The sequence below is a fragment of the Seriola lalandi genome, unplaced genomic scaffold (genome assembly GCF_002814215.2).
Source record: "Seriola lalandi dorsalis isolate HSWRI2012SDOR001 ecotype SW California unplaced genomic scaffold, Sedor1 jcf7180002054410, whole genome shotgun sequence".
NCBI classification, from domain to species: Eukaryota; Metazoa; Chordata; class Actinopteri; order Carangiformes; family Carangidae; genus Seriola; species Seriola lalandi.
This window is the reverse complement of record NW_019524963.1, coordinates 226290-351921: the sequence shown is the minus strand read 5'-3', so window position 1 is coordinate 351921 and position 125632 is coordinate 226290. Positions and strand designations below refer to the sequence as shown.

Here is a 125632-nt window from a genome sequence, read left to right as displayed (position 1 = left end):
CTCCCCCCCCCCCCCCCCACCCGCGCAGTCTGAGACTCTGCACATCAACCCCCTCCACACTTTGATCCCGTCCACCATGTGCGTGTCATTCGGGGTCATGCTTCCAGTCGGGAACCCCCCCAACGCCATCGTCTTCAGTTACGGCCACGTGAAGATCAGCGACATGGTACGACACACACAAACACACACACACACACACACACGCACAAAGTCACATGCTCGTTCTGCACCTGCAGCATCGAAAGGCTGGAGGGTACAGTGTGTCAAAGTCGTTTTACGTAATCAGAACGTTGAAGATTTATTTTATTTCTTAACTCTTGGCAAACTGAAAAAGCTGAAGCTGATTCTTTGTTTTTTACGTAGACACTTCTTGGCACAATTCCATTTGGCTTTTATTTTCCCTGCATATTTGTCCTCATGTCCTTTATTTCCCCTTCCCCCTCCAGGTGAAGGCAGGCTTCGGGGTGAACCTGATCGGCGTGGCGGTGGTAATGTTGGCCATAACCACGTGGGGCGTTCCCCTCTTCAACCTGACTGAGTTCCCAGCCTGGGCGGTGGCCAGGAATGTCACCGGGAGCTTATAACCACCGGTCCAATGGGGCCAGTGGGAAGAAGACGGGATGAAACAGTGAGAGACAGGAAGAGAGAGAGAGAGAGAGAGGGAGGGAGAGAGAGATGGGGCAAATGTTTTTGTGTGGAAAGACAACATATGGTGTGCCAAGAGGATGGTCTCGCTCACAGTTTAGACTGGTTAGACTGGCCCTGAAGGAAGAAGATGGATGGAGGGAAGGAGGAGAAGAAGAGAAGAGAGAAAAAACAATATCTGATGCTTAGATTTGTTAGAATTATATTTTTATCCGCCACAAGGGGGCGTTATAAGGAATGTCTTTGTGAAACTGGCCACTGGATGGAGCTGTGACCTCCAGCTTTTCTTTTTTTTTTACCTCCATTAACGAAGTTTGATGGAGACTCTGTTTTCACTGAATCACTGAAGAGATCACTAAAAGCTATAAATGTATTTGAGGTGATCAAGAACTGATGTTTTTTTCTTGTTTTTGGATTTATGGAAAAATGATAAAATGATAAGTTAGGTTTTTAGAAGCTGCCTGGAAAGTGTTTTTAGGACCACATCATGCCTTCTCCTGTGGATTAGTTGTGATAGAAATAAGCTACATGGCCATTGTGGACAAGCCTCTTTTTACTGCATGCTTGTTGAATTTCTGCTGCACTTAGATGTATTGCTCTTTAACCAGATCGCATACATTGCAACATGGTGGGCTGGTTTATTTCCACTTTGATTACACTTTACAGTGTAAAAGAAAAAAAGAAAAAAGAGCTGACTGCTGTATGAAAACAAGATAAATGCATGAAAAGAGGCTTTTACTGTGGCTGCTAATGTACTGTATCCATAGAGCTACTTATTATCAAGTCTTTCAGATGTACCCAGTATCTATATGATCTGTTTCTACGGAGATAAAAGCTTAGTTACAATGTGAAAGCTCACACACTGTCCATGGATGCTCCTAGCTGCTATCTGCATTGGTTTGGAAATCTAGGCCTCTTAATATCTGACTGATGTCTTTACCAAAGCTGATTTTTGTGCCCTATTATGCTGTGAACATGTTGATATTTGATGGCCACATTTACTCCAAGTACCTTGCAGTACAGCTAGGGCCTTTTACCAGATGCCTATACTACGTGGGAATCCAACCTCCAACCCTGACAGTTTTAGCACCTTGCTGTATCCTCTGAGCAGCGCAGGACCTGGGTTCACTACCGTTCACTTATACCTGTTTTTACTGAGCTGTATGCCTGCACTCAACTCCAGTACAATATCAAGAATGTGTACTGTGCTGTATGGAAGTTAGAGAAAAGTCCGGGTTCGGTTGCCTAATCACACTATAATGTATTTTATACTGACTTGATTCTTTAGGAAGGCTTGAGAGGTTGGACACACTCCTGCCATTATTCTGTGTATTCAGTAGGGGGCTTCTGACTCTACAAACAAGGCCCTCACTGTTCTCTCTGTAATTACTTCTTTGTATTCAGCCTGTTTGTCAGATGCTGCTTTCCTGTCATACTGAATACATCTGAAAACGTCAGAACGAGATGATGAAGTCATGAAATCTGAGAAAATTCCTCTAGCTGAAGTCTTGGGTTGTGCCAGTGTAATGATTTTTAACCATGAAAATTAAGTTCTGTGTTAGTCAGCAGGCAGAAAGCACTTTAAAGGTCCATATTTTACACTTTTCCTGTGTTTGTATTTGAAGTTTTGATCCATAAGAAGATATATTTGTGGTATAAAGAATTAAAAACCATCTCAGTGTAGTTTTACATCTCCTCTCTCAGGCTTCTCTCTGGAGCTCTAGTAACAACAGGTCGGTCAGCCAATGAGAAGAGATTCTGATTGGCTGACTGTTTTGGAGAGCAGATTTGAGGTAAACATCAGAGAAACCAAATCCTGTGACATCACAAAGTTACAGAAGTCCTGACGGCTCATTTTAAGGCTCAATTTCCGAACACAGGCTGTGTGAATTTCTCTGTGGACTGAGCGCTTTGATACTTTCACAGTATTAATATAGAACCTAGACCTGCTTTATAATCAAAAAACATATGGAAATCTACCTTTATACTATATGGGACCTTTAAAAACCTTTATCAAGTATCAGTAGCTACAGTTATTATTACAAAATATATATATATACTGTATACCTTTATGAAATGTATTACTTTAGTGTGTTAAGCAACAGGATGACCATGTTTGGTCTTAATTTGTCGTCACCTTGGAGGTGTGATTTTTCACTTGGCATATGAACAGATGTGGGAAGCCACAGAGTCTCTGTCGGTTGTGAGTTATTTTGAATGCAGCATCCAAAGCATTTAAGAAAGAGAAGACGAGTGAGTGAGCACAGGGTCGTACGGTGCAGTAGTTTGTCCAATCAACTGTCAAATCACAGTAACTGTTGTCTGTCGGTGAAGAGGTTTGCACATAACTTTCACTGTACTGTGCAAAAAAATTTAAAAGATATGCTTTATATTTTTACACAAATTTTAAATGTAATTTGTGCCTTTTTTTTATATCTCTACATTATGAATATAGGCCTTAGGCAGAATCAGAAGCCTATGTTTTACTTTTGTAATTTATTCAGTTCTACTGAAGGTCGATGGTGTTGCAGCAGTGACCTTTGACCCAGGGGCCACACTTCTTTGTAAATACATACAGGTTTGTAATATAAAGATAATGTGCCTTTGCCTGTTTCCAAATGAGCTGTAATATTCCTTAATTATGTGTTATACCTTGATGTTTCATTCATAAACAACTCAGATACAGACTAGAGTTAGGATGGTAAAACATTGTACATGTACAACAATAAAACCACTAAAACTACTGAGTTGATTTTATTTATTCACAAACAACACGCCAGTCACACTTTTGAGATTTTGCTTAATGAGGCCTGGAAATTAAAAAATATGTATCAGCAATTAGTAAAGATCAGCATGGATTTGTTGTCACTCAAGTATAATTGAATTCATCGAGACTCATGACTGGTTCGAATGCACAAAAACATCATTCGAGCCAAACAACAGAACAACCCTCTGTGCTCTGGACACATAAAACAATGGCTGCTAACAAATGAAGTGGTTTGTCGTCAATAAACAATCACAGAAAAATAATCTTGGGCAGTATGAGGATTAGTGTGTGTGTGTGTGGGAGAGCATGTACGGTATGTAAGAATATGTGTAAGGCCTGCATTAATCATAAGTATTACAACTTAATTTTCTTAAAATTTGAACTTTGACAAGTGACAACATTACATGTAATTTTCAGGTGAACTAAGAAAACTGGATTCATTACATTTGGATCTTTTCCCTCTTTTGTCCTTCTGGTTTCCATGGTTACAAAGCGTCTCAGACAAGCTGGGTTGGTAAACATGATCTGACGCCACATATTTCTGAGGATGGACGCTCGTTCACGCTGCCATTTGAAGTTCTTTAAATGTATTGTGTCCTGGTGCAGCTTATGTCTCTGTACAAATAAATAATGATAAAGATGAAGTACAGGTGCTCTGTCCACAATCAAGATAGAAAACTGTTGCCAACTCCTTCACCTCTGGCCATGGTCTGAATGAGTCCAATAGTCAGTCAGTCTGCAGATGTTCAGTCTACTGCTCTGTGATTAGGAGGGCTGCTTGGGGCCTTCAGCAGGTGTGAAGCCATCTGTCTGCATCTTCTCCTTGTATTTCAAGAAGTCCCTCCTCTTCATGAAATATTTCACCTGCCAGGGAAAATGGAAAACATGAGCAACAATCCAGCAATATGTAATTTAAACGGCAAACAGCTCACACCTCAAAGAAATACACTTGCATGGTGAAAGCTTAGGCCCACTACTACATGTAGGTAGTGTGTGCGCTTGAAGCGAAAAGATTTCAAGTTGTTTGATGCACTGTTCACAGTAAAAACTTCTTAATTCTGACCTCATGTTCTGTACTAAATGTAAACATCAGACTTTACCGTTTATAGGGGGTTAAAAAGAGGGGATAGTTTACCCACTGAGCCGGGCATTTTGCCTCAAATTCGCTCTGAAAGTTCTGGCAGCATGCTGCTTTGTCATTATTGTCATCCAGACATCTCCACAGCTGGTCCCTGGCCTCCCAGCATGCCTTCCTCTCTGCTGAACTTGGAGCCGTCATCACGTCTTGACTCTTGGAGGGATTTCACAAAAGACAAGGCAGGATGAGTTAAAACGGGAGCTGCTGCCGTAAGAAGAGTGAACAAGCATCAGGTACTGTACACAGGAATACACTAACCTATTTTTCACATCTCAGTGTAGTCACTTCATTATCATAATACTGATGCTACTTTATATTATGTATTTACACTGTCCTTATATAATTTCCATCAGGTTTACACTAGTTTCTCCATGTTTATACTGTGAATTCACAACCTCACAACAGCCTTAATACACCACACAACATCTTTGTTCAACTTGCTTGGCATCACTGCATAAGGTTCAGCTTGACATTAGACAGCAAATAATGAACTTACAATAGCTTTCAGTTATCTAAAAAGAAAGTAACCTGATATTAAACTCACTGAATGAAAGGTTCAAACCTACCGGGGGATCTCTGTCTTTTGCAATTCGCTCCTGTCACTCCATAAAACCCCAAAAAATCAACAAAAACAAGAGTTTTGTAACGAGTTTGGTTACAGCAGCACTAGGCAGTGAAGGACGCGCACAGCAGCACTTCCTTGTCGCAGCGTGATGACGTGAAGGCGCGATTAGCAACGGGTACCGGGCGATGGCGCCGTACGTCAACAATTGACGGAGCTCAAGCGACACGGTTGAAACTTTTTAGGTTAGTAAAAACAAGTAAACATACACAAGTAAGGCTAAACTTAACTAAAACTCATCCACACGACGGCTTTAAACACAATGTGACGTCTTATGTGAGATGTGTAACTGTTTTCCTCAGGCCGCTTTAATAAATCCGACTGAAAGGACGCAACAGGTGAGAGGAAGTGATTGATTACGAGCTAATGTGGCATCCTTTTTCAAAGTAGTGTTCACATTGTAATACATATCAGCACTTTCCCACCCTTGAACAATGTAACACGGCATCTATGTTACCGTGTTCAACATTTGCTTAGTGGTTAAAACGTCATGTTCAATTGTCCTCAGGGAAAATATCTTCAGAAGTGTCGAAAATGTTTTATATGGGTCACACTTTAATTTTATCGAATTATAGTAGTGTGTTTCAAACACATGATATTAACCATAATAACCGAATGCCAGGTTTTTGCAGCTTTTATCCTCTCCAATGAGGGGATTTGATTCTTCCTTCTTTTGTGCATTATATTATTCTAAATTAAATATATATTGGTCTTATGTAGTAATGTAGTATATAACCTATACATATATTGAATTTCCATATATGAAATTTATGTGCATATAAACTAATAACATGTATGTAAAAATTATATATGAAACCTATTACAAATTGGAACAATATCATACATTAACATGTATGTCTACCCCAAATGTTTATGTATTGTAGACATATGTTAGATAAATATATATTCATCCCAAAGCCTGTCAATATATGTTGGTATTATATACAGAAGGATCCAAAAGAGACCATTTTTCCTCAATGGGAAGACAGACATGTTTAAAATTAATGAGAAAAACATATATAAGCACATAGAGTTTTAGAAAGTATGTTGTTTTAATAAACTTGCATATATAAATCAATATATATCACTAACATGTGTGGTCGCAGCCTGTTATACCATATAAAATTCATCATATAGATATTTTTAATATATGTATTAATATACAAATTTTACTATTGGTATTTCATATATGCTTGTATAATTTATGTATTGTCCATACTTTTGACTCATACTGTATATCTTCACATATCCAGAGGTTGTATATACAGTATGTGATAATCACCTGTATGGGGTTGTTATTCTTTTGGACGACGAGTCATTAGAATGTGAAGAGTGTGATTCTTTTAATGATTTCACACGCTAAATGATTAAAAGAAAAAAAAAACATAGTTTAAAAGATAGCAACAATTAAAGTCAGTTGCAACCCCAGTTTGGAGTAATTCTATAAGTGTATGAAAAACCAACAGATCCTTGTCCTCAGAGCTCAGTTACAATCTATGTTTTCTTTCATATTCTAAACCTTAGTGACCAATAATGTGCTCAATTTTCATGCCAGCTTGGTAGGGTGTCGTGTTGTTAAAATGAGAGCAATAATGTAACATTACATATTTATTTGTTCTTATATATCAAATATTTTCCATTCTGTCTTCCCTAAAGCAGAGGCTAAAAGTTAGATGTGTGTGTGGTGTGTTTATTTGTGCCTAAATGTTTCATTCATATCAAGCTTGTTTTTTTACCTTCTGTGGAACCCTCTTTTCATCGTCTGCACAACAACTGTTTGTCACTGAGCTGCTTTACTGTGCAATTAAGTTTGTTTGTAAGTGTATAGGTTTCCAGTGAGTAAAGGCAGAATGAAAATGTGTGTTGTTGATCAACTCTCTCTCTCTCTCTCTCTCTCTCTCTCTCTCTCTCTCTCTCTCTCTTTTTCTTCCTCCCTCAGCCACAGTGACGGAGAATAGCCCCACTGGTTGCCATGGCGCCCAGCACAAATCCATCTCAGCTTGTGTGCTTGTGCAGACTGAAGGGAATTAAAAAAACAAGCACTCTGATGCAGGGGTGAGGCGCATGCCCTCTTCTTAGCAAAGTAAGTGTTTGTCATCTGTGTGTGTGTGTGTGTGTGTGTGTGTGTGTGTGTGTGTGTGTGTGTCTTGAGTGTCTCTTTCTGGCTGCTTCAGAGACAGAACTCCATTCACTATTTATGTCACACACCACTTACTGACTGACCCCTTCAAGTTTGTTTCCTCCACTGTCAATGAGTTTTTCATTTATTGTGCTCCAGTATGGAAATGTATGACAAAAGTTCTGAGAGCATTTTCAAAAAATCTGTCCTCACACATGACAGCACAAATGCACACAATCTCTGCAAGGACAGTTTCAGCTGTTGCTCTCTAGACACAGTATATATGATAGATTAAAGACCCCCCTCCAATGAAACAAGTTTTTAATCTTGTTAACATATCATGAGTGAAATAAACAGTTAACACCATGACTGTTTCCAGCTGCAGTGAACCAATGACAGTCTCTAAAAACAGATTCAGACAGCCAGGGTTTCACACATCACAAACCTGAGGAACTAATTCTGTGGGGATTGACCTCAATGGAAAACGTCATGAGGTCAAGGAAAGATGTGAAGGAGAATTCATAAGGACCTAGGAAAAGACACCTGTGGTGCGGAGAGAATCCGATGGCACTTACACTAGGCAGCGGTGGTGGGCGAGGCAAAAGGAATTTCTCAATGAGGAAGTAAATGTAGATGAGCTTCAGAACCATTTTTTCACTTTTTATGAGGGAAAACCATGTTAAACAAAACATTAAATGTAGCAGAGGATTTTTACAGTTTAAAACATGTCCGGAGAGGAACTTTAAATGCATTTTCGCCAGCACAGCTTTTCTTGTGTAAATCCCATCTGTACTATTTTTACACTTGCAGCTTTTGGTGCACATATTCACCATGTGTTTTTGGCCCCACCATGACCTCTTGTGTGTGTTTTCGTTGAATATTGGGATAATTTATCCTGTCTTCAATTTCTCCAAGTGGAATGATCCTCTAATTAATAAACGTCGTCACAGATCAGTTGTATAGTTTGCACATCGTCATGTGGCTGGAGAGAGGGGATCAACGTCAACCATGGTGAATGTCTTTAACCAGCCACTCTCGTTTACACAGTACATTAGCATTAACCGAAATCAGTGGCTGTGCATGTCATGTTCAGGATGTTATTTTAATAATTGAACATCTTTCACAGTGACCTTCAACCCTGGAAACTGGCTGTTCTCTGCAGACTGAGGAACTCCAGCTGAGGTACACCTCTCTCCTCTCCTCTCCTCTCCTCTCCTCTCCTCTCCTCTCCTCTCCTTTCCTCTCCTCTCTCCTCCCCTCCTCAATATTCAGCATATTTTCCCTCTTCAACCTCCATGCATGTCTGCTTATTCTGTTGAGTTTCACCGGGTTGTTTGACAGTCATTTTAATGTACGTTTTACATATTCCACATAGGTAGCATCAGTAGGATTTGCAGCTTTAATCCTGGCAGTGTTGGAGGCTCAACCTGTTGGGTGGTGCTGTGTCTCTCTCCAGCTCTCATACACTACTTTACTTTACATGCCATGTAGGAGAGGCTTTCATTAGACACTTCTATCTGAAGCTCTTATTTTCTTGTCTTTTCCTTTAAAGAAAACTAGTGATGTAGCCAATTCACGGTGACATTTTGCCATTTTGAAGCTATTATGAGCACTAAAGCATTTACTTGTCCTCCCTCTGCAATATTGTCAGCAGCAGCCACCTAAGCTGGCATGAGATCATTTCTGGAGATGACGAAAAAAAGGAAGAAGGGTAGATTGCAGCAGAATGATGTATTGTCCATTCAAAAAAAGAGCTGTCATGTGTCAGTCTGTCAGTTCAGGCAGGGTGTCAGCAAGAGGATGACAGTGCTGCCTTGACAGAAGACAGGTACAGTAGAAAGCCAGGTAGCTGTAAAGGGTTGACAGGCAGATTCCGAATCCCTAGAGGAAGCTTAGACGGCAAGATCCATTTACTGTCAATGGAGTTTCTCCAAGTTCTTATGACACAAAGGATATATTTGCAAAAGATATGGGCTCTTCCATGTACACATGGCTTCTAGGCTAGACTAGTTAAATGTCTGTCAGCAGTTGCCTTTTCTTTATGTATTTTCTTCAATATGAATGAAACACCTTGCAGTTTATGGACTTCACTTTGATCAAAGTCATTTTTTGCTGCTACAGGTTTTGGTTTCCATTGGTTACAGCTGCCTTCTGACTTTCATGCATCTAATAGTTTTTTAAGTACACTAACAGAATCAAAATGTAGGGACCTATAACATACGTCAGATGAGAGAGTCCCATGTACTGTTAGAGTGAACATTTTGTCAGCATTTTTTCTTTTATCATTAATGAGATTTAGCTCGACCAGCGGTTGCCTCGAACAGAGATTATCTGTACGATCTGAGGTTGTGTTTGGCTGCAGCGTAGCAATGAGCTAAATGAGCTGTTCATGAAGTGTCCTTGTGAAAACACTGGTTGGTCCACTTGTCTCTCTTTCTCTCTCTGGGGACTCATACAAACTGTCAGGTAAACACACTGATCTGCTTCATTGGAATAATGCTAATGTCAATGTACAATCTACAATCTACACAACTGGATTTCTGCTCTGTCCTCCCAGTAATTAACATATGCTAAAGACACCATATGCTTTATTTTTATATTTTACAGTATTTATGGGGCCATAAAGTCCCATATAGTATAAAGGTGGATGTCCATGTGTTGTTTGATTATAAAGCAGGTCTAGGTTCTATATTAATACTGTGAAAGTATCAAAGCGCTCAGTCCACAGAGAAATGCACACAGCCTGTATTCAGAAACTGAGCCTTAAAACCAGTCGTCAGGACTTCTGTAACTTTGTGATGTCACAACAAAGCAGTCACAACTCTCAGCCATGCACCAAGCCCCGCCCACCTGGACCCACCATCCAACCTTGCAGGATTTGGTTTTTCTGAGTGTTTACACCAAATCTACTATAATCAGAAAACAGTCAGCCAATCAGAAGAGAGGCTCAGAGCCTCCTCTCTTCTGATTGGCTCACTGACCTGTTGTTACTAGAGTTCCAGAGAGAATCCTGAGAGAGGAGATGTAAAACTACATGCAGATGGTTTTTGGTTCTTAAAACCACAAATATATCTTCTTATGGATCAACACTTCAAATAAAACACAAGGAGAAGAGAATAATATGGGACCTTAAAAAAATAATAATTTTAGGTCGATAATTAGAGAAATTGTGGTTCAAAAGCGAATAGCGTGAAATGTTGTAATACGTGGTAATCCTCATTCTTCACATGATGAGTAGAGAGTGTCTCATGGGTGAGATGAGTCATATGACTTTAAGATCTGTAGTGAAACCTTTAATAAGCCAGGGAGGTAAATGTCAGATCACAGTCAGACACACACACACACAAAAAAAAAGGCCAAAACACACACACACTCTTGATCACTTTCAGTTTCACTCTCAGAAACACACACACATAGATACAGGCAGGCAGCTCTCACAGTTTTCTGAAGCTGGTTGATGCAGATGACAAATGACAACCTTGGCATTACTCTACTCTCCACAAGATGTCAGATCCTGGGCTCTTTGATTTCCTGTACTCTTCTTTCCTGAAAGAGGGATGATCCTGAAAGGAAAAATGGATCTTGAAGAATAAGAATTTATTGATCGCTACAGGGAGTAGATTCCCTCTAAAGGAACATTTTCTTTCTGCAGTGGGTCTCGGCCAGAATTAACGGGAACACAACAACACTAGCATCTATTGGGTGTGTTAACAGAGCGTCCTTGACCACAGTGTTTACATGCTAATATTTAAACATACACCAGACAATAGCTTCACACACACACACACACACACACACACACACACACACACACACACACACACACACACACACACACACATTAATAAGCCATACACATGCAGGGCTAAGTTGCGCCATGGCAGGCATCAACCATTGATGGCATCTCGTGCACACACACACACAACACACACACACACACACACACACACACACCCACACACCAACACGCACACACATCGACCGTATTTGTCAGCCCAGAGGTGCCCAGGATATTGACCTCCAGTTGCCACCGCTGGAAGTCAATATCACTGTCAACCGGCAAACAGCATCCACTGTCATGGCAACAGGGGTTCTGACACACACACATGCACGTAAACAAAACGTGAGGTGGATATAGTGATTAAAAAAAAACAAACTATTGCAGCATTTTTTCCATTTAGTTGTAATACTACTGATGACTTCTTCAGTTGAGCTTTTAGAGAAAGAAAATGTTCAGCAGGATGTCTCCAAGCTACTTAATTACTCATATCTTATGGTAACAAGGTTCATATTAAGTGGTCTATATAGATTTTTTTCATGTTTGGATATTCTTGTGTGCCCCCCTTGTTTTTTGCTCTGTGAGTAGTGTTGTCTGAAGATGGTCAGGTTGGTTGATTTCCCTTATTTTAGGTGTTCATGGTCCCCAGATGAGTAACCCCACCTATAACATAATATTGGTAATTATAGTGGTAGTTTTTAGGTCATTAAGACTTTTTTGTTTCGTCAAACTCAGTTCACAAACACCTTGTTGAATCAATATGTCGTAGAGTCGATTAAATTAATTGTCACGTCCCCTTCGAACAACCAGCGTAACAGTAAAAATTATGGAGTTAAGCTATGTTGTGCATCTTTTCCCAGAGCTTCATTCAAGTGTGATCAGTGAGATATTCTGAGTGATAGACAGAGCAGGGCCTGATACGTTACAATGGTCGACCTAAATGAACTCCAGCTGAGTTGTTGACTTTGTTCCACTCTCGGTATGAATGCACAGTCAGAGAGGAAAGAGAGAGCAAACACATAATCCATAATCCATAGCTGCCAGTGTGCAGTGAAAACAGAATCAGCTTTCCACAGTTACAGGATGTGTAAAAGCTGGGGATATTTTGCAGGAGGCGAATCACATGGCTCGTGTCTGTACACCTGTCACAGCGCACAGCTGCTCTGTGTGTTTTGTTGAGATGATGATGCTTTACTTTTTCTTCTTTTTACACTCACGTTGTGTCATTTGGCTTCAGGTCAAAGAACGCTGTGTGTGCATGAAAGTGTGTTTGTGTCCTAGTGTGTGTGTGTGTGTGTGTGTGTGTGTGTGTGTTATATAATACTCCATAAGAGAGCACTTTTTTCCTAGTAATTTTTATGTTCTATTCTTTCTATTTTTGTCTGTAATTACACAGACTGATGTTAAAATCAACATGTTGCTATTCCACAAGCCACACACACACACACACACACACACACACACACACACACACACACACAAGCTTATGTCCTGGAAGCACGGAGGCAGAGAGGATATTGTAACAAGCATCTGAAAAAATGTTGGTCCAACAAGTGAGACAAGGCTCCCGTCTGAATTAAAGAGGATTATCTCTCTTAATTTATGCTAATTAATGCACACAGAGTAACGAGAGCAGCATGTTATTGTGTGAATGAAGCCTGCCTCACACACTCCCGCTCTCACAAACATTTACGAGCTTCCACGGCTGTGTGTTATTCCACCATTGAAGCCTGTTGCTTGTGGAACTACACTCATTCTTTTTCACCACACACACACACACACACACACACACACACACACACACACACACACACACACACACACACACACACTGAGTATTATGCCATTGTGTACTTCATGGGAATCTTGTAGTCCAACCATCACACACACACACACACACACACACACACACACACACACACACACACACACACACACACACACTGATTCTGCTGTGGGACCGTCCTGGCTTGGTTGGATCTACATTCTTGCTCCATTATGTGATTCTTCCTCTGCTCAGCAGACCAAAGAGGTTTCTTCCTGATTCTCTTTCAAGTAACTCAAATGAAACCTCTCATGGAAAAGCACCAACATAACAAGATATAGACCTGTTGACTGTCTGGTACCCAGCAGTAAGATTAGAGATGTTATTGTACCTGTTGTTTACTTCCTATGATGTCACCGCTGCTGTTTACCTGTAAGGACCTTATTTGTTATCCTTATTTCCTATCAAGCACTTGTCTTGTTGTAATAATCAGGTCGGATTGTGGAAATACGATAAAACACAGCCCATCATTCCCTCTATAAATACTGTCACATGATCATCACCATAGGAATAACATTTAAGGTAACTCAGCGTAGAGCACCCAATGGTGAATATTCAGTGACAAATCTACCAGACGCTGCTGCATGGTATGGAATTATCATTACAGGGACACTGTTGGAGATTAGGTGGTAAAACGCACATAGATACGCTATTGTTTGTAATATCAGGACAAGTTCATAGTAAATAGTGTTTTTTTACGGCAGATATTATAAAGATACCACAGGAATATCATATGAATCCCACACTGCTGCCCTGCTAGATAACAGCCACTCCATCACAGCCGCCCGCTGCAGACGCACACTGTGTCCCTGGAGTAATATCATAAGAATATTACAGGAGTGATTTCCATTAAGGGCACTGGGAGGCGCGCGCGCCCAATCCGCCTCTTATTGCTATACGCGCGAGTGCGCGTCCCTAATCATCCAACCAGCCCGCGAGACTGCACTCCTCAAACCAAACCCAGCCGAACCAAGCTGAGCCGAGCTGAGCCGAGCCAAACCAGTCCGAGCATTCAGCCCCTGCCGCCCCGCACAGAGGCAGCGGAGGAGGAACGATGACCTGGTAGCGCATCTTTACGCACCCGACCCGCCGTCCGTCCCTCAGAAACCCTCATTCTGTCTCTTTACGTTTAATTCTCACGCCGACACTATGGAGACGGCAGTTCCCAGGACCGAGCTGATCATTCCCCAGCTGCTGCTATTCAGCCAAATAGGTAAGAAACTGAGAAAGAAAAAATAAATCTCGATTGAATTGCCTGTGGTGGCTGACATGTGATGCTGTGGACGTTTTGAACGCTGTCAAAGATTGAGCGGTGCGTCTGTGTTATCCCCTCGGAGATTCTGCACACTCCAGAATCTGCAGTCGGCGCCAATGAAAGGTGAATTTTACACGTAAGATGACATTTGTTCAAACACGCGTTGCCGACGTGGAAATTTGCTCCTACAATATGTTCCACGGCTGAATGTTCCCGTCCGCTCAGATATTGTTTGAAGTGAATCCTCTGCAGTGCACGCGGGGATTTCTCTAACCATGATCTGAACATGCTGAACCATTTTTCCAAACACAAGTTGGAGTCTGAATGAGATGCAGTGTTGTGTGTGCAGTGTGACGATGCTCTGTTGTGTTCTGTGCTCCCACAGCCTCTGTTGAACTTACTTGATGAAGGCGTTTATTCATGTGTTGCTGGCGTTTCCTTCAAAATCTCAGCTGGAGTTCCTGCAACAAAACGCTCTAATTGTCCCTTTAATACATATTTTCTATACTATATATACTATTGGATGCTGAATATCCATTTTAAATTTACCATAGCTCTTCTTAAAGAAAAAGCTTTGGGAAATTTAAGTCCACAAAGTTTTAGGCATGTAGCTCTAAAACTTCTCAGGAATCACCTGGTTGATTTTTTTAATACACTATATAGGCTGCTGAAGTGTCAGCACAGCAGATGTCAAATCTCAGATCCTCCCACAGACATCCAAGAGTAGAGCTTGGTTCTAATTTGAGTAACTGGGTCGCAGATGGGGAACTAAAATAAAAAAAACAAACAAACAAACATAATTCCTTTACATACTGTTTGTGTACTAATTCCCAAAAAGAAAAAAAAAAACAGCAACACACACATTGTCCTCCAGTCAGTAACAAGATGAGTCATCACTTCAGGTTTCATCAAAACCAGACTAGTGGAGCAGTCTGAGATTTCCACCTGTTACTATCACCTCATCATCAGATCAGTCAGTGCAGGCTTTTAACATAATGTCATGCCTTTACATAGTGAGTCCTCCAGAGAGCGCTGATGAGTCCCACTCGGTATACTATAAAAATGTCTGTTATATTTTTATGTTAAGAATATTAGCTGATGTATTGGTACCAGATTTTAAATCCTCGAATATTGATATTGGCCTCAAAAGTAAAAAAAAAAAAAAAAAAAAGATCTTAATTCAAACTATAAAGAGAGCCATATTTACAGTATCATCAGCTAATCTATGTGAAGTTTTGTCCAGACTCAAGGACAAAGCCTTTTTCACCAAAGTTGAAAATTAAAATCAGAAATCTGTTGAGGACTTTGAACTCTCTGAAGGAGAGCCGTCTGCTTCTCGCCATCTTCAGTCCGGCTTTGGTCGACGTTTTGATTTGACCTTTGAGAAATCAAATCGCACGCTAAAATGTCCAGCATTGACTCTTAACGAGGTTATCTTATTGTTCAATCAGAGAGCAGGAGATGAGTCTCAGGACATGACGTTCAGGAAGCGTCAGCGATCAGAGGTTTCTAAATGTTTTCGTGTCCTGAACACAAACCTGCATGTCCCTATTTGATGAGATTTTGTGTGGTCAGATTAACTCAGATGACTCTGTGAGGCTTTTTTTTTTTTTTTTATATTCTTTGACTTGGTGCAGAAATAGACAAATGGTGAAAGATTTGTTGAGTGAGCTCTGTTAATGTCTTAAACTTTCTGTAGCTCCTAATCGCAGATCTTGTTTCACAAAGTAAGTAACATTTCCCATAAACACAGCTGGCTTTGGCTTCATCCACCGTCACCAGAGGCAAAAAAACTGTCCCCTGTTATGCTGGATCCTAAATTCGGCTCAACTAGCCTGAGATCATTTTTTGGTGGAATCTTTTAAGCGCTCAGTGTCTGTTTTCCTGGGGCCTGTTGCACAAAACACCTTGAGATTTCTACTTAAGTATAACAATTTCTCCTTAGCTGAAGGAGTTACTTAAGGATGTTGCACAGAATCTCTTAAAAGGTTTCCGTAATCAAGGAAAAAAAAGTTAAGGCTTTTGCAGCAGTGAAATAGATTTTAAATTCCACTGTTTCCATGGAGACTGTTGTTTTGCTTCCATTAGCACCAGTAGAGTGATCTAACGCCAGACGTTCAGACCAATTATAAGCTGACTGCCGGTCAAATCTGTGATTCCTGCGTTCCTCATCGTTCATGGTGTCCATTTGTGTTCTCCCACTCTTCCTGGGTTGTGTTCATTTTCTTAATCTATCACCATAAACTCAGCCCATGTTGCAGTCAAGATAGAGTCAGAGGTACCTTTAGTTTTTTTTTCTTTACCTTATATGAACAACGGTTGGCTCTGCTGTGAAGCTGCAGCCGTCGAGTTAGTTTCAGAGGACGTCGATTAACTTTGGCTGCATTGTTACAGCTCATGCAAGTTGGTTATTTTCCTTTGAGATGTTTGTGTCAAAGATTCTGGGTTTTTGTTGTTGTTGTTGTTGTTGTTTACATACACAGAGAGAAAAAGATTGTTTCCTTCAGGGAAGAGAACAAGAGCATCCTCCAACCATCTGTCCTGCAATATGCCTGGACGCCACTCAATATCACACACCAGCACATCCTCTTACTTGGCCCTTTTCAGTCATGTCTCCTCCATGCGAACCCGACTTACAAATCTCTGTGGTGATTGGAGTGCACTCGTTGTGACTTTGTTCTGCCAGTGAATGCAATCTTCGAGCTGGAGTCCTTCTCTCTACCATATGCTTTTTCAACAGCATGGCTCCCTCTGTACATTATACATCATGCATCTGACTTCTCAGGGGCTGCTCACCTGCTGCCTGCCATTCCATATGTGCCGTTCTGCAGGAAGCCGGGGGGGGGGTGGAATGCATCCAGTATTTTGACAGTGGATACATGTAGACTCACAGCCGTCAGAAGTGTTAGAAAATCCCCGTAAGAGATCTAAAATGAATGAGATTCAGCTCAGCATGACGGTTGTATCTGTGTGCATCTCTTCTTCTCTGGTGTTCGTAACACTTGACTCCAGACCCCCAGACTTCAATTTGTTCTATTCAGCTCTCCAAACAGGAAATTGCTTCTGATGCTTTCGGACAATAATTGCTTGTGTTTGTTGGTTGTTTCCTGTTGTTAGCGGTGATACATGTACTGTCCTATCAGTCCGCATCTGATGACTCCCTGTTATGTTTTCAGGGGGTTTTGTTGCAAGGATGTTTTACAACCAGTGCTCACGAGGCTTTTGTCTCAGTGTCTTAAATGGCAAGTAGTCTCGCTACAGTCAGTGGCACTATTTAGATGTTTTATTAGTGAGTTGTTTAGCCACAGTGATTGAATTGGAAATGGTAGCAAATGCTGTGGAATTAATAGATTGGAGGTGCATGGTGATTGGTTAGCTGGAGCGACACAGCCTGCATGCCATTGATCATTCAGCAGCTCAGTGGGATCTATACACGAGTATACAGGCACCATTCACTGTGTTTGTATGTGTGTTTACTATACAGGGATGTGCTAGTTCCAACACTCTCACCACTGTTAATCTTATTTAAATTCCTCTAATGATAAACAAAAATCTCAGCATCAAATAAGTAGCACACACTAATACATCTCCTCAAGAAAAATCTGGCCAACATACGACCGTACCCAATGTGTAATAGCTAATGTGTTATGTTTAATGTGAGTTCAGTGATCGCATGTTCTCCTTGTGAGATACCATCTGGCCACCCAGTGCACTCGCAGCATTTGAACCAGAGGGGTTTCATCCGGTGGCATAATAGGATGCCTGATGGTGTAATAGTAATTGCCTACAAAATACTGGCACACACACATTCTGGCACACTCGGCATACTGAGTGTGTAAATCCATAAATAATATAAATAGAGCAGCGATGACAAACAGTGAAATACATAGTAAATACAGTAGGGATGAAAGTGTCTTGAGTTACAGAAAAGTATGCTTTTAAATGTATCAGCAAATTTACATACGACTAAACCTGCTACAGAAACAAAAAGCTGCCGACAATATATTATTTGTTAATTGGTGGCTTCACTTTCATTAGTGAATATAACAAGCCCCTACCATTGACTGTAAATAAAGATGGACGTGGCCTCCATGACGTCACCCACAGGTTTCTAAAGAGCGGTTTTGAAGCTCAGAGTGAGCTGCTCATCTTGGCAGTGCCCGACTCCCAGCTAATCCGAAAATGGGAAAAGAGGCGGAAGCGTGTGGGGAGCCAAGACTTGCGCATGTCGGTTTAATAACCGTGGCAAGCATCAATAGCACAGCTGGGCGTCTTGCTCGAAGGCTAACCCAAAGTTAATTCATTTGCTGGCTAATTAGCTAGTTAACGAGCTTAGCTAACAAGCCAAGTATGACGAGTACAGATACTGATACCTGCTATTTAGCGTTAACATATAAATAAAATGATACTAAAATTTCGATCACCTCACAAAACAGGAGCACATGTTCTGTTCATCAATTAACCTACAACAAGTCAAATTATCTGTCTGATATTTACATCAAAAATCCTCCAAAGGACACCGACACCACAAACACGGCCGAGAGCTCACGTTCACTGACTGAATTAGCTGAGGTGATGCCGAGCAGACAGCTAGCGGTTAGCCACCTATGATAGCCCCCACCTGCTACTCAAAGTGACCACGCCCTCAATTATGCATAACCTTAAGCCGTGATAAAATGTAGACAGGTGAGTTATAAAAGAATTCACCCTCGTACATTTGTCACGAAGGAGGAAATTAGCTGTAGAGACCAAAACTGTTTTTTATACCAGGGTGTAAACATGTTTATGTCTGCTGTAAATTTTGACATTTTAACATGAGAGTCTGTGGGGACTGACTCGCTTTTAGAGCCAGACTCTAGTGTTCATTCGAGGAACTGCAGTTTTTTGTCATTTCCGTATTGGCTTCAGTTTTCAGCCCTGGAAGTTGCTGCTTGGTCTCTACACTGCAGTCACGTTAGCATTCAATCTGAATTTGGAACACATCTCACAAGACACTTAAACTAGGGACACAAACATCCGGGCTTCTTATCTACCAAAAAATGTTCCAATAATAAACTCAGGGTATCTGCTGCTTTTTTTTTTTTTTTTTTACCAAATTTAAAATCTGTAACAGCTTGAAGCTCAGTGTGTGCAACTCATTGGGATGAGTAAGACAGTTATTATACTCCAGGATCTTGTAGTAAGGGACCACAGTGACTGAAAAAATTTAACTTGATATAGGGAACAGTGAATTTTATAATGACATTGACAAAGAAACTATATCAAATGGCGATTGGCCTCATTGAGTAACAGGACCTATATGATCTGATGCATCCCTTACTTTAACAATGTTTTAATGGATTAAATACCACAGTTAATTTGGATCTTGCTGACTATCACTGTAAAGCTGCATAACAGGCAACTTTTTAGCAGAATTGGCAAATCATCTTGAAATCCTCTGGTGTGACACACTAAGAGACTGGTCTGTTAACTCAGGGACTCTGGCACCAACATCATATATCAGTGTCGAAGCCAAAGTGTTCACTCATATTCTGTGAAGCACCACTGTTCATCTCAGTCTCTCTATTCTCTACTCCTCTGTTTTGTGACTGTATATAGTACATGAGATATAATTGTGTGTCTCCTTCCTTCTAGCTTTAACTCCATGCTTAAGATGAGATTATGTGTGCACTAACACACACACACGCACACACACACACACACACACACACACACACACACACACACACACACACACACACTCGCGTGATGGAGTCAAGCTCTGTAAACCAGCCAAATAAAAATCTTCACTGAGGGAAATAAATCTTGTTAGCAAGATTTTCCAAAGCCTTCTTAACTGTCTGGTTTTAGCGGAAAAAATATAATCAGATTTCTTTTTTTGGCACTCAAATTTGAGAGGTGATGATATTGTAGTAAAAAGTCTCAGTCTAAAATGTCCTAATGCAACTTGTTAAATCATCAGAATGAGGCTATTCTTTTTAATTTTGTAGAAATTGCGACTTTTATCTACACCAAACTTGAATGTATTCTGAGTACACTGATAGAAGTGGGTTGCACTGTTATCATCGCCACAGTGTTGGCAATGCTAAAAACCACAGATGTTACATTGAATAATTGATTTGCTGCTTTCTACTGTGGTATTTTGTCTTCCTTCCCTCTGTCTCGCCCTCTCTCTCTCTCTGCTGCGTTTTCATCTGGCCTCTCCATCTAAAGCATTTTATTCATAAGTGCTCTTATTCTTTAATCCACTTAGCTGTAGTCTGCTCTCAGTGTGGCAGCGTACGGTCACAGTTATTTTAGAGCCGGTCTGTGCCACAAAGAAAGCTGGATCCCTTTGATGCTGAGCCGCCCGGACAGGAAACTCCGCTCAGCGAAACACTTATGTCACTCAAAAGTTTGTTCAGTAGTTACCGTGGCTGCTCTCCTTAGCAGGGATTGGTAGACGTACAAAGTCTCAAAGGTAAAAGTGGAATACTATAATGGGAAGGCGGAAATCCACAGAGCAGATTTAAATATAAGCCTAATACCGGTAACAAACAATAAGAGTTGTTTGCACAGATAAATTGTGTCTAAAGGTTCCAGGTTTTGGTTTTTCCTTCTCCCTTCTTCCTTCCTTTAACTTCTTCACTTTATCCCATCTGACTGTGAAAAGTTTACAGCCTGCTTTGGTGTAGAACAGCAACATTAGTCAGCTTTCCAATAGGGCTGAACAATTAATTGAAAGAAGATGGCACTCCTCTGCCACACAGTTGAAAAAACGAAATATCTCGGTGTTTGGCTTGACATGTAAATCCCATATTAATCATGTCCTACATAAAGTCAACTATGGCATCAACATTTTACATCGTTCAAGAAACTGTTTTACACTCGCTGTCCATAAAAAAAACTTGCCTCGCGGCTCATTCTTCCATTCTTTGATTACTATGATGTTATTTATCAGAATGCTTCACTTAACACAGCATACATTACACTCTGCAGATTTTTACTACCCATCACTGCTCAATCTATGCTACATTAAACTGGCCATCTCCGAATATAAGAAGACATATACACTGGCTTCAACTCACATTTCAACTACCCATCGTACTTATAACAATATCTTGTTCCCCTCACAGCAATACCAAACTGGACACTCTGATCAGCTCTATTTCTCTGTCCCTCATTACAATAAAACTTTTGGTAAAAGAGCTTTTAAGTTTAAATCCCCAACTGATGAGACTTCCTACTTTATGATACACCTGTCACTTTGTATTCCATCTGTTTTTACTTGTGAATTACTTGTAAATCATCATATCGTTCAGCTCTAGTTTCCAATGGTGACCTAGGGTCATGTGGCAGAAATAGAAACTTCTCAAACATCTCTTGCAGCATCATCCAGTTCTTCACTGTTGAATCACTAAATCAACACATTTTGTTAGAGCTTCTGAGTTACGAGGAGGAGAGTAAGTGGTGTAATTAGCTATGATGTGGATGAGTGTTCGGAGCAACATGAACATGAGGCTCAGTAATAGAGAAGTGTATCATGCAGCTAATGATGGTTTGATAATTTCCTATTATGACTTCTACATTGGAATCCATTGTAACACAGCACACTGCTCTGAATCCAGGCAAACTACAGATAGAGTCCTCCGCAAAGGAGCAAGCTGAAAACCTTCCAGAGCCACTTTTCAAGGTTAAACAGGAAGTTAGCATTTGAGGCTAATAAGATACAGTAGACTTTAAGTGAAGTATTTCTTTTTGTTTTGCCCTCCTTTTTCCCCTTTATTTTAAAACAACATAGCAGAACATATCAGAAGAGCAAGATTCACAAAGGGTCATTTTAAATACAAACCTTTCTTTAAGAGCTGTCCTGAAGAAATGTATTGAGGGAGGACCACTCTTTTACAAATTCATCTACGGTTCCATCAAATACACTGGAGGTGCGATCCCATCGCCTAGTGGTTCCCTGTGAAGTGGACTGCACACGGTATTCAGTAAGATTCCAAACTGTAGGGAGCAAAAGGTGCTCAGTTCGAAGGGAAGCAGAGAACAAGAACTGAGCAACCGTTCATCAGTTCGCCAGAAGTTGACAAGAAGATTACCCATCAGTCATTGCGCCTCGCAGGTGCAGCAAAAACGACGATGGACAACAGCTTGTAAATCAATCAAATCACATTTATTCACAAGTTACATACATTTAAATAGAATGAGTTTTTGTAATGGTGTCAGTTTTTGTTTCAATATATATTCAGTATTTCATTTCAGTAGTGTTAAATGTCCACAGTAGCAGCAACATGTCTCTGAGGTGTTTACGTCACCAGGATGACGCATGAAGGAAGGAGGATGTCCAATGAATGAGAATGAAGGAATTTTGTCGAAGGAAGTTCCCTTAACTGATATTCCCTGAGCAGGGAACAGGAAGTACTGTTAATGTACACTGTGGATCGGAACGCAACCAACCATCTTTCAGAAAATGTGTTTAAATACACAAGCTGTTCTGAATGGCCGCAGGGAGAGGGACGAGATGTAATAATCACAATCAGTTTTAGAACAGACATTTTTGGATGCAGCCTCCTCAGTTTTGGTGCCGCAGAGATGGAGGTTCAGATGCCGTTCGACCATCTGATAAGCACCTCAGTTGGAGCGTGGTTGATGTTTAGCTTTCCCTGGAATAACGACCACTATGCCAATGAGAGGTAATTGTGACCTTTCAGTACTTCCTGCCTGAGGAGTCAGGTATTAATAGTAGAAAATAATGGTTTGTCTCTGATATCTTTCCTCTGTCAGTCTCTAAAAATGTAGTGGATATAATTAGAAAGGGAAGGAAGGAGGATGGTTGGTTCCACGGAGGAACGACTAGAGAAAGAATTTAGGAAGTAAAAGAGGATAACGAGTGAGGTAGAAAAGGAGCATGGCACGATCGCAGTGAACAAAAGGTGAAAAGGAGAGGAAGAGTGAAACCAAGTCACTGAAACCACAAAATGCCAATGCTCTCTCGGCGGTCTCTCCAGTTGAGGAGGTCTGTCTGAAGTTACAGCGGCTGACAATGGCCGTCTGTCTCTGTCCGTGCCCACATACAAAAGCCACTGTTGTGTTTTTAAAAGGCTGGCACCAAGGACTGAGGCTACCGGAGAGGGAGAGAGTCCTACTACCACTCGGCCGGCCAGCTGATCGGCATGTGAGACTTTTACATGTACCAACATGAACACACACATACAAACACACACTTCGGCCTTCACGGCAGTTCCTCACAAGATATACATTTAAAGTTGGAGAAGTGTTAAAGTGATAATCCGACTACTGACCTTAATCTAAGTAAGAACTGGACACATCTGGTTAAATGAGCAGCGTATTTCATTCATATTCATATTTCCATCCTATGGAGCAGAGCTTGATTAATGAGTGAAGATGTTCCCTCCGCAGTGCTTCACGACCGTGGGGTTTCTCTGTTGTATAGTATTGTTCTTTCTGTCACGGTGCTCCTGTTGTTCACCCCTGTGGCTGTTGTCTTGCAAATTTTGCAGACACTGATTCAAAGCCTTTGTTTAACATCTATAGACCTACATCAGAGGCTCAGCCCGGTGCACTGCTCCTGTGAGCTTGCCTTGTTCTGTTGCGTGATGTTGCAAATGCCGTGCGTTTGATTATTACTTGTCTGTTGTAGAATATCAGTGATGAAACACTGCATAATATTTAATCCACTAAGACCTAAGTCTCCCTCTCAAACCTCAGCACTGTTTGAAAACAACCTCCTAAAACCGGAGGGTTTTCTGAGAAACTTGACATTCACTAAAACCTTTATCTCTCAGACTCTGAAGCAGATAGAAACGTGGTAAAAACCATCTGAATCCTCAAACCTTTGACCTTTATTTTTAAGCATTGGCTTTGCCTTGTTAAGAAAAACAAGCACATTTATCAACATTCACAGTTCAGTTCAACATTTTTAACGTGTATTGAATTTTTTTTTTTTATTGTTGATGAACATTCGGGTAAAAGCCAAATGTTTAAGACCTCAAATGGTTTTTATTTCATGTTTCTGTCTCCTTCAGAGGCTGAGAAATAAAGGTTTGAGTGACAGCGTTGCATCAGGTGAATCTTTACCTCTGCTGGTTTGCCGAAATCCAGGTAACAGCCGTACCCTGCTTCAGTATTGCTCTCCTCGTGCAGATCGTCAGCCATTGAACGAACCGCGACTTTTTTGCAAAACTTTTTTACACCGAAAAAACAAACGAAATACATTCCCCATGATTCACCTTACTGTAACGAATTTCATCGATCACAAGTCTTAAAACGACGAAATCGAATACTAAGTGTGTATGTCTGATCACTTTAATGATTTTCTGGTGTTGTATAGGATACAATGATGCTTAGAGCTGCACCAATTAGTTGATTAGTGAACTAATGACTGATGTTTTTTAAAGGAAAACCGCCAAACATGGTTCCAGCTCCTCAAGAGTCAGTTTATTCTGAATCAAGCCATCACGTCTTGCTCGTTTCCAATTAGCGTCCACACTGACACCAGTGATGATATATTTGCAGTATCCTCTGAGTTGGGATGCCCTTTCTGTTGTAACTCCAATTTATGACTTAATTTGAATTGACAACGAGACATTAAACCAAGTCAGGGAGCCAGTCAGACAGAAAACAGGAGCATTTGTTGAAGTTCGTCAAGTTTAGATGTTTTTTTGGTATGTGAAAAGCCACTGTGAAAAAGAGTATGAATGAAAGTAAGAGAGGGACACGCAGAGTGAATACAAGAAGTGCTGTCAAATATGGCTTCGATTGCACAGATGATCAAAGAGAGAAACATAGACAGAAAACTGAGTATCTCCTTTTTTTTTCTGACATTTTGCTGCAGTGTTTTCATCTCATGAGCTGCAGGTAGGTTTGTTCACTCAGGCGATGAAGTTAAGTGGGAACCAAAACCAGTAGGTGTGATGGAAGTTAATGGGGGCTTTGTGGAATTCAGAGAGGAGCGGAGTGGAAGTGAAGTCGATCCAGCGCGGGACGATCTTTCTTTTCCCATTGGGAAAGTTCTTCAGGGGGCTGCAACTGTGACTAATTGGTGGGTTGCAAGTTGATTAACCCCCCCCCCCCAGTCACACACATTTCAATAGAAATCCTTGGGTTGGCACTTGGAGTTGTCTCCCCTCCAAGATGACCACATACATAAAGCACACACACTAAAACAACACTCTGATGCGTATACAAATACACGTGTGGAAGGGTTATGCTTGCAGACGTATGAGTGCAAATGTGTATGAATACCTGTCTCTTTGTGTCGTTATCCCTTTTTGTGGGTGTGTGTGTGTGTGTGTGTGTGTGTGTGTGTGTGTGTGTGTGTGTGTGTGTGTGTGTGTGTGTGAGAGTCTGCCGCCTGCCAGACAAGTGAGGAATTGGGGGCGTGACCCTGCAATGAAAGATAGAGAAGCGAGGGGATGGTTTTGTATCCATGGCGATAGAGAGAGTCGGAGCAGGAAGCCGACAGGAAGTCAGGGTGTTCCACACGCCATCAGGGGCTCTTCCGTTGTCATGACGCTGTGAACTGTTGTCATGGAAACTCCGCTGATTGAGTCTGAATGCTGATGTAAAACATGTTCACTGGAGAGTTTATCATCCTCCGCCTCAACACAACTTTTTAAGGTTGTTCCTGTAAACCGTCTCTAGATCTACTCAACTCTCTCTGCTCTTTGTTGTCAGGACAGAAAACCCTGAAGTGAAATCATTTCTTTCAGGCTTTAATGAAGCCAGATGTGTTTTCTTTTTTTTTTCCTTCTTTGTGTACTTTTACATCTTCTCCCACAGATTAAAACAGCAGCCTCTGCTCTCCTCATAAACAAGTGATCAACGCTTTCAGATAGCAGAAAATATTACAGAAGTTGCTGTATTAGTTTGCAGCTGTGCTTCACTGAACTGCTACAGGATTACTAATCACATACAGTACACGTGCGCACACACACACACACACACACACACACACACACACACACACACACACACACACACACTGTAGAGTATTTTCTCAATTTGTACCGAGCAGATGGAAATGGTGCATCTCACTGCTCTAACTGTGCAGGCAGATTAGTGACACACACACACACACACACACACACACACACACACACACACACTCACACTCAGCTCCCTTGCAGCTGAGGTGGACATGTGCAATCATACATGCTCGGTGGATAAACTAGAAGTTGCTGCTTGCTTGCACAGAACTCACACGACAACCAATGGGGAGTGAGAAATTGGGTTGTAACATTGAATACACTCGCATATAAACACACACATACACAATTGTGTGTCAACTGGCAGTCCCCTGAGTTAATTTGTCACCCCTCATTTGTCAGACACATTGGTCTGTGTATGTCCATGTCCGAATCACTGTGTGTGTGTGTGTGTGTGTGTGTGTGTGTGTGTGTGTGTGTGTTTAAGCATGTCTCTGTGTCGCCGTGCGTCTTTTATTCATAGCTTTTAGATAAGATACGTCCTGCCTGGTTCTTAGCTCGGAGCAAAGATTTGAGGTCAGTCCCCTGCAGGGCCTCTAGCACTCACAGCTGATCAGAAAAATATCTCAGCTCCAGGGTAAACGGTGGAGGAAACGTGCTCCACCCTGCGCTTAACACCCAGCTTCAAACCAGAGCTCGGGGGGATCCGGGTGTAATTGGGCCGCTCAGAAAAAGGAAGAAACTCGAGGTTTAACAGCAAAATGCACCGAGGGAGAAACAGCATTTGAACCAAATGAAAAGGACAAGAGACAGGAGCTCTCCTGCATCTCTCTTGAACAAGTACAGTGCAAGTATGAACAACTGAAATATCAGCTGACCTTTCAATTATACTCAGTTTCATAGTGATCAAGGTTATGTCATGTCTGACATTACTGAGTGTTCAGTAGGACATTATAGATAATGGTTTTTATCATTGAATCATGCTTTTCCTAGTTATACATGATATAAATGGATTAAAATGACAAATCAAATTAAAGTTAAATTTAGTTTGTTAAATTAGCAGATTTATCGTAATGAAAGTAAATAGTTGCAGCTTTATGCATTTTAAAACTTAGTATAGCTGCATTATTGCCAATGTAGCCTAGAATAGGCAGATGTAGATGTTTTACAGCTGAATAGCTGTAGGCCAGGAACACACTGCTTGTGTTGCGTGTGTGTGGCGGCTGCGTTTCTGAACTGCTGTTTTTTCAACATAGAGTTTTTAGGCTACTTGAATGTTGGATTTCTTTTCATTATAAATGAATGTCTGATTTTTTTTGATAGAAACATACAGCTGCTAAAATGGTTAAAAAATACAATTTCTATTGTTTCATGTCAATGTCATCTTCAGATTCAGCCTAGACATTGATACTATAGTGAGAGTTTTTTCACTGGGAGTCGTACGAGCACCACACCTGAAAAATAGGTGAGACGTCGAATCTGTAGCTCACACGGCCACGGGGCGGTCAGCGCATTCGCTCGAACCCATTAACATGGGCGCCAAAATGAAAACCAAGATGTTCCACAGCCGCCACGCAGCCAGTGTGTTCCTGACCTTAGAAAAGGAAAGTCTCAATCCCAGCTTTCATTTTGTGTTTAAACAAAAGCTTCACCTCCAAACTGTAGTTGAAATGGAGGCGAGGCGACCGTGTTCTTGAACCCTGAGCAGCTCTGCCTGCATCACTCGCTGACTCATGCCGTCAGTGAGGGTGTTACTCATCCAAATTGCTGTTACTAAACACACAGATCTGTCTGAAGTTCAGAGTGTGTTAGGAAACAGTGACTTTATGAGCACTGTGGCTCATTTTATGCATTTGGCGTACTGGAGCGTACTAGGTTTCAATAACACGAAGGTTCAGAAAGTCTGGCTTCGTGCTGTACATGTGGTTGCTAACTGTGGCTGTCCCCAGCTCTGCCTTTGAGTAATGACCGAGTATCAAAACTCTGATCTATTGCCTTGAAACGTATTAAACCTGTTGCTCTTTTGCGACCCGACAGAAACGTAACCATGCGATCACTTCTCAGTTGTTTTTGGTCAAAGCTGAGCAGAGGTTTGAATATCAGAACAGTTCGGTTTTATTAGACTTTAGTGGAGCCAAAGTTCTGCAGAGGAAAATTGTGATACCCCATCTGGCTGCACATAGCGGGGTGATACCTGACACTGTGTGTGTGTGCGCGTTTGTATGTGTGTGTGTATGTGCTCGTGTGTGTTTTTTTAACCCCGCCAGCTGTTCAGCTGCATTACCACCTCCAACACAGGGCCCCAGATTCTCACGGTCACCTCCAAACACACACACACACACACACACACACACACACACACACACACACACACACACACAAAACTTACTCACTTGTCCCCACCAGAACAACTGGAGTGCACGACACTCCACACACTCTATTACACACACACACACACACACACACACACACACACACACACACAGATTCTAGTGATAGGCTTGTCTGATAAGGTTTTATATTGCGGCTTTAATACAGTGGAGTCCCTGTGGAACAATGCTCGGTTTGTTTAGCACTCAGAAACAATATCCTCCATTTAATAAGGAGCCTAATCTCGTTAACTCATAACCTGTGCTGCCGGACTTCACTGTGAGGCTTCGTTCATCCAACCGGACTGAAGAGATGAATCAGAGACGTCGGTCTCAAATGGATCATGACGGATCCCAAGCTGCCTGGGCTCATATGAGCTAATTAATGATTTTAAAGTCGCGTTAGAAAATGTTCACTAACCAGACGACATGTTACGAATCCTCTCTCGCTCTTCTCTGCTCAGACTGTGTGTGTGTCACCATCCTGTTAATGGTTCTTTAAAATATAGCGATAAAACAATGAGACAGGGAATGAGGGAGAAGTCAAGCGTACTGATTTAACCAGCTGACACTCGACGCAGCTGAACGCTATATAAGTTATAGCTTGGCCCCTGGAGGTATGTGCCTGTGTGTGTGTGTGTGTGTGTGTGTGTGTGTGTGTGTGTGTGTGTGTGTGTGTGTGTGTGTGTGTGTGTGTGAGAGAGAGACACTGAGGTCAACAGGTGACACGTTTCCTGTGTTCGTCTGTGATCACTCATGTCAGCTGTTGTCTGAATCCTTTCACTTAGCGAAAGATTTTTACCAGTCATCAGTTGAATTTGTCTGAGTTTTACTGTCTCTGATCACAGAGGGCTCCATAGATGTACTGTGCTGTGCTTGAAGGACAGCATGGAGTTGCTGTGAACACCTTCTATTTCTATACAGTCGAAAGCAGATTCACCATCATGCTTTGCTTTGCTTTTGTAGTAAATGAGAACATTGCGAGTTAATTGAATACATTTTTCTACCATTGGTGCTGGTTTGGTTGTGAATTACCTTGTGGCTCAATTACTACTCTTGTTTACTGTGTTATGAACTTTACACTTCCTGCTCCAGTACTGAATGTAAACATGTTGTTTGAAGACAGATGAAGGAATGACAGATGCTCTCATTTTTCTACAGAAAGCAGTTTTGCCTGTGAGTATAAATCCGCAAAACCTCAGACGCGCTTTTCCTCGTGTGAGTTGAACACAGAGGAGTTCTGCCCCTGAAGGAACACAGGGCTTCTTTTAATGAAACAGTAACCACATCTACTGTTAAAAATCAGTTTGTGGCGGTGAAAACGCAGCCGTTGAACGATTCCCTGACGTGAGGGATTCTGGCTAAATCAGTCCCAGGAGTCGTGTAATCCAACACGGTGCTATTCATCAGTGTTCAGCTGGGACCGGTTCACTTATCCCAGCACTAATAACACAAAGCCAGCTTCAGTGAATCTTCCCTGCAGCGTCTCCATCCCAAAAAGCCATATAGGGCTGTTGCTGCACGTAGTTTAAAAATCCACCCAAATACTAGCTACTACTGGGCTTGAATTTAATGCAGTTTTAGATACCACTGATCCAGTACAAGCCCAAGGGTTCACGAACTCCAGTCGACCCGCTACTGTAGCCATGTTTCTTTGCCCATACGTCTCCATTTGATGGAATGCAACAAGTCCACGCGCCGTCTCTGGGGGTCGTCGAAAGGCCCTTCTAGGAAACATAAGAAACCAGTAACTGAAGAAGTGCAAGGGCCAAAACACCAAAACGGTAAATTTCAACACTTCATCACAAAATCACTGCCGGACATGATGGATAGATGTAAGTGGATCAGAGGGGACACACTAGCCTGTCTGGAGGGTGAGAAAGGCTGTGATCGTCATGTGAGGATCGAACTCGTCGTTATTTCTTCAATACTGTTCACCTGATTGACATATAGATGATCGGAAAGACAGTATGAAAAGATAGACGATAAAGAATTAGATAGTAGGTAAAACTTCCCAAATACTGCACAATTCTATATGGAACTAGAATCACCGTCTCGTTGTTGTATCCCTCCACCAAACAGCCAAGTTGCAGTAAGTATGGTCACCACCTCTCCTTCCTGAGTTACAGCTTGAGTGTTTTTGCAGAACATTGTGATGTCACAGTGAAGTTGATGTTTGACCATATGGATATTAAATGCCATCCCTTGATTTTATCCTTGAAGATATTTGGGTTAAATTGTGTCATAATTAGTGTATGAATTTGTGAGTTATGGCCACAACGTGTTTTGTGAGGTCACAGTGTCCTTGACCTTTGACCTCCAAATTCTAATCAGTTCATCGCTGAGTCTTAGTGAATATTTGTTGTAGATTTGAAAAAATTCCCTCAAGGCGTTACTGTGATATACACGAGAATGTGAAGGACCTACAACCTGACAACATAATGCCTGCGGCTCTGGCTGCTGCCGGCGCGGAGGCATAAAAGAGGAAAAAACATGACTTGAAGCAAACTCATTACCAGCTCAAAAAGATCAACGTTAAGTGTTTTTTCCATTGTGCATTTTCAATTTGTGCCTCACAAAACCTGTGTGGAAATACGAGACATTCAAAAAACCTTCGAAATTTAGTGTATCAATAAAAACAAAATGGCACAAACAGCCATGTTAACAGACAAACAGGCAAATAAATCATGACATAGAAATTGCAGGAAAATAGTGACCGACAAATTCTTTCTTTCGCTGCACGAATGTGTGCCTCTTTTTAACATTAAAAGCACAAAAATGGCCTTAAAAACCAAGACCAAAGTAGGGAGTTAATCACCCCAAAAACCATCTTTCTTAAAGAGACAGTGTCACTCTATCCACAGACCTAGACAACTTACATTACAGTTAGAGCCACTGAAGAGACAAAGAATAGTGGGAGACGATCTGAAACATGAACCAAGCTTAAATCTCACATTCCTGTAACATTTCCCACATGGTTTTAGTTTTACTTTTGATTGGCGTTCTTTTAATTAAATTGTCTCACTGTGTCCTTGTGTGATGGTCTAATGGCACTAGAGCATCCAAACAATGTGCACAATTCTTAATATTGGCATAATAGTAGTGGATGGAAACACACATTTACTTTTGCAGATTTTCTGAAAATTAATTTTTTGGGTACTTTTCTTTTCATATTCTAAATATCCCAGAAAATCTCACCTGTGTTTGCATGATGTCAGTCAAGGACTTAAATTACCTACTACATGATTTAAGTAGCATACTCAGCTCAGCTCAGATGTCCCTTTTATTGGGAAATGCCTCAAATAGTGAAAGGTCCTTTGCCATGATAGGGATTTTAAAATCCAGCTGACTGACAAGTGAGAAGTAATGGTCTTTATTCTGGTCAACATGTTTATGAGTAGTGCTCTTGCAGTAAATTATGCTCAGTGACACTTCAGTATGAGAGTATCAGGTGTCTGGCTGACACACATCCTCATTTGGCATTTCATTTCGCCTCATTATTCTGTCTCACTCTGACAGACGCGGACTCATCCTCCCTCTTGCTAAAACACGGGGGCATAGTTCAAATAGGGCTGAAGCATAATTTTGTTCCAGATTCATAACTGTAAGCCAGACTTTTACTGTCACATTGTGTGAATGTATGAATGTGTGAGGGTGAAGCAGAGCATTGTTGGAAAACTGCGAGTCTGTTAACCTTTCCTATATGAATAAAGCACCATCCGTAGAAAATGTCTTGTTGCTGCAGCAGTCACCTAAACCTTTAATGTCAGGGCTCTGAATCCCCCTGGGAAATCCGATAAAGCAGATCGAGTGCAGATGGGTGGAATAATACAGTGATTCAGCTGCAAGCTTCATGCGTGGCCAACCTGCAGCGATGAAGTCCCATCACTATCCGCTGTGCTCTTAAAGCCGAGCACCAGTGTCTCTCTGCTCCTGGCCCGTGCAGTACCGCCTCATCGCCTCACTCCTCTCCTATGACTGACAACCACTCTGAGTGTCTCTTGAGCTCTTACTACAAGCACACCACTGCTTTAGAGTCCATTAAAAGCATTTTGTCTTTTTTTTTATCTTGAATGGTTTTAAAATGGAAATTAATCTTAGTTTCTGCAGATTCCACTGATTGTAAAATTATGGCACAATAACCTTTCCCCTTGAAATAAACATAGAAAGATATCTGGTGAGAAAGATGTTAATATTTATGTGACTGAAAGAAATCATTCAGGCTTCTGTTATAAAATCAAAGACTTACTGTAAGTACTAATGATATATGTATAATAATGTATAGGAATCGGGTGCATTTGAGTGCGTTTAGTGCGAGTATTTTCTGGGACATTGTTAATCTGGTTCATGGTCAGTGAATTAACCCACTCTGGCAGCTGTGCATTGATTCATCTGAAATGAAGTCTCTGTTACGTACTTGCATAGTTGTTACATAGTTCATTTTGGATCTTTGTGATCCTTAACTCATGAACTGTTTACCAGTCTTATAAGAAAGTAAAAGTCATTGATTAAGGTTTTGTTTATCATGGTTTTCCCACAAAATAAGTGAAAAAAGAAGGGTCTGAAGCACATCTATTCTTACTTCCTCAATGACAAGTTCTGTATCAGGCCTTGTGCCCCGCCCACCACCTGCTTGCTCCAGGTGGACAGGTGAAAGAGCAGAGAGTATCAGACTCAGATGAGGAGTCTGTTGAGACCAGAACCAGAGACTAGCAGACGGATCAGAACGGTTTGTGTAGTTAGCATCTTTTATTTGTTTATGTTGTTTGTTAGCAGTGGCTGACACAGTGTTAGTGGTCGTGCTAATGCTAACTTTATGTCGCTATACTGACAAGGTTTCAGGTTTATTTAGCCCCGCCCCTCGTCCCAGACATCCCAGGTTATGCAGACAGTTTGAACAGCAGGTTGGAGCAACAAAAACATTTCTCTCCAACAGTAATCTGTAAAGAGCTGCTCAGACACAGCGGTCGGCTGAGGTGTCATCCATCACTGTAAAAGAATTGACTTGGCCGCATCACTCCTGTGCAGCTTCACTGAGGTGTCTAAAAGAAACTTTTAATTGATAGTCCCGTCAGGATACATCAGCTGATCGACCTGACTCAAAGACAACAGGTGTCAGTCGGTTCACCTGGTTTTACTTTAGTAAATGTGGCCAGATGCAGTTTGAGGAAAGATATTGTGAAGAGCAGGAGAATGTTATGCAACACAGACATGGACAAAATCAGCCAGATGGGATGTATAGCTGCCATCCTAAAGAACATACAGTAGATTGATCATGTCGTCCAAAATTTCAATTCAATATTTCAGACGAACTTTTAATGCATTTCCACTACCTCATCGTTCATTTCCCATGCATAAAAGTAAATTAAAAACCATTTCAATTGTACAACTTCTCTTCCCTATGCCAAAAAATATAAAATTAGATTGATTTCCTTTTCAAATGGAAACTCTGTTCTCTAATAAGATCTCAAAAATTACAGTGTGTGTGTGGGTCTGTGTGTGTTGTACTGAGTTGCCAGGGGCAAGTTAGATTAAAATCCCTCATAGTGTGATGTTAATGAAGCCATTATTGATGCTACAGCCCCACAGTCAACTCCATTTTTCGCCCTTTCCCCTGCTTTCATTCATTTCTCTTTCTCTTTCTCTTTCTCTCTCTTTCTCTTTCTCTTTCTCTCTCTCTTTGTGCCGACATGAATGTGATCATCAGATACACAGAACTCACAGAGAGCAGTCTGAATGATGCTGGACTCTCACAGTACAGACTGGTACACATCTTTCAAGTTTCTTTACATGATCTGCTTTTGTGACACAGACATTTAGGTCCATCTATCTTCACAATATAATATATTGGTCTTGTACTGTGTAGCACTGATCATGTTTACTAAACTTAAATGCACACTCTATAACTTCTGCCACTAGGAGTCTCTCAATCAAAACAAAAAGAAAAGATGCCGTTTGGTGATGTTGTGAAGCAGCATGGGATCATGGGAGTTGTTGTCTTCACCATCATTGCCATCTCAGTTTGGATTCCTTCAGTGTCGTTCAGGAGGTTTTTACCTGGAGCTGAATTATCCACAGAGGTCTCCTCCTCTCCTGAACAAACAGACCAGGGGATTAAAACCAGTAGAAACTCTGAATAAAGCAGTTTCACATTTAAAGTCAGGGATTCACTGACGCAGTTCAGTGGACACAGGACGTCTTGGAGGAGCTGGGAGCTGAGCTGTCTAACATTTACTTGGCTTTTTTCTCTGATAACTTAAAGGGATAGTTCAGGGTTTTTTGGTTTTTTTTTTACGTGGTGTTGTGTGAGTTGGTCAAATGTAGGTGGTACAGTAGTTTATGATGAGCACAGTCACAGTTAGGAAAGCTGACCGGGGCACCGGCAGAGTGGCAGAATGCACCTGCAGAGTGCACTGTATTACTCCGCAGCCGCAGATCACCTGAGTGAATCAGAAAGCGGCGTAATACAGTGCACTCCGTAGGTGCACTTGTACATAGGAATCCGGTAGTGCCAAAAAAAGTGCTGTTTTCACAGAAAGATAACCCGCTGAAAGTATTCTACATGAAGTTAAACTGATATTTGATTGTTTCTTTGGACGTCTAAAACATGCTTTTTCTAATGGCCTCGTGCACAGCAAAACATTGCTCTGCTGCTCTGCCGGTGCACCCGGTCAGCTTTCCTAACTGGGACCGTGCACAACATAATCTACTGTAGGTAATGTACCAACTACATATGACTACCTCACACAACCCCACGTCAAAAACCCCCAACTATCCCCTTAAGATCCAGACGTCCGATGACTAAAATCCTTCCTCTGGTTAAAATACAGAGTTAAAAACGACCAAATTGTAAAATATTTATCTTAAAAATGTGGCTTAAAACTGGATAAAAAGGAAAAACATGACACTGACGCATACACATAGGGGTTATGACGTCACTGACAGGCAACCAAATGAAACGTACCGTTACCATGATTAAAATCACAGATCTCCACAGGTTTGGAAACATTGGGGATAATGTAAGTACACAACTCAACAACATTTATAACATAGGTCTCATCATCTTTAGACATTTTAATGTGGTAAAGTTACATATTTTAACTTTAGAATATAATTTCCCACAGGAATTCATCCATCACATACACATTCCCATTCATTAGCTATTTCTAAAATGCATTTCTCTATGCTTTTTTCTCAACTTATTCCCAGGACTCAAGAATGAACTTTCAAAGGTGAAGAAGCATCATGAAAAATGCTGTGATTACATGTTATTAAATTTTTTTTAATGCCTAATAACTGAGTTACTTCTCAGACTCTTAAAGACCCATAAATACCCTGTTCTTAGCTCCGCATCCAACTAGTCAGCAGAGAGCTCCATGCAACCTCCAAAAGCAGAAAAAAAGGAGAATATTTTTTACTTTTAGCATCAGTCTCTCATGGGAAAATGGGAAAGAGGCAAAAGTAAGTGAAACAAGTCTTGAAGCACAACATTAAAATCCCCCTGTGGCTGCATCTGTATCAAGGCTTGTTGAATATTCATTGATGTGGAAGATTTTACAGATGACACAGGAGGCTTTTTTGTTTTCAGAGTGGATGCGCTTCATGTTACAGTTTGATAAGAACTGTATGAACAAGTGCAAGTTCTCGCATATGTGCAGTAATTTACCCAGTGTTTTATCCTGCTGCTCTGCACGGTAAACAATAGGATTATGCTGAGTTCATCTGTGCCACATGGACAGACTTGTGGATGTGATGATAGTTGTCCATGACCTAAATCTGACTCAACACAGGGCTTTCATCTTGTTGGAGGACAGGTTTATGATTAACTGTGTTTGTAAGCAGCAACAAAAAAGAGAAGGATTGGTTTATTCCCTTTACTTTCTGTTTATTTGTGTTGTTTAATGCTAATTCCCCTTTATTTCTATTGTAATCTGTATTAGCATGTGACCAATGCTCCCCCCTCCTCACTATATAGGGGTAGTGCAGCAGTTGTCTAAGTGCCTGCTAGTTTTAACTCCACGTAAAAAACAAGATATGCCATCTGTCTATGTTTTAAGTGCTTTACGGTATCACTGTAAATACATATGCGTACATTAGACTGCAAAAACTCAAAATTAAAATGCTGAGGATGAACTGTGTCACTCTTCTAACACAATTAAAACTTTTAAAACATGAAGCATGTTTTCAGTTTGTGTCATTATAATGAGAATGAAATCTTGGCAGGGTTATTGTGTTAATAATGGGATAGTTGGATAAATGACGTTCTCATCAGGGCGTTATACTTGATAATGTTGCTGCCATTAGCTACAAATCAGATACAAATTAAAGGTCCTTTACACTTTTCCCTTGTTTTGTTTGAAGTGTTGATCCATAAGAAGATATATTTGTAGTTTTAAGAATCAGAAACGTCAAAAACCATCTCAATGTAGTTTTACATCTCCTCTCTCAGGCTTCTCTCTGGAGCTCTAGTAACAACAGGCCAATCAGAAGAGAGGAGGCTCTGAGCCTCTCTTCTGATTGGCTGACTGTTTTTGGTGTGGTCGAATAAAAATTTAGCAGATTTCAGGTAAACACTCAGAGAAACAAAATCCTGCAAGGGTGGATGGTGGGTCCAGGTGGGCGGGGCTTGGGGCATGGCTGGGAGTGGTGACTGTTTTGTTGTGACATCACAAAGTTCCAGAAGTCCTGTCAGCTGGTTTTAAGGCTCAGGTTCTGAATACAGGCTGTGTGCATTTCTCTGTGGACTGAGACTTTGATACTTTCACAGTATTAATATAGAACCAAGGCCTGCTTTATAATCAAACAACACATGGACATCTACCTTTATACTATATGAGACCTTTAAAGGATTAAAAATACTGGTTAGCACAGTGTTCATGCCAGCTATGGAAAAAAGCACCATCTGTGAGGTCTTTTTATAAAGATACAGTGAATTCTTTGTAATCACATTTTTGACCATTACACACAGCACTGACTCACTCCAGTTAAGGTTAGCAGGAAGAGAAAGAGTGGGAGAGAGAGAGAAAGTGAGAACAGAGAGAGAGAGAGACTGACTTTAGTAGAGGAAGAGAGAGCTATGCTTATGTGTGTTTGTGTGTTTATTCAGTGTCATATGTCAAGGAGTAAGAGTGGAGAGCTAGAGAGGGACACAAAGCTGTTAGTGAACAGATAGATTTAGATTCAGTTAGATGATTATCTCTCTCTCTCTCTCTCTCTCTCTCTCTCTCTCTCTCTAACACACAAACACATACACACACACTGATTCCTTCACCTGTGACTTCATACATCAGTGTATCCTCTACTGTCCCTGAGTGAAAATTACTACCATGAAATAGATAGTGTGTGCTTGTGTGTGTGTGTGTGTGTGTGTTTGAAAATAATGATAGTGGTTAATGGTGATGTAGTGCCCCTTGCACCCTGTAAAGTGGTGAACTGTGTGGTGATAACAAATGATGTTGGTACCGTGTGTGCATGCAGTGTGTGTGTGATCCAGGTATTACTCATGTTGTGGGGGCCTACTTCTGTTTACACACTCACATCATGGGGCCTTGTCTTCCTTATGGGGACAAAAAACCGGCCTCATAATGGAAATCATTAAATTCTAAGGTGATGACATGTTTTGAGGTTAAGGTCAGGTTTAATTGATACTAGAGCTAAAGCATAATTACTATACTTGTGACGCTTGGCTGCTTTGTGGGAACCAAAATATGTTTAAATGGCTGTTTGAGGGTTGAGATTTGGTTTCAGGGTTAGAGGGTTGGGGTTAGGCCTTCAGTTATGATGGTTAAGGTTAGAGTAAGGGGCCAGGGAATGGGTGTTTGTCTGTCAGAGAGGCCAGAGGTTAGTGTTGCATTTCTGCTACAACTCAGAAACTTGTATGTGTTGCTAAGAAATGATTTCACTCTCACCTTTTGAAAAAATATATAAAAAAAAAAAAATCCACTTCATGTACAGTGGAGCTGAAAAAAGTTGTGAAAGAAAGAAACACTAGAACACAGAACACTATGTTAGTCGCCATCTTTGGTATATATATGGCATTTGTAAAATATGCAAATGTCCCTAATGCAGGACTGATAAAGAACTTATCTTATGTAGCTTTTGTTACGTAGGCTGAAGATTGGTTGTTATACATATATATATATATATATATATATATATATATATATATATATATATATATGTATATATATATATATATATATATATGTATATATATATATATACAACAGTGACATCATATATGACAGTGTTAGCACGTTTGGCTCCTTTCAGTCAGAGAAGAGAAGTCGGTCTCTCTCCTAACAGGCTGAACAGTTATGAAATGTATCCCATGACAGAAAAGCTTGCCACTTATCATATGTCAGTGCCACACAGCAGCTGCTCTGGTCATGGTTTCACCTGTCAGTCTGTGAGTTGTTGAAAATGCAAAATGACACTAAGAAATCTCTGTCTCTCTCTCCTGTAGTTGTGGCAGCGGAGCCGCTGCTCCGAGGCCTGAAGAAACTCCCCGAAGACATCGACTGGTCGTACTCAGGTCTGTAAGAGCCACTCGTTATGGTTTTGATTTCTTGTCCTTGTAATTGTGAAAGACGTTCAAGTGTCATGTGATGTAAGCTCTTTGCCACACCAGATTACACAGATTTACAGTGTTTTCAGTGGAGGTGTTATTGTGACAGGAGGTGGAAATTTTTGGGAGTGCCCAACAGAGAAAAAGGCAGCAACAGGCCTTTGTAGTGAGTGAAAGAATAAACCCAGAATAAAAGAAATCAGTCAGTAGAAAACTAAAACTACTAAAATTGCAAAATCATATCATTGCTGGTGTGACTGGTAGTATCTTATCTTCGTCATCTGCTACAGTCACATAGTACATCATACAGGTATTTAGCTGAGACTTTAAATAAAGATGCACAAAGCCTCTGTGACATCACCCACAGGTTTCTAAAGAGCAGTTTTGAAGCTCAGAGCGAGCTGCTCCGCCGTTGCCATCTTGCCAACTTGCCAGTGCCTGACTCTGCCCCTAACTCCTGGTTAATCTAAAAATGGGCAAAGAGGAGGGGCGTGTGGAACTAAGACTTGGGTGAATGCCGGTTTGTGGCAGACATACTCACACTCACCCACCTGTCACTCAAATTGGCCATGCCCTCAGTTATTCAGAATGTTAAGCCTGAATAAAATTGAAATAGTTGGGTTATATAAAAATTGACTCCCCTAACAGTTGTCATGAAGGAGGAAATTAGCTGTAGAGACCAAAACTGTTTTTGTACCAGGCTGTAAACATGTTTGTTTCTGCTGTAAAGTTGGACATTTTAACATGGGAGTCTATGGGGATTGACTCACTTTATAATAATAAAGAAGCAATATAACATAGGTAGAATAAAATAACACTGCTGTACACTGCAAACAGAACTGTTTCTCTGGGTTCTTCAATAACTCAAATTTGATTTAACCATCAATCAGTGACGGGAAGCTTAAGTTGGAAAGTCTGTGTCGTTCTGCTTACCTTTCAAAGCCATACAGACACTTCCTGAGGCAGACAATACAGGAGACAGCTACATCAGACTGTTAAATATCAGTCTGAATATCACATGAGCCGAAGGATTTATCCATTAACATCTCCTGTGGGAGAGCCTTGATCTGCCTCAGACCATATGGTTAGGCGACATCAGCTAACTCAGCACTGAGCCCCTGCTGCGCTAAGCTGTGGTCCCACAGAAACAAAGACAGTAATGGTCCCAGAGGGAGACATTAGCTCCTTACTGATCAGGGGGGAATCAGGACAAGCGATCAAGCTCAACAGGTCGCCAGTGAGCTAAACACAGAGCTGCTAAACCTGTTAACCTGCACCCAAATGGATAGCTGGTGATAACTGACACGTGTCATTTGAGTCGCATAATATGATGCAATACAAAGTATAAAATACAACTTCCTTTAGAATGACTGTGAAGCAGAACAGCAGCTTATTGGCTGCGAGGCTGTTGATAATGGTTTGTTCACTTTTAGCTGCAGCTGATGCATTAAACCTGTAGTGAATAAAAACAGATTGATAAAGGTCTCAGTTATAGAGACCCAGTAATTATAGTAACTTTAGGACACTGTACATTTTTATTAATCATGTACATCATTACAGTAATAGCCACAACATGTTAAATGCTTAAACATCAACTACATAAAAACAAGGTCACTGCAGTCTATACCAGATCTTTCGACAGCAGCCATCTGACCACAGAGCTGCTCAAAGTGCAAGATGGTGGTCAACCAAACTTTCTACCATATCAGAGATTCATCAGTTTTCCAACAGTCAGATATTTAATCATTCGGGCAATTAGCTCAGACGGTTACTGAAATCGCGCCCCCCCCTCACCCCCTCACCTCCTCACCCTAAACTGACCGTCAAATGACAGCCGATCTGGTGGAGATTCAGCAGGATTCTATAATTAGTTGGGGGTGAGAGAATGGTGCTTAATCTGTATGTGTGTCGGCTCCCATAACATGACTGCTAGTGAGATTTTGAGCAGGCAGTTGGTAACACTGTTCTCTCGTACACTACATCCAGCTCTCAGGAGCCGCGCCTTTGCAAAGACGCACAGCCAATGTCACTCCGTCACTCGAACGAACAGGAGCCAAAATGCAAAAAAGGAAATGATGCGTGAGACGTGATAAACACTATGTATTTATTTTCTTTCATTTACCTGAAAGATTCTTTTTTTGGTCATCATTCCTTCACCCATATTTCTAAAAATCCCCACAAAACCATCCCTGAACAATTAATTTTAATTAGTTTAAGTAATTATTTGGGCATTTGTAAGCCTTTATTTGATAGCACAGTGTAGAGTGACAGGAAACTGAGACCAGGGGAATGACATGCAGCAAAGAGCCCGGACAGTTGGGAGTTGTTGAAATATTATTGAAATCACAATACAGCAAATGCAATGTCCAAATCGAAGGGGTGCAGTTTTTTTGATAAAGATAATATGTGTCACAGCAGACGATAAATGAAGCGTCGTGGTGCTACAGGCCTGCAAATGATTTTCTCCAGATGTAAAGGATCATGCTCGTCCGTTCCAGCTGAAACTGTGACTCATATCACAATCGCAATATCTCCTAAAATAATCGCTATATGATTTATTCGCTTATCATTGAGCCCAACTGAAGGAACCTTCTGCTGGACTGACACAGACACGTGACTTCAGCTCTTGTCAAACTTTCTTCAGGGACGTCTGCTCAATGTGCTTTGGAAGAGCAGATTTATTATTCTTCATTTATTATTCATTCATCAGTCATTATATAGTCCTTACATTCTTGTACTTACATTGAGTAAGTATGAAATAAGCTCACTGTATTAAAATCAATTAAAATGAAACATGTAACCCCAAACAGAATCGAGTTAGTGCAACAACTGTGATTACATGAACTTAATCGCTTTTCATGGGTCTGAACATCCATTTAAATAAAGTATTTGCACACAGCGTTGAATGTGAGAATGCAATGACTTGAGCCACACACACACACACACACACACACACACACACACACACACAAAGTGCAGCCGTGAGATTTAGTTTATCTGACTTATTCCCGCTCACATTTGACAAAGCAGCATGAATATCAATAGATTCACACGTATTACCATCCTGCAGATTGTTTTCTTCCCCTCTGTCAAATCTTACAATCAAGTCTGAGGCCTGTACACACACACAAACACACACACACACACTCAAAGTGTAATAGATTTTCTTGTGTGATACACAGGAATGGTCATGAATGATGAAAAGCCTGTGGAGATCCATCGTTGTCTTCCATTTGTAATATTAGTTTTTCTTTCTTTCTTTTCTTTCTTTCTTTCTTATTAAATTCTGTGCTTCTCATTTTTCACTCTGTTGGGTTTCTTAGTTCATCATCACAACTGAAGGCAACTCAGTGGCAGTTCATTTGGATTCACTGTAACTTTAGCCATTCTGCGGTGTGTGTGTATGTGTGTGTGTGTACATAGTCTTGTTTTTCCTGACCAGGTCTGTTTCTTGCCTTGCGCTGTGCACTGAGCCGTGAGTAAAAAGCATTAACATTTGAAAGAAACGCACTTCATTGTGAGGCTGTGCGCACAGCTTTTTAGTTAGGTCAGAAGTAGGGGGGGGACAAAAGGAAAATAAAGGCAAATAAAAGAAAGAGGGGGGCAGGAGAGTGAGAGGGTGACTGACGAAGGGAAGGAGAGCTGAATAAAAAGAAGAGCTGTGCTGAAAGGACAAGAGGGGCAGAGGAGGAAAGTTTAAAATCAGGTTACATCAAAATTGCAATCCACTTCTTCAAGTAGCTTACATTACACATCTGTGCCTGCTTGGTTTATTTTTAACAACAGGTTTAAACTTTTAGGTAACTAAAACATAATTACTTATATCAGTTTGTTATATGTTAAAATTAGTGGCAGGGCACAGTGACAGTAAACTCACAATACAAAGTGATTACAGAGGTATAATATTGATTAGTTACGTTCATGCTCATAGTTTCTTTGAGCCCGTTGTTTATTTCCAGAACAGTTCATGATCTAATGTGTTAAACCGAGAGGACTGGCAGTTTGGGTGATTGTGAAACTGTTGAGGATGAGACCCGTGTGGCATATGCGCCTGCAGGCGGCCCGCCAGTCTGTGAAGTTATAATCTGTGGGATTTCGGTCCTGGTTGCTTTTGGCAACACTTGTGATGACTGCGGAAATTGCAAGTGCAGTTTGATACTACATGTCCCAGAATTCTGGGGGGTATAAAACACTTGTTGAGCAGCTTCTTTATCAGAAGTGCAACAGAAAAAAGCAATCAGTGAGTCTGTTACAGTGCAGCCAAACAAACACACATTGATGTAATAATTTTCTCAGTAATTTGAACCATGAACTGGTTTCATGCTGCAGATGTTTTTTTGTTTTTTTTTGTAGTTGGAGGCATGCAGCCTTTCTGCCTGCAGCTCACTGTGGCTGCCGACCTCCTCTTATTACTCACTACATAGTTATTATATATATATATAATGTGGTAAAATGATCAGGTCTTGTTTTGAAGACACATTTTAGATTGACGATTGCTGTCAGCACTGATCTCTGTGACGAATGCAGCTTATTTTCTGTGGCTGCTTCACAATAAACCACCTCATATTCTGTCTGTCAAATGGTTTTAATGTAAACTAGCAGCAGCAGCAGGAATGTTTGGTTTGCATTAGCAGTAACTTAATCCAGCTCTGGTACAGTGTCAGGAGAGAGAGTTGTAACGGTGAGGCTGAAATAAAATTACACACTAACATCCCTTGTGTGTGAAGGCAATTTGAACCCCAGGCAGGAATGACCACTAACAATAGAAACTAGTACATACAGAGAAAATTATGAATGTAAACATGTTGAATGATGTAATACATACATAGTAAAGCTTTGATTTCATGAAAACCTTAAAGATTATCTCTGTAAAAAAAATGATTTAAGATGTTCAATTGGAATTTGCTGCATTTGAAATCATATCAGTCAGGTTCATGAGTGTTGTGACTATTTTCTGAGTGATCCAATAAAAATATATCAGATTTCAGCACTCAAAACTGGGCGGGGCTTGGGGCATGACTGAGGGCTTTGTTGTGACATCACAATGTCACAGAAGTCCTGATGGCTGGTTTTAAGGCTCAGTTTCTGAATACAGGCTGTGTGCATTTCTCTGTGGACTGAGCGCTTTGATACTTTCACAGTATTAATATAGAACCTAGACCTGCTTTATAATCAAACTACACATGGACATCTACCTTTAGACTATATGAGACCCTTTCAATTTGATCACTTATGCTTATGGCAGCTTGCTTTCTTTATTTTGGGCTTAAACTCAGTCGAAATTTAAATCTTGGTAGCTTTAAAATGTGTTCAGAAGTATTAACAATAAACCTGCAGGTACACTCTGTATATGTGTGTTTGTGCATGAAAGATTCCCCTTTCTCCTCCATTCTTCTCTGCTTTGTCTCTAGGGGGGGTCCCTGGGATCCTTCTGCCTGGAAGACACCCCCTAGGGCCCCATCTGTTATGTGTGTGTATGGGTGTGTGCGTGTGTATGCGTGTGTGCATGTTGGTGTGTAATTGTGTGCTCTGATAACCCAGAGTTTCCTTTTCAAGCCAAATGCAATGAGACTCAAAACACTTCTCAAAGGATAATATTCAAATTACACAGACTCACAAACACTACTGAGATCCTTTACCATCACTACTACTTATAATTAACATCCATCAAAATAATTTAGGGGTTTCTTTCTCTTATTTTGAGTGGTATTAGAGCGCCATTATAAACCATTTACCTCGGAACAACTTCAATATGAAGCAGCAGAACAGTCGAGATTACAGATTGAATACCACCTAGAATTAAATGCAGAGGGAGCAAATTTATTCATGCCCTCCACTGCAACAGTAATATCTGTTTTAAGAGCAAGACATAAGAAAAGAATATAATTTTATCAAAATGTTGGATTCATTACTGATTAAGTTGAGTATGTTTTGTTCACCCTCTTTTTTTCTGTACCTCTGTATCTGTGTCTCTCCCTCTCCTCTCTGTGTCTGTCTCTCTGTCTCTTCTCTCTTCTTGATCCAACTAAGTCATAGCCGGAGGGCATGCAGGCTTCAGTACTCCCCTAGTGCTTTGTCTGGAGAACACACACACACACACACACACACACACACACACACACACAGAGACACACAGACTGATTTTGAAAATGAATACATCTTCCTGTCCGCATGAATTCATAAGACTCTGTCGTTAAACCATTCCTTTATGTTGTCTGTATGTTGTGAGTCCGATCACACCCTGGATGAAATGGTGCAGTAGTCTCCTTGAAACATGCGTGTCTCTCCTCAGCGTTCGTACGGGCAGCTTGTCCTCATGCACCACCATCATTAGGATTAGGCTGATATGGATAACATGAGAGGCTGCGTGATGGCTCCGTCTAATACCCCAGAAGAAATCTTTATGTAAAATTCACACTCATCATGGTAATACAAATTTGGGTCAGTGTGCGAGTGCGAACAGTTCACACACTCATTTCTATGTTTAAGTGTACCTGTCATTTTTGAAATTAAAGGGGAGATAACATCAACAAAAGAGTCATTTTCAAGACGCAAAAGGCTCCAGCAGGTTGATCAGCAAAGAGGGCAAAACACAATATCACGCATCATGGCAACAAAACAACTGTATTTGTCATATACATGAGTAGATGACTTTGTAACATGGAAAAACATAAATCTCCTGTTTATTCACAATCACTGATACAGACAATAAAATGATTGTTGCTATGACAACTTCAAAGAGCTGTCGAATCCAGTCTCATAGTTCTGTGCAACACCATGCAGTGTTTCGGTGTCTGAGAAGCCTTCACGCTCGTGGACTGATCACTCGAACGGTCATGTGTCGACCATATTTTATCTCGTCAGTGGAGCCTGAAGCAACGTGCTCCCACCAACATGAGCCCCTTGATTTCTTTTTTTTTTTTAGATGCAGTTCTGTTTTCAGTATGAAGGCCTGCTAAAATTTTTCACACAGACTGACACCTTATCTGTGGTAACTAGGTTAAAAAAATATGCTAACACTTAAACATGGTATGAAAAGTAGGTTTGGGCGATATCCAAAATTTGAAGGTCCCATATTTTACACGTCTCCGGTGTTTATTGGAAGTGTTGATCCATAAGAAGATATATTTGTGGTTTTAAGAACCAAAAACCATCTCAACGTAGTTCTACATCTCCTTCTCAGGCTTTTCTCTGGAGCTCTAGTAACAACAGGTCGGTGAGCCGCTCTGGGTTTCTCTTCTGAGGCAAACTGCAAAAAACAAAAAGTCGCTCATGGAGGGAAATACTGTGATGTATCAATCTTATCAAATATGGGCCGAAAGCTGATGAGAAGTAATTACAGGTGATTAGCATAATCCTGGCAGTGAGAGTGTGAATTTTATTTTATTTGAGATTTTACTAAACCCGCTTGGCTTGGCAAATTGAGACAAAAAGAGCACAACTTAAAGCTGCACTAAGCAATATTTTATGATAACAATGGATCAAATTTGTGTAATGAGAAAGGAGTTGCTTTTAGTGATGAACCCAAAGAGAATTATCACCCGACACCACAGTTCCCCTTAACTCTGCAAAGCATTTTAGGCTACGTCCACTACTAGGAACAAGGAACAGCAAAGACAGGTGTAATGTCAAAATGCAGAATTTAACTGAACAACAGCTGCTAGCAAAGACTGCAACGTCAGTAACACTTGTATTCACCACTGGTAGTGGAAACTGATAAAACCCCGTGAGGGAGCAACCGCGGGTGTGTACATCATCGTTTCCAAAGGTCTCAGTTTTCGCCCGTGCAGACTACAACAGTTTTCAAACTAAAATGGGGCCAGTATCATTTCTTTCCAAAAGTCTACGTTTTCGGTGCTCGGAAACTCCGGAGTAGTGTGGACGGCACATCAACGTAGCAAAAGAGATCTGTGATTTTCAGCTAATTGTTTTGGTTCTACTGGCTGTAACTTTACTGTAGTGGTTCAGTCCCACCCCTCTCATCATCAGCTCTGGTTGAAAGCTCTGATGAATCAACTGGACAGACGGACTTAGTGACTAGCTGGTGAATATTGTAGCTTTAGCAGCTGAAGACCAAGATATTTTCCTCAAAAGTAGGTAAAGTGAAGCCAAAAGAAGAGAGAATGTTGCAGTCATCAGGAGGCCAGAAACGTGACTCCACATGAACCATAATGTTGCTCTGTCCCTGCAGGATGTAAGAATAGGCTACTCTTTGCAGACACGTTCCTTATAACAAAGTGACAATATGTCAGTGTTGTGTTCTCAGCTTTTGCCCAGGTCCCAAGTGGCCAAAGAAAGACCTCAAAACAAATCAGTGAATACTGCTTTACTGTCAGATCCTATGTGCGATAGCCAGATAACTACAACCGTTGGCACTGCTGACTCCTAATGGACTTCACAAATCATGAGGACAGATTTTGTTTTCAAGTGTTATCAATCTGCCGGCCAGAAAATGAAACCCCTGCCAATTTTGGATGATTAATTTGTTTATCATACTCACAATAATGCTCTGTGATTAGCGAACATACACAGCGTCAGTGTCCTGCAGTCATTTGAAAGTCAGATCAGTCTTCATCCTTGCATGTGTATAATGCAGTTTATTTGAATACATATTTATTGTGTTATTTATCAGTGGGTATCTGCTGGAAGCCGTCGACCTGAATAGGTTGTAATCCTCGTAGGATTAAGGATAAGTGTGCGTCCCCACGTCTTTGTTGTTCTGTCATTACCACATTATTAATAAGGGGTTTTAGAGTCCCATCATGGTCTAAAGGCTGTTGCAGAGGCTTTTACACTGCGACAAGCAGAGAACACTGAAGCTTTGATCCCAGTTATTTGAGTGTCTCTGAGCCAGCCTTCTCTCGTCTCATGCGTCTGTTGTCTCTTTTTCTGTGTTCATGCGAGTGTTCACCACCCACCACGTTCTCAACTGCTCTCTTAGTCACCAAATACTTTAGGCTGGCTGCTCTTCTGCTCCAGTTGTTGCTCAGCCTGTGTGGCTGCTCCTGGAGCCTTGTAATGATGCAGAGGTGTGTGTGTGTGTGTGTGTGTGTATGTTTCTTTATTCACAAATACACACTCTGCGCTCCCCAGATTCTGTCCTTGCTTGTGCCAGTGTGTAGCTGGTGTAATGAGTTCAGTGGCTGTAATCCCCCCGACCATCAGAGGTAACTGTGAAGTGTGAGGACTTCAATAGGAAAACTGTTTGTTGATTTACTAACTTAATAAATATAATAATAATGATGATGTAGGAAGAGCAAAAACGTCTGTATGACTGTACTTTGTATTTATGATTTCCTGTTTTATTTTGAAATTGTTTTCCTTGCCTCCCTTATGTATTTAATGTCGGCCTCTCACATTCTTGCTCAGTTCAGTTCGCTGCCTCCTGTTTGCTGCTGGAGAACGTGTCATTGAACGTCTGCACTGTCTGCATGAAGCAAGACTAAAAACCGATGATAAGATTAAACATGTTTAATTTTTTCAGAACGCTAAGACGAAAAATAGACTGACGCAAAACAATCGAGATGACAGGAGTGCGACGCAGCTCTCACATTGGAAACGACAGTGAAGTCTCTTGAAAAGTGATTTAGTGTGAGACCAACATAACGGTCACAGCTTGGCAGACTGGACTCTTAAGTTATACAAACGCAGGCAGGAGTAGGAAGCACTGAAGAAGCACTAAAAAGTACTAAAAAAGCAGGGACTTTTTCAAGTAAGTTTTATTTTTGTTCTTAACTTTCATTTTATACATTTAGCTAAACATTAAAATCTGTTCAGAGCCTCTCCCAGTGTTTAATATTTAACTGAGCTGCTCCATGCAGAGAGTCTCGTCCCGGTCGCGTCTCGCTCCAGAGACTTTTTCATGTTCATGTCTAGACGGAGTCATCAGAGATCACATGAAGAGCATACGGGGGGACTCTGATTCATACCCTGAGTCTTTTTTTTTTTTTTTTAATCTTCTTTTTCTTTTTGAATAATCTGACAGGTCTGATTGTCAGATACGGCGGCTGCTGACAGTCCGTCATTACCATATAGTAGATCTCACTGAATGAGTGATGTGCGAGTGTGTGTGTGTAGTCCTTTCTCTGCCATACATAATAGATTCATTTAGTAGCTTAGATCTTGTCAGCTTCAGGCTTTCTCCATTATGTCATTGTGTGTGTGTGTGTGTGTGTGTGTGTGTGTGTGTGTGTGTGTGTGTGTGTGTGTGTGTGAATACATTCAGAGACATTGATTCCGCAGACTAAAGATGACTGAAGTCTCCTTTCACAGAGAGGAACAATTCTGATTTCTGTGCTCAGGCTCAGGCTGCGTTATAATCAAAGAGTTTTACTGATTGAAACACATCACACCAGCTATGACAGAACAGTTGTTCTTCAACAGTGAAATTCACCATTGAATGTGAACACAGTGATTTATTCTCTCTGCTAAGAAACAAACTGTTGTGACTTTTATATAAGTTTGCACACCGACTGTGCTGTATTCAACAGTTTTAAAGCGAACCCTACCAGTAGTTACACAGAGATATGCTGCATGTAGCATGATCTGTCAAATGAATTGAGATGATGTCGGTGTAATTTCAAAAATAAAACAACAGCAAAATAAGATTATTTCCCATCAGCCTTCTCCACATCAGCGGCAGTTGAGAAAGGAGACGGTGCACTTCCTGTATGTGTCGTGTGGGTTTCTACACCTCTCCGCCCCTTTAGGAGACCAGCAGCAGGTCTGAGTTTTTTCACTCTAATGGGAGAAGTGAACCTGATCACAGATTGTGATTCTTTTGCCCCATAGTCAGTGAAATAAATGTTAGACACAATTTTCACAAGCCACGGATCTCCCAAACATTCTGACACTAAAATGTCATTTTTCAGACAAATCAGGAGAAAATCTGATTCGAGACCTGTCTCAGTAACACACTCTGAGATCTGGCAACACAGATCTCTCTTCTCTCTGTTGGTTCTGATTCTGGTTACACTGCTGCCAATGTCACTTTTCAACCAGGTAAACAGAAGCTTGAGGGACTTGAGGGATAATACTATTGTTGTCACTATTATTTCACTGTTTTTGGAGGGAAAACAGAGAATAGTATTAGACTGATATGATCTTGTACTGGGTTGATCAGATATTAGGCTGGCAGATAAAAACAAGCTGCAAAATCAGGGACAATTTTGTACTGTATCTAGTGTTGTATTCATCATAGTGTAAAAAAATACCTGCAATGAACAGGAAAAACATGTCTGTCTTTTCTTTCCCAAAGGATGCAGACAGTTAAGTCTGCATCAGGTTAGATATTAATATTAGCTGCTGTCACATTTCATAGCAGTTGCACAGGCCTGAATGAGCTAGCTGGTGCCGCTTTGCAACACCCACTTCAGAGACCTGAGGTGTATAGCATTTCATATCATTGGCGTTGCTTGTAATGCATCATTGTTGTCCACATCACTGAAGAGCAGACATTTGAAAGGGTTTTTCTATCAGCTGCTGTCTTCTATCATCAGAAAGTCTAAAAGGTTTTGCTCCATCCTCTTCCTGTTTGTTTTCCCAGGAACAACCAGAGTAACTAAGATAGCACTACCTCTAGCAAGCTAAACTGCTTGTATACTTTTTTATTCTATAGGATAAACAGTTGATTGGTTGACTTATGGATTATGAATATAAGCAGTGGTTCTAAAACAGTGTGTCTAAATTCCTAAAATGCTAAAACATTCAGGAGATAAAGGGCTCTCAGTGAGTGAAATGAGGTTAAACTATTCAGCTGCCTCTGCTTTATGCTGCCAGACAATAATGCAGATTCTGAAGCGCCACCGTGGGTTAAACTAAACCAAGAGACAGTTTTTGCTTTAATATTTGATACATATTCAGCTATTTTTGCCGGCAGTGATGCAAACAGGAGCAGACAGTCACCAAAAAAGTCAAGCCCTACATTATTCAATTTAATAATCCTGCAGGTTTTCTGAACAGTTGGCTCTCTCAGCAGCACACAACCTTTTCACACAGGGTGAAATCAGCTCTGTGTGTGTGTGTGTGTGTGTGTGTGTGTGTGTGTGTGTGTGTGTGTGTGTGTGTGTGTGTGTGTGTTTGTGTGTGTGTTTGTGTTTGGGTGTGTTTGTGCGTGTGCTGTTCCAGGGAGCTTAACTGATGTAAGCATAGGCAGGAGAGAGTGTCACTTGCTGTATATCTGCATGAAACACACATCTGTACAGTATATCAGTGCCTGCATACACACACAGACACACACACACACATTTACACTCTTTATTTTCTTCCTTTTGTCTCCTCTCTTTGTCCTCCTTGTCTTCTTCTTGTCTCATACACCTCTTCTTTTTTGTCTCATCCATTTTTTCTTTCTCCTCCTTTTGTGTCTTCTCTTGTTTTTTCTCTATCACCTCTATCACACCTCTGTCTTCCTCTTACCTTTGTGTCCCCTGCTGCTGTATCTCCGTTCCTCGCTTTGTCCTCTGTGCACTCTCCTCCCCTCTCATCTCCCCTCTCCTCCCTGGACAGCGAGGGGTGAGGTGAAATCATCGGGGTGTTGTGTTAAAAAGAGCAGCCGCATCAGGTGTAAATGGTTTCTGTCTTGACCACTTTAACAGCTGGCTGCTCCTCTGGCAGCTGCAGAGAACAAATTTTCTTCACAGAAAGTTTCCCCACTCATCTTTACTTGTTGCTGTTACAGCTTCAGTTGATAAATCAAACTGAACTAAAAATTTAACTTAAACAAATCATGATGCCAGATTAGTATCATTTCTTTCATCCACTTTACAAAGGAGCATGAATTAAATCCAAGATGGCCGAACATGAGCACGGATTTTGAGCAAACGTGTGTGTGTATATGTTCACACTCAAAGCCTGAAGTGTTAAACACAAAAGTTGAAGGAGCATCCTTATGCTGACAAGTTAGCTTAACGTTTTTAGATAAGCTGTGTTGGTTGTTAAGCTGTAAACTGCTGTTTGCCAAGTTTACACTCGACTTTTTTGTCATCGATTTTAACAAAATGAAGCCACGCCGTTGACGTCTTTGACACAGTGTCAGTTAGTTTGGCAGCAGAGTGCAAAGAGGCGGGCTGGACGGAATCACCCAGTAGAAGTTGGATGTGGAGGCTTTGTGGGTAAATCTGCCATCCAACTTCTCCGGCAGCGAGTTTGACTCAAGCAGCAACATCCAAGGCTGAAAAATGAAGCCAACATGGAGCTATCAGAAACTGTAGTTCTTGCAATGGCCGCTTGAGGCTGGCTCCAAAAGCAAGTGAATCCCCAAAATGTCCAATTTTACAGCAGAAATAAACATGTTTCAGCCTGGTAAAAGAAACCTCTACAGCTAATTTCCTCCCTCATGACGTAGTCTCAGTTCCAAACACGCCCCTCCTGTTTGCCCATTTTAATCAGGAGGCTGTGTCCATCTTGATTTTCAGTCTATGGTTTGACTAGAGGGCCATCAAAGACCTGGCTGGGGGGGGGCTCAGGAGTCCAGTGACTGGTTGTGGCTCCGGAGGAGGGACGGTTTCTGGGGCTCGACTCCCCATTAAGGGGAAGCTGCAGGGGGTGGCGGGGAGATGTCCCCAAACAGCTATTGCCCCTCCCACCCTGGCAGGGGTCGATACATCAGTGAACGGTGGCTCCAGCTGACGATCCTGCAACTGACCCAGTATGCACATGCAAAGTTTTGGGGTTCAGAGCCAACCTCAAGTGAACGTTCAGTACAGACCTAAGCCCTGCTTGAAATTCGTATTTCATTATTTCTAAAATTATCTATATAAGTTTGTTTAAAAAGATGAAGAGAAAGTTCAAGAAAGGACAAAAGAAGGAAAAATAATACTGATTATAATTTGTTATCAAATATGGCAGACTCTCTGCTGTAAAAGCCCCCCCAGATAAATTTGACAACAATAGGTACAACATCCTTACACCGGCAGCATCAACGGACCTTATTCTGGGACTTCTGTGGAAAAGCAAGTGGAACTCAGAGATATGAAATGTAATTTCCATATTTAATCATATAAGTTTTACCCCTTCACTGAATGCGAGTGTGAGTGTGAGTGTGAGTGTGTGTGTGTGTGTGTGTGTGTGTGTGTGTGTGTGTGTGTGTGTGTGTGTGTCTGTGTGTCTGTGTGTGTGTGAAGAAGAAGACCGGAAAGTCTAGCTTTTAGCTTTAAGGGATTTTTGTTTTATTCCTTTCTCCAACCTGTCAGTGACTTGTTGCCATGGTAGCATTAAGACAGAGGAGAAACTCAGTGAGTGTGTTTGTGTGACTGTGTGTGAAGCTGATGGATGAGGCTGCAGTGGCCAGATGTGGTCATCGACACACGCCCTGTCATTTCACTGGCACACACACACACACGCACTGTATTAGCACTTTCACACAAAATATAGATGAAGATTGAAATGTGGAACTGACAAGATAGTAGTCAAATTAAAAAAATTAGTTGTGCTACAAGAAGACAAACAGTTTTGTGAAAAACGTGATAAAAATGTTTAAACACGTCCATAATTGTGTTTCGACCTTAAATTCCGTTCAGTCAGTGTAATCTCAGTAAAATGTTGAGAACTTACTGCACTGAGGAGACATGTAAAGGCTCAGTGGTTGATCGTGTATCTGTAAAATCTTGGGTAATAAACCTGAATTCATCCGTACGCCTCAATACCACAAGGGATAACTAAGCAAACTCTCTCTCTCTCTCTCTCTCTCTCTCTCTCTCTCTCTCTCTCTCTCTCTCTCTCAATGTTTTTTTTTTTTCAATTCAATATGCTTTATTGGTATGATTGTCAGACAGTATTGCCAAAGCGTTACAGACAATATGATAATCATAACAAGAAAAAATACACGTACACACATATGATGTATTAAGTAAAACAGAATGAATCAGTAAAAAGAACAAGAACACTAATCATTATAATCATTGTATAGAAGGCCTACCAAAGTAATTAGTGTTTAGGATCAATAAAGAAACAATTAACAACAATATATTGTTACAAAATGGTGAGTATGAGATGTGACATAAATAAATGAAAAGGCAGTGTGGGGAGACTGACTATAGCTGTCATGGGTTTTCGTGCCGTGACATGCTCTAACGTGTCACACTGCTTCTATGGCGCTGAATTTTTATTCTGGTCACAGAGGGAATCAAAACTTTTATTTTTTGTTAAAGAACTCGTGTAGCAAGTGTGGCAGGAAACGTCTCTGTGTCTCCACCCGTCTCTGTGGACAGAGCTGACACGGCCTGTCTTCTCTTGGCGGCCGGGTCTCACCTGTGTCGGCCAGTTTCTATGTCCCGGCTGTGATGATTGCGTCTGTACATAGTCGGGGTCTTTCTCAGTGTCTGATCCCTCATGATGGTCACACAGTCTGCTGCTGCGTACTGACTGTTTACAGCCAAATAACATTGAAGTTTGTGTTGTACTTGTGTGCTCCATGTACAATCACACCAGTTCTGTTAGAGTCTTATACTGTGTGATGCTTATAATGAACTGTAAACAGTCTTATTATGCACCTTGTGGACTGTGAACCACGACTCATGAAAAGCTTGGTTGTGGGTTCTGATGGTTAAAATTAAGACTGTCATCAGTTCGTGTCAAAATTGTGTCGTTTTCATTTTCACATCACACTCATGAACATCTCCTACAGCAGACTGCACCAGCATATTGATTAGTAAACAACTCCATGTAAACAAACAGCTGGATGCTGTTGAACCAGTGAACTTACTGGACATATTCACTTCAGTCCGTTTAACTGGATACAGCAATACAACAAGGATGAAACTGATTTAGTTGAACTGGGATTGAAAAACACACACACACGCACACACACACACACACACACACACACACACACACACACACACACACACACACACACACAGAGGAATGTTGAGCCAATACCTGTTAAGTCATGTGTGACCAGTAACAGTTAAACCATCTGCTCTGACCTCTTTAGACCCATTGTCTTCACTGTATACTGTAAAGCACAGTCACACACACACAATAACAAGAAGCTAAATCAAACCTAATGCTGAATAATGTTACTGAATCATAATCATTATAGCACTTACGGCTTGTGGATTCATATGATACAATATTTGTCCGTTTCTAACCCTCTCTGCTGTAACTTCTGAAATATTAGTGAGCGTGATAATTAAGAGTGTTTACTCTCTGAGACCTGGAGGGAAGAACGGATAAATGGATGCACAGTAACACATTCACTCATGCAAAGACAAGGACTGATCATGTTCGCATGTGAACAGATACGTAACTTGCACCTGTGAATAAATATTTTACAAACACTTGCAAATAGTGCATGACAATAAATGAGAAGGAGCTGTATATATATATATATATACAAAAGATAAATAAGTAACAAGTAAAAGCATATCAAGCTTATGTTAGATGCAGATAGTCTGACACTCGTGTCTTTAAATATCTTAAATACAAATTGTAAATTCAGACATGCGCTCATAAACAATTAATTCACTCACACATTTTGAGCTAGACCCGGTGATACTAAGAGTAACACTTGTGCTGTGTGCTACGTGTCACGTGTCATGCGTTATGCGTTATGTGTTATGTGCGTGTTACGCTACTCCCACAAGCACTACTATAGAAAAATTTCACTTTTGCTTTTCCTATTTTGCTTCTTTGATTGGATTTATTGTGTTGCGTGTTTGGCCTCAAAAATGTTTCCAGATGCTGTTAAAATTATTTTACATTATTCACGTGAAAAGCACTCCCTGTTTAAAACACACACACACGCACACACACGCACACACACACACACACACACACATACGCACACAAACGCGCACACACACACATACACACACACACACACATCAATAAGACAGAATTCATGCTGTGCTCTCCGAAAAACAATTTACAAACACATATCCACACATGCACAGAACATCAATAAATGTACACAGAATATAAGGTGTGCACTCATGCATTAACAATGTACACACACACACACACACACACACACACATACACACTCACACAAATACACGCATACCCTCACACTCAGGGTGCTGGAATAAAGTGTGACCTGAGGCCAGCCAGTCACGTCTGACCACAGGTTGACCATCTGCCCTCCTTAAGGCTGGACTCATTTAGCAGATGGCGTAACAGCAATACACATTTCTGAATGCATTGTACAGATACATTAAAGGTGCCATGTGACACTTTTCCACATCTATAAATCATGACTGCATTAGTGTTATTTTCATACACTGGGGTAACTGGTAGACTCTGCCAGCCTCAGAATTTTACATTGGTTGATTTTCATCAGAAAAGGAAGAGGGTGTTGTTTTCCAACACAAACACAATGGTGCTTCCAGAGTTTCTGGTGAAAGCTGATGTAAAAGAAAAAAGGTTTTATAATGAACTTTCAGGTAGTTTTACATTTTCACATCTGTTGTCCTTGAACAATTTTATCTCTTTATCTATCTCACTCAAATTCAAATTCAAAGGTGCTTTATTGACACAACAGATTTAGCAAGAAAAATGTTGCCAAAAGCATCAAAATGTAATATCCAAAAGTACTAAATACAAAATGCAACAACACCAAGGTTAGGTCTAGGTCAGACCAAGGACTTCACCATTAAAATAAAACTCACAGATCATCTAACTCCTCAAACATCCCCAAAAACCAATAGGGCTTCTACTTCAGTAGTACTGTGGCGAGCTTGCATGTCATCCTCTCTCTCTCTCCCCAACTATCCTATCCCTCTCTCTCTCACTGTGACTATTGTAAAAGGCAAAAAGCCAAAAAAATAACAAAAAAACAACCAATTCAAGTAATAATGTTTGAATTTACATATGAGTTGATTTATAATTGAAAACAACACGTATACACTCCTCACTGCTAGGTCTTGTGCTCACTCGCAGACAGTTTGTGAAACACAAAATTTAACATGATATTCTAACACATTTACTGCCCGACCACAAGGGGTCGCTTTCCACGGACCACTCTTTTGAGAAAGGCTGGCCAAGGTCAGTCACTGTCCCCTCAGGTCGATATACTGTATATTATTCAGCAAGCTCTCACTCCCTCTCTCACATCCAGGGACCCTGAACCAGCGCAGCTGGGGTAAGAAGTACCCGTCATGTAACAGCGCCAGGCAGTCTCCCGTGGACATCGACGAAACGTTTACCCAGGTTCGGCTGCAGTACCAAAACCTGCAACTAGAGGGCTGGGACCGACTGACGGCGGAGTCCAGCACCATTCACAACAATGGGAAGACTGGTATGTTGATGTTTCCCCATGTTTCTCCTTAATGTTCGTTCCCTGCAGTGCCTGGTATTTAGCATTTTGAGAAAAAACAAATATCACCATAAACAATATCAACATAATAAAAAGACATTAAATCTAAGTTGCTGAAGCCATGTTAGCAATGCTGTCATACAAGAAATCAAACAACAAGCTGTTTCACTTGTATTGAGAGAGAAGCAACATGTAGGGTTTTTCTTTTTCTCTTCAATCCCAGACAAGAGCTTATTGAAGCAGAAAGCAGAGTAGGAAGCTGCAGTATGTAATAGATCCTACGAACATGATTGAGACATTATTCTGCTGCTGTAAAACACAACATCTTAATCCCTAGATGTGGAAAGAAGCTTAAGTCTCAGATCCCCCCCCAAAAAAAACAATTCACAACCTGGAGGTTAATGAAGAAGAGAAGCAGCGAGGATTTAAAGGAGAAAGAGTCAGACAATGAAAGAGAAGAAGACGGAGAGAGCAAGTAATTCAGAGAGAAGCAACCAGAGGAACAGCAGCACAGAGAGATCATGTGGAGAGAGACGGAAGATTGATAGAGATGAAACTGAGCAACAGAAAAAAGGCAGCAAAAAAGCAAGCAAGAGTTGTGTAAAGTGTGTGTGTGTTTGTGTGTGTGTGTGTGTGTGTGTGTGTGTGTGTGTGTGTGTGTGTGTGTGTGTGTGTCATACATACATAGATAGAAAAAAGGAGCAGGTGAGAGAAATGTGGATGATGTGAAGGGACAGTGAGAAGAAGGAGAAAGGCAGAGTGTGGACTGAAAAACAAATGAAAAGATGTCTGAGCTATCTTCACCATCTTTCCAATATCGCCTGGTGTGTGTGTGTGTCTGTGTGTGTGTGTGTGTGTGTGTGTGTGCGTGTGTCTGCCCCCTCTATATGTTAATGGTCCTAAAATTGATCTCCCTTTTTCTCTGTGAAGTCAGAGAGGAAATTGCATATTTTAACAGAGATTGCGTAGCTGCCATGTTATTATGAGAGAAATATACGGCGGCTCTGTTTCACTGCACTGAATGTCCTACGATCAACACAGTGACTGTCACAGAAATGTGTTAAGAAACTGTTATCCAGCATTAATCATTTGGATTTTTTTTTCTTTTTTGTCTTGTTTTTTGCTTTGTTTTTTGATTTACCGCCTCATCAAACAAACTCCAAAATCCTCTACATTTTACACACAGCTATTAGAGCGTGGAGACGTTATTTCAATCCTCTGAAAAGCTATGGGGATTGAAATTAACATAACTTCTGTACTTTTCTAGTGGCCAATGTTTTTAGTTTAAGTCTCCAAATGTGAGATTCCTCACTGATGGAAATATCAGGATATTATTTTCACTTATATTTTGTTTTGTTTCTTCACCTGCAGTCCACCCACAATCAGGGATGGGAATTAATAAGATTTTATTGATATTAATGCCATTACCATATTTTCTTAACTATTCCTGATCAATTTTCTGTGTGAAAAAAAAATATCTTCAAATATAAAAAAACTGTTCATACTATAACTTGGCTGAATACATGATGGTTACTATTTTGTTGTTATTTACTGAGAGATGTGCATCCGTATATCCCAGTATGCCGAACTAATAAACAATATTGAATCAATAGTCAATGTCAATCCATCTTGCATTCGTCCAGAGTTGTTACTAAACCTCGACTGAGAGACTAAATAATGACTGTCCTGTTTTAGGATGATGGCTGTTATTAAGTAGCAGAACAGCCCTGAAAGTGGGTGGTGAGCGAAAGGCTAGAGACGCACAGACAGAGAGCGCTGCACTGTAAGCTAGCACCAACAAGTTCATTGCTGTTCCCTGCAATTCGCTGCCATTGTGTTGTTTTCTCTTCATGACCAGAAGGATAGTTCCGCTTCATCCTCTCATCAAAGCTGTAAACACTGACACCAGCTTTCACGTGAAAGAGAGGCTGGGTCCTTGCGTAGTTTGCGGAGCCCTATACAACTTGCGTCGTGAGCATATAGACCCGCCCGGCTCTGAAAACATGCAGGCATCCATAAAAGCTCGGTGGCATACGATTCTGATGGTTCAGACAATTAAGATCCAGTTTTTTGATTCCCATCCCAACCCACAATCACTTTTAACTAGCACCCATCATTAAAATATAGTTTTTGCAGGTTACATGTTGGTTTATCTTTGTCTCTGGTCTGGGTTTCCCTGAAAACAGCCTCTAGTCTCCATTAAACTACCTGCGTCTTAAGGCACTTGAACTTTAGCTTCATGTTCTTGGTTGTTAAACCAAGGAAAAAAAAAAAACATTTTACAAATCAACCCATCATGTGCATTTTATCGGACCCTCCCATTCTTTGCCACACATCACCTTTTCAACACGTTGGTTTCCACAAAGGTTAAATTTAAGCGCATGTGTGTGTTTTAGTGGCCATCAATGTGGAAGGGGAGTTCTTTGTGAGTGGAGGAGGGCTGAGCTCCAGGTTTCGTGTCAGTAGGATCACCTTCCACTGGGGCCGCTGCAATGCAACGTCAGATGGGTCCGAGCACAGCCTGAATGGGATGAAATACCCTCTGGAGGTAAAGAAAGTGCCCGTTTGTCCTCTCGCTGTTCCTACATGTGTCCACCATTGAAGCCTGAGTTCAGCAAACCTCCCTGTTTCTTGCTCTCATTCAGATGCAGATCTACTGTTACGATCCAGATGACTTTCATAGTCTGGATGATGCGATTAGGGAGGGAGGGAGGGTGGCTGCCTTGGTTGTGCTCTTTGAGGTAGGTTGACGAGTTGGTTTGTGACCCAGTGTTAGGGATCAATCTGTTCCTCCTCAGATAAATTAAAGTAATATGGCAGCTTCCTGTCTGTGAAAGCCAAAACAGAATGTCACGTTCTCATCCGCAGATCAGCCTGGACGACAACGAGAACGTTAATCCAGTTGTTGATGCCGTCAACACCGTCAGCAGGTTTGGTAAGTCACTTCTACATAACAAAAATGCAGGTGTAGCTGGGTACAGATGGTAACATAATACTCTTTAACCTGGAGGGAGTAGAATAACAACACACATTGAACACTGTACAGATTTGTTTTTTTCCAAGTAGAAAACGCACTGAAGTAAATTTGATTTGTTATTCATCAGCTAAAATTATAACAGTGTTCAGGAGAATATTTTATTTAAAGGTCCCATATAGTCTAAACGTCTCTGTCCATGTGTTGTTTGATTATAAAGCAGGTCTAGGTTCGATATTAATACTGTGAAAGTATCAAAGCGCTCAGTCCACAGAGAAATGCACACAGCCTGTATTCAGAAACTGAGTCTTAATACCAGCCGTCAGGAATTCTGTAACTTTGTGATGTCACAACAAAGCAGTCACCACTCTCAGCCATGTCCCCAGCTCCCAGACCCGACATCCAACCTTTTTTTGATGTTGATGTTTTTTCTGAAATGCAGTGTGTCACTCAGAAAACAGTCAGCCAATCAGAACGTTCAGAGCCTCGAATAAAACACAGGAAAAGTGTAGGTTACGGGACATAAAATCAACAGAGAGAGCAGCAGAATAATGGTGGTCAGCAGAGCAACTAACAGATAAATCATGATAGCCCGCACATTCATTCTAAATAAGAGTTTGAGACAGTGTACTCTAATGTCTTTGGTGTTAAAATTGTGGATCAAAGCAGCGTTGTTTCATGCGAAAACACTAGAAGTATAATTACACAAGAAATGATGCTTTTCTCTCTTAAATGATACAAATATTAAAGATCTCTCATTGGCTCATCATGAATATCATAGACTTAACAAACAAACATTTTAAAACGCTTGATTCAAGGTCGTCATTCAGCTCAGGACATTTTTTCGTGATGAGATTTTTTTTTTTCTTTGCCAGGTAAGAGCGGGTCATTGGAAGCTTTCACCCTGCGCTCCCTGCTGCCCAACAACACAGATAAATATTACATTTACAACGGTTCCCTGACCGCTCCTCCCTGCTCTGAAACGGTGGAATGGGTCGTCTTCAAACAAACCGTGGCCATATCAGAAACACAGGTCAGTAGGTTTTGACACACACATTCACACAGGTGTCCACTGTGACTAACCAGCGCTCGTTTCTTTCTGAACAGATCAGCATCTAGAATCACAAATCCTGTAATAAATAGAAGAGTCGGCTTGAGTCAAATTGGTTTTCATTCACTCGCAGTCATGAAAAAAGCTTCTTTTGAAATCACTGACAGCAGCTACTACGACCAAATGGATGCAGCATTGTGTCTGATGAGAGCTCGCAAGCTTTATGATGCAAATTTTCAATTTTTAATGTCAGACACTCGCAGTCACACTCATGTAGAGCTTTGAAATAATGAAAAAAAGAAAAGTCCATATGGGTTTTTTGGTGCTGCCTCATGTAAAAGTCATAAAAAAACATCAATGGACGTTGGCTTCAGGGTTCAGTGTAAAAAGACAAACGTCTCTTCATTGCCGCCGGTGGCTGTTGTGTCTGGTAGTTTGTGGCTGGTTTCAGGTCAGCCGTCTTTGATGTGTGCACAACAGAAAAACCAAACGTCACACTGAAGTGATGCAATGTGACAGGCTCAGTAAAATGTGAATGTACAAAATAGGGTTTTTGCAGAGGTATAATCTGGCGAAGAAGAAGACAGCCTGCCGTGCAGTGACAACACACACTGACACTGTCGCATTACTGCAGTTTGATTCCAGGCTGAAGACATTTTAGGAGGATCCTCCTTTTGTCTGAGGATGGAATCATCTGTGTAATAACCATCAATTATGTAGCTGAATAATAGAGAGTGGATAAGGTCACGCCACGTGATTGTGTGTGTTTTGTATGTGCATACTTGTGTGTGTATGCTTGTGTTTGTCTGTGTTTGCGTGATTGAAACGGGGGTGGTAAGGCACGGGCACATCGTAGCTAACCAAAAATAGAGCAGTGCTGTCTCTCTGCTGCTGCCTGGCACCAACACAAGCCTCTTAAACACACTCGTGCGCACGCACACACACACACACACACACACACACACAAACACACTCACATGTTTCAGTTTCTGGTTTATTTTGGCAACTGCCAGGAAAAACAGGAGAAATGCAACAGACACATGTTTCTTTGCCGTCCGTCTGTTCACCCTGTTCTCTGTCTCTTCTGCGTCCGCCTGTCTTCTCGCCAGTTGGAGGCGTTTTGTGAGGTGATGACCATGGAGCAGGCCGGCTATGTGATGCTGACAGATTACCTCCAGAACAACTTCAGGGAGCAGCAGCAGCAGTTCATGGGTCAGGTGTTTGCCTCGTACACCGGAGTGGAGGACGTGCTCACACCCAGTACGTCAAGTTTTCTGCTTGTTTGTTTCATTTTAGTTGATTTCTACCTTTAACTCACAATAATGCAATTCAGTTAATTCATTTAATTTTGCATTCAGTTACTTCACTTCCATATAAAGTTTTTTAATCATAGGAAAACACACTGTACATGTATTTTCATGTTGCTTCTAAATTTCAGAGAGAAATATTTTACTTTACTTTTTACCCTTCTACATTTATTTAACAAACGTAGTTACTAGTTTCTATTCAGATTCAGTTCATTCAACTAATTATATACAATATCTGTGATCAGCTTGCAAAATAAGATGCATTAATGGTAAATGGACTGCAACTATATAGAACTTTTCTAGTCATATGGACGACTCAAAGTGCTTTACATTATAAGCCACATTCACACACACGCGCATACAGCACATTTTCTATGCATCCTGTGTTTTTCTATCACACACGGATCAAACATTGGGCACAATTTGGGGTTCAGCATCTGACTTGAGGAGCCAGGAATTGAACCACTGACCTTCTGATTAGTGGACGACCCGCTCTGCGTCCTGAACCACAGGCCCCCCGTTGTTACAGATGAAACCACCCAGCAGTGTGTAATGTAGTTAAAAATATCTCCGTCTTGAGCAGCTGCAACATTTAAATGCTACTTAAATAATTAAACAGTAATAAAGTACAGTGAACAGTCACCTTCCAGTCACAGACTAGAGTTGAACCTTCTTTGATGTAATTCTGTACTTCTTGGTACGTTAGGGTCTTCTATGGACTTATGGTGGTCAGTAACATTCATGACCATTTATCTAAATTTAGTTTGTGCTCCCACAGTAATCTGTTAGTGATACAAACAGAATTTGTAACATGTTACAGTAAAGACTCAAATACTACTTTAAATCAATAAAGTTTGAGTTTTACATGATGTTTTCTGGCTGGAGAGTGAAGCTTTTTTTATGTGATCAAATTCAGAAAAATCATTTTTTAATTCATTATTTTCATAATGAATCATTTCAGTCATTTCCTAAGCAGAAATAGAAAAGATACAAAAATTCTGTGGTTAAAAAAACTGAGAGACTTTGCTGCTTTTCTAAGCCGAAGCTTTAGACTGTTGGTCAAACGACACACAATGTCTTAAGATGTCACTTTGGACATTTCATAGACTGAACCATGAATCAATGAACAGATTAATTAATAATGAAAATAATTTTTCGTTGCAAGCTTACAAAATAATACCGTACATAAACAAAAACAATCATTTTCTAACAAAATAAGGAAATTATGACCAAAACATGGAATCAGTTATCATGTAATTATTGTATAAAATAACTGATTTCCATTCTCTGATTCTGTTGCTGCTTTAATGCGTCTCTTCCACCTTCGCTCTCAGTTTTCAGTTTTGTTTTGTTTCAGTCTTCTCGCTCTCAGTGCCGAGCCTGTTTTGACACAGAGGCTCATGTGACAACTTGCATGTTGGGCTGTGACATGTTGTGAAAAATCCTTCCCTATTAGGCTTTGAAGTGGTCGAGAGTGTCCTCACCTGTTTAATTTATACCAAATTCTGGACAGTGCGGTGGAGAATATTCAACCCCCCTCGGAGATCAATATAAATTATATTATTCATCTTATTTTTTTCCATGACTGAAAATATTGCCCTTCTTCTCCTTCCTCTGCAGCACGATCATCAAAAGATATAATTCAGACGCTCTCCATCTTCATAAAGTCGCCCCTCTAGTAAAGTGGGTCTTTTGGGTTGCCAGGGAGCTCGACTTTGTAGTTCAGTGCCCCTGCTTCTCTCAGCGCAGGCAATTTATTTTGCTGCTCTTTTTGAAATTGAAATAAAGTATTCAGAAATTCAGAGAAGGGTCTTTTTGCCTGTAACAAATTTGTGATCCCACACACACACGCACACACACACACACACACACACACACACACACACACACACACACTCAGCTCCCACTCATTGCCACACTCACCTCCTGAATTGGCCTTTTTGAAATGTATTCCTATTTTCCTCCATTTTCGGTGCAGTTGATTATCATCACGTCACCTTCAGCAGCATTGATCAGATTTAAATGTTTTCCTGCCTCTAAACCGCACAATCTAATAACTCAACTTCTTTCCCGACCTCCCTCTCTCTGTGCTGTCTCCAGCCTGCAGCTCAGAGCCAGAGAACGTTCAGGCCGACGCCCAGAACGACACCACCATCGTGGTGACGTGGGAGCGTCCCCGCGTGGTTTACGACACCACCATCGACTGGTACACCGTCACCTACCAGAGGCTGCAGGGCCGAGACCAGAGCAAGCAGGAGTACCGGACCGACGGGGACCAGGATGTGGTAGGATGAAGATTTCTCCACCTTCTCCAAGAACCAAACAAAAGCGTCACCTCACAAACACTCGCTGTTGAATGGATGTAATTTCAATAATTTGCACCATTATCCACACAGACAGATGATTTACGCAGGACTTATAAATAAATAATAGGTATAAGTTACAGTCATTTTGTTAGATTCATCTGCTCTCACTCTCCAGCTCTTACTCGCTGAAAGTGCTGTCGGGCTCTGGATTGATCAAAGTAATCGATTGATTGATAGTGACGATCAATCTTGGCCTCTTAACGGGTCACTTAGTGTCCCTTAATGTGACCAATATTTGTGTGTGTGTATTGACCTCTATATCTGTATATGCGCACACACTCTGCATATATGTAGACTAAGTCATCAATATACAGACCAACCAAGCACAACACAAATGACGGACTGTTGTAAACCTTTTGTTTACACCTTTTTATGTGCATGTACATAATCTGTTATTACACATGTAGAGTTTTCCATTCTTATTTCAGTGTTTTTTTTCTTTTTATTGTAGGTTTGGGTGTTTTATTGTGTGTTTTTATATGGTTCTTTATATTGACAAAAGATTACAACTAATAATATTAGATATTTCTTCTAAAATCGAATCATCGAATAAGAAGCGACAAGGACAATAATTATTTATTATTTTAAGATTTGTAAACGATGATAATGCAGTTATAACGAATTTATGACTGGAGACTATCAATGCATTTATGCACTCAAGTTCATGTTACCATAGTTATTTGCATTTGTGCTATACAAATACACCATTATTGGTGATTATGGGAAAACTTTCAGTAACCTGTTCTGAAGAGAATTAAACATTGACATATTAAGAGTCTAAAGGGTAAACAGGAAGTCACCATTAAGAACTCTTGTTCTGTGATTTGTAAATTTGTATTGAAAGTGAAAAGAAATTTCATAGTAGAAATATATTTCAATCTGTGATTCCCAGCCAGGTTGACAGGTGATTCTGCAGGAAGATGAAAACATTGTGGAGTAAAAATAGAATTTTATGACTCTCTAAAAATTTGGAGGAAAATAAACATGTAAATATGATTACAAATCGCCATGATGCCAATCTTTATTTATTTTCCCAATAATCAATAGACCAGCACCTGTGATGAGGTGTCTGACAGGACACTAGTCGTAATATCTGAACTCCACCTGCAGTGAATGAGAGAGCATGAAAACCAGTGAGAAGTCAAGCAGAGAAATAGATATTAGATACTTAAATGTGCTAAATTAATGGTTGAAAAGTCGAGTACTGCCACTCCATGTGGTCTTAGTATGAATGAAAACTTCATCAAATCTACTGGGAAAAAAAAAAAACCTCTCTCTTTCTGCTTAATAGTGTGAAATAACATCCAGTTCAAAATTGATTCAAATGAAAGACATTGCAACAAGAGAGGTGATGATGAAGGAGTGCTTGACAGGTGTCATACGAAAACAGGTTTGGAGCCACTAATTTAAACTCACCTGTTACTTCATAGGGTGCCATCATTTCCAGCCTGCTGGCCAACAGCAGCTACGTGGTTCAGGTGGTGGCTATTTGTACCAACGGACTCAGAGGACGATGGAGCGACCAGATTATAGTGGACATGCCGCTGGAAGACCCTGGTACACACACACACACACACACACACACACACACACACACACACACACACACACAAACTGGTACAGTGTAAGAGTGAGTATTTTAACTTCTAAGATTTTATTTCTGTCCTCTCTGTAGAAAGTGATTCGGATCCTGACGCAGGCACAAAAGATTTGGACGGCAACAGGGAGGTAGGGCAGTCTGTGTGTGTGTTTTCACCTGACACCACTCTGCATGTTGGTATTCAATCATATCATTGAGACTAATTATTATGCAAATGGTTGTAATTATGTCAGTAGAGGCTCGTCGTTGAGTGGTACCAAAGTTTATGAGGGGACTGTTCAGCATGTTTAGGAGAGATTAAAAAAAGCAATGAAACACCAGTGCAGACTCTGCTCTTCCAAACAGCATTAATGTAAATGACTTTATATGTCTTCAGATAATTGTAGAAGCAAACAAGACAACTACACCACCATTTTGACTTTGGTCCAATGTTCATATTCACTAAAAATCCTTGATTTTTCTGTGATGTTTGTCCTTCATAATCATGTACAATATGTAACTGAAGATGTGGTGACGCAGCCTCACACAGCAGTGCTTCTTCCCTCCTGGCAGCTCTCATCTAAATCCAGATGGGGGAAGCCTGAGGACCAAAATCAGGTGGATTTGTCTCCAGAGGACCACAGCCCTGTGGAGGAGATCCCAGTGGAGCAGACCAGAGTTTACCAGAACCAGCCTACACGCCACCAGGACCAACCGAGAGACCAAACCCAAGCGAACCAGAACATCCCGGTCCAGTTCAGCACCCGTTCAACCCCAAAGCCTTCCTCTGATTCTGCAGTTCTGCAGAAAACTCGACTCAACCAGACTGTGAAAAAGAAACCAGGCCGAAACAGGTCTAAACCAGATGATATGGATCAGAACTGGATTGATCAGGACAGGAGGATCCCAGCACACCGGACCTTTACTAATGCGGGTTTTGACAGCAATGGTGCGATCTGGGTAACTGAGGTAACTGAACAGCCGGGCTTCCTGTTTCCAGTTGCTCGGACCACGACGCTACCGACGATCCACAGACAGATCACAGAAGAGGCTTCACTGGCAGTGCTGCCACATCAGGTACTTTACTTGAGCCTCCTTTGATATCTGATTAAATTTGATGCCTAATGTTGAAACAAACAATTAGTTTACAAAATGTACTGCGGTGTTTGTTGTAGTAAGTTCTAAATACCAGACTAGTATGTTTTAACTCAAGCTTGTCCAGAGTTTTGTCTCTGTTTCTTCTTTTCTTCTTTTGTTTCTTCGTGTAAGAACCCACAGTCTGTTTTTATCCACTGTCTCGTTCACTCACAGTCGAGAGATCCCATTCCACCAGACCAAGCTGGTGAAAGTGGCCTCCCCTCTGCCCAGTCCGAGCTCTACACCCCTCCTGTGGAGGAAATCCAGGTCACAGATATCTTCTATGAAGACACAGTCAACAACTTCCCATCGGACACCACCACCACCTCGGCTGCATCAGAGTATCCTGCCGCTGTGCTGCCAGGTCAGATTTACAGGAAGAGATTTTTCTTTTTTGGCAGGCTTGTTTACCAAAAACATCTTTGGTTGGTGGGCTGCTCTTCATCCAATGCTGGGGAGGAATACTAAGGGGATGAATAATGTCTTGATTGTGTGTTTTTATAGTTTTTATAGTTTTAATTGAAACATCTTTTTAAAAAGGTTCTGTAAGCGATCGTCACTGCCACTAGATGTCGCACTAGAACACCAGCATCTCAGATCAAAACAAACGCTTTGTCTGCCTCACATCTGGCCTCCCTTCCACACATGTTAGCAAGTTAGCTAACGTTATCATGTCTACTGTAGCCAGTCAGAGATGAAAACAGACATGTAACATTATGTAGCCATCAACTTATTTACGCATGGAGGAGAAGAAAAGTCAGTTCTGAGTCAAGCTGGACCCTTAAGCAGCACGTAAGGCTCTCCATCTCGAAAAAGCCAGATCAGTATTGACTCCAGGGTCAGACTGGGAAAGAAATTCAGCCTTGGGACTGGCCGCACAAATGACACTGACGGGGCCAGTAAACACTTTGGATGTTTTGACAGGTTACCAGCCGAGAGGGATTTGAGCCGGTCGTCCCCGTGGCTAGTCCACTGGTCCCTGTGTGTTTATAAACGTAGGGAGGCCCAATGGTTTAACAGGAGGGACACACTAACATGCATGTGCTGCCAGAAACACAGACCAGAGAAACTCAGATTACAACAAATATCTTTACATATATCTTTACATATAAAATAGTCGTTTGCTGCCATATTATTGTTGAAAATCTTGTTTACCGAACCTTTGAATTTTAATTTATGATTTTTTAAATTGTTTTCAGCTTAATAATATCAAAAGCTACTGGTGTTACTTTATATAAGCTCAGATGACTTCAGTTAACTGAGTTGTTGTCATTATACTGTAGGTAATGGCTGTGAATGGCTGTTGAATTTTAGTCTGTTTAAGTTTGTTTCAAAAGCTTGGAGAAGAAAACAATGTAATTAGTATTCACTCAGTTTTCTCCTGTATTTTTCAATACATGATATAAGTGATTCATGAATTTATTGTAGATATCAAGATCTTAAAATGTGAAAAGAAACTTTCTTTTGTAGTATTTTTGTAGTAATTGAAAAGGTGTATATGCTGTATTCCAGTAAGCTGGTGCAGGCTTACATTATTCATTAACAAGAATGTGAACCATTCATATGACTCATGTGATGTGATATGTCATTACGTCATTTCACATGACATCCCACATTACATCATCATTGCACGTCAGGTCATCTGACATATCAGGTTGTATTACTTCACCTCATGCCACACATCCTGTTGTGACATCAAGCTGTGGCCTTATGTCATACATGAGGACTCCTGTCATGTTATGTCGTGTGATGTCGTGTGATGTCGTGTGATGTCGTGTGATGTCGTGTGATGTTGTGTGATGTCGGTTGATGTCGTGACACTGCCTAACACGTCACGTCGCGCAGCATCACGTCATGTCACCACTGTGTCCATTTTGTCCCACAGGTGATAAAGTGGACAGAGTCTCCCTGCCATCCTCTGAAGACGGCGACGCCCCTGTGAACAAACCCGTCCCAGAAACGCCCAATTCAGTTTCCTCCTCCCCCTCCTCCCTCTGGATCACAGCACGGGCGGCGACTCCCAGCAACACCCTCGCCGAATCAGTCTACAAAACATTCACCACCTCCTCTCTTCTCAGGGTGCTGATGCACACGACGCAGCCCATGTTCACCGGTAAGACAACACAACCTCTCTAGAAATATATGTCATATGTGAAAAGATAAAAAATATACTTCTACTTCTTGTGAAAAGTGTGAATTAGGGATTTACACAACTGAATGGGGCAAATACATGTTCTCTGGTGGTGGTATAGAGCTGGACTTAATTGCGGTGGATGATTGCCTTTTCTCCTCTAATTCGGCTAATCACTGCTGTCCTCTGTGATCATGGTGGCATTTTGTGTAGTGGCATGATGTTCATAATGGCGATGGTGGTGGCTGATGGTGGTAATGATGATGGCTAAAAAGAAGAAGGCCGGCGTTGATGGTGATTAGAGTGATAATCAGCGGCTTCCTCGCTCTCTGAACTGGCTCAGAAATGAAATAAGCTTGACTCTTCCTAAAGGAGTTTTTTAAAATCGAAACAACTGGACTAGGTTGTTTGTCTGTGAAGACGTTTCACCTCTCATCCAAGAGGATGAGAGCTGAAACGTTGGAGTCACATGCCACAAGTGGCATGTGACTCTAAAGACTGTCGTTATAACACAATAGAGCACTAACGAAGTCGAAACCAATTTTCCACCAACGACAGTCATGCAAACGACTGTCGTTGACACTTGGAGCACAAAAGGGAACCAGTGACATCATCATCCTTGTGAACGCCCACAAGAGGTTAAATACCTGGGTCTCCACACCAGAAAGTAGGACCAGTCCTAGCCTGGTCAGATGCGTACACGAACTGATGAAGCCTCTTGGATGAGAGGTGAAACGTCTTCACAGACAAACAACCTAGTCCAGTTGTTTCGATTTTAAAAAACTCCTTTAGGATACTATGACCTGGACAAATGAGAATATACACAGGCTTAAGCTTGACTCTTCTTCAAATCTGTCACCACTTTACGACTCCACATGAGGTCAAATTTCTCTAGGTTTTGTTTAAACCACTTGAATCCACTCAAGCTTGATGATTAGCATCTACATCTGGGATTCATCTGTCTTCATTCTGGGTCTGCATTCTTTTCTGTGGCTGAAGGGCGCCCTCTGGTGGCTGTTTCTTTTTCCTCTGTCCTTACAGAAAGCAGGATTCACAATAACTTCCAATTCTTGGCTCTCTTCTTGCACATTCTGCACAGTGTGAGCATGAGGTTGACGACAAACTCTACCTTTGCTGAGTCAAGACTCTTCACTTCCATCTGAATTTCATGACTTCATTCAAACTGTCACCATATCTGGTAACTCGGTTCCTATCTTTTCTCTTTCCTGGCATGAATAACACGTTTTGAAAGGACACATTTCAATGCCTCGGGGGTCCTGGAAGAGTTTGTTTTTTTTTCAGACTTTGACTTTTATTGCAGCGAACATGCCCACGTCCAGGTCTGAGGACTCTGAGGACCTCTCCTCTGGTCTAATGAATTCTCCCGATACTTCCAGTGGAGCGATGGTCCACCCCGCAGACGCTGTACTCTCTGTCCCAGGAGGAGGATTCTCTGCCAAAGAAGATTTATTCAGTTCACCGCCTCCATCACTCAACCCCTTCAGTGAATACACCAGCAGCTATCGTCCTTCTCCTGCCCTCCCTGAAGAGAGGAGGAGTGGTGTTAACTTTCATCATAATGACATTTCATCTGAGGAGCACTCTGCACTCCGTCTACAAACAGATTTAGAGCACCCTCAGTTTTCTACCACTTTGACTTTTCAAGATCACTTAAGTGCTGTGTACTCTCCTTCCCTGCTGCATCATTATGACTTGAGGGCCATCAGCTTATCAAAAACAAACTCTGCTGAGGGAAATACCCCGAACACTTCTCATTCTCAAAGCGACGGTAGGATTCAAGATGGTCTGATCATCTCTCCCGAACCTGACAATGACGAGGAAGCCATGACGGCTGGACATAAAGACGACCACAGCTCCGGCTCAGTCACATCTTTCTTTGACTCTGAAGACGATTTGTCAGACAGAGCAACAGAGGGCAGTGGATCAGGCTCTGGCCTTGATAGTAACAGGCTCAATAGGGACTTTGATGGAGTCGCTATAATCAGGACTGACCTTTCTACTCTTCCAAGCTTAGCTGTGAGCTTCAGGGTGGATGATACTGGGGAAAAGAGTAGATCAACTCTGACTAAGACGGCCGCTGAAACAGTTAACGAGGCAACAAGAAGCGTAAAAGGTGAAACAGAGGGAGAGAAAGAGATAGCAGAGAATGAAAGGGAGCTAAGTCATGAGGAAGGAGGAGGAGGAATAAATAAGATTGGGGATGAGGGAGTGAGAAAAGTGGATGGAGAAACAGAGGAGAGTGCCAGACAGCTTAAAAGCACAGCAGGCTGTGACATGCTGAAAGAAAAAGAGAGAGAAACTGTAGTAGGAAAGACGACGTACGCTGAGACCGGCAGTGGAGCTGAAACCAGTGAGTCCAGTTTTAGAGTTTTTAGCTGGACTGAGGACATGAGAGGCTCTGGAGAGGGTGGCGGAGACAGAGGGGATGATGGGAAAGGAAAAGGCGAGAAAGACAAAAATGAAGAAGAGGATATCAAAGCTGTAGCTGGCAAGGAAGGTGGTGGCAAAAGTGATGCAAGGAGAGAAGAAGTTGTGTTTGGAAGAAGAGATGGTCTGCAGCTGCATGTCAGTCCAAATAAACCTGAAGCAGAGTTCCCGCTGTTTGACAGCAGTGAAGATAATAGCAGCGGTGGTGGAGGCGGTGATGGACACGATGAAGAGGATAAGAACACAAGTCTTGACAGTCCAGTCGTCGAGGGTAACTCCGCTCTCGAGGAAGACGGTGATGGTAAAAGAGATGTGGGTACAGAGAGCACGGAGCACGTAGGAGGAGGAGGTAAAGAGGAAAGTGAGGCAGACAACTCGTTGTTTGATGCTGAGAGAAGTCCTGTGTTGAGACGCCTGGTCCCTCTGCTCAGACCGACAGACATCAACAAGGTCATGGAGGAACAAAGGGAAGGTAAATGTTGCACATTGTGTCACCACAGCCTCTTTAATAAAATGTGACATGGCGGTTCAGCTTTTCCTTCTCAGATACTGTCTATACATGTAACTTAAAGGCCTAACCTATAAAGTTTGAGTTTCGGTCACAGTCTTTGTTTTTACAATTCAGCCCTGATAGCAGTCGCTAATCATGTTACATACTGAGTTTGTATATTTATTGAAAACAACCATGTTATTGCTGTTGGGAAAATAAGCCCTTAAAGCTGCAATAAAAATTATTTTACAGTTTTTACAACAGAGGATGAAGTGACTATGTGCAATGTGAAAGTGGTTACCTGTAGTGGTAAACACAAAGAATTATCTGCCTGACTCAGCTCTTGTTTTGGTTTTATGATGTCATTGTCCCGCGTAGTACCAAACAGAAATGCTGTGTCTTATATCAGATACTTCAGTCAGCACACTCACATGTAGTACAGTGTGTAAACAGTAGGGATGCCCCGATCATGTTTTTCTGCCGCTGATACCGATCATCTATGAGTGAGATCGGCCGATTCCGATCATTTTTGACATGCATCTCAGATTCTGTACATTATATCCGTCTCACACACTGTGTAAAAGCTCCACGCGGCCGACATGTTTTGTTTTGGTGACCTGTCATGCGCCGGCGTACTGAACAAGGTGGTAGGTGGGACTACACTACACAGAGTAGTGTATTAACCACAGGTGATCAGTGACTAGAAGCATTAATACTGTAATCACATATTTATAATGAAAACCGGCCGATCAATCAGGGCAGCCCTACTACACAGTGCACTGGTGCCGTTGTGCACTCACCTGAAATGACGATTGATCACATGACAGTGATTGCCGACCACCTGCCGGCTGCTTTGATCACTTGACTTCAAAATGAACATTTTAATTTCCTGTGTGTGGCCCCTGTGTCATGCCACATAGAAATCACACTGCCATCGGCCGTTTACTGTCGCTGTTTTCATAAGTTTTGAAAATACATTGGTTGTCCCTCCCCTTCCGCTACATAGCTAGGATGGCGACCGTTGAGGGTGAGAAGTGCCCATTGTTCTACACTCACCTTTTTGGCCGTTTTGAGTGCAACATCCGGGTACTCACAGTGCACTGCGTGGTGCCATACTTGTCAATGTGAACGCACTTCAGCACTCAAGGCAGCGAGTGTGAGTGTAGACGTACATGAGTTGAGACACAGCAACAGACTAAGTTAGCAGCTCCACACAGTGGAGCAAAAGAATGCTAATGTTGCTCCATGTCTGCTGGATGTGATATTGTCGCTGCTAACACGTTTCCCATATGTACCTAATAAGGAGATGATATGTGGATATTGTGCTGCACCCAAGTCGCCACTACACAGTTGGTGCAGGTTTAACATGTGACCGATGACTTCGGGGGAAAATGGAAAAAAGCTAAATCATAGCCTTCTTTCTCTCCCCCTTTTCTCTCTGCCTCTCACCCACCACACCCCACCCCTCTCATCTTCGTCTCCCTCCTCTCACTCAGAGGGCAGCAACAGCAGTCATGAGTCTCGGGTCGGGCTGGTCGGAGGCCTGGAGAGGGAGAAGAGGACGGTCGTTCCTCTGGCTGTCGTCTCCACTCTCACCATCCTCTGTCTGATGGTACTGGTGGGCATACTCATCTACTGGAGGTATAAACACACACACACACACACACACACACACACACACACACACACACACAGACAACAAAGGTCAATATCTTTCTCCATCACTTTTACCTTTGTAATTAATTTAGATTCTTTTTTTTTGGCACAGAAACTGTTTCCAGGCGGCTAATTTCTACCCAGATGACAGTGCATCACCTAAAGTCATATCTGCTCCATCTACACCCCTACTGCTGGCCACAGGTAACACACACACACACACACACACACACACACACAGTTTATTAAATCATCATTGCAGTATGAAATGGGGTGTTACGCCTGCAGCTGAACGTTCACTCTTGTGTTGCAGACGGTCACGAGCCACTGACAGTGAAGCAGTTTGTGAAGCACGTCATGGAGCTCCACACCACCAACACCTTCTTCAAGGAGTTTGAGGTACGAGGAATGTTCGTGACGAGCGATATGAAGTGTTTGAGTTCAGCAACATGTCTGTGGAGGGGAACAGAAAGAACCAAGAGGCGTTTCAGAGAAACGATAACAGATGGCTGCTCTGTTGGGAGACTTGTCGAGGTTTTGCTGACTGAGGTTTAATCAGGATAAAAAGACCACTCAGTAGACAGTACCTCATTGTCATAGACCCTTAATGCTCCTCCATATCGCTATTAACATCATGCTCTGCAGGAATATCATTTAGCCCAGTGTTGATGTGTAACTTCCACCTCCAACATGTTATACAACAGTGTATATGGTATGAAGAGGGTTTGGTACTAACCATGGTTCTCAATCCAGATTCTAAACACAGACAGAAGTTCAGATTTAACAGGTTTGAACAAATCTGTACAGATCAATAAAAACTGAAGCTTTCAGGCTGCAGTTTCCATCTCTGCGTGTAATAAATGTGAAACAAGATGTTAGCAATTAGGCTTTGGCCGATATTCAATAATATAGAATATCATGATATTTCCTGTCATAAGATTTTCTTCTTTTTTTTATCCCTCTGCGCCTATGTGTTCAGGTTGTCCGTCCGTCTGTATGTCCGTCCGTCCGTCCCATTCTCTTGAACGATATGTCTCAGTATCGCCTTGAGGAAATTTCTTCAAATTAGATTAGATTAGATTTTTGTGGTCAAAGGTCAAGGTCACAGTGACCTCACAAAACACAGTTTCGGCAATATCCCAGGGACGCTAAAAAGGGAATCCCTTCACATTTGGCACAAAAGTCCACTGGGACACAGGATGAACTGATTAGATTTTGGTGGTCAAAGGTCAAGGTCAGTGTGACCTTCACAAAACACTTTTTAACCATAACTCTGAGTGGTGGAGGCAGACGACCACGAGGCCGTATTTCTAGGTTGGTTTTTTTTTGTAGTTCTGCCCTGCTGCCGAGTCCAACCCTCATTTCACTGCTTTGCTTACTGAACATTGCACCTCACAATGTGACAAACAAAACTTACAAGTGCTGTTTAGCGGCAGCATCACTTATACCTGAAACATAAAATACAGTAATTTAATATTGTATATCAAAATATTTGGACTGGACTGAATGTAATAATGCATTATTTGAAAAAAAAAATAACTGAAACATACTTTAAAAAAAAACATTTATATTATAATTTCACAATACACAATAATATGTATGTGTATCGCAAAATTTGGGATTTTTGGATATTGGATATCACCCAAGCCTATTAGCAACGTCTCATGTGGAGAGTTGATATCTGAATGTTGGTGACCTGCTTGAGAACAGTTTGTGGGTTAGTTTCAACCAACAGGTACATGTGCATGGCATTAGTCACCTCTGTATCCTGGCATGACCCTCTTGAGTAACACACACAGACAGGATTAACTGAAGTATTCTTCTCCTGTGTAACTGCCAATGTATTCATGTGTTTTCCTCTATTTTGTTCTTAATCTTAATTTTCATTCAGGACAAAACACAAAGTCTAAATTGAAGCGTCATGTGTGGCCTTGACTTACAGATTTATTTAGAGGTATTTGTACAATCAAGATCACGCTGTAGAATAATATAGCCACAGATCAGGTGGGAAAATCAGTGTATTTCCCACACAGCACCGCCTCTCTGTGTGTATCTGAACCCCATATTCCTGTACCTGCACTGACTCCTTGTCTGTTTGTCTGTCTGTCTGTCTGTCTGTCTGTCTGTCTGTCTGTCATCTTGTACCCTTTCCCACTCTCCTTTCACCACCTCCACCACCATCGTCGTGCTTTCTGCATCCTCACCACCCTCCATTAGATTGTCAAAGAATCCTATGAGGTAAGACACCTACAGTATCACCCCTACCACCCAGAGGTGATGTTTGTCTTTTTGACTTTTGTTAAGTTAAATCTCCCATATCTGACCCTGTGTCGACCCCTCGTTGTCCTTTTGTAGACCGCATCATCTGTTTTTCAGATGTGATATTAAATGTAAACTTTTTAATGGAGGTAGAGCTGCTGTTTCCTGCTTCTCTAGGCTTCTGTCTATATTTTAGTCTTATTCACAGACATGAGTTAAGTCTTTGTGAGTCATGGAGCCTTCAAAGTGGCAGTTTACGTATTTTCAGTCAATAGATGTTTTCATAGAGATCCCGTAGCATCAGTTTCTTGTGCTTATTCATGTTTCTCTCACAAAAGTCTTGTTTTTTTTAATTCTATACACAGCTCCTCTTCTTAAATCAAATGACAGCTTCATTCATAAGTGCTTCATCAGCATATTGTAATATTATATAGCAAAAACCTACCTGAGCAGAAGAAAAACAGCCACATTTGATGTCCACTCCAGCGGCTCCAAGGTGCTCATTGTGCTAATTAGCATCTTTAGCTTCCTCTGAGCCATTAGTCTAACTCCTGTTTGTGTTGTACTGTATGTCGTGTTGTGTTCCAGGAGGTGCAAGCTTGCACAGTGGACATGGGCATCACCGCCGACAGCTCCAATCACCCCGACAACAAAAGCAAGAACAGATACATCAACATCCTGGCCTGTAGGTCTCTGTTCAACATGAACATGTAACTGTACAAAATCCACAGTGAAGCTGACTGTGTGTTTTCCCCTCCCAGACGACCACAGCAGAGTGAAACTGTCCAGCAGCTTGGGCAGAGATGGGAGATGTGGCGACTACATCAACGCTAACTTTGTTGATGTAAGAACACGTTTGTTAAATTGTGCGTACTTACTCATTTCAGCATATGCAAGTGTTTTTTGGACTAAATAGTTGTCTCCTCCTCCTCCTCAGGGTTACGAGCGAACGCGGGCGTACATCGCAGCTCAGGGGCCTCTGAGAGCCGGCAGGGAGGACTTCTGGAGGATGATCTGGCAGCAGAATGTCGGAGTTATCGTCATGATCACCAACCTGAAGGAGAAAGGACGGGTAGGGGGGTCACCGTGCTACCAGTCTGACACCACAGAGATCAGGAACATTTCGTCTGATCTTACACATCTGACATTTTTATGTTATGTTTCTTATCATTTATATTCTAATTTCGTGTTTGAGCAAGAAGCTCAAATTAACTTGAACGTATTAAGACCAAAGCCGTCCTCTAAAACCTCAGCATTGTTTGAAAACAACCTCCTGAAAATGTGACGTTCACTAAAACCTTAACCACTCAGACTCTGAAACAGGTAGAACAAGAACATTTATCAACATTCTCAGTTCACTTTTTTCATGTTTAATGATTTATTTATTTTTTTTATGTTGATGAACATTAGTGTAAAGGCAGTGATTAACAATAAAAGACAGAGGTTTATTTCATGTTTCGATCTGCTTCAGAGAGAAATAAAGGTTTAAGTGACAGCGTTGCATCCGGTCAATCTTTACCTCCAGCTAGTGTGATACTGGCTCTTACTCGCCGCTCCTCCTCCTCCTCCTCCTCCTCCTCCTCCTCCTCCGACATGTCTCACCCTGAGCTTTGACTAGCTGGTTTGAAGCTTAGCAGGTTTAAGTCAGTGTCTGAATCTAAGACATCTTTGTCTTTTTATCCAGGTAACAGCTGTAATCTGCTTCAACATCTCTCCCCTCGCTCAGGTCGTCAGCCATTGTCTGAACTGTGACTTTAAAAACGTATTTGTGGTCAAAACGTAGAAAAATCAAATGAAATACGTTTCCCTTAATGGATTTCACTTCGCTGACATGCATGTTACCAGTCATGTGTCTTAAAGGGTTTACAGTGAAGCCATCTTGAATAAAGAGCAGGCAGGCAGCATCAGTTTCCACAATACAAATGGGAAAATGAAACATTGTTTGGATTGAAACCAGTCGCAGAGGTCTGCCTACAAGCATGTGGCCAATGCATTAGTACTTGAACATTAGAATTTCAGCAACAATAACACCAACAATAATGAAACAGCAACAGTACAAACAACTCCTCCGCAGGTTAGTCTGACGTTTTTCACATTACACCATCATTAATGTCAAAATATCGATTCAGAGCCTCAGTATCACTTCAACTTTAAAATGTTTGCTGAGAGATGAAAATCAGTATCTGATAATCATCCAGCAGGACAGTGGAAACCTTTCTATTTGAACTCCGCCAGCTTCTGTAAACCTCTGTAAATGTTGACATGCTGAAAATAGATGAAATATTTTACTTTTTCCTCGTCACACTGAAACTCTCACACCTCTCCCCTGGTCCTCTGCTCTTGTTTTATCTCCTCTGTCCTCCTACAGACAAAGTGTGACCAGTACTGGCCGGAGGAGAACCAGGAGGAGTATGGCCCGTACCAGGTGACCCTGAAAAGCAGCCAGACCCTGGCTTACTACACCCTGCGGACGTTCACTGTCAGAGACACCACAAATAAGGTGCATCACACACACACACACACGCACACACACATCTGAAAGCAGGTGCTGCAGCAACAAAGTGAATCTGAGGTTCAGTTGCAACTTGGGAATTGTGGGTAATAGTGTCCTCACCTTCTCTGGTCCCTCAGGTGTCACACAGGAGAGTTGAACACACAGTGCTGCATTACCACTACACCCAGTGGCCGGACATGGGCGTCCCAGAATACACTCTGCCTGTCCTGTCCTTCATCAGAGCGTCCTCCCGGGCCCGGACGCAGGAGATGGGACCTGTCCTGGTTCACTGCAGGTAGTGACACGTTCAAGAGAGCTGCGGTTTCAGATAGGATGCACTGTTTCTGACATGAAGAGTGTGTGTCTGTGTCTGTGTGTATGTGTGTGTGTATGTGTGCGTTTGCGTGTGTGCATCACAGTGCTGGTGTTGGAAGGACAGGAACCTACATAGTGATTGACAGCATGCTGCAGCAGATCCAGGATCAGGGGACGGTCAACGTTCTTGGTTTCCTAAAACATGTCCGGACTCAGAGGAACTTCCTGGTTCAGACAGAGGTAAGAGAGCACTGTCACAAACACACACACACACACACACACACACACACACACTGATAGTGTTCTCAGTGTCAATTCAGTCCTCATTGAGTGCACTGTCTCTCTCTCTCTCTCTCTCCTGTAGGAGCAGTACGTGTTCATCCACGATGCTCTTGTGGAAGCCATCTTGAGCCGTGACACCTCGGTGACCTCTGACCACCTCCACACCTACGTGTCTGACCTCCTGACCCCCGGGGCGTCAGGCAGGACACGCATGGACAAACAGTTCAAAGTAAACTTGATCAACCTCGTACAAACCTCTGTGAATTTGCCCTTTACACCGCAGTGAGTTTACACACTGAATATAACGAGTGTAACTGTTTTCGTTGTGTTTCAGTTGATCAGTCAGCGTCAGGCGAAGCACGCAGACTACAGCACTGCGCTGAAGGATGGCAACGCTGAGAGGAACAGAGCCAGAGCTCTGATGCCCGGTAAGCAAACCCGGATTAGAACCCCAGACACCCAGAGGACCCCCCCCCCAGCCACAGCTGGTTTGTGGTAATTTGATCAACTGTTACTCTGTGTTTGAGTTTGGGAAGCTGACATGATGAGGGCCTGAAGGTGTCAGTTACCCAGCAGCTCGTCTTTTCCTCAGGTTGTTTTGATCATGATAACAAAAGCTGCAACATCTTCCCAACATCACTCCACCTTCGTTCTTGACCTTGCAAACAGCAGTTGATAGATAAAGCAATCTCACCTCAAGTTCCATTTAGTAGCTGGATCTTTCAGTCATATCACATGACCATCATCAGCATATGGAGTTTGCGTAGTTGTCATGGAGATGAAGATGTTTAAATTTCCTTTTTTTTTTTTTTTTTTTCTGAGCACTTTTAACAACTTCTCATCCATGTTGGATTAAAAACTGAGGTTCCAGGTTTGATAACGGCGACTGTGCTGTTGAGTGTGACATGACACTGTAACATGTGACAGCAGCAGTAGTGGTTGAATGTAGTAAAACATTCAGTCACATTTATTTTCCATGTTTTAGTGCAAATTAAAAAAAATAGTGAAATGATGAGAATTCTCACTGTGTGTTGTTGTGTTTGATGTTATGTTCATGTTTTATTTTGACACAAGATTTGAGCACAGCTGGTTAAAATTTGGACAAAGGATCAGGATCATGACGATGAGCTGTGTGTGAAAGCGACATCGTTTCATCCACAGCCTGTTCAAAAATCACACAGTCACATTCTTTAAGTGACTCTATGTAACTTTTACTGAACTGTGGTCATTAATGTCGATCACAGCTTAATGATAACTGCTGAAATGTAGCGAAACTCTAGCACAATAAGACGAGTCAGAAAGTCAGACTGAGCATTTTATCACTTATGAATTCAAAATGTATTTGTAGGAGGAAAATATGTAATTTCTTCTTTCAAAAGTGGCACAGACTCACTTTAAGTCAGAGGTACAAGACCATATGACACTTGTTGTGACTGGTCATCGGTGACATGGAGGAACAGCTTTCTCATTTTCAGATGTTTTATTTAAACTCACGTCTTTGTGTTTTTGTCCAGTGGAGAGATCAAGAGTGAGTCTGAGCACCTCTGAAACAAGCTCCACAGGCTACATCAACGCCTCCTACGTCATGGTAACAACACTGACAACTGTGTATTCATTAGCAGTTTACTAAATGGCGCCTTACTGTTTTTAATACATAATATGTGCTGGTGTTTCCAAAGGGACGTCACCACAGTAAGGAGTTCATCGTGAGCCAGACTCCTCTGAGCAGCACGGTGGCTGATTTCTGGAGGATGATCTGGGAACACAACACACACACTGTAGTCCGTCTGCCAGACACACACTGTCAGGTATGACACACACACACACACACACACACACACACACACACACACACACACACACAGGCTCTGTGTATACTTAATAAAATGACTGTATACAAATGTTTTCATGTCAGAGTGAAGAGGCGGAGCGTTGTGTCTACTGGCCCAGTAAAGACCAGCCAATGAGCTTTGAGGGTTTCATTGTGTCGTACTCGGGGGAGGAGCATGTGTGCTTGTCCAATGAAGAGAAACTTTTGATGCAGGACTTTGTAGTGGAGTCTCCACAGGTAACACACACACACACACACACACACACACACTCTTACACAGAAAACCACGATCAGTCACTGCATTGTCTCTGTCACACGTCCTCTCTGTTTCTCTCTGCACCCATCCAGAACAATTATGTGTTGGAGGTGCGTCAGTACAGCGCCCCCTGCTGGCCAAACCCAGACAGTCCCATCAGGAACAGCTTTGACCTGGTCAGCACAGTGAGAGAGCACAGCAGACACTCAGACGGACCCACAGTCGTACATGATCCGTGAGTACAACACAGACAGGACCACTCACTCACCTCACTGTCTCTTACATCTGCTAAACCATGACTAACACGGTACTCTAAATTGCTGCTGTGTGTGTCTGTGTGTGTGTGTGTGTGTGTGTGTGTGTGTGTGTGTGTGTGTGTGTGTGTAGGTTGGGAGGTGCCACATCAGGGCTGTTCTGTGCTCTCACCACCCTGTCCAGCCAGCTGGAGGAGGAGGGGGCTGTAGACGTGTACCAGGTGGCTCGGATGACCAACCTCATGAGGCCTGGGGTGTTTAATGATATAGTAAGTACTGACATACACACACACACACACACACACACACACACATTCACTGTTATTTTCAGTCTTTTCTTTTAAATTTTTTTTACCAGTTTTCAGTTTTGGAAAATTTCCTGATGTTATGACAATCAATATCAGTCAGAAAGAAGCAGCCGGTAAGGCGTCATTTTGTGTTCTGTCCCCCCACAGGAGCAGTACCAGTACCTGTACCGGGCTGTGCTGAGTCTGGTGAGCAGCCAGGAGGACCAGCGAGCCCTGCAGAGTCCCGAGACCAACGGATCTGTACCACTGGGGCAGACCAACATTGCAGAGAGCCTGGAGTCACTCATGTAGACACACACACACACATGCACATTTAACACGCACAGAACACACATCATACAAGCACACGCACACAAACAACGGCACAGACCGAGTGATGTGGTGACTGAGGTTCAGCCTGACGTGTGAACAGCTCTGTGTCTGTGGTTCACAGCTGTGTCCACTGAGCCTGCTGATGCTTTCATGTACAGCATGTTAATAACCTGACAACATCATCATTCAAAATCTAAAATAAAGGTTAATGATCCAGGATCATCCAGTAATCAAACACACTGTAGCTATTGAGTCTGACAACAGTCTTTATCGACACATTTCTTATCTGCTTCAGAAACTCACTGAACTCGTGAACACTGTCGGTGTTAGCGTTAGCATGCACAGCAGACCGAGCTGCAGAATCTACCACAGACACATTTGTGGTGTGGTGACCAACAAGCCGACTTAACTTTCATAGAGAAGAAGAAGGTACCACTTTCTAATAAGGCAACCTCTATAAGGGCTTCATCAGTTGACTGACTGACTGACTGACTGACTGACTGACTGACTGACTGACTGACTGATATGATCATAATTCCACCATTGGTCAGCCGAATGCTTTGTAGTTCACTTCACCTGTGCATTGTGAACACAAAGCGTTCCAGATTCACTCGACCTTTTGCCGTTGTGTTTTAGTCCCGCTAAAATATATAGACATAACCACGGCTGCTGGTAACGACCGGTGGACGATGAACTCACAGAGCACAGAGAGCAGGAGAGGAGCAGACAGATAAAGGGCTGAAACCAGCTGACACTAGGCTGACTGCAAACAGCCTGTAACACAGTCCAGCCAGATGCCAAGTTTTGAGCAGTGTTGTTATACATCAGTTAGAAGCCATTATATAAACAGTGTTTGGATGAGCAGGCTGTGAAATCTCTGGTCAAAAAGCCTGACCACTAACTTCTAGGGAAAAAAAAAGGGCTTCAGACGATGTGGACCAAAACAAAAAAACAAAACAACAACAACAACAACAAAAAGAATCAAAGTTGATAATTAAAACACTTTATCAATAACATGTTGACTGTATAATTACAAATGTGATGACAAACCCATGAGCATTTAGGTTGATTATTAAAAAGTGGTACCAAACGAAACTTTACTGCCTTTTTTAGCAAAAACCTACAAATAATCTTAAGTGTGTATCTGTTGCTGGTCAGCATGGAGCCTGGAGCAGCAGAGCTTTGACAGTGTCTGAGAGGAGGCCAAACATTAACGAACAAAACTCAGTAAATATAGAGTAAATACATAATAAAAATATAATTCCTAATTTTGTCTCATTTCGTCAATTGTCAGTGTTTAATTAACTAATTAAATGTTTCTTTTTAATTCCAATAACTTCTATTTGAATCTTTTCTTCAACATTTATTTCTTTTCTTCCTAGTTTCTCACTTTCATTGTCTTGTTTTCCTTTGTTGTTTATTTTTTTCTCGTTTATTTTTCCCTTTCTTCTAGAAATAAATATGAATAAAAATTCCAAACAGGAAAAACACAGCAAATTAAAGCCAGAACATTTGAGAATACAAATAATTATAAATAAACACTAATGACACTTGAACCAGAGGCATTTTCACCAACCGGTTTTCCTATAAGATGTTTTATGCACTGCACATGAACCAGCTGCCGCAGACCCGTCTTTAGAATAATGTTTTAATACCCCAGATCTCTGAGGCCTCACTAGTGACAGTAAAGTGACCGCTGGTGTTTACTGCTCGTTGTCTTTGTCTCGTTGCCACTGGCTCCATGGTCTCTGGTGCCCTGTGCCTTTTGTAATACATGTTATTGTACTTTGAATCTGTTTTGATACAACAACTGTGTGACTAATATGCCAAAATAATGACGTGTGATTTTTATCTATTTTCTTAAAGGGTATCTCGTCGTCTCGTTTGCGCTCATTGGTCTCGTTTGTAAAGGTCAGAGAGGAGATGGAGAAATGTCAGCAGACTCAGATGTTCTGTTTAAAATGCAACCTGGAATTTAAAGTGATATTTCACCTAAAATCAGACGTTCCTGTAGGTTTGAATCGATGTAAGTTGATAATGGGTTCTGATGTTTTCAAAGTAGACAGAAAATATCTTGTAGCAGAAAAATCAAACCAGAGGGAAATCATCACAGCAGCTGTGAGTGAGTTAAAGAGAGGAAGGAGCGGAAAGAAACACAAACGGCTGAACAAAGTGATATTAATGGAGATTTTCAGCTCTGATAAACCTCAGTGGCTCAGACTGAAAATGAAATTCAGGAGCTGAGAGCTGCAGCTTCCTCTGCATCCCTGTGCCACTTGCTATGACTGTTTTCATTTTTGAGGGGGTCCAAATGTTTCCACTGCGTCAGACTAAATCAATCAACGTCTGAATCACTTTCCAGCAGCGCTGCAGCTTGAATCTGTGTCCCCACTGTAAACAGTTGTCTTGGGAAGCAGAATCATGAAGGCAGCTGCAGATCTGTGTGTAATCTGTCTCAACTCTTTCTGTGTAAATATCCCTGAATACATCATAAGGCCAAATTACTGTATGTTTATATTGTACCTCTATATATTTTCTATTTTACTATAAGAGGTGATTTTCTAGTCATTTACACATATATAACTGTGTGGATTCTATTTGATAATTTTAGCCTGGAAATATTGATCATGTTTATAGTTTTAATGGAATGTTTCTCTTTTTATCTTCATGATTAAGTAGCAGCATAATGTCTACACCTTTATCTCCAGATGTAAACTGGTGCAGTATGTATATAGCAACAAAATTAAAGATTTGATTCAAACCTTGTTTATGTGTTAAACTCATTTTCTGGAAGGGAACAAAACCAAACTTATCCCTTAGAAGTCCCATATAGTGTAAAGGTAGATGTCCATGTGTGGTTTGATTTTAAAGCAGGTCTATTTCTATGTTAATACTGTGAAAGTATCAAAGCCCTCAGTCCACAGAGAAATGCACACAGCCTGTGTTCAGAAATTGAGCCTTAAAACCATATTTTTATTCGATAAATCAGAAGACAGTCAGCCAATCAGAAGAGAGGCTCAAAACCTCCTCTCTTCTGATTGGCCTGTTGTTACTAGAGCTCCAGAGAGAAGCCTGAGAGAGGAGATGTAAAACTACATTGAGATGTTCTTTGGTTCTTAAAACCACAAATATATCTTCTTATGGATCAACACTTCAAATAAAACACAGGAGAAAAGGAAAATACCTTTAATTTCCTTCAACAGTCTAAAACATGTGAAGACACAGGACAAAAAGGATTATAGATTCATCATGCTTTTATTTATACTATAATACAATATAATATTGCATTGTCTCCCCTGATGGACCTGTACATGACATGATAGTAAAGACAAACAAAAGTCAAATAATCAATGCACAACCATGAAAGGTTAACAAAGATGAAGTCAAAACCAAAAATATATATTTCTATATAATCATATTAATATTTGTCATTACACATACTGTAGCAGTCACATAAGATAAAGTGTATATAGTGCATTAAGAATAAACCTCGCTATGCAGTGAGAGTATGAGTGCCCAGCCTGGAAATACTTCACACTTTTTTTTCCTTTTTTTTTTTACCATTTCTGTAAAAATGTCATTTTTTCAGACACTTAAACCTGAAGCAGACTCCTGCCTCCACACTCTGCATGGACACAACTCTGAAGGTCAATACAACTACTTTCATCCAATCACATGTTGTCCTTTAAGCCTCACACATCTGGGTTTGCGGGTGTTTACTCACTATCTGAGGTAATATCACTTTACAGAGGCACATGTTTTAAGACGGGAATTTTTTTTCATTAACATTTTGTGCACTATCATGCTGGGTTTTACTTTTCAAGAATAATATTTAATGAATTAGCAGATCTGTTAGCTCATCCCAGTGCTAACAGACGGTGTCTGTGTCTCAAACACTGTAGCTGGTTAGAAATCAGCCCTGAAGCTGAAGGATTGGGTCTGACCCCAATGCCCAATTCCCAACAAGTGCTCGAGGGCCCGCGGCTGTCTCATTGTATAATCATCATATCTGAGGGCTCTTAATGTACAACAGTCTAAAAGAAGCAGTCTAAACATCTCAGGGCTTAATAAGCATCACTTTCCTCCATCTTTCAAACCAAAGCTGTGACAGATTAGAGAGTGAAATGCTGATTCCATGGTTGACATAAACGCATTCAAAGAGATGAGAAAAACAATGTTGTATTTCTGACCCAAAAAAAAAAAAATCCAAAACATTCTTATTAACAGAAACCATTGATGCTTTTTTTCTGATTGCTGATCATCTTGATACGCAGCCCACTTTTATAGCAACAACTTCCACCACATGTTCAGAGTAGCTGTTAATCAGTGACCACATCAGCTCGGCGTTAGGTTGAATTTTATCTCATCTGTACCGTGGCACAGATAACTCAACACGCTGCAACTGGAAAAAAACGCATGCAGACAAAACACAAACAAATTCAGGAGCTATCTTCATCAATCTGACAACACGTGCTGCGAATACTCACAACACGATCAAATACACAAACACGCTGCATGTAGCACAGTGTTTCCAGGGGAAACAAAAAAGTGATGAACCCAGCTTGGATGCTCTTGTTGTTCAATACTTGTGAAGTTAAAAGCATTGAACTAGTGTGCATGGTATTATAGTACATCCATGCAAGTGCGTCCCAGACAGGTTCATCACTTGTCCCCTGGAAACTCTTCTGTTGGCGACTGTGCTACATGCAGCGTGTTTGTGTATTTGGTCGTGTTGTGAGTATTCGCAGCACGTGTTGTAAAATTGATGAAGATGATTTCTGAATTTGTTTGTGTTTTGTCTGTTTGCATGTGTTTTCTTAAGTCGTTGTGTGTTGAGCTCTCAGGGCCACCGTACATCTGTTTCTTCCCATCTGTCTGAAAACATTTAGATTTGCCTCATACAACTGGTTTTATAATCTTTTCCTATTTTTGACCGAGTAAAGTCATTGGTGTTTTTTGTTTTTTTTACCCAGAAAAAAGTTAGTTTAACTGTGGTTCTTACCTTGTGGGTAAGTGGAAGACTTTTTTTTCTTTTTTTTTTAAATAAAGCTTTTGATTTACATGAACCTCATCACCCCTCACCCCACCTGTATTTATGTTTCTTTGATTATACACAAAGACACTTGGATAGAACACATCTAAAAATGTTATCATTGGCACACAAAGATGTTCAAATCAAAAGCTGTAACATATTATGGAGAATCTTTTCATTTGCCCTGCAGCCGCTGAGGGTCAGTGTCCTGCTAAAAGACACTTCAGCGGGGTAAATGATGGCTGACAAATCAAAATCATGTCCTTACGTTATCCTGCTGCCTGCGCTATAATGGCAGTTTACTGTAAAGTGAATTCATAGCCTTTGTGACAATACTTATTAATTACCGTAAATTCTCAAAAAAAAGCCCCTACAAGTTAAGTCTGAGGGCAGAAGGGGGAAATGCTCTTATTGTTGCCTTGACTATAACGGCTAAATTTAGCATGATCAGCATTTCCACAGCAGTCACTCCACCAGTACAATGTGGTCTGCCTGTGCTTTCTTGAACAACTGTCAAAACCAACTCCTTTTTTAAAATAAAAGCCTTCTAGGGACGTAAAGTGATTCTGAAGAAATGTTTTCATGTTAAAAACCAAACACTGGTATTCAAAAAAAATCCTACACACTGTCTGACTTGCAGCAAACAACTTTATTGCGACGTTCAGTCTTAGACCCTCATCAAGGAAAAAGAGGTCTAAGACCGAAACGCTGCAAAAAAGTTGTTTGCTGCAAGTCAGACAGTGTGCAGGATTTTTTTTAAATACCACATTGGATCCCACATCCCGTTACTACGCACCTGCCTCCCAGAGTGCTTTAAAAACCAAACACTGATCAGATGTTGAAATATAAAATAAAATAATTATTAAAATTGGACATAACCTACTGTAAATGGCCTGATTCTTTCTTATGTTGAGGTAAATATTATCTCCTATTTGAGAATTTACGGTGTACATTTGTTTAATAACTATTATAAATTGTACATGATGAATTACATGAAAGCAAAGTTAATATGTTGTCATGTGAGTGCAAATACAAGTAATACAGGCAAGAAAATACTTTGAATATTTCTTTATATATAAAATATAATTTTTGGGAAAATAGCTACATTCTCTACCTAAAATGCTACAGCACCAAATCCTCCACCTGTTTCAAGCATATGGTGAGAGACTGAAAGTGATCAGACTCTCTGTTTTTTTTTTCCTTTTACTGTCACAGTTCTGTAAAATAATTTGTGGAGACTTGATCTGAGTTTAACTGTTGTTTGGAATTGCGTCCTCTCTGGAGGGAGGCGCTGTGGCGCTCCACAGCATTTCATACCTTGTTATAATTACCATAAACATATAATGATTTATTCCTCTTAAAATCAGAATCTTTTCAAAGCAAGAGAGAAGGGAGTGACATTTTCTGAGAGAAGCAGACACTGCTGCTCGTTTTTTTCCGTGACAAGGTTTGTGAGAATTTGAATTAAATCCTCACCTTGGGAGATCAAGGCAAGTCTGTTGTTAACAAAATATAATATTGAAGCAAAGTATTAGGTTACACATAGCTCTCTTTGTCACTTCTGAATGTGTGTGTGTGTGTGTGTGTGTGCGTGTGTGTTTGTGTGCGTGTGTGTGTGTGTGTGTGTGTGTGTGTGTGTGTGTGTGTGTTTGTGTGTGTGCATGTGTGTGCATGTGTGTGTCTCCTACAGGCTCTGTCATTTGTCCTCTTTTCTTCTCTGTAGCCTTAATTTCCCTGACAACCCTGTTGGGCAAAGAGGAGGCATTAGATAGCAGTGGGTTAAGCAGTGTGTGCGTGTGCGTGTGCGTGTGCGTGTGTGTGTGTGTCCTTACAGAGTTGGCGCGTTTGCGTTTCCAGCAGTCTGGGTTGAGTCTTTTCTGTTCATCTGCGAGGGCTTTGGCCTGTAGGGTGAACGCCCGGCGCTCCTCACTTCGCATTTTCTTCCAATGCTCACCAAGGAGGACGCTGATCGCTCTATGACACACACGCACACACATGTTACCATTTAACAAACACAGATACACTGTATGGCTTCATAATACACACCGCAGAGCACACCTACCTATTGTCCTTGCCTGGGTACATCTGTGTGTACTCCACCCTGAACTTCTTGGCAAAGAGCATGAAGGCGTTCATTGGCCGCTTGCACCTCGTGGGCGTGGCGTTACTACCTCCCTGTGCACCGGCGTGCTGGCTCTTGGTTGGCTTTGGATGAGGAGAGCGGGAGTGGCGGGGACTGTGGACATCTGTGGGTTTTAAACAAATTCACATGAGGCTGGAGGTATTTTAAAACATCCTCAGTTCTTGTTCTTACTGTTTCTGCTTATCCACACAGAGGGTTAACTCAAAGTCAGGAGATTTGAAGCACAGTACCTCTACTTTGACACGTGTCTCTGTCTGGAGAAGCAGCTCCCCCGCTGGACTGGGAGGCACGCCGCCGTCTGGCCATACTGCTCAACACGTACACCGCAGAGGAGTCCAGAGGAGTGAAGTCATGACTAAGAAAGAGACACACACAATAATCAATCAGATCGGCCTCCTTGCCTCTTCAGGTTTTGAACAGCATCCACCATTTAACACTGATTCATCTTCAGTTATAAATCTATGTGGTTCTTTGTTTACTGTTAGTGGAGAATTCCACTGTAAGTGTCTCTTCTACCTCCTAAAGGCATCAAAGACCAGTGAGTCATCTGTGTGTTTGGCATCTCTGTGTCCTGGAGGCAGGCACACATCTCCCACCTCCACTTCATAGCATGGTATCCCATAATGCACCACAGTCAAGCTTGGGTAGAAGGATGACCACCCTGATAGGAAGAAGGACAGACAAATGTGTAAAGAAGTCACGGCCGGTTGAACCAGTGTCAGTGTTGTCTCGTCATCACTCCTACCTTTGTGTTTCACATAGAAGGGGTGGTCAAGTTGGCACCTGGCAGTCATGCGGGTGTGTCCAAATGCACCGGGGTCAAAGGTCAGCTGCAGGACGGCCTGACCAGACAACACGACCTCTGAGTGCTCCACCAGCTGCAGGCCCTCAGAGCCATAACTCTGTCAAAGAGAGAGCAGCGTCTTTATACGGTAAATATTTAGTCTTCTTTTCTGTTCATCTCTGATTGTAATGAACCAAACTGCTATTTTTTTCTTCTACTTAAATGACACAGAACGCTGGTATGCTAATGTTACAAATATAACACATTAACACAGAGTAACCTGAAAGAAAAAAGAGCGTTTGGAAGAAAAAACTCGAAGACCTGGCAATCTAAGTGTAGACACAAGCTACTTACAATAATTATATATAATTATAGATAATTATACCTTCAGAGATCTGGACTGGTCCTCATCACAAGAGTCTTCCTCAGCAGACTCCAACTCCTCAGCGTCCTGCCACTCCACATTACAGCCGCTGTGGAAACGCAGATGAGTGCCTGACGACAGAGGAGAGCGGCTTCCATCACATAAATGACAAACACATATGACAGAAAACATAACAGAGAGGTTCTTTGTTTTTTTTAATTCAATTTCTTGTGTGTGTCTACCTTTAAGAAAACAGTGCCAGGCGGTAGCTGGCCAGGAGAAGCTCCAGCCCATGTCTTCATCATCAGAGAGGGAGGATCTGGTTGACACTGCGGAGCCACATTCACTGCTCGTCTGTGGAAATGAGGAGAAGCATGATCAGGACACTGTGAGCCACTAAGTGTTTCAAACTCTAATAAACTAACACATTGTCAGTGTTCACTTATAAACAGCAGATTATTCTTGAGATGTTGTGTTTGCATTAATGACAGCGAGTGGCGATGAGACAAAGAAAAGGAAGCAGGTAAACGATAGCTCTACCCTGCTGCGTCGACGCTCCCTGCTGTGACCTCTGGGGGGCGACAGGCTGCTGCTGCTGCTGCTGGGGAGAGGAGGAGGAGGCCGGGCATAGGAATGTAGATCACTGCTGGTGCTGGAGATGCAGACCACAGAGGAGCTGAGAATGACACAGAATATATAAGGTAACTTACACAGCTGGTGCAATACGGCAGATTTAGCAGAAGTTTATTTAGTTAAGAAGTTCAGAAGCTTTTAGTTTATATCTTAAAACGCCTTAATACTCATGTTGTTGCGGTTTTAACTTCATCTCTTCAGTATTGTCTCTGGGAATTTGTTGGTTTCAGTGACCTATAAAAAAGTCTACATTCCACAATTTAACTGTCAAAGCCAAACTGAGTAAACTAAACGGATTTTTTGGAGGGGGCTGGGGCTGCAGTGGGACTTTGTTTGGACTCTTGCCCTTAGTTTTCTTAAATCCTGGCTACAGCTACTTGTTCTTTAAGGCCTTTAAGACACATTACAATGATACATACTGTCATAACTTTATTTATATTGCATTTCTTTAAATGGTCACAAAGTGCTTACAAAGAAAAACAAATAATAAATAAAATAAATAATAAAAATGTCAAAAATAACAAAGACTTCCAGAAATTTTTAGACGTAAATAATAATAAAAAAAAAACCTGTCTAAAAATAGATAAAAGTTAAGAAAAGTCTCTCCAATAAAAGTGAGTTTTAGGATGTGATATAATATTCATGCCTTTCATCCATAAGACTCATGTTTTAGTGCATGGAGAGACAACGTGCACCTGCCTGCTGTGAGTACAGTCCTGTAACAGTGGGCTCTGGGGCCCAGTGGCGATGTGAGCCAGCTGCGTCAGCCAGTGTGTGTCAGGAGGCTGTGGGCTGTGTGCTTCTGAATGTCCATGTCGCTCCTGGTGTGACACACCCATCTCCACCTGGTAAACAGGTGGTGCTGTTGGCTCTGCCTCCTCCTGAACCTCCTCTAGATCTGGCAGGTCGTCTGGTCGGAGAAAACAAACAGCAGGAGAAAAGTTTGGTTCAGAAATTTATGTCTGAGAAAAACAAACAAACACCACATGCACTGTGTTGTTATTCCATCAGCTGTGTTATAAACCAGGTGTATGCTAGTGTCTTATTTACCATATTCCATGAAACTGTCACTGGTGGGGTAGACAGGTGAGGAGGAGAAGTGTTCCTCACAGTGGAGCAGGTCATGTGATTGGTCTCCATCTGTATCCATAATCACTCCTGAAGGTGAGAGCAGACAAACAGGAGGTTACAGTGCAGGAATCACACTTGACTAATGGAGACTTTTACAGGTGGAATTTGTTATTGAATTACATTTACATTTTAAATTTTATTTAAATTTAAATTTACTGACAAGAAAAGCAATATATCCGTATTATATCAATACAAAGTAATATTAACACAAATGTGTGAAAAGCATTACAAACACTAAAATATAACACTCAACACAAGTCAAATAAAATTAGTATATGTTGTGTTTTCCTCATCTATTCCCAATCTATCATTATCATTATTAATAACCCTCAACATAATATTACTTATTAATAAATAAGAATAATTACAACAGTTTTTGAATTTTCAAAGATTAGTCTGGCAGTTGGTTTGTAGTTAAAGGGAAACTCCAGCAGTTTTACTCAGCTGTATGTCTGTAGCTTTGGAGCAGCTTCCAAAGTTTGAAGAAAATAACCATCTTTATGTCATATGAGGGTTATTACAGCCTGGGCTTAGAAACCAGACATTTGTGATGGAAAGCCTGCGTTACAAACTGGAGATGAAGAGTTTTAAGGACACAGATGTTGATGAGGTAGCGAGGGTCTATCACAAAACGCAAAAGAGTAGTGTGGATCCAGTTTTTTTTAATCTTGCTTCATACTAGTGATTAAAGGCCTGAATATCTCATCTTCTGCTGCTTTGATTTTAACTATTCTTTTTTTTTTTTTTTTTTCTCTTGTGAGTCCCCAAACTGTATGAAAGTGCAATTCTAGACCACTGAAGTGCCCAATTAAAAGATTTCTATCTAGTAATGATGCAGTATATGGGCATTACCTGTGTGTTCTGCCTCAGGCTCGGGCTCCTGGACCTTGTGATTTTTTGGGTCGCTGGACAGCACAACTGGGGTCACCACCTCCCACACCATGATGTCCGCAGTCACTGAAACATGAAGAGTTAAATTATACACTATAGTTTTATACTTTTTTGTGTAGTAGTTTTTTTTAATGTAAATGGACTAATTTGAACTTTATGACCTAAAGATACTTTAATCTACACATTATTGTCATAATCCAAAATCCCCATAGATATATCACCCACCATCTGCACACACACGCGCGCACACACACACACACACACACAGAGGGAGAGAGAAACAGAATCCTTAACTGAGCTGTATATGGTTGGGGTGACATCGAAAGAGACAGGGTGACATAGGGTAACTGGGCTGGCTGCCATTACCTAAAAAACGCACCTAAGTTTAGACACATTCTCAAAGCTCCAGTATATTCTCATATTCATTACTTACATGTTCATTACTTAATGTAATGATATTGATGTAATTTTAATCAACACCATGAAATAGTCGGTTTGCAACATGTAAATACGATAACATGTTGCAGTCTTATCTATTTCACAATGTCCTCGTCATGTGACTCCCTCTTGTTTATAAACTTTGAGATCCTGCACGCATGCGCATAAGAAGCCCATTCATTCAATACAGAGAAGGGCAGCGATAATACACTTGAAATAAGTGGTTGAAAATGAGTAAAAAGCACCAAGTTAACCATCCAGGACGAACTGACAGTCGTGACATTACCCACTGACATTAAACACTACAAGTCTCAACGACTTTACACTTTGTTAAACTAAAGACGAAACTGTGTTATTTGTTGTCACGCAGCAAAAAGTGCCGTTGAAATACTGAAGTTACGTCGACGAAAACTAGTATAAGCTCTATCGCCTGTGTTTTAACGGACAAATGAACGACGTTAATTGGGTTCAGACTATGAAAATATGATTATATACGTTAAAATGGACGAGCCATCTTGTTACGCAAAGGCAGTTACAACAAAACAACCAGCTAACGTCAACAATGAAGCTTTACGGGGCGAAGAGAGAAACTGTATTTAAGACAAAAAACAAACGTTGTCAGCTCCACATTTTTACTCGTGTGACAAGTTCGAGGAAAAATCATTCAACTTGTGTAAGCACTTATCAAATTTAACGCTTTAAAACCCATAAATGATTTCAATGAACTTTCCTTAACTCACCAAAACAGTCGCCTTGTACGGGAAAGGGGGCAGGTATAAACATAATTTCCCCAGCGATCCTATTGGTCAGATATGATGTCAATCTACAGCTTCTCTCGCTCTCATTGGTCATTTAGTGCAGGCTTGTTTTCTTCATTATATCACCACAACAATAAAACTCTGGGTGGGTTAGAGTGATGAAAGCGCAAGTGACAATTACAAAACAATTAATGTGCCGTTTATTCAGCTCATTTACTTTTTAGGAATAACCAGAATAAGCCTGTGATACTGCATGATAGGAAGAAATATATTACCCCCATATTTAACAATGTGGCAAGATCATTTAATTTACTTAATCAACTTTAAATCAAATTTAAAGAACTCAAATACATACATCTGAGCATTGAAATTCGAAGACTGAGAGCGTATGGTGCATGTAATGCTGCAAGTGTTGACATATAGTGATGAAACAGACTTAAAACAAGGAAAAATATGTTGGTGCCGTTTGCAGCAACAGACATATAGAGAACCATTCATAATCATTGTATAAAATCCTTCATATCCTTAAGTACATTCTTCAGAGTAATTATAGAGGTTTCACTGCTTCTTATGAAGCGAGTGAGAGCAGTATATTCAGGTCTTTCCGGTGAAATTATGATAAAAGTACATGTCTCTGTGGACTTTCTGAAGCAGCTGAACCAGTCTGTAATCTTATAGGTCTACATTTAAATGGTAGAGAAAGAACACAGAGGGGAGGTGGGGTCTCATCTAAAGAGCAAGTTCACTGCCCTCCAGTGGCCACAGTGAGGAGCTGCGATACTACATCAATAAGTGGCAACATACTGTGTTAATGTTGGTACAGTTAATTTTGGTACAGTGTTAATGTCAGTACAGTGTTGTTACCAATATGTACTATTATAATATGTACTATTTTAATTGTACATATTATACATAGTAATACTACTATGTACTGGTGTGATTACAGATGAGTAAAAACAATTATTAAAAGAAAAGACTGGTCAGGAGCTGACAATAGAATCATGAGTATTCACCGCCCCTCAGTGTTCTTTCTGTGCCATTTAAATGTAAAGTAACGAACTACTCCAAGGCCGGATACATCATGTTAGACATTATCACAACGGTCAGTACTTTCAAAATAAATCAATAAAATATCTATAACCGGTTATTTATAAAAATGTATATTTTTAAAATAAATAACAATAAATAAAACCTAAACTGAAGCAATTTAATTAAATTAGCAGAAATTAAAGATTGTATGCATTATCATGTTATTTTTTCTCTAGTGGTCAGAGAATGCAACTACACTTTCGTAAATGATAATATTATTCTATTTGTTATTATTATGATGATAATAATAATAATAGCAATAGCAATAACCATAACAATAACAATAATAATTATTAGTATAATTAGTTGTAGTAGTAGTAGTAGTAGTAGTAGTAGTAGTATATCACCAAGGCTGTTAGTTAGCTTAATTCAGTTTTTTGGAAGATAAATATTTAATTCTTTAATAAAACAGTCTTACATACAGTATTTTGGGTTCAGGTTCAGGTCTACATTTGTTCTTCGCGCCGGTATAGTGTTTTACTTTGAAGAGAAACCGGAAGTCTTGTTCTTGTTCTGACTAGATAAAGTTAGCCGGTGCGTTTGACAACCTTCCTGACAAGAAGCGCAGCATTTTCTTCATCCAGCTCACATACCCAAACTCACAAACTTAGACACAGTTTTCTCCGGTCGTTGGTCTCTTCATGTAGCATAAATGCCGAAACTTTCGTCCACAGCTCCGGGTTTCGTTCCCTTCTGCGTCTGCGTTCATTGGTGAGTCATAAAAAAGACTTCTATGTTTTACTAAACTGACGCCTCTCCTTTCGATTATTATGGCAGCTGTACCGTTACATCCACCACAGACCGACCAAGTTCGGCTGTGGTTGAATTTAAAAGTTGTATTTTCTCCTCTCGGGTGGTTACGGTCAGTTTTAACAGCAGATATTTACTCAGAATTGTTTATAACACTGTCGTCTGAACAACGGACTGTAAGAGTCTGTGTGGTTTTAGTAACATCCATGCTGTGTCAGTTTTGCTTCCTGCTTTTCAAAACTTCCTCTGTTAGTGTGAAAGAAGCAGAAACTCCATTAATCCTGTGATTTACGAAACTCCAGTCAATGAAGACGATGACTGTGTTATAACACCTTTAATATGGATGTCAGTGGCATAAATGATATATTTTACATTATTATTGAAATGTCATTATTGTTTTAGAAGGCAGACAACAACAAAAAAGTGCAATATGCAACATGACATCACATTTTTCAATCTTCATATTCTATTTTAATGTCTAACATGTCTGACAAAACTCCACTGGGCTTTAATATGAACTTTATAGAAAGCAGTGTAGTTTCAGTTGTTAATTAATGCTTACAGTAAAACAAGCGCTAAGCATAGCTACTATACTGATACAATCCATATCTTAATTTTGACACTCTTGCTCACAGTGTCAAAATTAGCCATCTGCTAACTGCAATTTCTAGCTGACACAATATCCATATATCAGTGGATTCATTGACTAGTCCACTGGCTGTGAATTGATCAAGTATTTTGATAATTGTTTGTGTCATTTTAAAGCAAAAATGTCATTGTCTGGTTTCAGTTTCTCAGTATGTGAAAGGGTTTGTTTCTTTTCTTTTCTTTTCTTTTCTTTCTTTCCTGTAAACTGAATATGTTTGGGATTTGAGCTGTTGTCCAGACAAAACAACACAGTGGGCACAGGGAAATTATGATGGGTACGATTTAAAAATTGATTGATTAATAGAGAACATAATCAGCCTGTTTATGAATAATGAAATCAGCCCTTACTTACAGCCTAGTAGTATATTAGACCGCAGAAACAAGATGAAATGCAAATTTCTCTGGACTGGAAGTGCTAATAAGAAAATGAATAGTGTTTATTTATGTTGGCCCAGAAGGTTAGAGGTCATAGATCAGTGTCTTCTGATAGATATAGGGCTTGTATTACAAATATCTATCTCTGTAGGTGAGTTCTGTGCATTTCTGGCTAATTTTCTTTACTGTTCTCTACTTAATCTGCCTTGTAGAGGTACATGAAATACAGCATCACAGATTAATGATAAACAGCATAAGAGTATCTCCTTTCGTTTCTCTGTTTGTGTCTGTCCTCGCCCTCAAGCTAGGCGATGGATGGGCAGCAGATCCAGGTGAGCGACGAAGAGCCTAAAGTTCTGAGAGAAGACACCCGGAGGAGGAGGAGAAAGAAAGCCATCACGTCGCCCTCTGGCACGTCCATGGATCAGATAACTGTGGAGTTCGTGCTGCCCACTGTGGCACGGGGCGGAAGCGGCCCTGACAGTCTGCTGCTGGAGGTCGCTGGAAACTGGACCGTAGAACAGGTCGCCTAATTTACTACTGATGATTATGGATGTGACAATGGCGGTCATGGTGGCTTTAAACATTCTTTACAATGATCCAGTTTCATTAGTTGATGTGCATATTTCTTGACTCCCAGGTGAAAGCTCAGGTGTGGCTGAAGGCGGTGACTTCAAACCTCTGCCCTGAGTTCTACCAGCGGTTTTCCCCTGACCACTGCATCCTGCTCTACCAGAAGAAAGGCAACGTGTGTGAGATCTACGACAAGCACCAGGTCTTCCAGACGCTCGACTGCATTCGCTACTGGAGAGGTACCGACCAACAAGTGTTTTTACTTCCTGATGAGGGTCAGGAACTGAGTTACTGTGAACATGTCTGTTGTTGTCTCAAAAGCCCTGAAGAAGGACGTGGGGCGGATCCAGCTGGTGCCCCGCCCCCAGCCCTCGGACGAGTCCCTGCAGTACCAGCGCTACCTGAACTACCTGATTGGCTACGATGTGACGGATGTCAGCAATGTGCACGACGATGAGCTGGAGTTCACCCGCAGGAAGCTGCTGACGCCGCGACGCATCGAGCTGTCTGACCGCGACCCTAAACTCTACTCCATGGACCCATGGGTGACCCGCAAGCTGCTGCCTGAGCACCTGCTGAGCAAGGTACATGTGCATGATTGTCTTATATGTATGACCAATTCATGCATTACCTGTTGCATATAGAGCAGATGTTCCCAAACGTTTTCAGTCATGGCACAGACTCTTTGTCTCTGTGTAGAATTAATTTGCAGGATTGTCTGAAATTAATTCTTTATTCAGTCTTTTCCTCAATTCTAATTTTGCTCCGTTGGTTTGTTCCACCTCTCAGGTCAGTAACGGTCACATCCTGGTGGTGATCCACATCACCACGGCCAGCCAGACCATCAAGGTCTCCATCGACGACACACCGGCACAGGTAGACAAATGTGGTTACTACTAATGTGTTTACCACTTTCTGTTCTATTACTGCGCTGTTTTTTTTTGTTTTTTTTTTACTGTTGTCAGACTATTTTCCTTCTTGTTTAGGTGCTGGCAAGTTTTTTCGCCAAGACAGCAAATAAAAGACCGTTGCTGGGCATCCCTGAAAACATGTGTGAGGCGGACTATGTGCTGCGTGTGTGTGGCAGGTATGTCACCTGAGCTACTTAAACATGTAGCCAATATAATCAAGTTTGCATTGAAAGTGAAAGAGCAATTGATTAGATTATGTTATACCAGATAAGCATGATTTTTTTTTGTTTTAAATTTTGAAAGTAACCGTTTCAGTATCTGTTCACACAGGGAGGAGTACCTGTACGGGGATAAACCACTGCAGAACTTCAACTGGATCCGTCAGTGTCTGAAAAATGGTGAAGAGATCCACCTGGTTCTGGAGATGCCGCCTGATCCCGATCAGGATCTGGTCCAGAGGGAGGACTGGGCCCAAGTGGATGACTGCACCGGAGTAGCAGGTAACAACTTGAACTGAGGCAGCTAGACTGTTATTTATATCTGATACATCTATTCAGTTTTAGTGGCCAACTTCCTAACTTATTCTCCTAACATTTCCTCATCAGGTACCCATGAGCAGTTGACCATCGACGAGAAAGACCATGAACGAGTGTTCACCATCTCCATGTGGGACTGTAACAGGAAGTTCAGAGTGAAGGTGCTGGGTATCGACATCCCATCCCTGCCCAAAATCCCAGAGTTCATTGTCTTCATAGAGGCCAGCATCTTCCACGGCCAGCAGCTTTTAGCCCAGGTCAGGAAAACATACCAGGATGTTGATTAAACTTATCAGCACGCAAAAGATTATAAGCATGGTGGCTGTGATATACATTGATTTAGGGGCCACTAAAATTGTTAAGCTTGTCATTAAGCATGAAAAATACAGTACATTGTGTTTCCTTTGACTACTTCACCATAAAAGCAACCCAGTGTTTCTCCAGTTGAGCGCTCTTAATGTGAACTAGCAGCAGTAGGAAATACAGCTGTGATAGAGCTGCAGGAGAGATAGAAGTAAAAGGTGAGGCTGATATCAGTGAGATAAATTTAAAAAAACAGTGACGCTGGATTACATGTCACATGCTGTGATATCATATCTTTCATGTGTGAAGGTAATTTGAATCCTGCAGGCGGACTGCCCACTGACAATATAAACAACCATATAAAAAAAGAAATTACAGAATAATAAACTGCAAGAAAAAGCTTTTATAAGCACAACACAAAGTTACAATGTGCTTTAGATCAAAATGGAATAAAGTGGATTGAAATACCAGTAATATAACATAAAAACAATAACACAAGTAAGACATGTTGGAAATAAAACAATATGCAAGCAGTTTTTTGGAAGTGCTCTATGTTGGTTTTATAACCAACAATTTCATGAAGTGGTTTTTTTTTAAAGAGCAATGTCTGGACAACAGAGACAACAGAGTTTAACACTGAATTTATTCTTGTAGGAGAGGACGACCTCCAAAACCTTCAACGAGGAAGTGCTGTGGAACTGCTGGTTGGAGTTCAACATTAAGATCAAGGACCTGCCGAAGGGGGCACGCCTCAACCTCCAGGTAAACAGACATTTCATTCAAAGCTGTTGTAAAGATTAGAAGAGGAAGGAAACAAGGAACAAGGAAACACGTTTCTGAATCTTGCTTGGATCGCTGATCTTTCTGTGCTCTGTCATACAATCCAGGTGGTTTGTGGGAAGCAACCTCTGACACCAAACTCCAAGGGAAGCTCCTACCAGGACAATACGGGAGGAGGGGGCAGCCATGATGGTAAGGTCTTCTCACAGGTAGCAGCATCATGTTGACAGTTTACAGAATGAGGCTTATCTCTGTCTGTTCGTCCTCGTCTCAGGAAAGACCAAGAGTCGTCTCCTGTACTATGTCAACCTGCTGCTGATCGACCACCGCTCTCTGCTCCGCCAAGGTGAGTTCATCCTCCACATGTGGAAAATGCCAGAGAAGAGTGAGGAAAGCAGCAGCAGCATCAACGCAGACAAGCTCACCTCGGCAACCAACCCAGACAAGGCCTCCTCCATGGCCATTGCCATTTTACTGGACAAGTACTGTTACCCCGTGGTGCTGCCCAAGAGCCGGGACGTGAGCCGGGACGTGAGCCGGGACGCGGTGGCTGGGGGTGAGGAAGCCGAGGCAGGGGAGCGGGGTCAGAGAGAGATGCCAAACCATCTGAAGAAACAGTTTGGGGCTATCGTGGCGACCGACCCCCTGCATCCACTCAGTCCTGAGGACAAAGAGCTGCTCTGGCACTTCAGACAAGAGTGTATGCGCGACCCCAGGTACTTGTTTTATTGTAATCCCAAGAAAATGGAGTACAAATGTTATATGATTATTGTTTTTTCCTCTTATTGCTCAATAATATCCCCCTGTCCTCAGGGCTTACCCAAAGCTGCTGGGCTCAGTCAGGTGGGGGAAACAGGAAGATGTTTTGGCAACACATCGTCTGTTGGAGCGCAGCAGTGCCTGGGACAGCAGGTAAAAAGGTTTTCACACTGTCACTGTATGTACGTACGTGTCCTCAGTGGACTCGCTGTTTCATCTCTGGCGGTCCTGTTGTTCCCGTTCAGTGGCCTGGATGTCGGTCTGGCCATGCAGCTGCTGGACTGTCACTACTCTGATGCTCAGGTTCGCTCGATGGCTGTCAGGAAGCTGGAGACTCTGGAGGATGATGATGTGCTCAGGTATCTCCTGCAGCTTGTACAGGTGAGTCTTTTCTTTTCATTTACATGTACATTTACCAAAGTATTGTACTTAAATTCAGCTTAAAGTGAGGTATTTGTGTTTTACTTGAGTATTTCTATGTTCTGTTTCTTCATACTTCTTCTTCTTCATTTCAGGGACAAATTTTACACGTTTTACTCCACAGTAACTCAGATTGAACTACCCAACAGTAAATACAGTAAAATAAATTCTTTGACAAAATTTCTTGGTTGAAATTAGTTCGACCATGATAAGCTACAGCATTAAAATGTTCTGTATCTGTTGATGTGTCAGTCATCATTACTGTAACACTGTGACAAGGGGCCACTTTATATAATGAATACTATTAGTTTAAAGGAAGAGTAAAGGAAACACAGTCATTCACTTTCTTGCAGAGTCACATATCTGTAGCTAAATATAAAGCTACTGTGAGCAGCCAGTTAGTGTAACATAAAACCTGGAAACATAGAGAAATGGCAAGCCTAGCTCTGTCCATTGGTACCAGTTTCCAGGCAACCAGCAGCAACTCCAGAAAGTTACTGGTCCCAGCGCAGAAATAACATGTCACAACTCTATGCAAATGGTGACTTTATGTTGATTTTGACTTTTTGCACGGCTGAAACAAACAACATATAACATAATAATTGTTCAGTTTTAAGTTAATTGTTTTTTCCATTAGACAGAAGCCAGGCTAGCTGTTTCCAGTCCTTGTGCTAAGCTAACTGGCTGCTTGTGGTACCTTCATATTTAGGGTACAGATATAAGATTGGTAAATATCTTCTCATCTGTAGATTTCACAGAAAATCAAACTATTTCTTAATTATATTTTGCTGCTGATACTTTTGTACATTTACTTAAGTGAAATTATGACAGCAGGACTGGAACAGTTTTACAATGAGCCACTGCTACTTTCACTTAAAGCTCCATATTTTACACTTTGTTTTATTTGAAGTGTTGATCCATAAGAAGATATATTTGTGGTTTTAAGAATCAAAAACCATCTCAGTGTAGTTTTACATCTCCTCTCTCAGGCTTCTCTCTGGAGCTCAAGTAGCAACAGGTCAGTGAGCCAATCAGAAGACAGGATGCTCTGAGCCTCTCTTTTGATTGGCTGACTGTTTTCTGAGTAATTGAATAAAAATACAGCAGATTTCAGGTAAACACTCAGAGAAACCAAATCCAAGCAAGGTTGGATGGCGGGTCCAGGTGGGAGGGGCTTGGGGCATTGCTGAGAGCGGTTACTGCTTTGTTGTGACATCACAAAGATACAGAAGTCCTGACAGCTGGTTTTAAGGCTCAGTTTCTGAATACAGGCTGTGTGCATTTTTCTCTGTGGACTGAGGCTTTGATACTCTCACAGTATTAATATAGAACCTAGACCTGCTTTATAATCAAACAACACATGGACACCTACCTTTTTTACTATATGAGACCTTTAAATAAAATTACATTTCTTCCTCCACTAACCAAGGGTTGAATAGCAACATACTTATTACTGTGGCTAAATTATATTTTGTATGACTACTGGGTCTACTGAGCGCATCATCTGCTTTTTACAGGTTAACCTCTGATGTAGATCACAGTAGTTACAGTAATTACACCATATTTTCTTTTCTTTTCTTTTTTTACATCACATGCCGATTACTTAAAAATGTAACACACATCACGTCCGTCTTACAGCACAGAAAAAAATCTGCTCCACTTGAGTCACAGTTACATTATTTCACAAGCTTGTGGAAAGAGGCAGTTCAGCACATACATGCTGCTTGATTTTCTCCTGATGTGTTTCCATATTTGACTCTGTGGTCAGTTTTGCATGAGCAGTTTGAATTATCAGCTGAGGCCAACAAAGAGTCTTTTGGCCTGATAGGAAAATGACTCATTCCTCCATATACTGCTATCATTGTATCCTATGGACCTCAGTGACTTGCAGGGTATAATCCCAGTGTACTTTCCAAGACTTGAATGTTACAGAGAAATGGCTCTGTGTTTCATATACTGACGTAGATTCTTGAATGAGTTTTAACTTGCTTTGCAAAGGTGTTACACTGACTCACAACAGGTATTCTAGGTGTAATCCTCTATTTGTTCCAGTTTAAATGCAGGATTGTAATTATAAAATGAAATGATGAAATTATACCAAGAATAATTAGTCTTTGCCTCCCGAATCTTCAAAATAAAAGCATTGTGTTACAGAGGGATAATGATTTTGTTTTTTCAGATCACATTCTTGTACTATTCAGGAAACAGTTTGGATTCGTCATATTAACCCAAACTGCCCAGCTGTTGTTTGTTACCCCTGTTTCTACTGTCTGTCTGTCTGTCTGTCTGTCTGTCTGTCTGTCTGTCTCTGCTCTCTTCAGTTAACATCTGAATTGTGCAGTCCTGTGTGGGCACAACAAGCTCAGTGTTTTCACTGCACTTCACTCCCTTACTGCCCATCACACTGTGACCTCAGTAACCTCAGTTTGCTGAAGGCAGCCTGTGAAATTCTTGTCGTGTCCATTCAGTGTTTTCACCAAAATGCATTTTGTGTGTCTCTGAGGCCTTAAAACATTTTGCTTACACTTCAGAAAAACCTCGACTTGATCAAAAACTGAGTCTTTAATCTCAGAATTCACACAAAATCAAAATCAAAAAAGCCAAATCTTTGTTGCAGCTTTTCTTTATAGATAATCGGCTTATTTTCAACATCATGTGTTTTGATGTGTATCCAGAGGGTTTTTGGACGGGTTTCACAGTAATGTAATGTGTGTGTTTGCATGTATGTGCACTGAAACTTGGAAATCCTCTTTACATTTGAATATGTTTTAATCAGAGGTGTGTGTGTGTGTGTGTGTGTGTGTGTGTGTGTGTGTTTGTGTGTCTCTTGCAGGCGGTCAAGTTTGAGCCCTACCATGACAGTGCCCTTGTGAGGTTCCTGCTGAAGAGAGCTCTGAGGGTAAACAGGACCAACATCTGTCTGTTTTTACATTGTCACACAATGTTTATAGTGTGTGTGTGTGTGTGTGTGTGTGTGTGTTTGTGTACGTGCATGTATTTTTATATTTGTTTGTTCCCATTCATTTGTTTTGCCTGTGTCTTCCTGTTTTGTCTGTGTCTTCTGGATTGATGTCATCATGACATAAACTCTCTCTCTCTCTCTCTCTCTCTCTCTCTCTCTCTCTCCCTCCACAGAGTAAGCGTATTGGTCATTTTCTCTTCTGGTTCCTGCGCAGTGAGATTGCCCAGTCCATGCACTACCAGCAGAGGTATGCTGTGCTGCTGGAGGCCTACCTCAGAGGCTGTGGTGAGGCCATGCTGCAGGACTACAGGAAACAGGTGAGTAACAAAGGGCAGCTCCTTACACAATATGGTGTGTTCAGTATTGTGTAACTTTGTCTTTGTCTCTTATTATGACAATAAGTGATGAGGAAAAAAAAAGAAAAAAAAATCTCTGACCCCAAACTGTCAGCTGGATGTAAACAAAAGAGTTTTCTACGTGTGTGTGTGTGTGTGTGTGTGTGTGTGTGTGTGTGTGTGTGTAGTCAGTTCTAGTTTCCTCCAGGTCAGGCCCAGTCCCCAAACAGTCTGACTAGGAGCTCTATGCTAATTCACAAAGTTTAACATAATCTCATCAAAAACTCAACAACCATACACATCACAGTTCCACAAGAGGCAGAAACAGACTCATTAGATTGTTGACTGATGGGTAACTGATGGACTAAGAACTGAGGCAGACGCTGGTCACTCATTCTCTGCCAGCTCTGTGGGGTTTCACACTAAGAGCAGAGGGAGTCATGTGACCAGTTGTCACCTTGCAGTCTGATCTGCAGCCTGTTTGCAAAAGTGTTAAAAAGCTTCTTCAGCACCTGACAAGATGAAGTGATGCTCTGCAGGTGGAGATGACTGAGGCTCTGCAGAAAGTCACTCGTGAGATGAAGGCCATGTCGGCTGACAAATATGACGTCACTGCACAAGGTAAGGAAGTCGACTTTCAGAACGTCCTACAGCTCTGTTCACTGAGCGAGGCACCGACAATAACCTGTGTGACTCTGACAGAAAAACAAACTGCATTTTATCTTTCGATCCTCTGGGGAGTTTTAATTAATTAGTTTTTAATCTGTCATTGATTCAAAGAAATTCAAGAAGTGAAACTAAAACTCTGTGTGTGTGTGTGTGTGTGTGTGTGTGTGTGTGTGTGTGTGTGTGTGTGTGTGTGTGTGTGTGTGTGTGTGTCTCAGTGGTATTTCAGTTGCGTCAGAAGCTGGAGACTCTGCAGTTGTCGGGTCTGCCAGAGAGTTTCAGAGTCCCTTATGATCCTGGGCTGAGAGCTGGAGCCCTGTTGGTGAGAGTCAAACACACAGACTGACAGCAGAAAATGTCATATCATATATATCACTAACACATTTAAGTTTTAAAACGCACCACTAAAACTTTTTGTGGTGCGTTTTTGAAACGATGGCACAGACACCTTCCTCGCCTCCTGATTGGGTCTTAGCAGCCTCGACTTCCAGTGGTGAACGCAACACCACACAGGCGTTACAGACCCTGCTGTTTTGGCTAGCAGCTGTTGTTCAGTTAAATTCTAAAATTTAATGCTACAGCTGTCTTCGCTGTTCCTCGTTCGTAGTGTTTTCTGTTACTAACCAACTGCAGAGTAGACAATCTGCTTCCTGTTCACACCAGCACGAGCTTGCCCAGTGAATGGTCATGTGATATGCAGATTATTTCTGATTCGACAGCCAAAACGCTGTTTTAAAATGAAAACATAGTTGTGTGGAAACAGCCTTTCACTCTGGTCTCTGCAAGTTTCACTGATTCATTTCAATCTCTTTGAATCAGATATAAAACCACTTTTATGAAAGATATAAACACAGAAGTGAAAACAAGTGACCTCAAAGTGCTGTAGCAGAGATGAGTACACAGAGGTCACATCAGAACAGTCCGATTACCCTGAAGCACATCGCTGAATTTCAGAATATATGTTTGTGCGTACAGATCGAGCAGTGTAAAGTGATGGCGTCTAAGAAGAAGCCATTGTGGCTGCAGTTTAAAAGGGCCGACCCCACCACTCTGTCCAAAGACCCCATCGGCATCATCTTCAAAGATGGCGACGACCTCAGGCAGGATATGCTCATCCTCCAGGTGAGTTAGTCTCCAACACAGAAGTCAGCAAATCATTGAGGAAAGACTCTTGGAAAGACTTAGTTTCGTCTTGTGTCCCTTCAGATCCTGCTCATCATGGAGTCAATCTGGGAGACTGAGTCCCTGGATCTGTGTCTGTTACCGTACGGCTGCATCTCCACTGGAAACAGAATAGGTCAGTTACACAACCGGAAAACAAATGCATCCAAATACCGCAGCCGTTCTGTGATAGTTACCCCCCCCGTCTCTCCGTCTTTATCTGTGTAGGTATGATTGAGATTGTGAAGGATGCCACCACCATCGCTAACATCCAGCAGAGCGTTGTTGGAAGCACTGGCGCTTTTAAAGATGAAATCCTATATCAGTGGCTGCGGGACAAGTGTGTCAGCGAGGACAAGGTACAGCAGGCTCAGTCTGATTACAGCCAGCTGACCTGATAACATGCAAATAAGTTCAGTTGATTAAATGGAGAGAACATTAAGATTCTTTGAGCAGAAACACAAACACCAATTCTCCAATGCGTCAACCCTCCAGGTATAAAACGATCTGTAACTTACTGAGTTGATAACCAACGCTGTGGTTGAGGTGTAACCGTAGGCAGAACCCGGTTTTCTCAGTTTTGTTTTCGGTACAGTGAAAAAAAAAAGACATGAAAAACATTACCTTTAATTTATTATGAATTTAACTTATCTAACTAAACATAAAGGTGTAATTGTAAACTTGTAAACTGGTAACCCTTTGGCAAACTGGCCATCATTTCAAATTGGAAAAAACAATACCTAAGTCATCAATGTATTATTGATATCGCTGCGATCTACTAACAAGACTTCAGTGCTTCAGAAGGTTATCAAATAAATAAATAGATAATCTAATAATAAGATAATATATATAAAATATATAAATGATAAGATCCATTAAAGTGCAGCATGTAGAAAATTATTGATAGTTTCACTTTTCATTTTAAGAAATTAACCTTTACTCTATGTGAGGGTAACAGTGTCACAGTGAAACGCCCTCTACCCCAGGAAAAGCAGATATACTGACACTAACAATGTCTCCTGCAGTTGAAAAAACCCTCTCGCTCACTTGTATGACTTTATTCGCATAGACTGACCATCAGAACACAAAACTTTATTCACGTGACGTGCACAGTTAAAACTAGATTATATTAATTTGAATCACAACGTTAACCGAACCAGACATCCTGTACTTAACGGCACGGCACAAATACGTGAAGCTTTAACACCCCTACTCCGTGGTTATCATCTCGATCAGTAGTAAACCCGTGTGCAGAAGTGTTAATTACACAGTGATGTATCATGGGCTCAGTGTGCTGATGGAGCAATTTTTCTCTCCAGCTGTTTCTCAGTTTATCAGATGTTAGAGGAAGTAGCAGCGCAGCAGACAGGAAGGAAGCAACCCTCAGAGTTTTTCCTGTCACCATAACAACACGCACAGACACAGACACAGACAAACGCACACACGCGCACACATGCACACACACACACGCATGCACACACACACACACACACACACACACACACACACACACACACACACACACACACACACACACACACTAGTTTTAGCCACAACACCTACACCCCCAATGTCTATTTCTGCTTTTTTTTTTTTATATATATAAATGTGCTTGTTTTGTTTTGCAACACTTCATCTTTTAGCTGCAGTTAAGGAAAGGAAAGCAACTTTGTGTGTTCTGTCAGATCTCTTTATGTTCTGGCCCAGTCATTACTGTGGGAGGGAATGATTGGCTGAGTGGGAACTGACTAGAAAGTGTTTGTCTCTGTTTAGTTCCAGCAGGCTGTGGAGAGGTTCCTGTATTCCTGTGGTGGCTACTGTGTGGCTACATACGTCCTGGGAATTGGGGATCGCCATAACGACAACATCATGATCACTGAATCTGGTAATGATGGTGTTCGTCTGTGTGAGGGAACATCACAACCTGCATGAAAGTCTCTTGTTACATCTTGTTAAACAGGTTCTTATTAACTAAGTGTTAAGATACCTATAAATAATCTGAACAGAAATTTTAATCTCTATTAATACTGAACAAAATTCCTCCCCAGTGTGTTTCAACCACAATTCTGAAAAGAAAGAGTTCAATTAAAATGCCATGTTCTATTTTCTCTGTTTGAAGTTTGTTTTGTAGTTACTCAAACTCATCACTCATAATAATGATGATAAGCTGTATTTATATAGCACCTTTCAAAACACAGTTAACAAGGTGCTTTACAACACAAGATACATTTGAAGACGAACAATAAAAAATGAATGATAAAAATAAACAGATTAAAAACAGTTTTACAATGTTGGGGAGGAGATATAAAAGAAAAAGTGCAACAGTGAGGTAAAGTAAAAATGAGATAGATCAGTGTAAAATGATTAAAATAATCAATTGAATAAGAATCAGGAGAAAGACTTCATGCAATATAGATTTAACTGGTTAGAAGTAAATTTAGCTCTCAAGCTCTGAGAAAGCACACCTGTAAAAATGTGTCTTTAAGAGGGATTTAGTTCTAAAATTTAAAAATGAAGTACTCTTTTTTTTTGGTTTTGGTGTGGAGTCTGTTTTGTTCAGGCTGAACTGGTTATCAAAGGTGACACCAAGAGTTTTACAGCTATCTGCTATGTTTTAAGACAGAGAGCCAAGGTGCTTTGAGGTGTAAGCATTAGCTGTGTTAGGTACAATAGTAATTACATCAGTCTTTTCAATGTTTCGCTGCAGGAAGTTCTGGGTCTTATATGTTCTGAATATAATACAGAAATTCAACCTGGACCTCAGGAAACACAAAAGAACAAATCTCCTTTTGTTTCTGCAGGGAATCTCTTCCACATCGACTTCGGTCACATCCTGGGGAATTACAAGAGCTTCATGGGAATCAGTAAGGAGTGGGTTCCCTTCGTGCTAACACCAGACTTCCTGTACGTCATGGGGACATCAGGAAAGAAAAGCAGCCCCCACTTCCAGAAATTCCAGGTGCAGAAAACAGTATTTTTTTTTACAAAATACATGCAGGTCATCCACACATGCACAAACACCCATCCACTATTCTTTAACTAGGCCTGAAAGGTCACTAAAAGTCATCTGAGGTGATCTCTAACATGGCAGCCAGAGGATGTGTTACCTCAGCCCAGATGTGTCATAGCTCCATATCTTTTGCATGTCTGTATGTACAGTATGTTTTTATTATACACCCGTTATCTCTGTCTCAGGACGTGTGTGTGAAGGCTTACCTCGCCCTTCGGCACCACACCAACCTGCTCATCATCCTCTTCTCCATGATGCTGATGACCGGTACGACCTCCTTCCTAACAAATGCTTTGATAAAGATTTATACTTTATACTATTTATACAAAACTAGTGTCTTACCATGGTTTCTTTTAATGGAATCTGCAGCTGGATCATGAGGAGTTGTAGCTTAAAATATTTCGTTTTTAGATGAAGATTTTTATCTGAAACTATTTCATTTGTAGCCAGTGATTTCTTCAGTGATATTCGTTCTTCACAGGAATGCCCCAGCTGACTAGTAAGGAGGATATTGAGTACATCCGCGAGGCGTTGACTGTCGGCCGCAGCGAGGACGATGCCCAGCGCCACCTGCTGGACCAGATCGAGATCTGCAGGGAGAAAGGCTGGATGGTTCAGATAAACTGGTTTGTTCACCTGGTGCTGGGGATCAAGCAGGGTGTGGAGAAACGGTCCACTTAGGACAAGTTAGGAAAGATGCAGATTTTTTTTGTTCCTCTTCACATTTTGTAATTTAGACTGTGAGTCATCTCAGAGATGAAGAATAATGAGAACAGATGAATTATTAAGACATGGCATGTGACATGAGTGTAAATCCTGTGGAGCAACAAAATCATAAAAAAACTATAATTTAAAAAGAGACTGGAACTTTTAAACAAAACTACGTCAGGTGTGCAAAGTGAATAAAGATAATGAGGATTTTAACCTGTGACACTGCACACATGCTGAAGTTAATTAACTTAATTATATTTAATGATGAAGATAACCTTCAAAATTTCTTTTTTTTTTTTTACCTCAATCACCATCAGTATGGCAATCAAAAGTCTTTTCCTGCTGTCAGAGTTACCTCTACTCTCGTTTCCAAAATCTTCCAAAATCTCCACAATGATTGTGAAGTTTGAAGTGCAGGTTGAGTGATTTGGAGACTTTTCTATGTGACAGCAGAAACTGAGCATAGACAACAGTTAAAGGTCCCATATGTTACATTTTTCCAATGTTTTATTTGAAGTGTTGATCCATAAGAAGATATATTTGGGGTTTTAAGAACCAAAAACCATCTCAGTGTAGTTTTACATCTCCTCTTTCAGGCTTCTCTCTCGAGCTCTAGTAACAACAGGTCAATGAGCCAATCAGGAGAAAGGATGTGATTCTCTCCTCTGATTGGCTGACTGTTTTCTGAGTGATCCAATAAAAATATAGCAGATTTCAGGTAAAAGACTCAGAGAAACCAAATCTAAGCAAGGTTGGCTGGTGTGTCCAGGTGGGCGGGGCTTGGTGACTGCTTTGTTGTGACATCACAAAGTTACAGCAGTCTGACGGCTCGTTTTAAGGCTCAGTTACTGAATACAGGCTGTGTGCATTTCTCTGTGGACTGAGGCTTTGATACTTTTACAGTATTAATATAGAACCTAGACCTGATCTATAATCAGAAAGACATGGACATCTACTTTTATACTGTATGGGACCTTTAATGATAGATTTTGGTTAATGAGAATAGAAAGTTTACATGAGTGAGGAATTTGATCTCTTACATCTCTTATTTTAATCATTTTCACTTGAACTACTTCCTGTTTCTACATTTCTCATTCAAAGTCCTTTTCTCTTGAGGAAACATTTTTCTCTCTCTTGTCCTTCGCATCATTCACATTTTAAAACCCTGTAGATGTCGCACTGTTAATTGAACTTTTACTGAAGTGAAGCTGCACTGTCTCAAGAAGAACTGTTAGACTAAAGATTGAATGATCAGCCTGTTAAATAGTTAGCAAAATGTTTAACATTTGGAGTATTTGGTTATAGTGAATAATATGCAAGGTTCTCCTGATCAGAGGTTGACGCTAATAGATTATTGATGAATATTAAAATGTTTTCTTATTTATGCAGCAACAATCTTTTTATTTGCACTGACTGTTTAGGATTACTTTTTACATGTCTTTACAAACTTGGTGCTCATGAAATTTTAATTCCAAAAAAGTTTTATTAAAAGTCAAATTTAATGATGCTGACAGTTGCACATCTGTGCCATTGTAATGCTACAGTGGCCTGTAACATACAGCACATGCTGGTCAGTGCTGTCATCACTTCTTATTGGATAATGGTGTATAGCTCTTAATCTGTGTTTTTATTACAGATCGTATTCTCAAAGTAAACATCCTTATAAGCCATTTTAAACTGAAGACAAAAAGTCGTTTGTCAACATGCATCAAGACAAACGTATGAAATCACAGCAGGTAAGAGTAAAAGTAACAATCACAGATTATGGATAAATATTCAGAGGATTTCATGGGCATAAGTTGGAGATAAAAGCTACGACCAGTGTCAGCAGTTGCAGAATCAGTATTTTTTAAAGCTCTCATAAGAATGTGTTGGACAGATCTAAAGCTTTTTATGTTTTGTTTTTTGTAATAAAACCTTTTGTGCCTGTAAATACTTTCAATCATCAAAGTCAAATAATTGGAACATGTCAGATTTTATGTCTATTTGTATCAGAAAACTAAAGTTATGTGCAATAAATACTCTGGGGTTTTTCTTCTTTAACAGGTCAGAGTTAGTGATTATTTGCATTTCATAGTTCAGCTCAGAAATAATTTACATTCCTCTCTTCCTTTCTGTATCTTCCATCTTTACATGAGGATTAATCTGAGCCAGACGTAAAAATATCAGCTGTAATAATTAACTTTGACCACAAGGTGGGGCAACACCACAACCCTTTTCCTGTAGTTGTCTCATATCAAGCAATGGCATCCTTTCCTCTTCTGACCTCCTCCTCCTCTTTGTCCTTCCCTCCTTTCTTTTTCTTTTCTTCTCAGTCAGATTAAATCTCGCTCTCATCACAAAGTGGGTGTAAGGTGTAAGTCTCTTTCATGTCAGTGTGTTTTATGGCTGTAAACTGTGATATATGTTTTGATATACAGGGTGTTTAGGGTCTAAATGGATTAGATGTATAAACCTCTTCATTCCCTGCTGCTCTGAGGCTTCTTTCTATACTGTTACTCTGGTAATTGTGATCCTTCCAGGAGCCTGTGAACTGTGGAGAAGCTTATCTGACAAGTGATGAGGGTGTTTGTTGAATAGAGCGAGAAGAAAATGGATTGCGGAGCCTTTTCTCCTCTTGTTTACAATTAGCTTAACATTTATTATCATATCATACCGTAACCTTCCTGTATGATTTTTTTTTCCTTTATGTGCTGCATCTCTGAATGTAAAAAAAATTATGCATCTTCAGATTTCCTGAAAAATGAAGAGATGCAGCTTTATTTTCAAACGAGCAATAAGTCCGTTTAGGTAATTACATGGTTTGCTTCCATTCTTTTTCAAGCTCTATGGGAAAGAAATAAAAAAAAATAAGGAAAAAAACAACAATCATAAAAACAGATTAAAGGTCCCATATATTACACTTTTTCAACGTTATATTTGAAGTGTTGATCAATGAGAAGATATATTTGTGGTTTAAAGAACCAAAAACCATTTGAATGTAGTTTTCTGTATCTCCTCTCTCAGGCTTCTCTCTGGAGCTCTAGTAACAACAGGTCAGTGATCCAATCAGAAGAGAGGATGCTCTGAGCCTCTCTTCTCTCTCTCTCTCTCCCTACATTTCCTGTCTGTCTCCATTACCCTATAATAAAGGGATAAAATGGCCAAAAAATAACTTAAGAAATTAAGAAAGATTAAAGGTAAACACTTGCAAGGGCGTGACTGAGAGCAGCCACGACCGCTGCTTTGTTGTGACATCACAAAGTTACAGAAGTCCTCACGGCTGGTTTTGAGGCTCAGTTTCTGAATACAGTCTGTGTGCATTTCTCTGTGGACTGAGGCTTTGATACTTCACAGTATTAATATAGAACCTAGTCCTGCTTTATAATCAAACAACACATGGACATCTACCTTTATACAGTATGGGATGTTTAACAAAATTATAGACTGAATTAGATTTAGTCAGTAACACAGAAAATCTAGAGTAAATATGAGTGGGGAATATTTATTTCCAATAAAATCAATAATATTCAGTGGCATCAGTTCAAAGCAATCCCTCTGTCTTCTTCTTTCTGCTCTCTCTGCAGACAGACCATATTGTGATGGGATCACAGCAACATGTTGATGTTCTGACCCATGAGTACTCAGTTGTCATTACTGCATTATTACTACATTATTACATGAGTACACAGTATGGTTGTGACACACAGACAGACATACAAACACCTGTCAAAGTACCCAAAACCACCTGTGGTAGTTCCTGCTGCAGTGTGTATCTCCCAGACCACATTACACACACAGATGCACACACACACACACACACACACACACACACTTATTCTTGGTCACCTCTCTGACCGAGGCCTTCCTCAGTTTGGCTGGACTGTTCTCCTGAAACACAGAGTTCCTTGGACTTAATGTTTTGGTTTTGTCCTGACATGCAGTGTATATCCCATCGATTCAGTTTCCCACACTTTGATTTTTAATAAACATGCAAAAAATTCCAAAAAGATATTTTCTCTTCCTCATGCATTATTGAGTTTAGATTGATGGGCTAAAATTATCATTTGATCTTTTAAAAATTAAAATCTTTAACATAGTGAAGTGTATAAAAAGTTAGTTAGTAAGGAGCTGAATACTTTATGCAACTATATATGTTGCTAGCTGACAGAACCAAACACATGTCATGGTGGAACAAAGACTATTCTCAAGTTGATTGTAATATAATACTAAAGTAGACTATAATTTTCAGACATTCATATGTCAGAGCCGAATGAATTACTCCCAAGGTCTAAACTCAATTAAAGATCCTTGATACAGAAATGTTTTTGCTGGAAGTACTTCTGCTTTTGAATTAGTGACTGACTGAAGAAATGTGCTCTGTAGCCTTTATGGAACAACCTCCTGAGCAGTGACAGGTGTGTGAGGCTGGTGTGGGAGGAAACTGGAAGAAACTGGAGTGAACTGGAGCATCGAGAATCGATTCACTCTCTCTCTCTATTATCTCAGGTTCCTCTCCAGGAAGACGTGAACCAGATCAGACGACGGGGGAAATCACTTTGTGTGTGTGTGTGTGTGTGTGTGTGTGTGTGTGTGTGTGTGTGTGTGCACTCATATGGACTGTATGCGTGCCTCAGTGTGTTCCTGTACTTCTTAGCAGGGAACTATTTGAGTGTTAGATCTTCGGGGTGAGGACATCTGGCCTGTCCTCACTTCCCAAATGTGATTATTTTAGGATCAGGACTTGGGTTGAGGTTAATTGGAGTTAATTAGTCCACATGAAACTGTGGGTGCTGGTGAACTGTGGAGCTAAAGGCCAAGAGCTGGGAAAAGCAGTGAGGGTCCTCACAACAACGGAGATGCTTATGTATGCGTGTAATTTGTGCATGCGATTGTGCACATATCTGTGTATGTAAATGGGAATGCTGTGCATGTATATGATTATGATGTGTGGGTGTGATGCACTTAAGTCTATTTATGGCGGCTGCCTTTAGAGTATAAGTACAGATTTAATGCTTTCCCTTTGAATTCACAGTGAATGTGAACTGTACATGGAAGCGGATGAAGACGTCTCCATTCATGCATCTACTTTTCATCTCCCTTGTTAGCGTAGCATAAGTCAGTGTATTGTGAAAGCTAAACCATATGTTACTATTTAATGGAGGTACTACTGTACCTGAGGTCAGTACCAGGAGCACAGCTGTGTTCCTCTAGCTGTGTAGTAAAAGGCTAATTGAGGTTAATGTTACATGTTGTTTTATTATTGCAAATGTATCTTCTGGAGCATTTGGGCTGTTCTCTGTTTGTCCAGGTGTTAGCTGTAGCTGTTTGCTTGCTAGCTGTGCTGCTTAGAGTGAATTTGCATCAGTTTGCATCAGTTTGAGTCTTTGCTCTGACTCTGAATGGAATTTTGTTGTTGCTAAAATTTGCTTCACATGCAATTTGAACACGCCTTAAAGGAGTAGTGCTACATTTTCGACTGGGTGGGATTTTCTGGGGGCCTCTGGGTCTATACCACCACCTCTGCTGAATTTATTTAATCTAAGTAAAAGGCTGCAATATGAGAATGGTCTAACAACAACAAATAACGTTGAAATTATAAATAGACTTTCACTGTCAGCCCTTGTGCTGTAGCATTTCGAGATTATTTTGTATTAAATATTGAATTTTATAAATCAGTGTTTTGGCATACCGGGCTGTGTGGAGCTATCCGTGGTACTGAAAGGTGGATTTAACTCTGGCATGTTACATGCGCCTTTAACCATTTGTTGTACATGATCACAATCTCCATGTGTTTGTATGTGAGTGAAAATATTACGCTAGCTATGAATGATAAATATTCCTGCAAATGCAGTGGTTCAATTCGAGTTTCAAATCGGTTTTTATTAAAGTTCATAATTATTCTATAAATGTAACTTTAACAGCTGCAAGAAACATCTTTTCAGGCTTCATAGTCTATATAGGCCCATCAATTTATTGTCTTGAATAACAACATGAATTGAATTGTAATTTGATGTTTTTTTTTAATTTAATTCATTGTACAGGTTAAACAAATAGGAAATAACATGTTGGCAAAATTTGGTGACCACTGGACAAAGCTAACTGTATCCCTTGTTTCCAGTCTTTGTGCTAAGCTAAACTAACCATCTGTATACACATAATAGTGGTATTGATCTTCTCTTGTAACCTGGCCAGAATAAAATATAATAAGCATTTTTCCCAAAATATAACACTATTGTTATAAAGCCAGGTGTATCATATTTGGTACATGAGTTTTTGAGACCTCTATCTAATCAACATGATCAATCCTTTCCTAAAAACCCCATATTATACAATCTGACACGTTTTCTGCCCTCTGGTGGATTATCTGTGCACTACAAGCAGTGGCAGGCTTTTGACTGCCATTTCCAAAATGGCTGCCTTCATGTTGTGAGTCACTCGGTTTTGGCAGGGACGCTAATTTTTCAAAATGAATATTTACTGTATTGAAACACCTTATAATTACTTAATATTTCGTACCTAAAATCTTGTTGAATATGTGTGTAAAGAATATGATACAGCAGGTATAAAAGGTAAAGAAAATTCCTCAGTCGTCATTGTATGGCATGATGCAATGCATTATCCCTATCACAATGACAAATACAAAGTTTATTTAATTAAACTAATTAAAGATTGAAATGTCATCTTAAGACATGGCATATTTACAGTGAAATCTGAGATATTTATATGTAATTTTTATACATGCTATCTGGACTCATGATAATCACACAGCAATGGCTCACCTGCTCACAATTGTCTTTTTCACTAAAACCAAAACTTACCAAACTATCAATCTGTATGTTATATTGATTTATTTAGCCTATTCAGAGAAGAAAGTCAGACTGCACAATAATTAATATTTTGTGTTTATTTTAGATGGCAAAAAGGTAAACTGTTCAAAATGTCATCAACATGATTATTGATGGCAATTCAAGCGACATTGAGCAGTGAAGATGAGGATGAGGATGATGTTGAGGAGGAGGAATGGACTCCTAATGCAATGCTTACTGAGGGAAGCGCAGAAAGTAGTGATGAGGAAGACTTCAGAGATGAAACTGTCAAACAGACTAGCGCAGAATTAGAGGGCCCAACAACAGCAACAACGACACAGAGCACGACAACAAAGCAGTCAGCAAGGCACAAAGACAAAAGGAAAGAATACAGATGGAGAAAAGTAGAATATGAACCTCCAGCTGTTGGATTTGAAGAGTGTGTGGAGGAGGCCTTGGAAGACAGTTGTGAATCGACACCATACATGTATTTCAAACAGTTTGTCACTGATGAAATGCCACAGGTAATTGCAGAACAAACAAACTTGTACAGTGTGAAAGATGGAACGTCATTAAACACAACTGCCAAAGAAATTGAGCAGGTTCTGGGTTTGTACATGCACATGGGGTTACTGCAGATGCCCAATGTACGAGCCTACTGGGAGACGGAAACAAAGCATCCCACAGTTTGTGATGTAATGTCTCGAGACTGATTTCTGTGATTGCTGACACTGATTCACTTTCAGGACAAAAACCATGATTTCTTCTGAAACAGATAAGACTGTTGTATGTATAAGTTGTGCACCAGTGCTGTGCCATGCAACAGAACTAAAAGCAGGACTCGTATACTGTATGCAGGAAGCACTTCTACAGTGGTCGTGTGCATTGCTCTTCTGTTTGAAATTCAAATCAAAATGAGTAACTTGATATGAATACTTTTAGGCTTGTTATGGCATGTACTATTCTGTTCAGTAATGTTTTCTTCTCAACATGAACAGAAATATGCATAGCTTCATAGATTACAGGATAACTTTACATGAACAGCTTTATGGCTTGCTGCAGAATACTGTAGCATTTTGCACATTGAGTGTACTAATACATCGTACAACAAATGTTGGAAATGTAAAGTCTATCTTTGTCTATGTGACGACAGAATTTTATTTTTTTGCTGTTCTTTTTTCCTACCTCAAGGCAAAATGAAAAGGTTGTGAAAGGTTCCTGTTTGAAAAAAACAGAAGCAGAACAATTGGAATGTTCCAAATGCAATGAGCAATATTTGATTGTGTTTCTAAAATAAACATTGTTGTGGTCAATAAATTGCCATTAATTCCGGATTAATCAAATATGATACAAAAAAAACATCATATATGCAAATGATTTCATAGACATTTTTTTTTGATTTTGTCAAAAGGTCCAATGAATTGACTTCAATTTAAAAAAATTTGAATTTCCTGATTATTATTTCATGTGTCAGGCTTCACAGAGAGCAAATAAAACAAAACATTTTCTAATAGGACGAATGTAATAAGCTCATGAATCTCTGTGTTTTTTGCTCCTGGATAAATCACTTCTCAGTTCACATCTTGATGTTAATACAATGCAACAGAAGGTTTCAGTTTAGCTTTAGGGACAAACATCTGATTGAATTACAGATGGATCGACACATTATCATGAGGAAATTGTGCAGGAACGGAGGCGAATGAGGAAACACGTTTGGTTGTACAGTACTTAAACCAACCTTAATCGTAGTTGTAATTGTTTAATTTTTATGGAAAATGAGTGTTATATGTTGTGGCCAAAGCCAGATGAAATATGTGCCTGAGTAAAGATGGACTGTGCCTTTAAAAATGCAAAGCAAGTACAAATATATCAAAGCTTTGGGAGACATCGTCCACCTGTGTCCTCCCAGACACTCCCCACAGGAGGCTGCTTTGAATGCCACCATCTACATCACATCCTGAAACTTAGGTCCTCATGTGAGTTAATGTTGAACTTCGGTGACTCCTACACGTCAACATCTGAGAAAAGCCAGCTGGGGAAGCTACAAAACACGACGGTGGACCACATGACCACAGAGCAGCCTGTAGTCTGAACTTGACCTCTTAGCGGTTTCCTCGATTACAACACCTAGCCGTTAATATTACAGCCTTTAATATTTAACACTCTGAACATATCTGTACCCGCTGTAACTGGAGACCGAGCATGGAGGTGTGTATTTGGGTGCGTGTGTGTGTGCGTGTGTGTGTGTGTGTGTGGGCGCTGCTGGTCAGTGTGCCACATCAGATACCCTTACTGACAGTATATGAGGGCACATGGTTGTGTGTATTGGTGTGTGTGTGTGTGTGTGTGTGTGTGTGTGTGTGTGCAACCTGATACTGCCTCTCACACTCTATCTGTATTTAGCATCAGTTACCTTCAGGTAGAACAATTAGTCACTGAGGAGGTTGGCCAAGCAATTAGATGGGGAGGAAGTAGAATGTGCAACACACAACCCTGCGATGCTTTGAATTAAAGGGAATACGAGGTGAAGCAAGTTGAAGATTTTCCTAGAAGTTTGTTGGAGGTCTGTGCTGCATAATTAGCATGGATTTAAAGGTTCCCTGTGTCACAATGTCTACAGTCACAGTTTCTCACCAAAATGCAATATGTGGGTCTTTAAGGCTGAAAAGGTTGTCGTGTGTATTACCCTCCTCATAAAACCTTTGAAATACCAATTCTTTGATTCATTTTGAGTCCTCCATATGTGAAAAGGGAGGAGATGTCACGTGCGCCGCTAAAGACATTGGGAGATAAAGATCATGTTTTTGAGAAAATAAGATTTTACAATCTGCAGTTTATTTCAGTCCACTTTGGATTTCTGGGTACGGTGTTCATCACTTTATTGTGTCTGCTGGAAACACTCCTGTTGTTTGTGCCACTTGCACCGCGTTTCTGTGTTTGCTCGTGTCTTCAGTAATGGCAGAACGTGTGTTGTCAAATTAATGAAGAGGTTTCCTGACTTTGCTTGTGTTTTGTCTATTTGCATGTGTTCTTCTTATGTTGCAGCGAGATGAGCTCTCCGGGCCACCGTATCTGGGTCTATTTAGGGTGAGTTCGGCAACTATCATGCCACCTTTTGTTTGCAGCTGCTTTGACGGCCATTTTGAATTTGTTTCAGCTCTGATTTGTGTCTCTGACTGGCCTCTTCTCCGTAGCAAATCTATGATTTTGTACAGCCTTAGCTTATGCAGTATCTAAATGTGACAGGTTGAACCAGCAGCAGACTGAACATACTGCTGAAATGAAAACAGAAGGTTATGATTGTTATAAACAGTGATGCACTACTGATGCGCATACTAAAGTGCATGTGAACAGTGATGTAATCAGTTAACTTAAAATAAAAAGAATGAACTACATAAAGAGTGCTGCAGGGATGACATATTAGCATGTTAGCATCACTCTGGTTCCCTCGACAAAAAGCCAGTGGGATTTTTACGTTGTCTTTTGATTATTGCATAAAAAGCTAAACTCTGTGACAAACACCAGTTTATGATACTGACATGTTTTTCAGCAGGATAATATCTAATGAACGCCACTTTATGATGTTTGAAGCCAGGGCTAAAAAGCTAATGTTAAAAAGCTAATGTTATAAACCAACTGCACAACAGTCACATGATTTCAACGTCACCACCACTAAACTTCCAACTTGTAGTTTGATTTAGCTCTGACTTCTTCTACTAAAGCTTCCTAGTTTGCAAAAGCACGAGTAAAGGTGGACTGGTGAGTAGATCAGTTTTCATGTTCGCTGTGATGATGTTTTACCGTCCCCAACAACTTCTGTCGTCACATTTAGACACTTGTTTGCAACTGACATTTCGTGACTTAAAAGCTTAAAGAAATCAGGACTGAGGTTTCTACTGATGTATTTTATGTTGTAGAATAAAACATGAAAATGTCTTGAATCTTTGAACTGAACTAAACAAACAAATTTGAATCAGTAAAGCCATAATTTAATGATGAGCTTTTTTAAAAAAAAACCTGAGAACTTCCTGTAGATAAAGGTGTGGATTTGTTTTTCTTAGTCGTTTCTGGTAAGTTCTCTGATTCTCTGCTATAATTTTCAGCTGGTGAAAGCCCGACTTTGTCATTGTCCTGATGAGGCTGTCGCTGTAACTTCAGCCTGTCAGTGCAGAACCTAAAGTCAATATGTCACATATGCCCACACATGATTGTCATTGACTCCCTGGAACCAGTCCTCATTGTATAACTTTAATTTGCACTGGGATGTCTATTGCCTGGTCTTAAGCTCCATGAAGCAAACCCTTAAGATCCCACAGGTTTGCAGCTAAACCTAAACAGAAGGCGCAGTAATTAATGCACATTAGAGGGCCCAATAATCTCCACTTGTCTCTGTGAGACTGTAAGTCCTTAGCCAAACACCCAACCGGCCAGCCGGTCTGTTACCCACGAGTCCGGTGTGCAGTGCTTTAAGTCAGTGTACACAATAAGCTGAGTTGCGGAGGTTCTGTTCCCCAGCAGGCCAGTTGGAGAGGAGTATTATCTCGGCCGAGCTAAGCTTCTACTGAGCTGAGGATTGTACTTCTGAGTCAGAGTGTCGCTGGTTTCCTCTCACCTGCTGCTGACAGCAAACCAGCATGGCTGACTGACTGGGAGATCACAGGAAACAGGGGCCCGTCTCTCAGTTGGAGTCTCTCAGAGTTGAGGTGCGATGGCTCTCCGCAGATCCCCCTCCTCTACCTGTGCAGGTGAGTGCCACAGAAACCTATAGGAAACCCTCTTATCTCTCCTTTGTGTGGCCTGTCCTGTCTGCCCCCCCCCCCAACTAAAAAGACACACTAGACAGGACCACAGTAGAGTAACCCGCCTATTGTCCCTTCCCATGTTCCCCCAGTGTGTGTGTGTGTGTGTGGTTGTGTGTGTGTGTGTGTGTCAGCAGGCCGTGTGGGGCAGCCGTCAACAGGCAGCTCTCTACAGCAGGCAGGGTATACAGTTGCATGTGAGGCTGCTGTAGTTTAATTCGATTATGCATTCAGACCCCTCTGTACTAATGTAGTCTCATTCTCCTCTTGTCTCCTGGAGGAACTATTTTGAACAGAATTAATCAGTTTTTAAGGACGGCTATATCTCAGACACGTGCTCCCTCGCAGTAAGCCTCAGGCGGCGCAGTAATCCGGGTTAGTTTACATGGCTGACTGCTGCTGCGCTTTACTGTAAGTGAGGTGAGGAAAGTGTTGCAGCTGAAATGAAATGATCCTTTTGGTTTAAGTGAAACGGCAGGACGCGACTAAGCTAACATATATTCATAAACCCTGAACGACAGGCTAAAGGAAGCTTCCTCTGCTGTTCAGAAAAAACGCCTGCAGCTGAGAACATGACTTCAGAAGAAGCAACGCTGTGGTGAAAGAACATTTTATTGGGCCGCTCCAGGGGTTACATTCTGAAAAGATGCAGACAGGAGATATCGGCTGCAGCAGAGGAGTGACTGTGCAGCTCTGGAACGCAGGGATTTACTATCGAGCCACTTGGAGTCTTTATAAAAGACTTTATACTTCTGTATCCTTGAAGATAGAGATGGTCGATTAATAAACAATAATGAAGTTCCAGCTGTTGCTCACACAAAAGGCTTCAATGTAGTTTGTTTACCCAAAATAGCACATGTGGAAAATCCCATTGCTGCTTTTGTATGGACAATTAAAGACCCCCAGACATGTTAGAAAAACATAAAAATGCTCTGTAATAATAATTTGCGTATGATGCATTTTTCTAAAAAAAACAATCACCTTGCACATCCCCTTTTTTTTGCTCATTAAAAAACATCCAGAATAAAATGTATGAACATAAAAGTTTTTATTACTCACTGAAAACTAAGTAAGTGCACTGGCTTTAAGTCTCCACATCATACTCATGTGAGTTGCATGCCGGGCTTCCAAACTAGTTGTGTCATCACAAAGTCCTGCTTGGATGTACAGTAAATGCCTTAAAGTAAGATTTTATGTCAAGATGGTGTCGGCGTAAGATGTTGGAAGACATCAAATTTTGGTTACTTAAAGGTACCATATAGTGTAAAGGTAGATGTCCATGTGTTGTTTGATTATAAAACAGGTCTAGGTTCTATATTAATACTGTGAAAGTATCAAAGTCTCAGTCCAAAGAGAAATGCACACAGCCTGTATTCAGAAACTGAGCCTTAAAACCAGTGGTCAGGACTTCTGTAACTTTGTGATGTCCCGACTTTTGAAATGCACTGCAAGCACTGAAATCTTTTTTGCCCAAATTTGACCATTTGGCTCAATTCATTGTAGACTGACCACCACCATTTGCATTACCTGTGAGTTTTACCAAGCTTCTGTAGTAGGCTACTGTCCGTGTGGTTGGCCTGGTTGTGTGTCACTCACAAAACAGCAAGCCAAATCAGAAGAGAGGTTTAGAGGTTCACACAAAATGCTCTGTTCTCACTAGAGCTCCAGAAAGAAGCCTGAGAGAGGAGATGTAAAACTACATTCAGATGGTTTTTGGTTCTTAAAACCACAAATATATCTTCTTATGGGTCAACACTTCAAATAAAACACAGGATATAGGAAATATGGAACTTTAATCAACACAATTTAAAACCAACAAAATATCAACATCAACTTGCATTAAAGCACAGTAACAATAAGAGGTACATTGATAATTAGGACAAAATCATTAGTAATTTCAGCACAACAAAGTGCATCTTTAATGCTTTTGTGCAAAAGAGATAGATGTGAAAAAGAGATCTCACTTCAAAGAGCTGAAAATCTTTACAGCTGTGATACAGTATTTTTGTCTAATCAAGATGGTTAATAACATGAAACCAAATGAGACAGAGTTAAAAATGTATTCAGCTGCGCCCTGGCAGACGCTTCCATACAATCAGTGAGCCAGAGCTGAGACAACATGTGATAAAAGCATCAGCATTAAGTCTTTGTGCTGTGTTGCTGCCCATTAGCTGTTCCCTGAAAGATGCCCTTTGTCGCTGCCATTAGAAATTAGTGTGAAAATAGAGAGAGTGTTTTCTCCTACACAATCGTTCTGAGAAACAAGCTGGGAGAAATTCCAAAAGCGTCGGATGGAAAGCCACATTCTGAGGGAACTCAAGAAGCGTCTTCACTGCTGGCACGCAAAGGGAAGTTAAACAAGGCATCCCAAGTGTAGATGATTTGTCTCCAGGACACACATTACTGAGTTGGATGTGATTACAGAAAAACAAAAATAATAAAAAACTAACACGTTTTTTTTTTTTGTTTGTGCATATTTTCCAACAGCTTTTCCAAATTAGGTGTATAGTGCATGACATCGTGCAGAAATGATGCTATTTCTTGTTTGGATTTGGACCCCCACGTATTTTCATCGAAGACCCATGTTGGTCCCTTAAACCAGTGGTTGTCATACTTTTTCACATCATGGACCCTTAAACTGACACAAATTAGACCACAGGCCCCCATTTGATAAAATTTTGCCCCAAGCTGATAAGATTTTTGCTTTTAGATGTTTTATTATGACTAAAATAGTCAAACCTTCTGTCATTGGATGGAATTATAGTGAAAATAAATTATACCCCTTTTTGCTGGGGACCCCACTTGCCTCGAGCCCCACTTTGAGAACCACTGCCCTGAACCCTCAGACCCCTTCCACTAGAAGAGGCAATGAATGGTTTTCAGTTGGACAAAAAATGTAAATTGGTTAACGAATTTTATCTAGAGCTATTCAACGGGAACCTTGCTTTGGTTTCCTGTGATGCTCTCTGGGATTTTCTCATTCATGTCCCCTCCTCCTAGATTCAAACTGGCGACCTTCCAGTTACAAGCCTGCCTCTCTAACCTCCAGGCTACTATGCTGCTGTCAAGTGCTGCTGTAATGTACAGAAACACAACTGTTGCCATAAAATGTTCTTTATGGCTTGAAAAATAACATTATCAACACCCCCCCACCCCATCCCCCC

The 125632-nt window shown here is 41.0% G+C and overlaps 5 protein-coding genes across 12 annotated transcripts in view; 3 read left to right on the top strand and 2 right to left on the bottom strand.

Annotated features, from left to right (window-relative positions):
• Positions 1-3388, top strand: part of slc13a4 (solute carrier family 13 member 4) — a 27326-nt gene extending 23938 nt beyond the window's left edge. Inside the window, exons 15-16 of the mRNA XM_023409982.2 lie at positions 29-166; positions 447-3388. Of these exons, the coding sequence (XP_023265750.1) occupies positions 29-166; positions 447-584 (276 nt within the window). The 3' untranslated portion in view covers positions 585-3388. The remainder of the gene's footprint in view (positions 1-28; positions 167-446) is intronic.
• Positions 3387-5263, bottom strand: coa6 (cytochrome c oxidase assembly factor 6). 2 transcript variants are annotated; one of them, XM_023409958.2, is made up of 3 exons: positions 5117-5263; positions 4548-4754; positions 3387-4276 (listed from the first exon to the last, which is right to left on the bottom strand). In XM_023409958.2, exons 2-3 carry the CDS (start codon positions 4689-4691, stop codon positions 4178-4180), a joined length of 243 nt encoding a protein of 80 aa, XP_023265726.1. In that variant the 5' UTR covers positions 4692-4754; positions 5117-5263; the 3' UTR covers positions 3387-4177. The 2 variants fall into 2 exon arrangements, with proteins under 2 accessions (XP_023265726.1, XP_023265725.1); XM_023409957.2 differs by having other exon boundaries at positions 4548-4703.
• Positions 5264-13835: 8572 nt separating this feature from the next.
• ptprz1b (protein tyrosine phosphatase receptor type Z1b) lies at positions 13836-85484 on the top strand. 4 transcript variants are annotated; one of them, XM_023409973.2, is made up of 33 exons: positions 13836-14107; positions 38914-38982; positions 57071-57250; positions 59665-59816; positions 59914-60009; positions 60137-60203; positions 61118-61275; positions 62403-62553; positions 64701-64885; positions 66397-66523; positions 66642-66694; positions 67119-67622; positions 67857-68046; positions 69568-69795; positions 71135-72733; positions 74248-74392; positions 74520-74611; positions 74721-74806; positions 76625-76645; positions 77255-77351; positions 77428-77510; positions 77604-77738; positions 79035-79166; positions 79298-79455; positions 79580-79715; positions 79840-79986; positions 80092-80185; positions 81272-81345; positions 81437-81565; positions 81673-81825; positions 81937-82079; positions 82232-82367; positions 82554-85484. In XM_023409973.2, exons 1-33 carry the CDS (start codon positions 14044-14046, stop codon positions 82695-82697), a joined length of 5928 nt encoding a protein of 1975 aa, XP_023265741.1. In that variant the 5' UTR covers positions 13836-14043; the 3' UTR covers positions 82698-85484. The 4 variants fall into 4 exon arrangements, with proteins under 4 accessions (XP_023265741.1, XP_023265742.1, XP_087031171.1 ...); XM_023409974.2 differs by lacking the exon at positions 71135-72733; XM_087175045.1 differs by lacking the exon at positions 76625-76645.
• A 405-nt stretch (positions 85485-85889) lies between these two features.
• Positions 85890-94897, bottom strand: LOC111657683 (HMG box-containing protein 1-like). Of its 3 annotated transcripts, none has more exons than XM_023409963.2 (13): positions 94875-94897; positions 93658-93762; positions 92725-92832; positions 92374-92584; positions 91582-91717; positions 91284-91395; positions 91063-91172; positions 90639-90795; positions 90410-90554; positions 90124-90248; positions 89813-89996; positions 89583-89724; positions 85890-89493 (listed from the first exon to the last, which is right to left on the bottom strand). In XM_023409963.2, the coding sequence occupies exons 2-13, from the start codon at positions 93746-93748 to the stop codon at positions 89476-89478; spliced, it is 1539 nt and encodes a 512-aa protein (XP_023265731.1). In that variant the 5' UTR covers positions 93749-93762; positions 94875-94897; the 3' UTR covers positions 85890-89475. The 3 variants fall into 3 exon arrangements, with proteins under 3 accessions (XP_023265731.1, XP_087031170.1, XP_023265732.1); XM_087175044.1 differs by having other exon boundaries at positions 91582-91693; XM_023409964.2 differs by lacking the exon at positions 94875-94897 and adding an exon at positions 94130-94438.
• A 1616-nt stretch (positions 94898-96513) lies between these two features.
• Positions 96514-112924, top strand: pik3cg (phosphatidylinositol-4,5-bisphosphate 3-kinase, catalytic subunit gamma). 2 transcript variants are annotated; one of them, XM_023409960.2, is made up of 24 exons: positions 96514-96692; positions 98063-98278; positions 98395-98566; positions 98649-98911; positions 99117-99203; positions 99314-99414; positions 99569-99738; positions 99844-100031; positions 100732-100839; positions 100965-101049; positions 101132-101573; positions 101671-101769; positions 101862-101997; positions 104870-104935; positions 105172-105315; positions 105873-105954; positions 106218-106321; positions 106975-107121; positions 107206-107296; positions 107389-107519; positions 108934-109045; positions 109962-110119; positions 110356-110437; positions 110652-112924. In XM_023409960.2, the coding sequence occupies exons 2-24, from the start codon at positions 98066-98068 to the stop codon at positions 110849-110851; spliced, it is 3381 nt and encodes a 1126-aa protein (XP_023265728.1). In that variant the 5' UTR covers positions 96514-96692; positions 98063-98065; the 3' UTR covers positions 110852-112924. The 2 variants fall into 2 exon arrangements, with proteins under 2 accessions (XP_023265728.1, XP_023265727.1); XM_023409959.2 differs by having other exon boundaries at positions 98059-98278.
• Positions 112925-125632: the final 12708 nt, after the last annotated feature.

Bases quoted from the DNA above. Each gene is read 5' to 3' on its own strand.
- coa6 (XM_023409958.2), bottom strand. From the start codon at position 4,691: ATGACGGCTCCAAGTTCAGCAGAGAGGAAGGCATGCTGGGAGGCCAGG. The intron at 4,277-4,547 runs GTAAACTATCCC...TTTCCCTGGCAG, and splicing joins CAAAATGCCCGGCTCAGTGG to GTGAAATATTTCATGAAGAG.
- ptprz1b (XM_023409973.2), top strand. From the start codon at position 14,044: ATGGAGACGGCAGTTCCCAGGACCGAGCTGATCATTCCCCAGCTGCTG. The intron at 69,796-71,134 runs GTAAGACAACAC...CTTTTATTGCAG, and splicing joins GACGCAGCCCATGTTCACCG to CGAACATGCCCACGTCCAGG. The intron at 72,734-74,247 runs GTAAATGTTGCA...CCTCTCACTCAG, and splicing joins CATGGAGGAACAAAGGGAAG to AGGGCAGCAACAGCAGTCAT.
- LOC111657683 (XM_023409963.2), bottom strand. From the start codon at position 93,748: ATGGTGTGGGAGGTGGTGACCCCAGTTGTGCTGTCCAGCGACCCAAAA. The intron at 92,833-93,657 runs GTAATGCCCATA...TCTCACCTTCAG, and splicing joins GCCTGAGGCAGAACACACAG to GAGTGATTATGGATACAGAT. The intron at 90,249-90,409 runs GTAGAAGAGACA...TCTCTTTCTTAG, and splicing joins GTCTTTGATGCCTTTAGGAG to TCATGACTTCACTCCTCTGG.
- pik3cg (XM_023409960.2), top strand. From the start codon at position 98,066: ATGGATGGGCAGCAGATCCAGGTGAGCGACGAAGAGCCTAAAGTTCTG. The intron at 101,574-101,670 runs GTACTTGTTTTA...CCCTGTCCTCAG, and splicing joins GAGTGTATGCGCGACCCCAG to GGCTTACCCAAAGCTGCTGG. The intron at 106,322-106,974 runs GTGAGAGTCAAA...TTGTGCGTACAG, and splicing joins TGAGAGCTGGAGCCCTGTTG to ATCGAGCAGTGTAAAGTGAT.